At 42.7% G+C, this 144,179-nt stretch overlaps 1 protein-coding gene and 2 pseudogenes across 1 annotated transcript; 2 read left to right on the top strand and 1 right to left on the bottom strand.

The window, feature by feature from the left end:
* The first annotated feature begins 21,425 nt into the window (after window positions 1–21,425).
* Window positions 21,426–21,677, top strand: LOC136134179 (small ribosomal subunit protein eS21 pseudogene; annotated as a pseudogene).
* A 29,001-nt stretch (window positions 21,678–50,678) lies between these two features.
* On the bottom strand, window positions 50,679–117,081 carry EIF2AK3 (eukaryotic translation initiation factor 2 alpha kinase 3). Its single transcript, XM_065891220.1, has 17 exons — window positions 116,741–117,081; window positions 101,931–102,060; window positions 83,139–83,333; window positions 81,004–81,137; window positions 79,087–79,321; window positions 78,341–78,503; window positions 77,215–77,355; window positions 76,125–76,247; window positions 74,655–74,875; window positions 74,162–74,274; window positions 70,734–70,856; window positions 67,943–68,092; window positions 65,503–66,280; window positions 63,077–63,244; window positions 59,056–59,157; window positions 52,183–52,245; window positions 50,679–50,879 (listed from the first exon to the last, which is right to left on the bottom strand). Exons 1-17 carry the CDS (start codon window positions 117,079–117,081, stop codon window positions 50,679–50,681), a joined length of 3,381 nt encoding a protein of 1,126 aa, XP_065747292.1.
* Window positions 117,082–119,991: 2,910 nt separating this feature from the next.
* On the top strand, window positions 119,992–126,241 carry LOC136134177 (eukaryotic translation initiation factor 4B-like; annotated as a pseudogene).
* Window positions 126,242–144,179: the final 17,938 nt, after the last annotated feature.

The raw sequence follows: 144,179 nt of genomic DNA, 5'->3' as shown, positions 1-144,179 counted from the left end.
ATAAGAATCTCCCAAACCCAAGCTTGTCAGTCACGGATGCCTGTACCTACTCACCTGTCCTTCAAACGCCAGCTATGATAGTGGAAACAAGTCTTTCCAGGTGACCAAGGAAGGGGTCAAGACACACAAGGTAGGGAAGGCACACAACTCTCCCTGCAGTGGAGGTAACAAAGAGAACAATGTTTCTCTTGTTTATCTGTGCGTGCAAGGACATTTAAAATTTTATTTTGTTCATTTATCTACCCATCATTTTGCTTACCTGGATACAGGTATTCTGCCAGGTGCAGGAATACAGGGGTGAACAAGACACCACCCACCCCCACTCCCGCCCCATGAGCTCTCGGCCTCTTGAGAAAAGTAGGAGAATGCTTGAGACACAATGTCTCATATTTTTGCCAACCTTGATTTATTCCAGATCACCCTTCCGCCACTCTACCCCTTTAGTGCCATTAATTGAATATTAAGGCAAATTCTCTTTTCTTAGTAAAATATGTTGGATGGGAGGGTTACATGATCTGTGATGGGCGCCCCTTTGACTGTCTGGGATGATACAGCCCATGAGGCTGGCTAAGCCCGCATCATTCAGCAAATATTTTTTGAGCTGCTTCTATGGGCCAGGTTCATGGAACCATACAGAAGAGGTCTCTTCGCTTTGGCCGGGGGGTGGGTCAGGAGGGAGGTGAAGGGCAGACCTCTCTGAAGAATGAGAATGGAACAGCTAGGCAATGAATTGGGGAAAAGGTAGTTTTCAACCATACTGCCTTGGAGCCCAACATTATCAATCCCACTTCACAGAGGATGCATCCAGCTCCCAGAGCTTGAGGTCCTGCAGCCTTCAGTCAGCAAAGAAGACATTCAGCCCCACCCCGTCCCCCTCCACCCTGGCCATTCTCTGTCTGCCACTTCACTGTGTCAGCCGGACATGAAAGATTAGAGGACCAGGAAATCAGATGGGGGGAAGTGGGATCCAAGTTGAATGTTAAAGGATGAGATGGAGGTAGAGGGGGCCCAGAGGAACAGGTGAGAGGTCTCCTTCCTTCTCTGCTGCTCTCCGGCCATTTTCCCTAAACACTGCTCCTGGTTGGGGAAGATGAGCTCTTCAAAGAATGGAGGCTTATTATTGCACCAAGAGAAGGTGTGAATAAAACATCTGCACTGATTTTCAAGCATTTGAGAAGGGTGTGAGGCTCTCCCCTAGCCAAGCTTGCCAGCCAGGGATGCTCGTATCTTCTTATCTGGCCTTCAAAGACCAACCACAGGTGGTGGGAAGGAATCTTTTCAGCTGGCCGAGAAGGGAGGACAGAGGGAAAACACACAGCTCTCTCTGCACTGGAGGTAACAGAGAGGATGGGTCTCGTGTTGTGCCTGCAAACATTAATACGCATTCATAAGAAGCCGGCCTTTCACAAAGTGCGAGGCCCTCAGTCTGTCATCAGCCGGGCGGGGAAACGGGGATCCCACCTGAGCCATCCTTCTTCTTCAGGATGCTTCAGCAACTGGACCTCTGAGAACCATAAATAAAGACCACTGCGAATGGCTTTTCTGTCTGACCCTTTAACCTGAAATAAAAATAAAGCTTGGAGAATGTCATCCTGACTCGAGGTTCCTTTACGGGCTCCTCCTTCCCTTACCTGTTGACAGGTGCCTGCCAGACCTCACAGTTACCTTTGATTTAGCTGTAATGGCATCTCCACACTTAGCCAAGGTCTGCCCTGTAATCCTCTCCGGAGCTTAAGTCAATTTATATGGTAACCTGAGAGCCATTTCCTGACTCAAGATGATGTCACTGTCTGTTAACACATTACTGGAATGACCATGAAACTCACGCTTAGGGCAACAGAGAAGGAGATCACTCTCAAAGCCAGAGCTCGGTTCAAACAAATGTTAAATGAATTTTCAAAATAAAAAGCAAGATTAGTTCCATACACCCTTTTGTAAACTTCTAAGATAGTTCAATACTTGTTTTCAGAGAAGTGGTTTTTCTGAATCGATAATCCGTACCTGAGAAGTCTAAATGCATTATGGAGATAAGGGTGGCAAATTTGAAAATGGGAGCAGAAAATTATGGACAGAAATGATCAAAACCTCCAACTGAATTTTAAACCATGTATTTGTCTCCACTCGAGCCCTAAAGTGAGTTTGCATTAATAAAAGTTACCCCCAGCGTTTGTTTGAGCACAGTTCTGGCTAGAAAAGGATTCTAAGTTTATTTGTCCTTACTTTATTTGGGGTTCTGGAGGGAACAGTATAACAATTTCTTGTGTTAAACAGTATTTACTAAACATAGCAAAATTAGGATCATTTTGTTATAGGACAGATGGACTATATTAATTAAGCCATGGACAGAGATGTGTGTGTGTGTGTGTGTGTGTGTGTGTGTGTGTGTTCACATTTTGCTTCGTTTTAAATGTAGGGCAATGATTAAAATAAAGAATCTCTGGCTTTACATTTTATAAATACATCTAATTCCAAAATATCAATGTTCTCCTTCCCTACTGTATGTCTCCTATTAATGCTGTAATAAATTAACACAAATTTAGTGACTTAAAGCAGCACATTTTTTCTCTTACAACGCTGGAGGTCAGAAGTCTAAAACGAAGGTGTCACTAGACTTGCATTCCTCCTGGTGTTTTCAGGGGAGAATCCAGTTCTTTGCCTTTTCCAGCTTCTAGAGGTCGCTTGCATTCCTAGGCTTGTGGTCCCATCCCTCCATCTTCAAAGAACATCACTCCAATCTCCGCTTCCATCTTCATGGGTTTGTTTTTTTTTTTTTGACTCTGACCCTCCAGCATCCCTCTGACAAGGACCCTGGTCATTACGATGGGCCCACCTGGATAATCCAGGATAATCTCTCACCTTGAGATCCTTAATTTAATCACATTTGCAAAATCTCCTTATCATGTGAAGTAATATATTGCCATATTCTGGGAATTAGAGCCCTGGCATCTTTGCAGGGTCATTATTCATCTTATGCACCTACTATCACATGTATTTACAAACCTGTGAACTGGAAGTAGGGCTTCCAGAAGCAATAGCTAAGATGTAGACGAAGAGTTGTTTACGCACCTGGAGCGCTCTCCGTAGCTCACTGGAGGTACCGAGCTTTTCTGTCTGACCCTCAGCCCAAAGCCTTCTCCCCAGCCAGTCACCGCTGCTCTGCCCCTTGCTGTGGGATGGCCGAAAGAGATTGGACTTGGCGTGACGTTAAGTGAGACTGTTTAACAGTTTTCTGTGTAAAAGGCTAGTAACGACATACACTCCACAGGGCCTCCAGCGGGTGAATGAGGTTGGTGCTAACAGTGCTTCATAAACTGTGAAGACTTTGTAAATGTGTATTTCAGTAGGACTCAGGGTATAAATTACATAACCAGAAGACTGTTAGAGGAAGAGGCTTGAGAGCCATCATTCCAAACCCTCCTGACAGATGCGACGTCTGGCGTTCGTCTGGCTTCACTGGTCACACAGGTCATTCCTGGTTGGGCTGTGGCTGGAACCCAGATATCCCAACTCTTGGCTCCATATTCTTTCCATTGCATCCTGACATCATGGTGATGTGCTCAACTCAGTATATAGTGATCCATTCACTGGGCTGCTCTCTCCAGGTTTGTCCTGTGTCCTCCTCCATTGTTACCACCAACCAGACTTCAGCCATCGCCCTCCCGCTGTGTTGATCAAAGGGTAATTAAGGCGCCAGTGGGGCAGCCCCCGTGTTCTCATGTCCATGCCTTCCTCTTCTCTGTTTCTCACACCTGCTGTTTGCTTGATCATCTCTTCTCCAGCTCCCAGTTTGACTATTTCAAATCCTTTACGGACTTCTTTGTTTTTTACCATTTTCAGACTCTCCTTAGTTGTCTCTACCTCCAAACCCAGCCAATGCCACTGCATTTGTCACCTATAGGATGATTAGTTCCTAACAAACTTTGCATTTACAGAGTTCTAGTATTTACATGGCAGATTTTTTGTTTGCATTTGATTTTTTTATTAAGTGACAATTTACATACATTAAATTCACCATTTTTTTAGTGTACAGCTCCGTGAGTTTTGACAAACACAGATAGAGGTGTAACCACTACCACAGAAATAAAACCAATTCCTTCATGGACAGTACTTTTAGTGTCTTATCCAAAAAATCTTCGCCTATCCCAAAGTAACAAAGATTTTCTTCTATATTTTTTTCTGGAAATTTTATAGTGTAAGATTTTACATGTAGGTCCATGATTCATTCTGAGTTAATTTTTGCAAGGTATAGACTGAGATTCTATTGTTGACCTTATATACTGTAATCTTGCTAAAGTTATTAGTTTTGGAGCTCTTTTGTATATTCTTTTTTATTTTCTACATAGGTAATTATGTTCTTTGCAAAGAGTGACAGTTTAATTTCTTCTTTTCCAATATGTTGGGAAACATTTATTTTTCTTGACTTATTGCATTAGCTAGGACTCCAATATGACCTTGAATAGGAGTGGTGAGAGTAGACACCCTTGTCTTGTTTCCAATCTTAAGGCGAAGGCATGTAGTCCTGTACCACTGAGGACGGTATTAGCTATAGGTTTTCTGGTTGAGGAAGTTCCCTTATAATTCTAGTTTACTGAGAGTTTTTGTGAATACATGTTTAATTTTGTAAATGCTTTTTCTGCATCTATTGAAATGATGATATGTTTTTTCTTCTTTAGTCTGTTAATTTGATGAATTTATTAACTGATTTTCAAATGTTAAACTTTTCATTCCCAGAATAAACCCCATGTAGTCCTGAAGTATTATCATTTCTGAAGCATATTTTTGGATTTGATTTTCTAAAATTTTGGTGAGAATTTTTGTGTCTATGCTATGTTCATGAGGGATATTCGTATGTTTTCTTTCCTTGTAAGGTCTTTATCTGGTTTTGATATAAGGATTATGTCACCTCACAAAATAAATTGGGAGATGTTTCATCCTCTTCAATTTTCTGGAAGAGTTTGTACAGAATTGATATTTTCTTCTTAAATATTTGGTAGAATTCACCAGTGAAGCCATCTGAGCCTGGAGTTTTCTTTGTGGGAAGTTTTCAGTTACACATCCAATTTCTTTAATAAATATAAAGCTATTCAGATTATTATTTCTTCATAAGTGAGTTTTAGCAGTTTGTATCTTTCAAGGAATTTGTCTATCTCTCCTAAGTTGTTAAATTTTGTGACATAAAGTTGTTCATATTTTCTTATTATCCTTGTAATATTTCTAGGATCTGTAGTGATGGTCCCCTTCTCTCATTCCTGATATTTGTAATTTTTATCTTTCATGAATTAGGCTAGAGATTTATTAATTTTATTAATCTCCAAGAATGATTTTTGGTCTCATTGATTTTCTCTATTGTTTTTCTGTTTATTTTTGCTGTGAAATTTATTTTTTTCCCTTTTCTCTGGTTCCTTTGACTTTGATTTGATCTTCTTTTTCTACTTTCTTAAGGTGGAAGCTGAGTGCATTGATTTAGTTAGGTTGCTTGATGGAATACAGGATGCTCAGTTAAATTTTAATTTTAGATAAACAATAAATAACTTTTTAATTTATCTTAAATATTGCATGGGACATACTTATACTAAATTAAATTTTATTATTTATCTGAAATTCAAATTCAACTGGGTATCCTGTATTTTTATTTGCTAAGACTGGCAACCCTAACTTAAGACCTTTCTTCATTTCTATTATAGGTACTTAACGTTAAAAATCTCTCTCTAAGCTTTACCTGCATCATACAAGTTTTGATGTTACATTTTTATTTTCATTCAGTTTAAAAATGCTATCTCATTTCCCTTTTTGATGTCTTCTTGAGTTATTTAGAAGTGTGTTATTTAGTTTTTAAACAGTTGATTTGATTTCAGCTAATTTAATTCCACTGTAGTCTGAGAACATGTTTTGTATGATTTAAATCATTTAAAATTTCTTAAGACTTGTGTTGTGGCCCAGAACATTGTCAACCTTGGTAAATGTTCTCTGTGAATTTGAAAAGAGTGTATATTTTGCTGTTGTTGCATGGAATGTTCTATAAATGTCAAGTAGGTCAAGTTGGTAGATTGTATTGATCAAGTCTTCTATGTCCTTACTGATTTTCAGTCTCCTTGTTCTATCAGACATTGACAGAGTGTTGAAATCTCCAACTTTAACTGTAGGTTCATCTATTTCTCCTCGTATTTCTCTCAGTTTTTTTTTGTTGTTGTTGTTGTTTTTTGTTTTTTTGCGGTACGCAGGCCTCTCACTGCTGTGGCCTCTCCTGCCACGGAGCACAGGCTCTGGCCGCGCAGGCTCAGCGGCCATGGCTCACGGGCCCAGCCGCTCCGCGGCATGTGGGATCCTCCCAGACCAGGGCACAAACCCGTGTCCCCTGCATCAGCAGGCAGACCCCCCAACCACTGTACCACCAGGGAAGCCCTCTCAGTTTTTACTTTAGTTTTGAAGCGCTGATACTAGATGCACAAACATTTAGGATTGTTCTGTGTTCTTGGTGAACTGACCTTTTCATCATTATGAAGTGACTCTCTTTATCTCTGGAATCTGAAATCTTCTTTATCTGATATTAATATAACCATACCAAACTTTTCATTTCAGTGTTAGCATGGTATATATTTTTCCATATTTTTAATTGATTGTATCTTTATATTTAAAGTGGGTTTCTTGTAGGCAACATCTAACTGCTTTTTATTCAATCGGATAGTTTCTGACTTTTCATTGTGATGTTTAGATGTTTATCCTCTATTTACATGTCAGACATTTAAAGTAGCTCTTTTGCCTGAAAGAAGGAATACCAAGATACATATATTGAACAGAAGGGCTGGTCTTGAGTACCATAAAAAAATAAAATGTTTTCAAGATCCATATTTCATTCTTGGCATATTTATTTATTTGCATTTGTTCTCAAACTTGAATGAATAAAAAAGCACCAGGTTTTTAAATTCAATTTGGCTCCACTTCTGAAGGGTCTGATATGGGTCTGGGTCTGGTCCTGGAGCCTGTACTTTATGACACACACTAGCCCTCCCTCCGTCATCACCATGGTCATACCACCCATGCAGAATATTCTCGGGTCACAGCTGGAGGAAGAACACTGTGGAAAGCAGCCAGGTCCACTGAATGTACTATCACCTATTGTTCTTCTTTTGAGGTTACCAAAAATATTGAACAAATATACTAGGGTTTACCTTCCGAGACCCAGCTGTGTGACAGAATGAGCCAACTTCCATTTAACTCAAGCCAATTTCCATTGACATAAGTTGAATGTCTTAGGGAGGCAAACTTGTTCTTCCAGGCTAGATCACCATCCTTTAGCAGAACCTATGTCACCAAGAAATGGAAGAAAAGAAGGCAGCTACTAAACAAAATCTTAATCTAATGAAGACAAAAGGTTTTGACGATTTATTCAGTTGTAGCAATAAGAGCATATATAACCACCGGGAAGTATCCTGTATTCACCAACCATCTATTTTGAAACTATTCCCCCCCAACCCCCTGCTTTTTTTGTTAGAAATTTTTTTGCTCATATGCTGGTTCTTTCCTCTGGAATGTCCCTTTTCTCTTCTCCCTTATCATGGCTCATCTGAATTCTGCCCATTCTTTGAGATCCAGCCTAAAAAACTCCTTTTTCACAATTCTGCCTCCCAGACTTACTATAAAGATAGGGTTGATTCAGCTAATTGGTCATTTGGTCAATTGATATTCAGCTAGTTGGGCTGCTGGGCCCATGACATTATAACAAATCAACAGTCTTAGAAACCAGATGTCAAATGAGGAGGAGAAATTGTTTTAAGTTCTCCAGTATTGGTTCCTTGGATGCTGGGATGGGTAGGAAATCCCACCTGCCAGAGCAGGTACTGAGAAGGAACAACAGGTATAAGGAGAGAATACTGCCAAATGCAGAGCACTAAAGTTTTTTTTTTTTTTTAATTTCCTTGTGCTGGTAAATATATATGTAAATAAATTCAATAAGCTTTAACATTCCAGCAGCAAGGAATCATTCAGCATCTCCCACACCAGGAGTTCTCAAATATAGTCTCAGCCTATTTGGGACAGGAGTCAGGCACATAAACAGACGGTGCAGTGAAAATCCGGGGCAATTAGAGAAGGCTTCTGGGGAAGGTGGCATTTGAGCTGGGTAATCGCTAAAAAGGAAGGATGGGCATTTGGGACAAAATGAACAACACAGAGGTTTTTAAAAAAGGAAGAGACAGCTGGTGAGGAAAAGGAATTGTTTTGGGGAATGAATGGAAGAGCTAGATGAAGTTGGAGAGGTGAGAGGCTGATTGGGACCAGACCAAGGAGGGCCTTACCTGTCCCAAGTTTATAATTTGTAAGAAGCCAGGATGCTTCCGGTTGGCAGTGGGAACTCTTCAACTCACTCAGGGTCTAAAGGGAGCCATACAGAGATACAGAAACAATATCTTGCGTTTGTATAGCAATTAAGTGAGCATTTGATTTTTTTTTTTTTTTTTTTTAATGCCTGTTGAGGTTTCTAGGCCATTTCACCAAGGATAGGCAGTGATCCGTGCATAAACCAAGCAGGGCAAGAAGATAGATCACCCAGAGAAGGGGCTCTGTTTATCCACAAACACCCTGACAACTTGCAGTGATGGAAGAGGAGACATAGGCAAAATGTCAGGTAGAACAGGCAACAAACTGGCAATGCTTCTCATAACTCTCTCAACTTTGTTCTTTTCCTTGCCATCTCTCTGTCCCCTTGTGACTGCTCAGTTTTCTATGTGAATAACACTAATGCAGAGATCTTTTCAAAGTATTGCTTTGAGCAGATGTTTATGTGCTATCAAATATAACCCAGGGAGTTTCAAATCCAGGAACAAACACAGGAAGAGAAAATAGGGATATCAAACTTTCCAAATGGTCTCGCTAAAATACGTGCCACTATGTAGCATCTCCCCAGCTGTCATTCAAACTATGCCCAATTTTTTGGTCCTCATGTAGTTCAGTGTACCTCACAAATAGTAGAGACACTCAACATTCGATAAAAATGGACTTCTCTTGGTGGTTATTTGAATCTATACTTGATATTAGGATTCTCCTCGTGGAAATGAAAAATGAGATTACGAAAGGAGCGCTGGAGAGAATGGAGCTCGCGTATTTTAAACATTGATTCAGATCATCGGTGAATAGTTTCTTTTTAAAAAAAAAAAGGTTTATGAAGGCTGGTACCCAGACTGGAGGCTCTGCAGATCCCTATGCATTTATCCTCCTAGCCCCTGACCTTGTTCTCTGTTTTGTGTAGGCGCTGTTTGGGCCTGGATAAATCACAGCAGCATTAAAAGTTAGTTGGGGACATAAGTCAGTGTGACTATAAAACAACTTGTGGGAAACTTCTGTATCTTCACCTTATGGATGTCAGTATCCTGTTGCGATATTGTGCTACAGTTTTTTGGGTTTTAAAAAAATTTTTATTTATTAATTGAAGTAGAGTTGATTTACACTGCTGTGTTAATTTCTGGTGTACAGCAAAGTGATTCAGTTATATATATATATTTTTTTTGTTTATTTGTTTGTTTTCTTTTTCAGATTCTTTTCCCCTATAGGTTATTACAAAATATTGAGTATAGGGCTTTCCTGGTGGCGCAGTGGTTGAGAGTCTGCCTGCCGATGCAGGGGACACGGGTTCGTGCCCCGGTCCGGGAAGATCCCACGTGCCGCGGAGCGGCAGGGCCCGTGAACCATGGCCACTGAGCCTGCGCGTCCGGAGCCTGTGCTCCGCAACGGGAGAGGCCACGGCAGTAAGAGGCCCGCGTACCGCAAAAAAAAACAAAAACAAAACAAAAAAAATCTGTATGTGGTCAATGCTCAAACATATGACAGGGTGACCCGCTATAAGGGCACGACCAAGTTGCTTCCTTGGGTAAACTTCCTCCAACTTCTGGATAAAGTGAGTGGCAGAGGGAGACCTTAGGGAGAGCAAATTTCCTTCAGAGGAACCCTGCAGCTTCCCCAACAGGGACCGGTGTGGAGACAAGGCAGCCAGATCTGTCCTCCACTCCCTTACCTCTCACACAGCTCCCCTGGACACCACCCTCATTTATTGATGGCAGCTAAAGTCCAGAGAGGTCCAAGAACGTCAGCAAGCCCACACAGCCCAGGAGATGTTGAAGCTGGCATCCAAACGGTGCTTTCTACACTTGAAAAACGAAATGTCTCAACTCTTGGAGCAAAAACATTGCCCTGTTGGCGGTACGGGGGTAGGAGGTGGGAGCACGGGGGGACATAAGGATCACACTCTCAGGTCCCCAGAAAACCATATCTACACATCAGAAAGCAATAGCGCCACGTTTCAGTCTACAATGAGTAGCTAATCACTTGAATCAGTGTCACCTTCAAATTGTAACAGCAAATATATATATATATATATACACATATTCTAATGGTGCTGTAACAGCAAATATTTTATTTCACAGCTGTACAGGGTAAAAAATAGAAACCTTGAGTCCTAGAGAGCCCATGTTTTTGTCTACGGGCTATCACTTCCACAAAGCTACTAGTGACATCTCTGCTCTTTTCTAGGATTTCTGATTTCTAAAATTAGGAGGAAAGTACTTTTGACAACCAAATTAAGAAGGGTGGGGGCAGGATTCCTGAGATAGGGGGTGAGGATTCCTGGGATAGTGGCTCTGGTTCCCTAGTGCCTCATCTCTGCTCTGCCTAATCTCTTTGAAATTAATGGGCCTCAGGGCCTTGCAGTTGGGGGTGACACAAAGAGAGAATTTCAAATTTTACTGCGCTGTCAATGGTATGAAAACATAGGAGGCAGAAAAGATAAGAAGAAAGTTTTAAGGCTAGAAATAGTCAGTGGAAATCTCCTTTAACATTTCCCCTCAGCCTCCCAAGCCAGATAAAAGTCCTCTTTTTGCATAGGTGTATCTGTAGGACCCTCAATTTGTGGTAATCTTCATGGAGTAAGGGATAAAGAGGGGAGTTGTAATTGAGGGGTTAAATAAAATGCTGTGACTTTTACTTAAATTATAATGAAGACGATTTTCCATAGTACAGAGATGCTACATCTAGATTGATAACAAAAAACTTTCCACATACAAAAAAAAAAAAAAAAAATCAGAAAAGCCTCCAAAAAACTCCCAGCGTGTTTTAGAATACACAGATTTCATGGTATTTTAGAAAGAAATCACTTCATTTGGAGCTTCCTAAAGTTTTGGGAAAGGCAGCTGAAGAATGCCAGGGTGGGTTCATTAAGGAATATGGAGGGTAGATTTTCACTAGAGAGGAAGTGAGATGAGATGTCTGGTGAAAAGCAAACACTTCACACTTCAAGGTGGACTGAAATTTCTCTCTTGCCCTGCCCCTCTTCTCCCATGACCCCTAAGATCCGTGATGCACCTTAACTGAAGTACAGATCAAAGGAAGAGGGTGACTCTTGACACAAACTGAAACCATCCAGTTGCTTAATTATCTCCTGATGGGAAAGGCCAGGTCTTGCTTTGCTTGTCTATCAATGAAAGCAGGTGGCTGTCTGGTACTGGAGGCTTTAATTTCCAGGACAGGTTTATGTTACCTAACAGAGCAAAAGTGGGCCAATGGGAGAAAATCTTGGACTTAATTATCCATTTTGGAATGATTCTTATGGACAAAAAAATTTTTAGGCATATATGGAACGTAGGCTCTACACTTTCAATTTAGAATCTGATTCTAGCCATGCATGTGCTTAGGTTAAAAAAAAAATGCTCTAAATTAAATTGCCAAATTCCTTGCTTACTCTAAAAATAAACAGATTGTGTGGCAATGTTAAAGACATCAACCTAAAAAATTCTCTGCTAGTTCCCCTGGAGGAGTCCCTTTGTGTCAACTTCAAGTTTTAGGGACATAAGGAGTTTCAGTAAAGGCAGCCCTGTTTAAGGATAAAAAGAACATTTTTACTTGCAAGGAGAGATACCCCATAAACACGGGTCCAGGTCCAAATTTAAGCCAAAGTCAGAGAGGCAATGTGGTAGCTGAAAAAAAGTGGGCTTTTAAGCCAAGCAAATCATGGGTCACTTCCTAGCTGTGTGATCTAGGGCAAGGTCCTTAAATTCTCTGGTCCTCAGTTTCTTCATCCGTAAATTTGGCATTCTGATCCATTACAGGATTGTTGTGAGGATTAGTGATAATATACATGCAATAGGCAGTGCACGATCGCTTTTTAAGTGACCTTGGGTAAAGGTTATAACCACAGCATAATCTCAGAGTCACACCATATTATACCATATTATAGTTCATCAGTTAGCACCATAATTATAAATGCAAGTCTGGTAAATTTGGAGATCATAAGGGTTGAGCTCTCGCATCAAATTTTGACCCACCCATCAAGTATCATGCTGTAAGTGAAGTGTGTGAAGCACTTTTAAACCCAAAGTCCCCTGCAAGTAGTAACCGAAAGAGACGACTATATTGTCAACAGTTCGTATCTCTTAGGTGAACAAGTGGGCTACTTCTGTAGCAAGGGTGGAAACTATCCCCCAACTGCTCCCTCAAATCGATCTGGTTCTATAGTTCTGGGACTATAGCAATACTGAACATATTGACATTTTGCAAGAAACCTACAAACCAATTCAAAGACAAAATCAGGTTGAAAATGAAAGATCTGCACATTAGTTGCGGTGTCAGTTTAGCCAAACGATGTAGCTAAAATTTTGTTTAATTCGTGTTTTGGGAGATTCAAGGGCTTGTTATGGTAACATTTGTTTGCAACACAGAATATAAAAAAGGGAAAACTACTCTGATGATAAATAAACATGATGGTCGACAGTTCACGAGTGAATATACTGTGATGTGTGTGTGTATAGAGGGAGAGACAGAGAGAGCGAGAAAGAGAGAGAGAGTTATAAAATGCAAGTCAGAGGAACAACATTTGCTTCACAAAAGATTTCCCCATTTGTAAATCCGTAGAACAACTCTTATCATTGGAGTGAATGGATAAGCCTCAGGGGCTCTGAGAACTCCTTGATGGCACAGATACGATTTTTTTGGCACGTAAAATACATGTTTCTGGAGAAAGTGTCCATGGCTTTCATCATATTATCAAAAAAAAAGGTGTGGAGGCACTGACTGTTGCATTAAACATTGAACTTTTAAAGGGACTTCCCTGGTGGCGCAGGGGTTAAGAATCTGCCTGCCAATGCAGAGGACACAGGTTCGAGCCCTGGTCTGAGAAGATCCCACATGCCGCAGAACAACTAAACCCGTGCGCCACAGCTACTGAGCCTGAACTCTAGTGCCCGTGAGCCACAACTACTGAGCCCACGTGCCACAACTACTGAAGTCTGCACACCTACAGCCCATGCTCCACAACAAGAGAAACCACTGCAATGAGAAGCCCACGCACTGCAATGAAGAGTAGCCCCCCCTCACTGCAACTAGAGAAAGCCCACACACAGCAACAAAGACCCAACGCAGCCATAAATAAATTTTTAAAAAAAAATTTCACATAGGTTTTTGTGACCTATTCAGGGGAAATGTAGTTAAAATTGACTGTTAATCATCCTTGTATTAGAGTTCATCAGAGCACCCTAATTTTAAAATCAGTAAATTTTCAGATCATAAGAATTGTGTTTTCATATCACATTTTGACCCACCCATTGGATGTCATGTTGTAAGTGAAAAAAGAAAAAAAATAACATAAAAGTGCTTTGTGTTGTTGCTGACATGTAAGGTGATAAAAGGTGGAACAAACTCACTTTTCTCAGGCGATGCTACAGCACACTGATCAAAACCTAGAGAGTTGGGTTTAGATCCTGCCTCTGTTACTGTTGTGTGATTCTGGACCAGGGCTTGACCTTACTAGGATAATAATAGCTGGTTTTCATATGAGAACACTGGGAGGATTAAATGGACAGTGCATGTGGATTCTTGTTTTTTTTTTTAATTTATTTTATTGAAGTATAGTTGATTTACGCTGTGTTAATTTCTGCTGTACAGCAAAGTGATTCAGTTATACATACATGTATACGTATAATCTTTTCCATATTCTTTTCCATTATGGTTTATCACAGGATATGGAATATAGTTCCCTGTGTTATACAGGACTTTGATCCATTCTATAACTGCGAGTTTGCATCTGCTAATCCCAAACTCCCAATCTTTCTTTTTTTTTTATTTGGCCATGCTACGTGGCATGCAGGATCTTAGTTCCCCAACCAGGGATCGAACACAAGCCCCCTGCATTGGGATCATGGAATCTTAACCACTGCACCACCAGGGAAGTTCCCCAAATTCCCAATCCTTAACACGGTTTCTGGCTCAGAAAAAAACGCTCACAGATGTCTGCTGTGGTCTCTGTGCGGCAGGAGAGAGAAGAACCAGATGCAGAAGCAGCCGGGAATTTGCCCATTAATATTGCCCTTGAGCTCCAGGGTCTATTGAGCTGGTCATTACCAGTTGTTTTAGGTAAAACAGGTAAAATTCACTAACTGGTATGTAAAATATAAATGTCCCTGCTGGAATGGGCACTGCCATCGGCACTCTTGGAAATGTGCCTCACTGTTGGCTTTCTCAGCTGAGGGCTGAAGCAGTGCCCCGGGCCAGCACAGAGCTGGGACCGACAACAGCTGCCAGAAGCCAGTAACTGAACTGAATTCAGTAGTGGTGCTGGGGGCCACGAAGCAGAGTGGCAAAGTCAGCCTGGGTTTGATACTCAGTGCCTCAGTTCTCTAGCTGTGCAACTTACTTTTTTTTTTTTTTTTTTTTTTGGCCGAGCTGTGCGGCTTGCGGGATCTTAGTTCCCTGACCAGGGATTGAATCTGGGCCACCGCGATGAAAATGCAGAGTCCTAACCACTGGACAGCCAGAGAATTCCCAGGGCAAGTTAAGCCTTAATGTCCTCCTTTGTAGGATGGGCTTGATAATGGGAGCTCCCTCCCAAGGCTGTCGTGAGGACGAAAGGAAGTGAGCCTTGCAGGGTGTTTTCAAAGTGTCTGGCACCCCATAGTAAAGGATAGATATTACGTGGCATGAGTTAAGAAGTGCTTACTGCGTGTCTGGCCCTGTGCTGAATTTTTTATCTGAATTAGCTCTTATAAAGTACCTATAGGGAATTCCCTGGCCGTCCAGTCATTAGGACTTGGTGCTTTCACTGCCACGGCTCAGGTTCAATCCCTGGTTGGGGAAAGAAGATCCCACAAGCTGCGTGGCAAGGCCAAAAAATAGAAAAACAAAATACCTGTAAATTAGGTGCTAGTAACTATACAAAATGAGGAATCTGGGCACAGAAAGTTTGAGAAAGTTGTCCGAGTTTAGACAGCTAGAGAAGGAGAGAGGTAGATTCATCTCCGATCATCCCCAGTGTACCCACTCCACTCCCAGTCCGGGTCCCAGTTGGCTCAAAAGAGTCCTATGTGCCCTCCACTTGCCTTGGGGTCCCCAAGTCCCCCTGCTTTTAATGTGGCGGGAAGCAGAGAGAGAGCAAATCCCTTGACCCAGGAATCTGTCCCTAGATTCTCAGAGCTCACAAAATGTACAAAATGGACACAGAACAGGGATATCTTAGGTTTGTTTAGCATCTTCTATGCGTGGGCACATAAAAACATGTACACAAGACATTTGTGCTCAAAAAACATTTGCGCACATAGGTCATGATTCATTAGCACAGTAATAGATTATTCAATGTCTGCCTTCTAGTTATTGGGGGGCTCTGGTATTACTACGTGGGTTCAAGCCTGTGGATTGTGAGACATAAATACAAGGGACTCTGGATCCTGCAGAGTAACATTGATGAAGGATGATAAACACAGAAGGGCTTCCAAGAAGCAGCGTGCTTGGAGGAAACTAGAGAAGAACGATGCTTTAAGCAGCTGCGGTGAGAAAGTCTTTGAGGAAAAAGATAACCTGCAGCATTTAGGTAAGGGCCTCACTTCAAGGTATGGTTGGCCTAAGCCACTGTCTGAAGGAACTTTTGAAGGAGTTGCCTCAGAATTACAGGTCATGGGGTGGGGGAAGGGTAAGCTGGGACAAAGTGAGAGAGAGGCGTGGACATATATACACTACCAAACGTAAAATAGATAGCTAGTGGGAAGCAGCCGCATAGCACAGGGAGATCAGCTCGGTGCTTTGTGACCACCTAGAGGGGTGGGATAGGGAGGGTGGGTGGGAGGGAGACGCAAGAGGGAAGAGATATGGGGATATATGTATATGCATAGCTGATTCACTTTGCTATAAAGCAGAAACACACCATTGTAAAGCAATTATACTCCAATAAAGATGCTAAAAAAAAAAAAAGAATTACAGGTTAGATTCCCCACCCTCTTCTGCAGCCAGAGAGAACCTGCTTTGCCTCTCAGGCCCAACAGTGTCCTCTGAGTTAACACTAGGGGACCTGGGCTTTGTGACACCAGCAGCCCAACAACCCTATTTTATGGTTATTAGTGGCAATATCGGTTTAAATGCCTTACCTAGACAGAGCCCTTCGTTTGGCCACGTGGGTGGGCCTTGTCATTCCAATGAGATCAATGCTGTCAGAACTGGGGAGAAGGCTCCTGTCCCAGGGCAGTCAGGGGAGGAAGAGCATGTAATTTTAGCTGTTCACATCTCCTGGTCCTGAGAACTAAAAGAACTCACACTTCTGCAGAAACAGATCTTTTGCACACCCTCTGATCTATTGAGTCATGTTATTTTTCTGGAAACTAACTTGACATTTAAGACTTCACAAGTAGCAAAGGAGATAGCATTGCAGCAAGCCCTGAAACTCTCACCGTCTTTATTATTTTTATTTTTTTGGCCGCGCTGCGTGGCCTGCAGCATCTTACTTCCTTGACCAGGGATTGAACTCGGAGCCACGGCAGTGAAAGCACCATGTCCTAACCACTAGACCACCAGGGAGCTCCCATCTCACCATTTTCTTTAAGTATTTATAATTTTGAAGCATACGCGATGTTGTCATGGATGGCTCTCCTCCTTCCAGCCTCAAAAAGGAAATAGCTTTAAAGGATGTGAAGACTTGACCACATTCCAAGGCCCTCCGAAGGCGTTAGAAGTTTAGAGTTCTTTGTATTCAGACATTCACATGGCTGGCTGTCTCATGGCAGTTCAAACGGAACTTGGCTGATACATACTGCGGGGGATAAACTGGAAAGAAAATCAAGGGGGCAATACTCTAAAAATCAGGATATCAGTTACCTCTGTGGGGAGGGGTATCTGATCAGGAAGAACGTTGGTGGGGTGAGTCGTTTGCAGGTTCTATTTCTTGATCTGGGTAGAGATTACATACATATGTTAGAATAATTTGTTAAATTGTCTGTGTACATTTTAAGCATTTTTCTTTATGTGAACTTTTTCACAATGAACTAAAGAAAAAGTTGCGCTACACGCACAGCCGAGGCTTCCTCCCTTTTCCACCGTTTCAGTAATTGCTGGTACCACCATCCATCCAGTTACCGAGGTCCAAGACCTGAGGGTTATTCTTGACTCTCTTTTCCTCCCTTTCCTCCACCCCTAGACCCATTCCATCAGCAGCCTCAAAAGTTCTCTCCCTTCCCTCCAAGCCCCATACCTCCCCTGTCACTACTCTGTCCCACCTCTGTCAAGTCTTTAGGGATAGCTGGACCACTTACATCCACTCTTTCTTCCCACACAAAGACCATAAACTTTTTTAAAAAACTGTTTATCTGAAATGATTGCAGCTTCACAGGAAGTTGCAAAAATAGTACAGAGTTCTCTCGAGTACCCTTCATCCAGTTGCCTCAGTGTTAACATCTTGTGTAACCTATTGTGCGATCAATACCAGGAAATTGACATGCATGTCATCCATGGAGTTTATCAAGATTTCACTAGTTTGGCCTGCACTCATTCGTTTTTTTTTTTTTTTTTTATCATTATTTTTTAAATTTTTGGCCGCTCCGCACGGCATGTGGGATCTTAGTTCCCCAACAAGGCATCGAACCCGGGCCTCCTGAAGCGACTGCCAGGGAAGTCCCAGACCGGCACTTATTTGAGTGTGGGATGTGTGTGTGAGTGGGTGGGTGGGTGTAACTCTACCACGTGTAGATTCATGTAACCACCACCACAATTAAGATATAGAACAGGTCCGTCACCACAAGGTCTTCCTTGTGCTATCTTTATCGTCACACCCAGTCTTCTCCCCCTAACCCCTGGCAACCACTCTGTAATTGTCTATAACTCCATCTCTCTCACGTTGTCATTTTGTTAATGTTCTATGAATGGAATCATGCCGTATGTGACCCTTCGAGATCAGCTTTCCTCTTTCACTCAGCATAATACCCTTGGGATCCATCCAAGTCATTGCGTGTATGAATAGTTGTTCCTTTGTATTCTGAGTGGTATTCCATGGTATTGATGTAACCTTTTAGAAACAGAACCTGTCACTTCCAGGTACAAGCAGGGCTTTCCCATTGCACTGAGACCAACATCTGCGTTCCTGGCTGGCAAGGCCCTCCCCGCCTGGCCGGCCTGCTGCCTTTCCCCTGCCTTCCCTTGCTACTTTCCCCTCCCTCTCACACACCATCCTTCTGTCCCTCCCAAAACCCACACAGCTTGTTTCTCTGTGCTGCTCACCTGGGATGACCTCCCCGACATCGTCTTGTCCTCTGGATCCCTGCTTAAGCGTCACCTCCTCAGAGGCCTTGCCTGTACCTTCCTGTAAAAACACTGCCCTCCTTCCCAGTTTTCCTGCTTATATCCTCCCTCGCACTAATTCCACCTGGTAACAATTGTCTTTCTTTGCTTGTTTTGTGTCTGTCGCCCACCCCCTAGCAGGGTGAGCCGTATGTAACAGACACTAACAAAGGGATGACTTGAATAAAGGAGTTCATTGGTCTCTGAGAGAGAATTCTCATCGTTAATAATATACTTGTTTGTACCTGGCCTTATTCCAGAAGGATTCAGGGTGATTTGCAAAAACACAGGCAACACAACAAGATACAAAATAATAAGTAGGGAAAATAAGAATAGGAAATGATGAAGCCAGGGTAGAGATGGCCCCCAGCCTGTGGATGGGATGCAGAGCTGGCAGCCATGCAACATGTGAGAGAAGAAAAGAGGCACAGTCTCTCCTTATCTCTGAGCCGGGCACTGGGGCACCAAGCCCAGCAAATAAATAAATACTCCAGCAAAGGTAATTTCAGGTTGTGCTAAGGGGTAGGAAGAAAACGAGAGTTAAGCGTGGCCACAGGGTTTGCAGTGTCCGTGAAACTTAAAACAAGTCTGGTTTTGGATAAACAGTAAGGTCCTACTGTAGAGCACAGGGAGCTATATTCAATATCCTATGATAGACCATAATGGAAAAGAATACATATATATATATATATATATATACATACACATAACTGAGTCACTTTACTGTACAGTAGAAATTAACACAGCATTGGAAATCGACTATACTTCAATAACATAAATTAAAAAATAATAAGAATAAAACAAGTCTGGCTTGTTTTCCTGAAGAAAGTTATTCCTGATTCTGAGGATTGAGGGAGAAATTTACCACGGGTCCTAATATTGTTTTTATTTTATTTTATTATTATTATTTTTTTGCGGTACGCGGGCCTCTCACTGTTGTGGCCTCTCCCGTTGCGGAGCACAGGCTCCGGACGCGCAGGCTCAGCGGCCATGGCTCACGGGCCCAGCCGCTCCGCGGCACGTGGGACCTTCCCGGACCGGGGCACGAACCCGTGTCCCCTGCATCGGCAGGCGGACTCTCAACCACTGCGCCACCAGGGAAGCCCTAATATTATTATTTTGATGTTAGTTTTTTTGCTTTTTTTTGGGCGGGGGGAAACCTAGTATAGTCTGACCCTAGGGATATAATGGAAAATATAAGGATGAGGGCTTCTTGCCTTCTAGAAGTCTGTGTCATGGGGGAAACAGGTCCCAGGTACCAATGATGTCTCTCTCTCTCCCTCTCTCATCACTAGGTCCTGTTGCTTCTACCTCTCTCCTGCCCTCTGAAAGATTAAATGAGCTGCCCAGAGTGACACAGCTAGTCAGTGGCAACCGGGCCAAGAAAACAAGTGTGTGGATGGTTGGCCCACTTCCCTTCCACAGCATCCACCCCTGTCATCAAGTGTCAGAAGCTAAGCTATTCTAGGTTCAGCCTTGGCCAGCCATAGGCCCCACGTAGACCCCGCAACTTTTCCTTATCAGTTCAATTCGACTCAGATGAACACCAAAGACAGCCTCAAATAAGGGCGATGATTCAGCAAAGACTAGCTTACCTGCTGAGGTGTGTATGTGTGTGTGTGTGTGTGAAGGGGAGACCCTTTCTGCTCCCACACCCCACCCGCCATCCTAGGGCTCAGCTCCTCCAGGAAGACTTTGTCACCATCGCCATCCCCATCGCACACTTATTCTGAGTTTTCAGTCCCTCCTCTGGGTTCCCGAAGGGCCCTGTGCTGGCCTTATTTCCCCTCATTGTCATTGCCTCTGGAAGATGCCTCTTCAGTGTCACTGTTTCACTAAATGCAGTTCGGGAAGCCCCTGCAACAGAATAGTGTTCAAAGTGCAAGTCCCCTGGCCCCTCTCCAGTCTCCCTGAATCAAATTCTCTGGGGGTGAGTGATGCCCAGGCAGCAGAATTTCTGTGAAGTTCCCCAGGCAGTTCTTAAGGACTGTGTCTTCATCTCTGTTTTATTCTCAGGTTCTGCTGGACTCTTTATAGTCTCTTCATCTCTATTTGTCAAGTCATCGACTGATAATAAATAAGTAAATGTGTATGGGGGGTTATACGTGGACAATGTGTCTTGGAGTGTCATAGCTCTGAGCTGGCCCTGTCACGATTTCTCTTTGCCAAGAAGCCTGTTGGAAAGTGCACAGATTTAGGCTTCAGGAAATGTCCTGGGACAGCGGAGCGGAGGGTAGATTGAGAGATCGAAACTAGAGGTTTCTTCAGCAATCCAGACGTAAAGAGCTAATGATGAGGACCAAGAAGTATTATGAGGATGGAGAGAGACGGGCAGATGGAGGGGTGGGCAGGAAGGAATGAGGTAGAAACAGTAGGACCTAGTGATGCGGGAAGAGGCAGGAGGAGGCACTGAACCAACTCTCAGGTTTCTGGTTTAGGGGACCGGTGAAGACTTTGTAGAGATCAGATGAGTCTAGGTTTGAGTCACCCACTTAGGTCTGGATAAATTACACAAATTCTCTGAGAATCAGTCACTTCATCTATAAGAGAGGGCTTATTGCAAGGGTGAAAGTGCCATTAATAGGGATACAATGCCTGTTGTAGCATCCAAGATACGTTTAGCTATGAATTTCGTTGTCATCACTACCGCTGTTCATACCAGAGTGGCACTAGCTATGGTGGGGATCGCTGAGGGAGAAGTACTCTCGGTGTGGATACGCTGAGTTGGGGGCGTCTGCCGGACATCCTAACAGAGACGCCCGGAAATCTTGGATGGGGGTGTGAAGAAGGTCTAAAATTTGGATTTTGGTTTCTGCTCTCACGGTCCTCATGGTGCCACCAGACGCGCCGTCAGCATGCAGAATGACACCGGCGAGTTTGTGGATCTGTACGTGCAGCGAAAATGCTCTGCCAGCAACTGAATCATCGGCGCCAAGGACCAAGCGTCCATCCAGGTGAACGTGGCCGAGGTTGACAAGGTGACAAGCAGGTTCAACAGCCAGTTTAAAACCTACACTATCTGCGTGGGCGTTCACAGGGTGGGGGAAGTCAGATGACTCCATTCTTTACTGGCCAAGGCCAAAGGCATCCTCTCAAAGAACTTCTGACTGAAGAGGATCGCGGATGTGGAATGTTTGTCATAAATAAATAGTAATAAATAAATAAATATAATTGGATTTTGTTGAGCCATTGCAGTAGGTGACCGTGGTGAGGGAGCTTGAGCATAAGAGAGTGGCTGTAGTGATGGGCCATGGGGGTGAGGCCGGGAGGGGAGAGACAGAAACAGGAGGAGGCTGAAAATGACATGCGTGAGGACTGCCGTGGAATTGACGGAAAGTGCAATGGTTTTCAAAGGAGGAGAAAGCCTGAAGGCATTGAGTTCATGGTTGGGGTGCGGTACTGGTGTTTAAGGTTTCAAAGGGGTGAGAGAAGACAGATGGAACCTTGAAGCTGACGTGGAGGAGAGGAGGACGTCACTGTGGAAGGGCTGGTGCAACGCTAAGGCTGGGCTGTGGGGTGGACCTTGCAGGGACCTAGAATCATGCCTGACTTGGATGGAGAGGGACAGAGAGGAAAACCTGTGCTCAAGTCTGATGGAAGTCAGGAGCTGGGCAGGTGTCTCAGGCACATTGGGGCTTTGAGAGGTAGCGCCAGGTGCTACTGACCTCAATGAGCAGGGGCCGTCTACATGGGCAGTCGACGGATGCTTCAGACACGCTATCGTGGAGCTGGGAGAAGGCCTTCCCTGCCTGGGGCTTTCCGGTACGTGAAGCCTGGAAGAATGAAAAGTCATCACTGAGGGCTTGGAGCCTGTGTCTATGATATGTTACAAATAAATATAAATAGAGAGGAAATCTCGGAACTAAGGGTAATTTTTTTCAAGTTGTAAAATTTTTTTGGATAAATTCTTATATATATATATCTATATATCTGAGCTGTTTAATAAATGTTTGCCAACTATCAGTAAATGGCATGTATCTACACACCACGCCTTGAAATTTTCTTATTTCTCTTCCTAATGTTGTTTTTGGAGTTGTCTTCTGTCTGATGTCGCCAGAAGAAAGCTTCATTTATTTCCAATTATTCTCTACACCAGAGTCATGGAGACATAAGTTTACTTGACGTTGCAAAAATGCTCCATGCAAAGATATAATCAGTCATCATGGGACCCTGAAAGACTTGCCTGTGGGCAAAATATTACCAAGGTGTTCCTCAGTTGTCCCCAAGCTTCAGGGCACAAAGGAATCTTCTTGAGCGCTTGTTTAACATGCTGGCTCCCATGCCTGACTCCAGTTTCCCCCATCAAATTCTGATTTGGAGGTAGGGAATGGGGTCTTGAGACTGTATTCTCAGCAATTACTTGTGATGGTCCAAGGACCACACTTTAAGATGCACCAACTTATCTTGAAAGTGTCTGTGATCAAAAAAGTCAGTCTTTTCCCCAACCTCTCGCTGCCAGGTTTGCGTTATGAAGTATGAGGGGGCTGACCTCAAGGTGACTGACCGATCTGTCAACACAATTCCTCGGGAAGATGCTCCGCTCGGCACCTCATTCCAACGTGATGGCACAAAGGCAGATCCTCTCACAGATTACACCGCCAGTGCCAGGTCAGGCAGGGAGGAGATGGGAGTGTGACTTACTGATCACCTTGCCCTTTCAACATCTAATGGCCCGACCCACCACTGACCCCAGACCCGTGGCCCAAAAAGCATTGGAAGGAATTTAGGAAAGTTGACAGAGGTACAAGGAAGCAAAATAAGCACTGCTAATTTGTTGCCTAACAGAAGTAACTGTTAGGCAAAGTAAGATCTTTTAGGGATGATAGTCTTCTAATTCTTTGGAGGCATAGAATCGTCCCCATTTCTATCTTCACCATCATCATCAACCATCACAATAATCAATAGTTGCTGAGTCCTCGTAAGATACGTCTTAGATTACGTCTTAGATTTATCATGGGAAAGAGACCCTGAGAGGTATAATTTTCCATTGCATTTCCAGGCCTCTGGGCAAAAGGATTTTATCGAGCCATCTCTAAGGGTATCAAAATTATTCTTCAGCATCTGCACAGAAATGATATCTCCTTCTCATAGACATGAACGTCCTTCCATTTCAGTTCATCTGAAGGTCTGTCGTACTTCCTTTAAAGATGTACTAGTACTTCAATGTGGATTTATCCATATTTACTTAATCAGTCCCTGCCAATGTAGATTTCATTTGCTGCAGGTTTTTGCCATTTCAAGCAATTCCATAATGAACCAAGCCATGCCTATCTTGGCACATCTAGAAGTGTCATTGCTAGGTCAAAGGGTATGGCCATTTAAACCTTTGGTAGGTACCTCTAATAGTCTTCGAAAAAGTTATGGTAGTTTATACTCATGACGATAGTGTATGAAGAAGTGCCTGTTTCCTCATGCCACTGCTGGAGATTATACTTAAAACTTTTTCTGGCACTCTGATAGGTAGAAAACATCATGTTTATTTGCACTCCTTTGATTTGCAGTGATGTGTTTATTAGTCATTTGTGTATTTGTATTCTGAGAAATGCCTAATCCTGTGTTAGACATAAGAAAACATTTTAAAATATTACACAGGTTGATTTTCATAATATTTAATTCTGAGAATAGTAAGCTTCATTACTGGGGAAAATGTATGATATGAGGGCACTGAATACCTCATTTTTCACCTATATCCCATAATTTGAGTCTTATTTTAATAGAATAGAAGCCAATAATCTGGATGAATTTTTTTCAATGCTTTGAGCACTGCTGAGATAACAATCAATTAAACAAATTAAGAATTGCAGTCTGAGCTCTTTCTGCTAGTCACCATGCTAGACATTGCTGTATGTTCTAGAATTGATGCTTCCTGACAATTCATTGATGTTGATCTGAACATTTCACCCTCACTTTAATGGAGAATTCTTTCCCTTTTCTACCGAGATTAGGGAAACACAAAGACGATTATAGTGATTCTTTCTGAGAATCCCAACCATGGTACAGCCTGACCAAGATCCCGCTTCTGACTGGGAGAGGCAGTCTGGGAAACAGCTTGGATACTGAAACACTGGGATTTCCAATGACTTGTCAGTGACTTCCGTCCAAAGACCATCAGGAACCCTCTTGGGATTGGACAAATTGGGTTCGTGTCCAGTCGCAAAGAGGGAGAAGACACACAAGGGGGAGCTGTCAGAATGGGGTGTCGGGAAGTATTGATCATAGAATTTGGGCTTGTGTTAGGTGATTTGAGGGAGGGTCCAAGGAAGCGGAGCTTTGCTCCAGATTGGACACTGTCAGGAAGCAGGTGTAACTCTATGACTGGGTATCTTGATAATTCTTGTCTATCAGGCAGGAGGATTAAGTTGAGACTAAAAAACAGGAGTCACTCATTAGCCAGGAAGGAGGTGTTTGGTCAGTTTTGTGTCCTGGACAGTGTTCTTGCTTTGTCTGTGTTGAAACATAATGACAGAGTGGTCTTGTTTCTGTCTTGATCCATTGTGGTCACAGGAGTCTTGTCCGATGTGTGTGCTGTGTGAAACTATTCACGTCTAACAGGAGGACACAACAGCCCAGCCGTGGGTGCCAGCCTCCAGACCAGGGGCCGCTTTTCACTTTCTCAGGCAATTTCAGGACATTGAAAAGAATACCACCTCCTGAACCGCAGCATATAGGTTGCCCTCTTTAGAACCCCGTCTCTTTCTCTTCAGGTGTGGAGAGGCCATACGGCCCTGTAATGGAGAACGTGGACTCTGGCCCCAGGCAGCTGGGGCTGGAATCCTGCCTCTGCCACTTATTAGCCACGTGAGACCCTAAGCAAGTCACTTAACCCTTCTGTGCCTCATTTTCCTCATTTACAGAATGGGGACGGGGAATAAGAAGGATCTGTGTTGTAGGGTTATGGTGATGCTGTCAGGACAGTAACCAGCACAGAGGACGTGCTCTGTTGTTACCAGCATCCCTAACTGTCCAGCCAATTCTCTGTCCAGCCTGGCTGACTGTAGAGCCTCCAGCTGTTGTCATTTCTAGTGCTGTGTCCCATTCCCTGTCTGGTCTGCGCACACGTCCACGCTGGTCTCCTTAAAAAGTCCCTCTCATGGTGTTACTGTTGAGTGGCGTGTTCCACACTCACTCTCATTCATTGAGTACCTCCCTGTTTGTACTATGTGTCAGGCATCGCGTTGAACAGGACCAGCACAGCATTTTACTCCTTTCTCCTGCCAGCCAGGCATTTTCAACCCCTAGCTGACCACTTGAGAATATAAGGAACTTACCCAAGGACACAAGGTTGCTAAGTGGTAGAGCTGGGATCAAACGTGAAATCATCTGACCTTTAAACTCTTTGCACTTGGCCTCCCGTCTGAAAGTCCACACTCTTTAGCGTTGTAGGCCTTCAGTGTCCTGCCCCAGCCTGCTCTTCCAGCTTGACCTTGAAAAATCCCCCAAACAACCAAAGAGCGTTGTGGAGGATCCAGCATCCACAGGTCTAGTCTGGAAGGCTGAGAGAACGTCGAGAGGCAAAAGACAGTTCAAACCTTTTGAGGAAGTGAAAAATGCATAACTGGGCTTCCCTGGTGATGCAGTGGTTGAGAGTCTGCCTGCCGATGCAGGGGATGCGGGTTCGTGCCCCGGTCCGGGTAGATCCCACATGCCGCAGAGCGGCTGGGCCCGTGAGCCATGGCCGCTGAGCCTGCGCGTCCGGAGCCTGTGCTCCGCAACGGGAGAGGCCACAACAGTGAGAGGCCCGAGTACCGCAAAAAAAAAAAAAAAAAAAAAAAAAAGCATAACTAATGGAAAGGTATCAATTAAGTGACAGGTGTCTGCTGGAATGTCATAAACGTTCAGAGAAAAGGGATGTGGGCAAGCACGGGCAGACCGGAAGTGGTTCCCACCAGAGGTCAGAGAGTGGCTGAATCTTCAGAGAAGAGCCAGATTTGGGCAAAAGGAGGCTCTTCATTTAAGACTTGGTCCCATGGCCACATCTCTGCCATGTCTTCAGGCCCCGCTCTGTACCAGTTGGTCCTGCCTCTGAACCCCTACACGTGCTGGTTCATTCTTCCTCCTTCCTCCCCTGACCAGGTTATAAAGCGCTAGACGACAGGAGCCTTGCGTTTGTCATCTTTTATCATCACTCCAACAACACACCCTTCCTATTACTATACACACAACAGACACACACACACACAGCGTCTAACACCTGCCTCGCTCACCTAAGGCAGTCGTGTATGAAGCCAAAGGTCCTGCATTCTTATCCCAGGTTAACAATTTCCCTGGCTCTTTTGGTTTCTTTACTCAGGTACTGGGCACACCCACCACTGTGTACCAGTCCCAGGCCAGCCGATTGGTCGTCTGCCCTTGTACAAGCCCCTGGAAGCCTCTGGGCCTCAGCTCTCTCCTCTACGAAGAGCTGGGGGGCAGCCCAGCCAGGATTTCCTTCCAGAGGAGCAGGAGGCTCCTAAGAATTACCCATGAAGCTTTGCTAAAAGGTAGATTCCCAGGTTAGCTCCCTCTCCCAGAGATTCTGACACACAAGGTGGCAGCAGAAATCTGGGTTTTAATGCGCATCCCAGGGGACTCTGAAGCAGACAGTCACGGCACTGCCCTTGGAGACCCTGTTTTGAGGCCTGGTGAAGGCATCCATGTGGGGACAGGCCTCTCTGATGCACAAACACGACTTCATTTTCAGAGCCGTCCACTTGAAAGCTAATGACCCGGTTGTGAGCCCACAGGGAAAATCTAGAAGAGCCAGGCGGTGGGAGCCTCCAGCGTCCCCCCCAACCTCCCAAAGATGCTTCCGATTCCGATGGACTCCGCGGATCTGCTTTTGTTTGTTTGTTCTTTGCGCGAAGGGGTTTCTATTTCTGCTGAGGGCCTTCCCGGCTCAGATACCCGGTTTGGGAAAAGCAGCGTTTGCTAAGCCCTCCAAGGCTCCTGGCTCCCGGAGGGGGATCAATATCCCCACCGCTCTAGGAGGAGGCCTTTGTAGTGTTGACTTGCTGTTTGTGCTTCAGGCTCTCGGGGAAGGTTTGCTCCTAATTAAAGGCGTAAATGCTTTAATCCTCGGCCTGAGGGCTTCCCAGAGCGCATTAGCCGAATTAGGAAGGAAATGGATTGTAATCCCTTTAATATCAGCCTGGAGGAACTCGAGGGCTTCTGGTTTGGGAGAAGAATTTCCTCCTGTGATTTAACAATATTAACATGCAGAATTTGCATAGACAGAAACTTGGGGCCCAGCTTTCCCTTCAGGGAAAGCCAAGAGGAGTTTCTCTCAGATGAATGAAGGTTGCAATAATTAAGCTCCTACAACATACCAGAGCATTGGGGCGTCTTTCTCCTTTAGTTTCCCATCCAGTCTGTGAATATGTATTTTATCAGTAAGGAAATAAAGATGACTTGCAGCAACATGGATGGACCTAGAGATTGTCATACTAAGTGAAGTAAGTCGGAGAAAGACGAATATCATATGATATCACTTATACGTGGAATCGAAAAAAAGACAAGATACAAATGAACTTTACAGAACAGAAATAGACTCACAGACACAGAAAACAATTCGTGGTTACCCAAGGGAAAGGGGGGGGGGATGAATTGGGAATTTGGGATTAACAGATACACTCTACTAAATACATATATAATAAACAACAAGGACCTGCTGTAGAGCACAGGGAACTATATTCAATATCTTGTGATAACCTGAAATGGAAAAGAATCTGAAAAAGAATATGTGTGTGTGTGTATAACTGAATCACTTTGCTGTACACCTGAAATATTGTAAATCAACTATACTTCAGAAAAAAAAAAAGAAAGAAAGGGAAATAAAGATGTAGAGGTGAATATCCTCACAGAGGAAGGAGGCAAGGATTTTTTGAGAGCCTTCGGTGTGCCCTGTGCTTTGTATACACTATTTATTGAATCCTGTCCAGATAATCTATTTGTGTGTGCTTTTTTTTTTTTTGCGGTACGCGGGCCTCTCACTGTTGCGGCCTCTCCCGTTGCGGAGCACAGGCTCCGGACGTGCAGGCTCAGCGGCCATGGCTCACGGGCCCAGCCGCTCGGCGGCATGTGGGATCTTCCCGGACTGGGACACGAACCCGCGTCCCCTGCATCGGCAGGCAGACTCTCAACCACTGCGCCCCCAGGGAAACCCGATGATTACCATTTTTGCCACGACACATGAGAAGGCTTTCCCTTTATAGGATCACGCTAAACACCAGTGCTTCCATAGGGAGTCATGTTACAATGCAGACTCGGGTTGAGTCAAGGATGGGGAGGAGACCTGCGTTTCCAGCAAGCTCCCAGGTGAAGCCAGTGCTGCTAGGAGATAGTTCACGCTTGAGGAATGACGCCATACGCAATACTCTGCATCTTCCTTTCCACACATCATTACTTATAGATCTAATTATTTTTAATGACTGCCTGATATTCCATTGGATTGATGGATTATAGTTATTAAACTATTTTCTTATTGGTGGATAGTCATGCTTTTCCAATGTCCTCCCAACAAATAATGCTGCGGTAACTATTCATGAACATGTATCTTTACAAATGATGCTTTGATTTCTGTAAGGCAGAATCATACAAGTGGGATTTCTGGGTCAAACCATATGGTATGTAGTGTTAATAGATACCACCAGAACAGCTCCCTTCCTATCAGCAGTGAGTATGAGTGCCTCTTTTCCCATCTCCTCACCAGCATATGGATCTTTAAAATTTTTGCCAATTTGATAAGATGGAAAACGGTATCTCATCATGGTTTTAATTTGGCTACTAGTGAGGTGAAGGATCTTTTTTATCTCATTAGCTATCGGATCTTTCTCCCTTGAGTTATCTTTTTTCCCATCAATTTACAGGAGCTTTCTGCACATTGACCACAATAACCCTTTATCTAGCACATGCTTCAAATACGTCCTCTCTCGAGTTTTAAATAGAAACATTTAAATGTGTAACCTGAATGTATTTTTCTCTAATATAAAATTCATAATACTCGCATTAGAAAATGTCGTAACGTGAAGAAAGGTTTGAAGAAGAAAAAGAAACTGCGTGTAATCACACTGCTCAGTCAGTGACAACTTCTGTTGACATTTTGATGCCCAGGGTGGCAGGGTAACAGTTAAATCCTTGGGCTGTGGAGCCAGACAAAACTGGAGTTCCACCCACACCTACATTTACAACTTACCAGGTGAGGGGTATTCTAGAAAGTTATTTCATCTCTCTGAACAGCAATTTTCCTCATCTGTAAGAAGTATTAATAATGGTCATATCTTTGAGTGAACACAGCGCCTATGATATAGTTCGTGCTCTGTGAGATCTTTTATATGTATATTTTACTTATTTATATGCATATTTACAAATCACACACTGAATACGTAATTGTTGCATTAACTATAAACAGTGCTACTCAACTTTAAAACCTTGTAAGTGTTATTGAATGAAGAGTATGAACAACATACTGTTGTTCAACATCTGAGTTTCCAATGATGTATTTTCTCTTACAAATAAGACTGCAGAATAAACTTTTTTTCTCCAATTAGGTAAAAAAAGAGAGATAGATCTACTGGGTCAAAGTGTATGAATAGGTTCTTGATACATATTATCGAACCGCTTTCTAAACAGGTGTATTTTTGAAATTTTATTGAAGTACAGTTGATTACAATGTTGTGTTAATTTCCGCTGTACAGCAAAGTGATTCCATTATACATATATATACATCTTTTTTCATATTCTTTTCCATTATGGTTTATCACAGGATATTGAATATAGTTCCCTGTGCTCTACAGTAGGACCTTGTTGTTTATCCATCCTATATAGAATAGTTTGCACTGCTAATCCCAAACTCCCAATCCATCCCTCCCCACTCCCCCAACCTCTTGACAACCACAAGTTTGTTCCTTATGTCTAAAAAGGTGTATTTTTAATACTAAGGGATCATTACTAATTTTGTTAGGTGTGATCATGGCATTTTGATTATGTGAGAGATACTTCATTGTGAAATATTTACAGGAGAGATGATATCTAAAATTTACTTTAAAATGCTCTAGCAAAAGAAACAGCATTAGTAGGATGAAGGATAATCAGTGAGACAATTTTAGTGACAAAATAAAAGTTGACCTGGGTGATGGGTGTGTGGAAGTTCATTATCCTACTCTCTCTACTTTTGTGTATGTTTGAAATTTTCCATTTAGATCAGAAAGGAAGGGAGGGAAGGTGGAGGAAAAGGAAGAAAAGAAAGGAAAGAAGGAAAAAAGAGGGATGCACTCCTTTTGACTACCCCTAGCCATTTATAAGTGTGTCTAACTCATAATATTCTTGTCATCCTCGCTAACCTCATTAAGAAAGAAAAAGAAAGAATGAAAAAAAGAACGAAAGAAAGAATAAAAGAGAGAAAAAAGAAAGAGGAAGGAAGAAAGGGAAAGAAAAGAAGGAAGGGAGGAAGGAAAGAGAGAGGAAGACTGAAAGAAAGAATGAGAAAAAAGTCTGTTAGTTTGATAGTATAGCCTTTTTGACCTATGGTGAGGTTGAACAGTTTTGCAAATGATCTTTATCTCTTTATTGAAGTACAATTGATCTACAATATTATAGCTGATTTCAGGTGTACAGCATAGTGATTCAATATTTTTATAGATTAGGCTCCATTTAAAGTTATTATACAACGTTGGCTATACTCCTTGTGCTGTACATTACATCCTTGTAGCTCATTTATTTTATACATAACAGTTTGTACCTCTTAATCCCTTACTTCTGCCTCTTGCCACTCCCCCCTTCCTCTCCCCACGGGTAGCCACTAGTTTGTTCCCTATGTCTGTGTGGTGTGTGTGTGTATATGGATACAATGGAATATTACTCAGCCATAAAAAAGAATGAAATTTGCCACTTGCAACAATATGGATGGACCTGGAGGGTATTATGCTTAGTGAAATAAGTCAGACAGAGAAAAACAAATACCGTATGTTATCACTTATATGTGGAATCTAAAAAATATACAAATGCATGAATATAAGAAAACAAACAGACTCACAGATCTTTATCTATCTCTTCATCAGTTGTAAAATGCTTTCTTGCCTGTGTGTTCCCATCTCCTTTATCTGTTACAATCCTTAGTGGATCTCCTTTTTTTTTTAAACTATGCTATTTTTTTAAATAAATTTATTCATTTATATTTAAAATTTTTTTGGCTGTGATGTATCTTCATTGCTCTGCACGGGCTTTCTCTAGTTGTGGTGAGTGGGGATTACTCTTCGTTGCAGTGTGCGGACTTCTCATTCTGGTGGCTTCTCTTGTTGTGGAGCACAGGCTCTAGGTGCCTGGGCTTCAGTAGCTGTGGCATGCGGGCTCAGTAGTTGTGGCTTGCGGGCTCCAGAGCACAGGCTCAGTAGTTGTGACGCACGGGCTTCGTTGCTCCACAGCATGTGGGATCTTCCTGGACCAGAGCTCAAACCCCTGTCCCCTGCATTGGCAGGCGGATTCTTACCACTGTGTCACCAGAGAGGTCCCTTAGTGAATCTCTTTTATCCATGGTGCCTTCCAAGATGTCCAGAAAAAAAGTATCTGCGAATGAAATTTCACTACTTCTCAATACTTATTAATAAATAATATTTTATTTCCAGTGTTGAGTCAGGTAGATCAGCTGACCATTTTGAAACATAGTTACTTCCACAAAATGACTTAGTTGAGGTAAAAACATTAATAACAATAGCTACCCTTTATCAATCACTTATCATACGCCAGGCTCTGTGCTGTACACATCACGGGCATTATTTCATCCTCACACACAAATAAAGAAACAAAGGTTCAGGGAAGTAGGTTAAGTGCCCGGCCCAAGGCCACAATGGCAAAGCTAGAATGTGAATCCCAGATTTATCTGAGTCCAACCCCAAGGTTTCATTTTGGGAATGTCACGTGTCATTCTCTTTTTTCTGAATAAATGATGGAAAGCCCCTTAATACCATCGTTGTTTTGCTCCTTTATGTCCAAATTTCTTTGATAAAACACCCATTGGTATGAATAACTGCCTGGACCAATAAGATGGGCCAATGCGAGTGGTCTTTCAGGAGCTCTTAATCCGAGGTGTTCAGGAGGTCATAGCCTTTATCTCAGCCTTACAAGGGGTGTGAGTGGCCGTGCTTAAGATAGAAAATGGATCACCCAGACATGCCTGGACAGCACCATGGGAGTGGAGAGGGCAAGAAGGTTAGCTGGGCCCTGGGTCCCTTGGAGCAGGAGAGGACAGTGGAGGGGAGCCCAGGAGGGATCTGCTCAAGAGACGAGGATGAGACCCCAACAGGCTACATTTGAGGTGCTTGCCCCATCTTCCCACAGAGAGGCCCAAAGGCTGATAAACTGTTCTCTGTCTCGGCAACAGCCACTAGGGTCCCAAGATCCTGCCTCATAAATCTCTGAATTGGCCCTCTGTCCAGAGGCCACTGTAGAAGCATCCAGCTAGCACCCAGGAGCGCCCCCTGCAGGTCCTCCCCGTATTCCCCCCAGAGGAATCAAAACACACGACAGATTATTTCTCATCTCCCTGCATAACCGTCCCTACGGGGTTGCTACTGCAAAGGCCCTTTGTATGTGGCATCAACCTTTCCAACACACACACACACACACACACACACACACACACACACACACTTCCCACCTCTGTGCCTTTGCATTTGCTGTCTGTCTGCTAGAAAGCCCTTCTGTTTCCCCCAGCTGCATTTCTGTCTCTTCCAAAAAGCCTGTCTTGATAATCTGCTGTCCCCATCAGTTTGGGTTCCCAAGTCCCTTCATTCCTCCATCCCTTAGAGAAGTGCTGTGAGGATTACATGAGTGAACTCCTAGAGCCTGGCAAACAGCGAAGTCTCAGTAATTGTAAGATATTTTTCATTTTTATTCTCTTTAGAATTGTTACTGTCTTATTTATCCCCAAGAGTATTTTATTTATCTTGGTGGCTCCTGGCACCTGGCACATAGCAGGTGCTCGATAAACATTGAAGGGATGAATGGTGGAGATGGGGCTTTCCAAGGGGAGGCACAGGAGTGAGGTGGCCCCGGGCCTGACCTCCGGGCATTTCAGCAGTTGCTCACCAACCTCTGGCCTCCAGCAACATCAGGCTCCAGGCGAGCTTGTGCGTCCACCTTCAGCCAGGGAAGCTCTCTGCCCCTGGCCATGTCGGGTGAAGTTACCTGAGCAGACGTTCCCAAGGATGGCCCACAACTTTGCCCACTGAATTCTACTCTCTACCAATCAGAGTCATCTTTGGGAAGAGCAGATGGTGGGAACTCCAGACTGGGTTTGGTGCCCCCCTCCGCCCCCGCCCCGTGCCTTCCCAGTCCTGAAGCTAGCCTGGACTGTCTGACCAGCGGACCCAGGAGAAGCCTGCTACGGGGCAACAGATATTTCAATATTCTCAGCAGAAGACTCTTAGCTCCTTGCCAAGTTATTCCTGGGGCAGAACATGCCTGGATGCCAACAGCCACCCCATCTGTCTTCATCCATCTGTGTTTTTAGAGCTCCCTGAGGTCCCTGAGCATAAGGGTAGAGCACAGAACCTGGAGCAGGGGCTGTGGAGGTGCACCCAGTGTCAAGCCAGGCACATGCCCTATCTTACCAAATACCCATCATAACCATTGAGATAATCCAGCTGTGACCCCACTTTATAGACGAGGAAACTGAGGGATCAGGTGATTTTGCCAAATGTCACAGGACTTCAAGCTTGGCTTCTTTCTTCCGTGAACTCTCACTTCCATGAAAACCTTCAGTTTTCTCATCAGTAAAATGAGGATAATTACACCCATCTTACAAGATACAAATAAGAATGTACATGATAGCGCACGGAACTATACTCAATGTCTTGCTATAATTTATAAGGGAAAATAATCTGAAAAAGAATATATATATGTATGTATAACTGAATCACTTTTCTGTACACCTGAAACTAACACAACATTGTAAGTCAGCTATATCTCAATTTAAAAAAAAAAATAGGGCTTCCCTGGCGGCGCAGTGGTTGAGAGTCCGCCTGCCGATGCAGGGGACACGGGTTCGTGCCCCGGTCCGGGAGGATCCCACATGCCGCGGAGCGGCTGGGCCCGTGAGCCATGGCCGCTGAGCCTGCGCGTCCGGAGCCTGTGCTCCGCAACGGGAGAGGCCACAACAGTGAGAGGCCTGCCTACTGCAAAAAAATAAATAAATAAGCAGGTGTACTTAAGAGGAAAAAAAAAGAATGTACACGAATGGACTTTTAAAATTTTTTGGTAAAAGTTAATAAAGCGTTTTGCCGCACTTGCTTGAAGACTTGCCACTGCCCGGCACTGTGTCCCCCATCCCCACCATGATGTCAACCTGATGGGATGTTTTTGTCATTCCTTGGCCTGGGGAGGGGCCCTGATGATGAGGCTGCAGAAGCAGGACTGGGAGGCTCCGGAGATAATGCTAATAGCCCTTACATGTGTATATTCTTCAGAGTTTACAAAACACAGCCGCAGATGCTCTCTCCTGCGATGCTCATTTCATCTCCAGGAGTTCTTACCCCCATTTCACAGAAGGATAAGTAACTAAGGCCAGGTGGGGATGCAGAGCCCAGGCTTAGATTGCCGTGTGTGCCCTCTTCTGGATCAAGTGGCCACCCACCGCTGATCGTGACCTCTGAAGACGTGCCTAGCAGGCGATCACACCTGAGCACCTTGAAAAAATGCTGATTCCTCAGCCCCACCAGGTGTGGATGGAGAGTCACTAGGTCTGGAGCAAACTCCAAGCATCTGCTTTTTTATCCGGTTCACCTGGAGGTTGGGTCACTGGTGCTCTGAGAAGCAGCAGAAGAGGCTGCAGAGTTCCTGGAGGTCTCAGTGGCAGACAGTAGTAAATCTTTGCTGGAGATAAATTACGAAGTGGGTGTGCAGGGGTTGGCATGGAGGGGGTGGGGGTGGATCAGAGCAACACCTATGTTTTTTGGCTGCGCTGCCAGGCTTGTGGGATCTTTGTTCCGCCACCAGGGATTGAACCCAGGCCCTTGGCAGTGAAAACGCCAAGTCCTAACCACTGGACTGCCACGGAAGTCCAGCACCTATTTAAATATCTCAAGAGTGTCTTGGCCAAGTAACAAGCCAGAAACTGTGCATTAATTTCCAAACATCAAAAAATATGTATATTTCACTTATAAGAAGTACTTAGTGTAGTTAGACTCATAGAGACAGAAAGCAGTATGGTGGTTGCCCAGGGCTGGGAGAAGGGGGGAAGGTGATGATGAAAAAGTTCGAGAGATTGGGCCTTCCCTGGTAGCGCAGTGGTTGGGAGTCCGCCTGCCGATGCAGGGGACACGGGTTCGAGCCCCGGTCCGAGAAAATCCCACATGCCGCGGGGCGGCTGGGCCCGTGAGCCATGGCCGCTGAGCCTGTGCGTCCGGAGCCTGTGCTCCGCAATGGGAGAGGCCACAACAGTGAGAAGCCCGCGTACCACGAGAAAAAAAAAAAAAGTTCGAGAGATGGATGGAGGTGATGGTTGCACAAAATGTGAATATACTTAATGCTACTGAACTATACACTTAAAAGTGGGTGAAATGGTAAATGTTATGTTATGTGTATATTTCATCTCACACACACACACACTATATATATATATATATATATATATATCTCAATATATATGAAAGGGAAGCTGTGACATAAAACCTGGAAACTATAAATTTAAAAAATTAGCACATTGCCTACATAATAATTCAGATTTCTGCATGGGAAAAATACCATAAACAAAATCAAAAGGCAAAGAACAAACTGGGAAAATATTTGTAACACAAATGACAAAAGCATCCAAGTCCCTTACACACCAAGAAGAAAAAGGCCAACAATGCAGGAGCAAAATTATTATTATTATTATTAATTTATTTTTTATACAGCAGGTTCTTATGAGTTATCCATTTTATACATATTAGTGTCTACATGTCAATCCCAATCCCCCAATTCATCCCACCACCACTGCCTCCCTCCCCCCGCTGCTTTCCCCCCTTGGTGTCCATATGCATGTTCTCTACATCTGTGTCTCTATTTCTGCCCTGCAGACCAGTTCATCTGTACCATTTTTCTAGGTTCCACATGTATGCGTTAATATATGATATTTGGAGAAAAATTATTTTTGAAATCAAAGATTTACTCATTTAACAAATATTTTTTAACAGTATATGCTAGGCACACGTCTAAATGCTGGGAATACAGCAACAATAAAAATAATAATAAGACAAAGAGATTCCATACCAGATGGGAAAAATGACAAAAAACTAAATAAGGGAAGTATATAATATGTTGGAAAGTAACAAGTGACCTGGAGAAAAGTAAAGCAAGAACAGAGGGTAGGAGGGCTGCGACCTGGGCACAGCCTAAATAGGTTCGTCAGAGCAGAGCTCACTGAGAAGGCAACTTTTGAGCAAAGCAGGAAAGAGGACAGAGACCTTCTCACGGGATGAGTGGGACCTACTGACCAGGCCAAGGCCCTGAGGGGGACGGGCCTGGGAGGCCAGTCAGGGCAGCAGAATGAGGTCAGAGAAGACACGTAGGACTGTCCACAGACCACTGAGCCGTTGCAAAGGCTCTGAGCCTTATTCCAAATGAGCCGGGGGCCACAGGGAAGTAACGAGCAAAGGGATGACATAACCCGACTTCTGTTTTAAAAGGATGAGTTTAGGGCTTTCCCTGATGGTCCGGTGGTTAAGACTCCGCACTCCCGATGCAAGGGGCACGGTTCGATCCCCGGTCGGGGAACTAAGATCCCGCATCCCGCATGCCGGCACAGAGCGGCCAAAAAAATACCAATAATAATAAAAAATAAAAGGATGACTTCGGCCGCTGGGTTGGGAAAACCCTGGGTTGGGCAAAGGCAGAAGCCGAGAAGTCAATTAGGATAATCCAGACAAGAGTTGGTGGCGACTTGGACCAGAGTGGCAGTTGCGAGGTGGGGTTGGTGGGAAGAGGTGGGTCTTGGGGGCGTGTGAAGGTCCAGCCAATGGGATTTCCAACAGATCGGGGGTGCGGAGGGCGTGTGAGAGCAGGAGAGGCAGCAGTGGGGTCTCCGGTCTTGGGTTTGTGCAAACTGGAAAGTTGAATGGCTGCTCATTGAGTTGGAGAGGACAACAGTCAGAATGGGTTGGGAGGGAAGACCAGTTTGGCTTTGGAAATGTTAAGTTTGAAACTCCAGGAGGACATCCGATTGTGGATTTGAGGAGGTGGTTGGCTACGCTGGGGGAGAGGTCGGCACAGAGGTCAGGGGCGGCTGGAGACAGAAAGGTGGCAGTTAAGAGCCTATGGATGGTACTGCAAACCAGGGCACCTGACCCCATTGGCAAGGCATGGAAGTAGCCCAGAGACTGAGGTCTAGGTCCAGGCTGAGAAGTCACGGAGATGGGGAGGCATTGGGAGGTGGGAGGAAAACCAGGGGAGTGGGCGTTCTGGAAACCCCAAGAAGAGAGGTGTCAGGGAGGAGGGAGCTCTCAGTGGACCGGCTGGGCCCGATGCCGCCGCTGGGCCTGGAAGCATGAGGCCTGAGGACGAAACTCCGGGCGCAGTCACAAGGTTATGGTGACCTGGCAAGGAGCCTGGGCGTGAATGGGGGAGAAGAGAGGGTGGGCAAGAGGGAATGAGGCAGAAGAAATGGGGGTGGGGGGAGATGGGCAAAGACATGGAAAGTTCACAGAAAAAGAAATATGCATGGCTTTTAAACAATGGAAAGATACTGAACTTCATAATCAAACAACAGAGGGAATTCCCTGGTGGTCCAGTGGTAAGGACTCCGCACTTTCACTGCCGAGGGCCTGGGTTTGATTCCTGCTTGGGGAACTAAGATCCCGCAAGCCACATGGCAAAAAACAAAAAATAAACAACGGTGGCGGGGGGGAATTCTTTTTACATCTATCAGATCAGGAGAGATTAAAAATTGATACTATACTGTGGAAACCCAGAGAAGCCAACTGTCACCCATCGCTGTTAGGACCTGGTATTAGTACAGCCTTTCTGTTCAGTAAACTTAGACTTCAACCCAGTAATTCTGCTCCTAGGAATTTGTCCCAATGGACAGAGTCACGTGGATGCTCAGTGATTATGTACAGGTGTAATCACAGCATCATTATAATAGCAAAACCCTGGAAGAAATCCAAATGTCCACCAGCTGGTCATCCATGGGACACAAGCTGCGACGGACTAGGAAACAGGAAAGTGAGCGCGTATCATCTCCTCCCATCCATAAGGCCTTCTTATCCTTTTGCACTGCTGGAAATTTTAACCACCCACAGGTACTGCCTTAAGAATTAAATTTAAAATAAAAACGTACACAGTGGGGTCACATCAGGTAGATTTGGAAGGGGCTTTCAGGTCGTCTACCTCAGTGGGTCCCCCTCCCCCTGTTCCCCCACCCCCATCCATGGCTGGGCTGTATCCAGATCACCTAGGGGCTTGTTAAGATGCAGAACTGACGTGCAGAGTCAGTATCTGGGGATCTGGGTTACACTCCTCAGGCTGTTCTGAAACACAGGCAGGAGAATGCAGTGGGCAGTGGACCCACGACCGTGTACAATTCCCTGAAGAAACTGAGGGCCTTACAAGTGTCAAGCACTGTTCTGGGGGCTGTTTTCCCTACAGTGAACAGACAGGCAAGAAGGTAAAAGGATCTCAGGGGGCTTCCCTGCCCGTAAGAAGAGACACCTGATACAGTGATGCAATAGCTAATATTAACTATTTTATAGAAATAACTTATGCGCTTAACAACCTTATAATGATAGGCACTATTCTTTTTTTTTTTTTTAAGATATTCGCCATGTATTTCTTCTTTAGGTCCTTTTCTTTAAAAATTTATTTATATTTATTTTTGGCTGTGTTGGGTCTTCGCTTCTGTGCGAGGGCTTTCTCTAGTTGTGGCAAGCGGGGGCCACTCTCCATCGCGGTGCATGGGCCTCTCACTATCACAGCCTCTCTTTGTTGGAGCACAGGCTCCAGACGCGCAGGCTCAGTAGTTGTGGCTCACGGGCCTAGTTGCTCCAGGGCATGTGGGATCTTCCCGGACCAGGGCTCGAACCTGTGTCCCCTGCATTGGCAGGCAGATTCTCAACCACTGCGCCACCAGGGAGGCCCTAGGCACTATTCTTATCCCCATTTTATAGGTGAGAAAACAGAGACACAGAAAAGTCACACAGCCAGTGAGGGGCTGAGCTGGGACTAAACCCAGCAGTCTAACTCTTAAGGTTATAAACATGATGAAATAGAAAGTATGTGGACTGACAGGGGCGGGGGTAGTGGGAGCACACCTCTGGGTCTGGTGCTCAGAGTGGACCCCTCTGAGACTCAAAGGACAGGAAAGACGCATGGCAAACTCAAGGCCGTCTGATGGGGAAGACAGATGGGTGCACTCGTGGAACAGGAAGGCCAGTGTGACTGTGCTGGCTGAGAATGAATAATCAAAGGACAGATGGAGTATCTGGTCACTTTAGAGCAGCGCTTTTCCACTGGTGTGATTCCTTCTTCAGGTGGCAGGGAGCACACTGCCTCTTCCATTACACAACCGTTCTGTTCTTTAGGAAATCCTTCCCTGGGTTGATTTCCTCCAGTAGCCATTTTCTCCTCTGTATTAACAGAGCCCCCAAGTTTTCTAGCTGGGCCACAGCCACCTAGAATAAAGACTACATTTCCCAGCTTCCCTTGGATAAAACGTGGCCCTCTGACTACATCCAGCCAATGGGCCATACCCAGAAGTGATGTGTGCATCTTCCCCTCCTCCACCCTGTAGTTTGGACAAACTGTGAGCCAGTTGGACCACGTGGGTGGGATGAGAAGGAGGCTGGATTTCCTGAGTGGTACACAGCAGTCACACCAGCTCTGGAATGTCTCATGGGAGAGAAATAAATCACCAACGGTTCTCCACCTTGGTTGGGCTTTATAAAAATACTGATGACTGCCCCCTCTTCCTCAGTTTCTGATGTAATTGGTCTGGGATGTACCCTGAGCTTTCGATATTTCAAAAAGCTCCCCAGCCAAAGTTGAGAACCCTTGTTTTATGTTGATCTGGGCTTGTGTGACACACACCTGAACCTCTATGCTGATATGTCCAAGGAGGGTTGGCTCTTAAAAGCTGTGCCTGTAAGACGGTCCCACCGCTCTCACTGGACAGGCCTTCAAATCCGAAATCAGGTGGCATTCCTCCTAACGACGTCACGTTCAGCTCATCGCTGGGATGAGGACTGATTAGGAGAAGAGTCATAGACTGAAATCCTGAGACTTAATCTGGGAGGAAGACTTCCCAGGGGCTGAGGGCAGTGTGGGTGAAGGGAGTCGGGGGGCGTGACTGATACAGAAGCTGGGGACACAGCAGCCTGAGGGAAGCCCAGTGGTTCAGTCACTATTCCTGAACAGAGTTGGCACATGGCGGTTCTCCAGAGTTGAGGCTTAGCTGGGTCAGTGGGTGGAGGGCTTAGTATGCCAAGATCATGTGTTTGACTTTTAATGTGAGGATGCCCAAAACCTGTCAAGGATGGTAAGCAGGGAATAAATAGCACAGCCAGATTTGTGCTGTAAAACATTCTCTGTCGTGTCATCGTGAATTGGTTCAAGATTGGAGGTGGGGAGACCAATCTGGGGATCTGGTGAGAGGTGATGGAGACCAGTGAATGACGGAGACTTGAATCTGAAGTTTCGCTAGATGCCTCACACGGTTGATTTACTTTATGCTTTTAATCCACCTGGAGTTCGGATTGTCTGCACTTACACTGCTTCCAGGCCAGTCCTCCCTCAGCCTATGCTTGTCCAGATTTTAGGGATCTGGACAAAGAGGTATAGCTCCCTCCAGAACTGCCTTTCCCCTGAGGAGCTGATCAGGAGATGTTGGCAGAATTAACCATGGCCCGGCTGCTTTTGATCTCGTAGGTGACAGCCCAGAGTTCCAATCTGCTCTCCAAGCTATCAGAATGAGGTCAGGCTACAGGAGGAATGTTGAAATAAATCTAAAACCTCACCCTAAAGCAACCATACTCCAATAAAAATTAATTAAAAAGAAAAACACTCACCCACATCTACCTCAAACATTAATTTGCATATGAATCGCTGGGGGCTCCTGTTAAAATGTGGATTCTGATCCAGCTGGCCTGAGGTGTTGAATCTGAGATTCTGCAGTTCTGCCAATACTCCTGGGCCAGCAGCTATACTATGAGTGGCCAGGCCTGTTGTTCTCTGCCTTGGCTGCATCTGGGAATTACCTGGGAGCTTTAAAAAAAATCCTGATGCCTGGGCCTCACAGACAGAGGGTGTGGTTTTATAGGGCTAGAGTGTGGCCTGGATATTGGTATTTTTAAAGGTCCCAGTATTCTAACCCGCTGCAAAGACGGAGAAAGCAGAGCTTTCAAAATCACCCAGGGAGTTGGTTTTTTTTTAAATGTAGGTTCTAGGATAACCACTCCTAAAGCTTTTGTTTCTTTAAATCTGGGAAAAGGCCTCCAAAGAAATGTGCATTTCCCTAGAGATTCCGCTGCCGGTGAACAATGCTCAAACTGGAACCCTCCCCTCACCCCCCCTCCGATGTTGCCCAAAGGCAGAGATTATCAGAATCAGATAGCTGGGATTGGACCCCCAGGCTCAGTCAATAGCTGCATAATAGCAGGTAAATCACTTTAAAAAAACAAAACAAACAAAAAAGCTTTATTTGCCTTTCCCACTAAGATTAATGTACTTGTGTGGTTATTTCTGTAAAATAGATTCCACAAGGGGGATTTCTGTATCAGGAGGAATTTGCTTGCAAATTTTGACAGATACCAAACATTCACTGAAATGCATTCCTCTTTGCATTCCTAACTGTGTAGAGGAGAATTCTTTTTTATTACACTTGCACCCACACAGGTAAATCTTTCAAATTCTTGCCATCTAGTAGTGAAAAAATGGGATCCCCGTTGTTGCTCTCATTTGCATTTCCCTGATGAGCAGCGAGGTTGAGTTCTTTTCATTCATATATTTACTTTAAAATATTTACAGGGCTTCCCTGGTGGCGCAGTGGTTAAGAACCCGCCTGCCAATGCAGGGTTCACTGGTTCGAGCCCCGGTCCAGGAAGATCCCACATGCCGCGGAGCGACTAAGCCCTTGCGCCACAATTACTGACCCTGCGCTCTAGAGCCCGCGAGCCACAACTACTGAAGCCAATGTGACACAACTACTGAAGACTCCGCGTCTGGAGCCCGTGCTCCGAAACAAGTGAAGCCACTGCAATGGGAAGCCCACGCACCGCAACAAAGGGTAGCTCCTGCTCGCCACAGCTAGAGAAAGCCCACGTGCAGACAAAAATAAAATAAGTAAAATAAATGAAAAGATTTACAGTTCTCCTTGCTTGCCTGATTATACCTATTAGGGCTAAATCCTCCGACTTAGTAAGTTTCAGTTTCCTCCTCTATAAAATGGAGGCGATAATATCCCCCAAGGTGGTTGTGAAGATTAGATGAGATTTCACGAATATACAGTGCCTAGGAGAGGACTTGGTATACAGCAGGCGTTCCAGAAATGTTTGCCTTTGAAACTTGCCAAGGCGGGTCCATTTAACCCCAGGGAAGGTGGGCGGGCGGTGCCTGGTAATTCACAGCGGGTGGTGGCCCGGCTCTCCGCGCGCAGCATCCGGGCCGCATCACACCCGCGCAGCCGAGGTGCCCGCTGCCCAGTCCGTCCTCCTGCATCTGCCCCATTAAGGGACGGGCCACTGGACCCTCTCGACGACGCCCAGGCAAACCCCAAGGCCCTTGGAGCCCCCCGCCTTCCCTCGGTGTCTTGTCGCCCCCACGTGGCCAGTCGGAGCTCTTCTTTCTCCCAGACCGGTCTTTGCATCAATAATTCCTGGCGCCGCTCCCGGCTTCGCCCGAGCCAGACATCCGGCCCCGGGCCAGAGAATGATGTCTCATCCACATATCTTTGATCTCCAAACCCTCTGGCCACCCTGCGCCCCGGCTCCCCGCGGAGTCAAACGGGGAGGGGCGGGGGGGGAGACTCGCAGGCTACCCTGTTGACCCGCAGCTTAGCGTCAAAGTCCTGAAAGAAAGGGAATTCTCAGCATCACCCCCACCTGCCCGGCCCTACACTACACCCCTCAGCTAACAAAAGACGTCTCTTGATTGCTTTAATAATAATCATACTTTCATCTTAACCTAACACGTTACCCTCATATAATCAACTGTCAGCCTCTGGTCCTTGTCACGTGCATATTCAATGTATGTATTTTTGCCGAAACATTATAAAGTTTTATAAGCTACATATTTTGCTATGTGATCTTTCCTTCTTCCTTCACCTACTGTTTCCTTCCTTTCTACTCCCTGAGGACAGTAACAGCCAGGGGTTCTTTCTATACCTCCCCACCCCCCCATCGTGTAATCGTAGATTTGCATATATGCACATATTTGTATGACTCTTTAACCCAAATTATGTCCGCTAATCCTCACAAGGACTCTGCGACAAATTATGCCCATATTAGAGTTGAGGAAACTGAGGTTATGATTTCATTTTAAGCCTCTGTTTATTGAATGCTTACTACTTACGGGATTCTACGCTAAATGTTATTATCCCTTAATCTTCACAACGTGTTGCTTGCAGTTGAGGAAACAGATTAGAGGGCTCAAGGAAAATTATAAACAAGTAAATAGTAATACAGCTGACTGTGATTCCAAAGCGCAGTGTCTTGTCACACATCACTCCTCAAAATGCCCTCTGGATTGAAGGGAATTCAGAGAAGTGAAATTGTTATGTTAAAATGGTGGTGGGATGACAGGTGGATTATTACGAGCTTCCTGTTATGTTACTGTGTTATTTTAATAATTGTGTTGTTTGCTTACCGATAAAACAGCAGATATTACAGATATGAAAATATCCAAGTTGCAGACCACATTACAGCCTTCTGAACTATAGAGCAGGATACAAAGATGAGATCAATTAAAATGTTGTAAATATGGTTTATTGGTTTCCTTTTTCTTGTTTTATTAATTCAATATTATTAATCCTGAGAGTAGTGTATCAGTAGTTGGAAGAGGTCAAACCATAGTGAGATGCAGGTTGGAGTTAATAATCTCCCTTGGGCTTCCCTGGTGGCACAGTGATTAAGAATCTGCCTACCAACGCAGGGGACACGGGGTCGAGCTCTGGTCCGGGAAGATCCCACATGCTTCAGAGCAACTAAGCCCATGCGCCCCAACTACTGAGCCTGCGCTCTAGAGCCCGTGAGCCACAACTACTGAGCCTGCGAGCCACAACTACTGAAGCCCATGCGCCTAGAGCCCATGCTCCGCAACAAGAGAAGCCACTGCAATGAGAAGCCCGCGCACCGCAACAAAGAGTAGCCCCCGCTCGCCGCAACTAGAGAAAGCCCGCATGCAGCAATGGAGACCCAACGCAGCCAAAAATAAATAATTTATGGGAAAAAAAAAAAATCTCCCTCTGCCCTCCTCTCCCACTCCTCTCTCCTAAGGTAACCGGTGTGGATATTCCTAAACTGTATGCCCATGAAAATATTTAAACAGATACAGGGAATTCCCTGGCTGTCCTGTGGTTAGGACTTTGTGCTTTTACTGCCGAGGGTGTGGGTTCAATCCCTGATCGGGGAACTAAGATCCCTCAAGGTGTGGGGTACAGCAAAAGATAAAAATAAACAGATATAGAAGCCATTATATTTGTTTGCAATCATACTATCCCTACTCCTCTGCAACTTGCAAATTTGTCATTTATCTGCTGAACAGACATTTGAATCATTCCATGAGGCTGCGGACTCATTTGCATAATATCCAGCCATTTATCTATTCAGCCATTACTGTATTTCTTCAAAAGCTCCTTTTGGAGAGAGAACACCCTTTCCCCTTCATTACTTCTCAGTATCAAAGCCTTTCCCTGCCTCTGGACACATTTGTGACCTTTCTGGGAAGGGCAAATTCCCTCAGGCTCTTACTGGAGGCGTCTGAACTCTGGGCCAGCGAACTCTGCATTGTCTGGGTTCCTCTTCCTTGCCCACATTCTGGCTGCTAGCAAGCGATGGGCTGATCCCAACGTCACTGTCATCTTTCCTGACGTGCTCTCTAGGCGAGCTCTAAAAGCTCCCTCCCGTCTTTTCAGGAGGTAGGAGACGGGGAGGCTCGCACTGCAGCAGCCCCTGAAGAAATCCTTCCGAACTCAACACTGAAGAGTGGTGACAGAGGAGCCTCCCTTGGGCTCCTGGGGACCAGCACAGCTTTAGTCGCTGGACAGGGGATGTTTTCTGGCCCCCACTGACCAGGCTCAGGCCCTCTGCCCCTCTGCTGGGTGAAGGCCTCTCTATCTCCAGCCACCTCTGCCTTACTTGCTGCAGAGATCCTAAAATCTCATCACATCCTTCCTCGGCTCAGAAACTTTCAATGGCTTCCCATTTTCTCCCGACTAAAGCCCCAGTTTTTTAACCACAGAGACCTAGGAAATTCATCATTTTTGAAGGGTAACATCTGTCCCCAAACCACACCCTCCTTCTTCTAGATTCTATGGAAGTTTCCACACCAGAAATTCAAGAGCTATCTCCTTTACCTATTATTCACTTAATTCCAGTGTCCTGGCCTTCCTGCCTCAAAAATACTTCTCAGGTTGCTCTAATTCTCTCCCCTCCCACTACCGACAGCTCTCTTTCTCATTCCTACCCTTCCCCACCAAGCCTTCCCTAGGGCTGTTCCCACTGTCTTTCCCATCTTTGTCTTTTTTTGTCCGTCGAAGATAATTTTATTTTTTCACCAGATGAATGTTGAGCCATATTGTCTGACAGTAAATAGCAAGACATACATCTATAGAACTACTTTTGGTTCATGCTGTCAACGCCTTAATCTTTGTTATTACAGAAACACATGGATCCAATTAATTTAACTGCAGGAAATTGCAGAGAAGAACTAAAACAGTCTTATTTTATTCCACTAGAGATTACGATGTGGTTGATGAAAATATTCCTCATGACCTCCAAAGGGTTTACAAGTCCATCTTTTCTTAGCGAACCAGCCCGTGCAGGGGAATCAGAGAAGGAAGCTACTCTGCTGCTCTAAGAAGCGGCGCTGAGCCAGGGATGAGGGATGCTAAGGCTGTTGGAAGTAGCCAGGCGCATAATGCCCTAGGTTTATTGGGGTTTTTTGTTTTTTTTTTTTGTTTTGTTTTGTTTTTTGCAGTACGCGGGCCTCTCACTGTCGTGGCCTCTCCCGTTGCGGAGCACAGGCTCCGGACGCGCAGGCTCAGCGGCCATGGCTCACGGGCCCAGCCGCTCCGCGGTATGTGGGATCTTCCCGGACCGGGGCACGAACCCGTGTCCCCTGCATCGGCAGGCGGACTCTCAACCACTGCGCCACCAGGTAAGTCCCACATGTAATTTATTGAATACAGTCCTGAAGTGAAAAGCAGGATGGCTGTCTGGGTACAGCACTGTTGTAAGTGTATCATCGTTTCCCTTCCTGATTGGCTGGCTGACTTCAGCTGTCCAGCATCATGATAGTTTATCTACCACTCGCCCTGGAAAAGATCAAAATTTAAAATTCGACGTACAGTTTCTACCAAACGTGTATCACTTTTGCACCACTGTAAATTCGGAAAATCATAGGTGGGGAACTTCCGTATTTACTTCTAGGGGAAAAGGTGAAAATGAGCCCCCTGGTGGCAGCTGCAGTAGTTGCAGGGCTAGAACCTGAAGCGGGAAGTCTCCTTAAGCAGTCCCGTGCGAATCTAGTTCTAGAATGAGTAGACGTCACCAGACATAAGCCAGAAAACGTCCAGAGTTCCTGCTTCGCCCTTGACTTACTCCAGGAGTAAGACTGGGTCGCTCTATGGCCGGTGGTTGGATTGAAAGCTTGTTCTGTCCCCATTTACTCGGAGAAATAGAATCACTTTCGGTGTAAATGCATCCAAAGTATCACTGAGAAACAATCTGGAAAAAGAAAACTGTCCGAACATCCTAAATGTCTGCTGTTCTCCTAGGAGGCAAGGGGCAGGCTTGGTTCCTGACCTCCGGACCAGCACTCCCGTGCTGCTGCCTTCCTGAATGAGGGAACCTGGAAACTAGAAGCCCTGCGGGCTTGCGTGGCTCCCCCATCGGGATCTCTCCCCTGCAGGCCAGGCTGGCGGCCGGGGAAATAACGCACTCCAGTAAAAGATGGAGAGGGAGGTAGGCTAAAGCAGACAGCATCAGACAGAGCCACATGGATGCTGAGTGTCCCAGCCCACTTCTCCTCTCATTTAAATTAAACCCTAAGGTCCCGTTCCTTTAGAAAACTTCCAGGATTTGAGATTTTTATGTTTTTTTTTTTTTTTTTAAATTCAAAGTCACAAAAATTATAATCATCCTCATCTGTTCACTCAGTCCCATGTAATTAATTTTTTTTATCTCGATCTTTTGTTAGCACTTTTATGAGTTCATCAGTTTTCCATTAGAGTTCTGAAAATGCTTATTCATTCAGTTCAGCAGTACGGTCAGTTACCAGAAACCTGTGCTCGTCAGAGTCATTTCCATGAATTCCTTGAAGATGAAACCCTTTTACAGGAACGTTTTTGCAAAAGCATCAGAGTACACCCAGAACTGTCTGTAAATGACAAAAGACTTAAAAGCGGCCACGGTTAAAGATCTGATGAAAGTTCATAATAATTTATCTGTTCTTAACATCAGGATCGTTCAGCCATCTTTTCTCCTTCACTTTGCCAAATATTTATTGCAGCGACCGGCGCATTTCTTTTCCTCCTTATTTGGCTATTTCCTGAGGGCTGCAGCTACGTGAGTTACACGTTATGTTTTCCAAATTCAATTCGACAAATACGTAAGCAAGTACCAGACATTATGATAGATGTTACTGGGCTTACAAGAAGGTGTGTCCCTACCCTCTGGGACCTCAGCTATTTAGCAGATTGATTTGCACCAGTTACAGGCGCATCTGCGGACTGACAATGGTTAAGTGTTATTAAGTACAAAGTGTTAAAGGAAGAGGCAAGTGTGGAGGGAGGGGACTTGGAAAGATGCCAGAAAAGCAACAACTTGAAGGGAGGTAGGGTTTGGAGTCGGGAGAAAGGGTTCTGGGTGAGAACGCAGGAGACTCCATTCCGGCTACCACTGAGGAGTTCCTAGGTCCTGCTAGCCCAGCCCCTTAACTTCCCATGGCTGCTTTCATCCTAGTGGCCAGCAAAGGCACAGGCAGAATTAAAATGAAAGAAGGCCTGATTATATCATGTAAGATATTTGCAAACCTTTAGACAACTTGGTGCAAGGGAATAGACAAAACCCTGACTAGGAACTGGAATTCCTGGGATCTGATCCCAGTTCTGCTCTGATTGGCTTTGTGATCTTGGGCAAATTACACCTTTCTGGACCCGAGTTTCACCATAAGAAGAATGGCAATAATAACACCCATCACGGCGTTATTATAACATTTTCATAGCTAGCTCTCAGGGTGGTCGTGAGGGTCAAAGGGTCCACAGCTGGGACTGAGTGGGCAGACTGGGAAGAAATCAACAGGATCCCTCGCTGGGGTGAAGAGGAAAAAGGTAACGGAAGCAGGCCGACCAAGAGATGAAGAAGAGAGATGGGCTGGCCAGGAGCCAAGCAGGATGGGGAAGAAAGACAAAGTTAGAGACTCACTGCGAAGTGAGAGTGAGGACAGAGCACACAAAGATCTGCGACATGCGTGTCCAGCTTAAAAACTGCTCAAACTTTGTGGGTCAGACATCACGTATCTGTAAGATGGAAATAATCATGCATTTGACCCTTAAAAGTTGTGTCTAGCTGGTTTGTGCCCTCATGCCACACGCCTCCCCACGGTACACGTCAGACATACTGTGATCCCAACACAACTGGCATCGCCGGAGCCTTTGCTCTTCGAGGTCTCCCTTTAGGGCAGGGTGTTCTTTATGTCCCTGCCACCGAGTAGGAACTGAGCTAATGTCTCTGGATTATGAGTCCAGTGAACTGTGAAAAGGACTTGGTCCTGTCAAGTCCTTGGGAAATGACGAGAAGATGCCTGTTTAGAACAGGTTGGGAGTAAGCTTTCTTGAGAGTAGGGTTATGACTGTTCTTAGACCTATGATCCCATTTTATAAATTTGAAAAACTACCATTTCAGGGCTAGTTCCCCCCAAAATAACAATCAACCATAAATCATTTTTTAAAGTTTTATTAAATCATTTAGACTTGAAAGAAGTCACAATAGTTAACACACTTAAGTGCGTTCTATACACCACCAACCCAAATGGATTGAGTTCAGAATTTTTATAAATAAAAAATAAACATATTTACAGTGGAAAATAAAAACATGTTAGCAAGTTAGATGATTAAACTGTTATCTACAGTCAGTTTTGGGGAAAAAAACCAACCTACAGTATTATATTTAAGACACTTAAGATCTCGTTAGATTTTAAAAGTCCATAATTGAAGAAGTTAGTTGTAATATAGGATTCATTTCTTACTACGGCTTTTTTCCTCCCCAAACCAGAACTTTTGACCAATTTACACAAAAAGCTTCATTTTCCCTTTACCGGAGGTAAAAGTACAAAAAGCTCTTAAACGCTCCCTAGAACCATCTAAGGAATAAAGCTATTTAATGCTACAAACGTCACTAGAAAACTAGCTATGGAATAAACCACTATACAATTTGTGCCACTTGTCCTCCAAAATAATGCAGATTCCTTTTACCCACCAGGGACAAAAATGGAGTCAGCTTTTTTGGAAATCAGTTTCAAAATCACCACTGTTCTCTCTAGAAAGTGTATTTCTAGAACAGTATAGTTACTACATGTAGGGACTTTCATTTTTCTGTACTACAAAAATATTTCCATTTTATAATTCTCTCTATACATTTTAGGGGTTGCTTCCACCTCCTTAGACAAAACGTGAGGGCTACGATGCTTGGCCGGCCGATTTCAAGAGATCAACGAAGGAAAAGGACCACGTGTGATTCAGTGACAGCCCTCTCCTTGAGCAGAGCAAAAATCAAGAGTTGGCTCAAAGGTCTGAGCTCCAATATCCAGTTTAACTTTGATTTACGAAAAGTAGTCCAAAATGAAATCCAGCAAAGAACGAAATTTTCAAGGTCACGATTTTGGAAAAATCAACATTCCTTCGAAGTGGGCTATTCCGTGTCACCTGTTAGGGAGGCGAGCAGAGCTTAAGGCTAATTGCTTGGCAAAGGGCTGTGGGAGCTGCTGGAGTGTCTTGACTGTTTTGTTCCTGATGAGCTCATGGAGCGAGACCTCTGTCTGAGAACTGTTTTTCCTGGAAACTCCAAGTCCTCGAATATAGCATTTTCAATAATGTTTGCAGCTTCAGGCCGGTCCGTAGGGGATGGGGAGAGCATGTCTTGCACCATTACATACTGAAAGATAAAAACTGTTTTGTAATAAAAGGGCCACTAACCAGCTGCCTAATTGAGAAGTCAGCCAAATGTTTCTATAGCTATACTAAGTTTGCGAGCCAGTTTCTGACACAACTTCTCCACTCAGCTACTGAAATACAAAAGCAGCCACAGACCCTATATAAACAGGTGGGCCTGGCTGTGTTCCCATAAAACTTTATTACCAAAATAGGCAGCAGGCTGGATTTGGTCTGTGGGTCATAGTTTGCCCAACCCCTGCCCCAAATACACATGGACCATTTTGGGGTAATTGGTTGTTTTCTAACATATAATAAAAGGTCTTCAGTCACATCTTTGAAACGCAGGCATACTCTGACTTTTAAAATAAATGCATCTTACAATTGTATGTGAATGTACAATTATCTCAAAGATTTCAATTAAGAAATAACCATGCCAGTGATCAGTACCTAGCCCTTTTTACTGATTTTTTGAACCCCTTTAATGTAACACAGATTCTGATGAGCGCCCCCAGGGATTGAATCATCGACTTTGCAAAATACATAACAGAATAGTTTTTGTAAAATATATTTCACTTTAGGCCGGCATATCTCTATATTGTTATAAAGTTCATTTTTAACGCAACCCTTCGTTATAATACTGAAAGATCAATTAGACTTTTTCCAACTTGATGACTAGCCACACAGTCTAATTTACCTAAACGTAAGTTACTAAGAAAATTCAAGATTTATCAACACATAAATTTTAAAGTGATATGTCTGTGGACATATAATGAAATAAACAAAAGCTGCAAAAAGAAACTTCAAAAATTCATTACACACAGTTCTCACCATCAAGACCAGCTTAATTTTCCCTTCCCACTCTTCTGGACTATGTCACTCTGAGGGGCATAACTCCAACACACAGAAATCAGTGGAAATTAGTGACATTTTTTTAAAAAAGAAGCCAGTTTTTAAGATCTCTCCCAAATTCACTAAGATAAAGAAATTAATGGCATGATCATAATGGCAACTCTACGGCTGTGAGGGTGAGCTAGGAGTTCAGCCTTATCGAAACGCAAGGTTGCTACAGTTCCCAGATGGGGTGTCATGCAGCTTGGAGCACAGGGCACTGGGCCCAGGACCTGGGACCGAGTCACAGCCTTTGGTTTTAACAAGGTGTGTGTTCTTGGGATCAGGTCCCTTTCCTCTCTAGACCTTAGGCTTCCTCATCTGTAAAACGGGGAAACTGACGAGCTGACTGCTGAGGACGCTTCAGGTTCTAAGTAAGATTCTGAAGAAAATAAAAGATGAGAATTCATACCAACCTCACGATGATATTTCTGAGTAAACAGTGGTGGAAATTTGAGATCTCTTACATCAGTTAAGATCTGAAAAGAAAGAAAAGTGTCACTTATCTTTAAATCTATTTTGATATGTGGATCTATTTAAACATAGAGAGATTTTTTTTTAATTTATTTATTTTATTTATTTTTGGCTGCGTTGGGTCTTAGTTGCTGTGCACGGGCTTTCTCTAGTTGTGAGCGGGGGCTACTCTTCGTTGCGGTGTGCGGGCTTCTCACTGCAGTGGCTTCTCTTGTTGCGGAGCACGGGCTCTAGGCACGTGGGCTTCAGTAGTTGTGGCACGCGGGCTCAGTAGTTGTGGCTCACGGGCTCTAGAGTGCAGGCTCAGTAGTTGTGGTGCACGGGCTTAGTTGCTATGTGGCATGTGGGATCTTCCTGGACCAGGGCTCAAGCCCGGGTCCCCTGCACTGGCGGGTGGATTCTTAACCACTGTGCCACCAGGGAAGCCCACATTTGTGTTCTTAAGTGGGTAACTTTTTCTACTAGTCACTAACCTCTTGTATTTGATATAAAAAGACATAGATTTTTTTTTTTTTGTGGTATGCTGGCCTCTCACTGTTGTGGCCTCTCCCATTGCGGAGCACGGGCTCCGGACGCGCAGGCTCAGTGGCCATGGCTCACGGGCCCAGCCGCTCCACGGCATGTGGGATCTTCCCGGACCAGGGCATGAACCCGTGTCCCCTGCATCGGCAGGCGGACTCTCAACCACTGTGCCACCAGGGAAGCCCTCCTTTTGTTTTTTTTTGAGTGAAGAAAACCAAGTCAATTATGCTAAATTCTGAATATAAAATTAAACTAGTTATTTGGGAAATTTTCATACAAACAGGATAACAGGGCCGTGTGTGACTGCTCTGAGACTTAAATGAGGTAATTCAGGCAAACTACTTAGCACAGTGCCTGATGTTCGTTTTGTAATGATGATAAAAACCAGTTTTGAGAAATGAAATAAATTAAATATGTCTTCATATTTCTTGAGAAATAAGCTGGAGTGTACTTGAACAAAAATATGAACTGGGTTGGCATTTGTCACTTCCCACTAAAGGGAAACAGATACTTCACTAGAAGAATCTGTGCTGCAGGCCCTAGAACGGAGGGTTTCACCTGCTAATAGGTAGGTCGTACCAAACTAAGTGCAGATAAATGCTTGAGTCTGGACTCATGGAATTAATTTTTAATCCCATAACATTCTTAAAGTTTTTATTTTATAACTTAGAATTTAAAAGAGACCTTGGCCATAACTCAATGGGGAAACAGAGAGTCTTTTCAACAAAAAGCATAAGCATAAAAGAAAAGAATGGTAGGCTGAACTTTAAAATTAAAATCTGCTACCCTGTGAAAGACACCATTAAGAAAATGAAATGGCAAGCCACAGACTGGAATAAATTAGTCACAATACATATACTTGGCAAAGGACTTGAAAAGACTGTCAAGGTCATTAGTTATCAGAGAAATGCAAACTTAAACCACAGTATGACTCCATCATACCCCTATGAGAATGTCTAAAAATGTAAAGACTGAAACATAAGTGTTGAGTATGTGGAGGACCTAGGTCTCTCCTACGCTGCCGGTGAGGATATAAAATGACACTTTCTTATAAAGTTAAACCACTTACCACAGAGCTTATCAATCCTACCTCGTAATTACCCGAGACTAAGGATACATATGTATGTCTACAAAGAGACTTGTTCACAAATGTTCACAGCAACTTTAGTCGTAAATGTTTCTCAACAGGTAACTGGACACATGAACTGTGGTGTATATACCATGGAATATTAATAAAAAGGAAGGAACTACTGACTTTATAGTGAGTCAAAGAAGGCAGACACAAAAGAGAATAGACATGTATGATTCAATTTATACGAAACTTTAGAAAAGACAGAACACAGATCAGCAGTTGCCTGGGATCCAGGTGGAGCCTGGAAAGACAGGGGACTGACTGGGAAGGAGCAAAAGGCAACTTTCTGGGGTGCTACAAATGTTCTATATTTTGAATGTAGTGGTGATTATGTGGATGTATAAATGTGTCAAAACTCATAAAAACGTACAAAGTGGGTATGTTTTATGTATGTAAATTGTATCTCAATAAAATTAATTTTAAAAAAAGATCTTGGTCAAATCATTGAATAGTCTCTTTTACATTTACTAATGGAATTTCAGAGGGGTCCTGGCTACACATGGCAGATTTTCTACTATATTCCTAGTAAGCATTTTCACTAAAACAAGTGCCAAGGAAGGTAAGATGTACTGTAAGTCTATAAGGATGACTGCAATGGAAGAACAGATTACGTTTTTGAAAGAGAGAAAGCAGTGGAAGCATAGCAGCTTCTTTAGCAGAACAGAGGAAGGTAAACCAGGCTGCCTGTGAGGGATAAAGCCAACAAAGAGGGAACTGATTAGCTGAGCAGAACCTGCTGGGCATGGGGGTGAGGCTCAAGGATGGCAGCAGGAGAGCCGTCGAAAGGTCTGTATATGGACGGAGTGATATATCCCCAGATAACACATAAGGTTTGCTCTCTGGAGAAACGGAACCCAGGCATTCCAGACTTAGGGTTGACAGAACGAGGATGGGTCGGGGGTGGGCATGGAACACAGAAGGATGCAGTGAAGATCTGCATGTGGAACAGTAAGAACTCTCCACACCCCATCCCGACTCTTTCTCAGGCAGGAGAATGAGAGCTTCTTCTCTGGAGAAAATGAGGAAAGGCCTACAGATGCTGACATGTGGGAGCTCGGCGCCCCCCACCCCAAAGTAAGAACTGGATTGTAACCCCTACAGTGATGTCCACTTCTAGTCACCATTTTAGAGCCCTATTCTTCTTCCTTTTTTTTTTTTTTTCCTGTTCTTTTTGGCTGTGTTGCACGGCTTGCAGGAATCTTGGTTCCCCGACCAGGGATCGAACCCGGGACCCGGGAGGGAAAGCGCCGAGTCCTAACCACTGGACCACGAGGGAATTCTCCAAGAGCCCTATTCTTAAATATGAATGGACAGCTAAGGATTATAAGCATGAGAAACACACACACACGAATCATTAAAAGACTCAGAGAAGCTGGTAGGGAGGGAAGTAAGTGTGACTATGAGGGGGTAGCAAGACGGAGTTTTCTGTGTTGACGTGACAGTTCTGTACCTGGATTGCAGTGGTGGTTACACAAACCTGTACTGAAATAAAACAACACGCAACTACATACATACACGGTACCGATGTCAAGTTTTTGTTGTACCGTAATTATGTCAAATGTAACTGTCAGCAGAAAGTGGGTGGAGGGTACCTCTCTGTCTTTGCAACTTCCCGTGGATCTATAATAATTTCAAAACAGAAAGTTAAAAAAAAAAATACCCAGAGGAAAGAGACAATATAGGGGGAAGAAAACTTAAAATATATACACACATGTATTGGAGATTCTCAGCAATGTGAAGATACTGACTTCATGTAAACAGAGCGAAATACTATAAAAACGGTACAATCTCGGACACTAAAAATTGGACTGTCAAAATAAAGGGCTTAGGAAAGTCAGAATAACAAGTTAAGGAACTCCTGCAAAAAAATAGTACAGGGTTTCCTTGGGGGCGCAGTGATTAAGAATCCACCTGCCAATGCAGGGGACACGGGTTCAAGCCCTGGTCCGGGAAGATCCCACATGCCACGGAGCAACTAAGCCCGTGCGCCACAACTACTGAGCCTGCGCTCTAGAGCCCGTGAGCCACAACTACCGAGCGCTGATAAAACTAAAGCCCTAAAGATTCCAGAAACGAAAATGTAACAGGTCCAAGATACCCAATATTAAAAAATCAGGCATCAGAATGGTATCTGCTTTTCAACAGCAGCGCTGGAAGCTGTAAGGAAATGGGGCAATGCTCTCAAGGTTCTGAAGGAAAGTTATCTTCCATCTAGAGTCGGAACCTGGCCAATTTATCAGTTACGTATGAAAATGGAAAAAAAGGTACTTTTTCAGATACCTGAGGACTCTAAAAATTTCTTTCTCATACATTGTTTCTGAGGAATGTACTGCAGAATGTGCTCCAGCAAGATAAAAGAATAGTGCAAGAAAATAAAACAAAGCAAAACACGGAAGCTAGGAAACAAGGGATCCAAGCCAGGAGAGTAGGGAAGTGCATCCTTGGATGACAGCTTACAGAAGGTCTAGGGGGCAACTGGTCCAGACCGGAGAACAAAGCTTTGAGAAGAAAGACTCCAGGGGAAAACAAATTAAATCTATCTATCTATCTATCTATCTATCTATCTAGATAAGCTATACTGAAACACAGAGAAAATATTGTTTGATACGTGACAGACTTTTGCACATTTGTTAAAAATTACGGCAAAGGTTCATAGAAAACTAAGCAATTGGGAAAAGGCAATTCTGAAAAAAAGGATTGTATCAGAAAGAAAAGAAAGTCAGGGTACATTATTTGGTCTAGCATAGAACAATATGTGCATGGCTTAGTTTAACTAAAAAATTTTTACATAACTACATATTTTCGAAAATGTGTTTATTGAAATGAAATTCACATAAATAAAACTCACCATTTTAACCATTTTAAAGTGTATGAGTGATTTTTATTCTATTCAAAATGTTGTACAACCATCACCACTCTCTAATTCCGGAACATTTTCATCACCCAAAGAAAAACCTTGTACTTATTAAGCAATCACTCTCCATCCCCTTCTACCCCCAGCTCCTGGCAACTACTAATCTACCTTGTCTCTATGGATTTGCCTATTCCAGACATTTTGCATAAATGGAATCATACAGTATGTGGTCTTTTATGTCCGCTTCTTTCACTTAGTGTGATGTTTCCAAGGTTCACCTGTGCTGTAGTATGTATCAGTATTTCATTCCTTTTTCATGGCTGAATAATATTTCACTGTATGGGTCAACCACATTTGCTTTGCCATTCATCAGCTGATTGACATTTGGGTTGTTTCTACTTTCTGGCTATTATGAAAATGCTACTATGAACATTTGTGTACAAGTTTTTGTGTGGACCTATGTTTTCATTTCTCTTGGGTATATACCTAGGAGTAGAACTGCTGGGTCATATGGTAATTCCATGTTTAGCTTTTTGAGGAACTGTCAAACTGTTTTCCACAGTGGCTGCATCATTTTACATTCTTACCAGCAATGCATGAGGGTTCTAATTTCTCCATCTCCTCTCCAACACTTCTTTTCCGTTTTTGTTTTGTTTTGTTTTACTCTAGCCATCCTAGATGGTGTGAATGGTATCTCACTGTGATTTTGATTGGCATTTCCCTGACGAATAATGGTGTTGTGCTTATTGGTCATTTGTAATCTTCTGCAGAGAAATGTCTGTTCAAGTCCTTTGCCCATTTTTTAATGGGGTTGTCTTTTTGTTGTTGAACTGCAACAGTTCTGTATATACTCTGGATACTAGAACCTTATCAGATACATGATTCACAAATATTTTCTGTGGGTTGTATTTTCACTCTCTTTTTTAAAATAAATGTATTTATTTTAATTATTTATTTTTGGCTGCGTTGGGTCTTCGTTGCTGAGCGAGGTCTTTCTCTAGTTGTGGTGAGCGGGGGCTACTCTTTGTTCCGGTGTGCGGGCTTCTCATTGCAGTGGCTTCTCTTGTTGCGGAGCATGGGCTCTAGGCGCACAGGCTTCAGTAGTTGTGGCTCGCGGGCTCTAGAGTGCAGGCTCAGTAGTTGTGGTACATGGGCTTAGTTGCTCCGTGGCATGTGGGATCTTCCCAGAGCAGGGCTCGAACCCATGTCCCCTGCATTGGCAGGCGGATTCTTTTTTTTTTTTTTTTGGCAGGTGGATTCTTAACCACTGCACCACCAGGGCAGTCCTATTTTCACTTTCTTGATAGTGTCTTTTGATGTCCTTATAACTACACACATTTTTTAAAAAATACTTTGTTTTTTAAAATTTATTTTAATTAATTTATTTTGGGCCACACCGTGAGGCATGTGGGATCTCAGTTCCCTGACCAGGGATCGAAATCGAACCCGTGTCCCCTACAGTGGAAGCGCAGAGTCCTAACCGCTGGACCACCAGGGAATTCCCCATAACTACTTAAATTTTGATGCCATATGATTCCTGATCCTTTAACATACGTTGGGCCTGTTTTATTTTCCCTTCTGGAAGCTTTTAGTGCCTTTACCTCTGGTATTCTGAAATTTAGCCACTTTGATTTTTAAATTATTTTCTTTTTTTCCTATTTATTGTATAGAACACTTGGTAGGTCCTTTTGGTTCTATGTGAGAACTACATCCTATTCTACCGTGGCCAGGAGTCAACAGATAAGGTCTAACACTGATAAATTAAGAAATGGTGATAAGGACATAAACTTTGGAAATACGGAAGTAAGTACAGGGACAACAGCTGGAAAAGTGGAGGGTAACCACTTATGAATTTCGGGGAAGAATGCGACAGAGGTCTACTTTTAAAAGACTTTCAGTACTGTTTTCCTTAAAGGCCATCACCTTGGTTTATTTTGAGAGGGGAAAAAAAAAAACCTAATCATGCTTTAGTTTGCCACCTTTTAAGTATGTGAGTGTATGGCCACTTGTCCTCTGGAAAATTCTTCTCTGACCAACCAACACCGTCACCCTCACTCCCTTACCCTGTGCGTTGCACTTATTACACATTTAAGGAACAGACAACTCGACTCAACAATTTTTGAAGACTGAGCTTTCTGTGGATGCAAATAGTCTACAAATCCTTTCTGCGTCACTCACGTGACCTCTTCTACGTCAACCAGTCTGCTGGTATTAGGAGTAAGTTACTCTTCTTCTAAAACTCTTTCTTTTGTGAATTTAAGATTTAATATTTTCTTTTTCTACCTTTCTTGAGGGGGGAACACTTACCCTGACCCTCTCCATATGAGTGCCGAATGGGTACAGCAATTCAAATAGAATGAGGCCTAAAGAAAAGATGTCCACTTTATGAGAGTAGTTGTTGCCATGAATCTGAAATCCCAAATAAAGAAGAAATATTAGGAAAACATTCACGGAGATAGTACAACGGATCATACGGCATCAGTGCATCTAAGTGTACGTAGAAATGTTAGCAAAGAGTTAATCATCTCTCAAGCCTCTTTTCTTCAACTCACCACAGCAAGAGTAATTAAAGTACTCAGCATTACAGAAGGAAGCCCAGGTATAGCTCTGAGATATGCATCAGTAAAATAGGCCCAGCGGAAACCTGGAGCCAGGAGCCCGGAAAAGCTGCTCCCCCCACCCCTGGGGTGAAGTTTTTCAAAGCCAGCACTATCTAAAGCAAATCTCTCATTTCTAACCAACTTAGTCCTCACCTATTTTTATGAGAAAATCTTCATTACTCCAAACCACTAATCAACCGTGGTTAGCCCTCATTACGGCACTTAATTATGGACTTCACTGCATTCTTGGTTTTACTTTTCATGTGTGTTATTTCTTATTCTTCACAACTAGATTATAAAGTCCTGGAGGGAAGGGAACTGCTTCTTTTGAATTCTCACCATCCAGCACTGGGCTAAGTACAGAGAAGGCCCTCAATAAATACTTACTTGTTAAAATGAACAAATGAATTACAACCCAACTACTCTATTAAACAAAGCCTCATTCAAATTAAAAGTGACCTCCTGTGGACTCAGAAGAACACTTTTATTTGGGAAAATGACTCTAGGCACAGAACAACACTTGGCAAAGGCCAAGGAAGCCCTCCCTTTGGGGGATCACAAGGTATTTGTCAGGGATGAGGAACCCTTTACAACCTCCTCTCTAAACTACACTTGATACCTGTCTCCCTGGTTCCTTCTGAGACCCAGCCTGCCTTTCTGCTTATAGACTATCAGGTGGGAAGTTCCAGTGACTGCAACAGGCTACACCATCTTCCTCCCTTCCCTTAGCTGTTACTGGGGTCTGGGAAGTATTCAAAGAAAATATGTTCAAAACAGAGTTTACAGGGTTACAGTGAAAAGGACACCTCATACACTATCTGGAGAATATTAATTAACACACCTTCATGAAAGCAACCTGGCAATAAGTGGTTACTACCACTTAATGGTTCTATTTAAATTTCATCCACCCCAGGGTAGATGGAAATGCAGACAGAGATTTGTACACAGGGATGGTTATCACAGTGATATTCCTAACAGCAAAATGTCTAAGTCACTAAAACATCCAAAACAAACGTTTCCCTTCTTAAACTCACTTTTAATAGGTAACACATTCACATGATTCAAAAAGAAGTATACAGTCAAGCTTCCCTCCTGTCCATCCCTTATCTGCCCAGTTCCCACCAGTCACTTCCCCTCTACCTACCACCCCCAAAACTATTTGTTTCCTGTACATCCTTCCAGAGCTCTTTATATAAACATAAGCAAATCTATAGCTATCTTTCCCCCCTTTACACACTATACACACATTTCTGCCCCTGGCTTTTTTCACTTAGGAGATTCTTTTTTAACTCTTACCTATCTAAAAATGCCTAATTTCTTTTATATGAATAACTTTATGGCCAGAAACATGATTTGTGGGTCACAGCTATTTTTCATCCAAACTGTAAATGTTGACTTATTGTCCTCCAGGGTTGAGTGTTACAGAAAACAAGCTCTTTAAGCTGTAATGTGCTTCTTTATCGTACCTAAATACTTACACTATTTTTCCCTTATCTTGAAATTCAAGATGTCTAAGTACAGGGTTCTATTAAAACATTTCTTTAATTAAATAAAAAAATAAAATTTACGCATAAAAAAGAAAACACTTGAATGATGCAAACAACTCAAGAAGTCTAAAAGGATACTGTACAACAGTAAAATAAAGGCCAGTTCCTATGACTGGTCTCTGATATGACCTTCCAAAGATAAACTAATCCATCAGTTCTCAAAGTGTGGTCTATGGATCCCTGGGGACTCCAACACCATTTCAGGAGGTCTACAAAGTCAAGACTGTTTTCATAATAATTCTGAGACATGATTTGTCTTTTCACTGTGTTGACATTTGCACTGCTGAATCTTAGCATGAACCAAGGCAGCAGCACCAAACCGTACTAGTAGTAATTATGTTCTTCAATGAAAGGAAGGAAGAAAGGGAGGAAGGGAGGGAGGCAGGAAGGAAGGGAAAAGGGAAGGGAGGAAGGAAGACAGTTTCACTTAAAATGTCCTTGCTGAAGCAGTAAAAATTATTAATTTTATTATATCTTCCCCCTTAGGTATGCATTTTTTAAATATTCTGTGTGACAAAATGGGCAGTATTCATAAAGCATTTCTGCTCCACACCGAAGTACAATGGTTGTCTCAAGAGAAAGCATTTGTGCAATTGTTTGAGTTACTATATGAACCAGATGCTCTTTTCATAGAGCTCCATTTTGACTTGAAAGAACAACTGGTAGACAAACTGTGGTTATTCATACTTGGATACCTGACAGATATTTTCTTAAAGATGAACAAAGTGAGAATGGAACTTCAAGGAAGACTGACAGCATTTGTTGCCCAAAATAAAAGTTGAGCTTGGAAATGAATGTCAGAATTTTGGAAAATTTGTGTCCATCACTGGGAACCTGACAGCTTCCTAATACTTAAAGCCTTTTCTGGTGAGACTGGTGGTGATATTAACCAGAGTGATTTTTTTAATACTGTATAGTGAATTGTGACAACTTTTGGAAAAGATGCATAACTTAGGGAACCAATAGTTTCCAAATGACCAACGCACAATTTTATAAAATCATGCGTGGGTCAAAGGTCCATTCAATGTGCAAAGTGGACCAACGGATGTTAAAGTAACAGAATACAAAATGTTCACTGCTATGGTTTTAGATTCAGGGCAAATGACTCTTCAGAAACTTTTGCTTATTGTATTTTGATATGCTGTCAAAGAAGAATGCCCACAACTACCTGAAAATGGTATTAAAATATTCCTCCTTTTCCAACTGCCTATCTATGCGAAGTCAGATTTTCTTCATATACTTCAACCAAAATAACATAGTGCAAGGGATTAAATGGAAAAGCAGATATGAAATCTCTTTTAAGTCAGACAGTAAAGAGCTTTACAAAAATGTAAGTAAATGCCACTCTTCTCACTAGTTTTCTTTCGGAAAATATTTATTTTTCAGAAAATATCTTGAAGATGTGATTGATTTAATACTGTCATTTTTAACTGAATTAAAAAGTTTACAAATTTCTGTTTTAATCTCTAATATGGCAAATACTGATGGATAAAATTCCTTAAGAAAAATTCTTGAGCTCTCTATCACGTTTACAGGTATGAACAGGCATTGATCAGAAAGTCTGAGAACCGCCGATCTAAGCATATGTAAGCTTGTGAATACCATCAGTGTAGTGGTGGCCAGGGATGCTGTGCTGAAGCTCCCAGGATGCCTTGCTCCCACCACTCTTCCAGTCTCTGTTCAGTTTATGGAGCTTTTCCTTGGAAGACTAAGCATCCCACAAGGCAACATAGCTCAGCCTGTCCACCTTTATTTCCTGCCATGGTACGTTCTGGAAGCTGCCTGTGGATTATTGCAGAAAATAGCTTAGAACACTACCTCCAGCTGGCTCTGAAAACAGTTCCTGCATAGTTCACACAGGGTGAATGACAATTAAGTTTGGGAGGAGGACATTCAAAATCTCATTCTAAGTTTCTGGTTGCTGTCAGGTTCCGGTTCAGAGGGTGAGCACATTTCATGCATTTTTAGTATTTTTCTTCCTCCACACGCCAATTCACGTTGTGGAACTGTACCCTAGCTGTGTTGCCTGTGGAACACTTCTGCCAGTTTTCATCATTTTCAGCTTTTATTTTATTGGGTATTTTAAACACAGCACGGATGGAGATTCATGGCGCACATCTAGCTTGCTGCCACCCTAATTAAAAATCTCTTTATTCCTCAGAAAGAAATCGAAAGGCTCACCTGTTCTGGGCTCATATACAGCTTGGTCCCCACTTGTCCTGTGTGTCTGGCGTACCCTGGCATTGGGGTCAGAACCAGCTGGTCTTCTTCATCCTGGTCCATTGCAGTCACCAATCCAAAGTCTCCAACCTTGACCACATCATCCATTGTAAAGAATATGTTGGAAGGCTGGAAAAAAATGAAACAGACAAAAGCGTGGTGGGTGTGTATGGAGAAGGAAAGTGAAGAGAATTATTTAAATGACTACAGAAAATAAATACAAGACACTAGATATTCTCAAACATGTTTCTCTTTACAATGGGCTAATATGAAAATAAAAACAATCCTTCAATGCTAGACAAGTACTGTGAGTAAAGAAGACGCAAGGGTAGCAAAGGGAGTGAATATTTATTGAACATCTATTTATTTATTTAAATTTTATTTATTAATTTTTTGGCTGTGTTGGGTCTTTGTTGCTGTGCACGGGCATTCTCTAGCTGCGGTGAGCATGGGCTACTCTTTGTAGTGGTGCCGGGCTTCTCACTGCGGTGGCTTCTCTCATTGCGGCTCTAGGCTCTAGGCACAAGGACTTCAGTAGCTGTGGCTCGTGGGATCTAGAGCGCAGGCTCAGTAGTTGTGGCACATGGGCTTATCTGCTCCACGGCATGTGGGATCTTCCCGGACCAGGGCTCAAACCCGTGTCCCCTGCATTGGCAGGTGAATTCTTAACCACCGCGCCACCAGGGAAGTCCCTGAACATCTATTTCAATAAATCCTTAGAGATTCACATTCCCTAGGGTCTACGGTACTTAAACCTCAATCTCATTATTCTATATACTCTCCCTTGGCAAGCTCCTCTACATTTATGACCTAAGCCATGATAATAATAATAATAATAGCAAATGCATATATAGCACTTGCAATGAGCCAGAAGCTGATCTAAGTAGTTCATTACTATTAACTCATGTAATACAATGCTTTTAGTCCTATTGGTCCCTCATTTCACAGATGTGAAAACTGAGGCCCAGAGAAGTTAAGTAAGTTGCCCAAGGTTACCCAGCTAGTAAGGGGTGGAGCAGGGATTCAAACCCAGGCAGTCTGGCTCCGTGAGAAAAGGACTTCTGCTCCACTGCCATGGGTCCAATTCTTGCCCAACGGTAGCTAATCACTACTATTTGGTGAATGAACGAAACAGACTGATCTTCGGGCTTGTGTCTGAGAGGGGAATGTAGGCTGTCAAGGAGAATAAGAGCTCTTAACTACAACCTTGTGTTGCCTCTTCTAATACTCACAGGCTCCCATATACCCCACAACCCCCGTCCCGAGTTCTAAACTCTCATATGCAACTGTTCATAAGATACATCTAACCACGGGCTCCTCAAACCCAAAATCCCCTACATGAAATACATCGTCTTTCCCTAGAGCCTACTCTCAGCCCACATGACCACCATTCATAGCCCTTGAAATAAGGGAAAAGGAAGCCATTTAGCTCACAAAATTGACTTTCACTGGGCTTCAAATACTGCCAGATGAAAAACATTTTATTGCAAAACTCCAAAGTGCCATCATACAGTATGGACTTTGAAACAATGAAGTTATTGCATATAACCAACATCTACGGTGATACCCTCCTACTTTCCCTCAAATAACCTTGTAAGAGAGACAGGCCTTAAATTTCATCTTTCCTCCCCTCTCCGTGCTCTGCTGTCAGCTGTTATCTACCCAACACTAACAGACTTTTTTTTTTTTTTTTTTTTGGTTCTCCAGCATCTTTCCATTGCCCTACGCTTCCACCAAAAGTATCCTGATGTGACTTCGGGAACTCTCTTCTTCTGGGCAGCAAGTCCATGGCTCATACGGGATGTTATCTGGAGGTTGCATCCAGAACTTGCATCCACCAATCAGCATAATCCCAGCCTCTGGCCAGGCGACTGGTTTAGGGACGCATATGTGTTCCTGGCTTATCGATTAGAAGAAAACCAGGTAAATCAACTATACTCCAATAAAAATTAATTTTTAAAAAAAGCTCATTTAAATGAAAAAAAAAAAAAAGAAAACCCAGGACTTCTGATCAATAGCAGGGGAAAGTGATACTTTTCTCCCCAACACCTCCAAAAGACTTAAAACATGGAGCCCTGAGAACTTCTGGCAGCTGTGTTGAGACTGATACGTGACAAACACGTGACCAAAATACAAAAAGGTTAGAGGGCCTAGAAGGTTTAACATTAGGCTCAATGATAGGTCAGAATGAGCACAATACATAGCTTTTCAACTGGGAATATGTATGTATGTAAAGAACTCAGTCACTTCGTTGTTCACCTGAAACTAACACAACATTGTAAATCAACTGTACTTCAATAAAAAATAAGTAAATAAATAAAATAAATGACTTTAATAGAAAAAAAAACCACATTGAAACCCTTGGGTGATGTTCCACAAAAACAGACCTTGAGGTCCCTGTGCATGAGCCCTTTGCCGTGCAGAAACTCCACCGCCTCCGCGATCTGCAGGAAGATGTGCAGACATACGCTCCTCTCTCTTTCCTCAATGGTGCAGCGGCTGTTCAGCCAGTCTTTGAGGTTTTCCTTTCTGCACAGCTGCATCTGGATGTAAAGATACACCTTTGGTGAACTGGGTTGGAGTTTTTCCACAGAGTTTTTAGTGAGATCTAAACTTAAAGTGGTTGGTCTTGAAGGAGAAATAGACAAAGTAGGTTCCGAGGAAGACTTGCTACTGGAATGCTGGACTGCAGTTAGTTTATCAACACAATGGTTGCCCACAGGCGGTCGGTTCGTTTTGGGCTCTTTGCTGGATGCGTTATCACAGCCGGAATCTTCAAATACTATAGAAGAGGAGGTTCGCTCCCTTGACCTTACATAAGGGGAAGCTTCAGAAGGACAAAGTTCAAAAGAGTGTCCCTCATCACTGCCATCCCTAGTACCGTCTTCCCCCTCGCAGTCTGTAATGCAGCTGTCCTGGAGGTTGCACACTGCGTCCACCGACTCACTGGTGTCTCTGTGGTCCATTCCGGAAAATTCCAGTGGAGAGAACTGGCTCTTGGATGAACCTGTCTGGCCACAGGAAACCCCGACCGAATAAGACCTACTGCTTCTTGGAGAAGGGGCTATGATTTCAATGCGTTCCTTTGTAGAGAAAGGATCCATTCTGCATATTTTAACGGATGGCGCATCCGCGGGACTAGGAGAGGTGAGCGGCCAGTCTGTGCTAAGAGTGGGAGAAGTACAAAGGGATGAGAGTGAATACGTGTTGATTAAATTATGTGAACTACATCCTTTGTTTGCTTATTTATTGACTGATGTATTTTTAATGAAGTACAGTTGACTTACAGTGTTGTAACTACATGCTTTGTCTCCAAAGCTTCAACTATAATAAAGCCAGTTACCAAGTGACAACATGGAAATTCAATGGAAACATGCCACACGAGACAAAGAACATCACAGCCCATCCATTCTTGAATTGGAAATCTTGGTTTTAAACTGGAAACAGTTATCTGGGACTGTCATGCTCAGAACAGCCAAGGCCTATGTGCAAAACACAAAGCACAGAGGAAGACCAAGGCCAGAACCCCTTGGTGGCTGTGATTCGGAAGCCCCCATCCCAATTAGGGCTTGAGACGCAGGGTCGCTTCACCTGGTCCTTCTGTGGTTCGGCTACTGGCTGTGTATGTAAGTGTCACTGTAACTAGGTACCTCATGTGGATCTAGGGCTGTGTTTGGTACTTTTAGGCAGGAATTTTACTCCAGCTCTTTACTAAATAGTCTATTTGTAGCCTGCTCCCTTTTTGTTCTCATCGAGTAGTTTTTAAAAGCGCCTTCCTTCCTAGAGAACAGCATATTTAACGTGGGAATTATCATCAGGTTGCCCAAGTTCATGGTTTTGTTTGCTTTTTGGTTTTTGGCCTCACCGTGTGGCTTGCGAGATCTTAGTTTCCCGACCAGGGATCGAACCTGCGCCCTTGGCAGTGAAAGTGAGGAGTCCTAACCACTGGACCACCAGGGAATTCCCATAAGTTCATGTATTTCTTTTTTTTTTTTTTGATGTGGACCATTTTTTAAAGTCTTTATTGAATTTGTTACAATATTGCTGCTGTTTTATGTTTTTTTGGGTTTTTTTTTGACTGCGAGGCATGTGGAATCTTAGCTCCCGGACCAGGGATTGAACCCACACCTCCTGCATTGGAAGGCAAAGTCTTAACCACTGGACCACCAGGGAAGTCTAAGTTCTTGTAGTTTTAACTGCAAATAGTTTAAAACTGCTTTAGAAAGGAGTTGGAAATTGCTAACTACTAAGAAAGTAAATGAAAATTTAAAATAAAAAATGGAGGGCTTCCCTGGTGGCGCACTGGTTGAGAGTCCGCCTGCCGATGCAGGGGACACGGGTTCGTGCCCCAGTCCGGGAAGATCCCACATGCCGCAGAGCGGCTGGGACCGTGAGCCATGGCCGCTGAGCCTGCGCGTCCGGAGCCTGTGCTCCGCAACGGGAGAGGCCACAACAGCGAGAGGCCCGGGTACCGCAACAACAACAACAAAAATGGAGACAAAAGCAGACAATATCTCTTATTGAGAAAGACTGCTGTAAATCCTGCAGTGAATTATAAGTCATAGAGCTCTATCTACCAATGATTTTAGAAATTCATGTTCTGGACAGAAAAGAAAAAAAAGTTCATGTTCTAAAAACTAAATCAACCTTTCACTTAACAAGTGACTAGAGAATGTTCCAAAACATGATGACAGAAACAGTAATCTGCTGTTATTTTTCTTTAAAAAAAATCATCTCTAAAGTTATAGAAAGGATATTTTGTTCATGTAAGCCAAAAACTAGCCTGAAACAAATACTAGTTTTTAAGTCTATGTCTAACCAAGTTACCTTTCATCTTTCAGCCAAATTTCATCCATTTTCTCTTGCCACTTCTCTGGTGGTGCTTCCAACCAAGCATTGAAATATCTAACAATTCCTGGGTGTTCAAGCTTGGCTAAGGCTTTAACTTCTCGCATGACCTTTTCCCGAGCTAATTCCCTGAAACAGAGAAACAATGAAGACACTGAAGGTTGCTCTGATCTGAAGAAGCAATCATATCCAAAGACAGTACAAAACAATAAAATAAAATTCTCCCTTGTTCTAAAATGGGGAACAGACGAGTCAGCCTAGCGGCATAATTCTAAGAAGCCAAAGAGTAAATAAGTCTTTATTAGAAAAAGATATGTATTTCTAGTATTTCTTTTTTCTTCCAGAAATAAATGCTTACAAGTACATCTATCCATTCAAATAAAGAGTTCTTAGCTGACTAAAAATGAATGACTAAAGACCCTTGAAGATAATTGCTTAATGCTTGTTAATTAATAGGGGGATGAATAGGTGGAAGTGAAGTCTTCAGAAAAGAGAGCTCAGCCTGGCAGCTCCGGAGGATGGAGAAGGACCAGCCCGACAAGGTACATACAACAATCCAAAAGGCTTGTACGAGCACCTTTGTCTGTTTAAAGCCTCAACTACTGAATATCATAGGCAGTGATGTTTAACCAGAAAAGCATCTGGATTTGATCTTCTGCTTTGACAGCTTTTCTGATGGATCTAAGCTCACATTCTAGGGATCCCACCATCACCTGAAACAACATAATAAATATAAGTTATATCCTCTTCCGTCCCCAAGAGACAGTCAGCTACTCCCACTTTTCTCTCTGTGTTTCATTACTGTTAATGGTCCCACCCTGAGAATCCTGGTAGGTTTCTGGATTTTCCATATTCAGTGACCAAATCCTACCAGTTTCTCCTTTTTAATTCCTGATACTCATTCCTTCCTCATCCATCTCCACTTCTGCTGCACTAATGCTCTGTATCTTAGGACTGAACTTCTGCAAAAAAAAAAAAAAAAAAAAATCTCCTAATGAACACGCTTGTCTCTTACTACATACCACCTCCACTTTAATCACGTCATTCTTCTGCTCAAAGGCACAACTGTCTATGGAATAAAATCTAAACTCCTCTGCTTGGCATTTAAGGTGCTGGAACCCATCTTTGCCATCTTTCTTCCATACTCCCCTTCATTCTCTCTTTTTTTTTTTGGGGGGGGGGCTGCACAGTGTGGCTTGTAGGATCTTAGCTCCCCAACCAGGGACTGAACCCATGCCCGCTGTGTTGGAAGGGCAGTCTTAACCACTGGACCGCCAGGGAAGTCCCTCCCCTCCATTCTTACCCTTGCTCCACTTGTGCCAGAATCCTCAACTAACCTCTACATCCCCTGCAAATGTTTGCCTAGAGCCTATGCTCAGGCCATTTCATGTACTTGGCCATCCCTCCCCTACATGTGTGTCCGCCAAGGGACAGGTTACCCCTGAACACGGCGCAGACAACACTACCACCACGAGGCTTGCCTTCCTTGACTGCCTTTCGGCTACCTCTGCACTTTCTTCATGAGAAGCTGTTTACTAAATTAAATCACAAGTCACAATCTTCCTGGCTTTGCAGTTATTTGAGTATATATACAAAGGTCTCAAATAGTTATAGATTCTTGAGGGCAGAAGCCTTTCTTAATTTTATATCCTATGTGGTACTCTGTACATGTGAATATTTAAACTACTCAAAACTTATACACCAAAGAAAAGAATTAGTCCCATAGTACTCAGGTTGTCCCATTCCTATGTCCCTATCTGTTGGACAGCATGTTTAACTGCTAATTAGGAAGACAGCCCAGAAATTAGTGCACATTCAATCAAGAATCCAGAGGAGGCTTCCACGATAGATGAAAAGGACGGCGTAACTGAAAGCCCATCATCTTAAGCATCACACTGTTCTGAGCCCCAAATTCTACTTCTAGGAATCTATCCTAAGGAAACAGACGTGATCAAAATTTTATATAAAAGATGAACAATGCCAAGCTGTGTTTTTTTTTTTGGCCGTGCCGAGAGGCATGCGGGATCTTAGTTCCCTGACCAGGGATCAAACCCACGCCCCCTGCAGTGGAAGCACGGAGTCCTAACTAATGGACTGCCAGGGAAGTCCCCAAAGTTATTTTTAATTGCAACAAGTTGGAAACCTAAATATTTAAAAATAAGAAATGGTTAAATGAGACATGGCACAAGTATTAACTGGACTATTTTCCAGTCATAAAACACTTTCAGTATATTTTAGCATTTCAATGACATACTCTTAATAGCAAGGAAAACACTGAGAATACAATGAAGGAAGCAACAGATAAAACTGTATTGTATTGATATCTGTGCTACGAACTAGGTAAATTTATGACAGAAAAAAAAAAAATCAAAAGAAAATACCCTAAAATGTTAAAAGTGTTTATTACTAGGTAGAGTACACATGGATCGTTTTTTGTTTTAATACTATTCCTTATTTTCCACAATAAATATAGATTATTTTTAAATGGTGCTATGTATTAAAGTCTATAGTTATTAAAATTCACTATGGGAATGCCCTGAGTTGTTAAGAATCAAAAACAAGGGCATATTTTTTAAGTAGATACAAAGCGGTCAAAGTAGATGACACTTTTAAAAGATAGCTAGTTACCGGGTAGTACTGAGAACATAAGATTCAGAAGGTCAGAAACTCTGTTTTCTATAGTCTCTATGGAGTATAGTAAGGACATATTGCCTATGAGATTAGATAATACAGTCCTAACTCCAAGTTTACTAAAAGTACCATCCATTACCTGTTGGGGAGACGGATTCTCTTGATGGCATAATTGCAGTCATCAACTTTGTTTCTAGCTTCAAAGACAACTCCAAACCCTCCACGACCCATGCACTGAATCGGTTCAAAATCTGTTAGATAGCTTAAAAAAAAAAAAGTAAATTTTAAAAAGTTTGAAAAAAAAAAAAAAGTTTGTAATAGTTTTAAATTTTGTACTGATAGTTCAATCTTATTTTATGATATGTAAAAAGGTATAAACTAAGTTTCCTAGAACTTATTTTAATAGAGCGCAGTTTAAATTCTAATAGCATCCTTTGCTTTTCTGTCTGTATAAATGAAGCAAACACATTTTAATTTTGCCCCTGGGAATTTTATTAAAAATTTTAAAACTTCTGCTTAATGGGGAATCACTTGTTAATCACTTATTCTTACAGCAATTTTAGTACTGTTCTGTCCTATCCAATACTTTCCATCATCCATCAAAACAGTTTATCCTTAATTCTCTAACCTTTTACCTCTTGTGGCATTCTGTATTCAAGTAGAAAATGTATTTTAATCTTATGCCAGTGCCTGTGTATTTTATGGAAAAGATTTAATCAGTCCCATTACATTTATGTACGTTTTTAGCCAGAAACCTTCTCTAGGAACCAAAGCTAACTGAAATTCGCTGGGGTGCCTCAGGAGTCAGTGTGCTCATCACCAAAGGTATTTGGACAGAAGCGAACTCACCATCTGGCACTTACAGATGGACCTCCACTTTGTAGCCCATTTCCCCTGTTGACCTCTCTGATCTGCTCTGTATATTCCAGCCAACTTGCACCAGGCTCTCTCACAACTTCAGAGCTTTTGCTTCTGCTATTTGCTCCAGGGGGATGCCCTACTTCTTTGGACTTAATAAAAACCCTCTATTTTTCTTTCATTCTGCTCATCTCACCACCTCTGTAAGGCCTTCCTAGACCCCTGTCTTAATGTTCCTATAGCACTTTGCACTACTTGGAACTGTTTAAACTTAGTCTCAATATTTTGCAGTTATTTATAAGCAGCTTTCTCTCTCCACTACTACCGAATTGTAGGGACCTTGACTGCAGGAGAGAATTCTTTTTTCTCTTTGTATTTCCAAAGCCTGGGCTCACCTGGCAAATAGAAGGGCTAACAAATATCTATCGAATAATGCATGAATTAATAAATGAATGAATGCACGCATGCGTGCTGTGGAAGACATTCTTCCAGCCGTGTGAGGGGGAGTTGAATTAGATGGTCTTTGGTGTCCCTTATAAGGCTAACTTTATTACTTTATGACTTGCACACTCATATTATTTTGGCGGTTGGCTCAGCTTTAGAGCATGGTGTTAAGGAGGAGAGACAATAGATCCCAACCCTCCATGGGCCAATTACCTTCACAGAGAATGAAGAGTAATGATCTGTATCCCTAAGAATAGCTAGGCAAGGTACTTGAGTACAAATCCATCTCCCCAACTGCAAAAGCCCATGAAGTTCTTGTCCTACTCCTGGAGGGCCAACTGAATTATCTTCCTACATTAAAGAAAACACTCATATGAAAATGGATATATCTTTTGAAAGGAGAAACATCTTATATATGATTACAGCTTTTATAAATATAAGTATCATCTTGCCTCAGGTCCCAACTTAGGACTTAAATTCATGACTGAATCCACAGCTCATGTTCTTAATAATGCCTAGAACGTAGTAGGCACTCAATAGACATCAGGTATTACACAGAGATCCTGTATTTTTAAAAACAATCAGCTGTTCTCTTCATAGTGAATAAAATGGAAGGAAAATTGAGTCTAATTCAATTTTAGAGTACATTATTCCAATTCTCTTCACAACAGCCTTACAAATATATGCTTTATCACCATACCCCACTCACCCTCCCTTCTCCACCTGTCTCTTACTCGTGACTTATTATGACGCCCTCTTGAATCATCACAGCCAGAGTTAGTTGCTTATAGCTCATGGCTTTTTTCCTTATATGTTTATGTTTTCTCTAGTATCACCTTCCCCGGTAGACTTGAAGCTCCTCCAGGGGATAGGACCAGTCTTTTTATTTCTCCCAAAGCCTGAGGTACTGCACACAGTCGTTCAGAAAGATGCTGAATGAACAATGAATGGCTTGGGTACTGAACTGCCCATGGAGTTGACGGGCCCCTCTCCTCTCCCTCACTATAAGTCAGCATTTTTATTAGCAAGGGTATTAAAGCCCTTACCACTTGCTAGTCACCTAGTACGTTTTGCTAAACATACGGATTGCAGCTAATTCTTAACTTTTGAGAAGATGGTATGAATGCAGCTTAGATTAAGTCCATAGATAATCAAAATAACCCACATTTTAGCTGTAATTTTCCATCTTTTCTGTCATAAAGCCATTTCCCTAGATATTTATTAAGCAGTAAGTTTCATATAGAGCTTCTCCTTGTCCCTGTATCACGAAAGTGCTAAGTAGCAATAATCCATGTAAGAAAACTGAACTGCAGCACCACTTCTTGTCCCACAAAGCGTCAAAATCCGTACACCTGACAGATCTGCTTACAGATCTTCTACTTTTATTTTACTTTCAAATTATCTGAATTGGCCGCTTTTTAAGTAACCCAACTCCCTCTTCTGTTTTTAAAAATGGTCTATTCTATTGGTGTATTTCTCCCCAGTTTTCTGCTTCTTATTTTAGACAGAATAAGGATGAAATAAATAACTGAGGACTCAGTAACATAGGAGATTTATGCCATATTCCAATAACATAAAAATTACTGTTTGGTATTAATGCCAAGCCCAGTACCTGGTAGACCCTCAATAACTATGTCATCTGAATGACAACTCAATTCGGTGGCTGTAATTCTTTTTTTTCTTTTCCTTCCAGTTTTATTGAGAAGTAATTGACATACATGGTGGCTATAATTTTAAACTTTTATAACACTCTATTTCTATCCCTCTTCTATACCACCTTGAATCAGTTTAAGTAACTTGAGGGATATGTCTGTTTTATTTACCTAGTCATACATTTTTTTTAAAAAAAATTAAACAATATCTTAGTTTAGAGGTTGTTTCTTCTTTCTTAAGTGAAATACAGTCGGCATACAATATTATGTAAGTTTCAGGTGTACTACATAATGATTTGACATTTGTATACGTTACGAAATGATCACCACGACAAGTCTAGTAATCATCTGTCCCCACAAAAGTTACTGCAATATTATTAACCATATTCCTTATGTGGTATATTACAATCCCTGTGATTTATCATATAACTGGAGGTTTAGAAGCAGATGTTGAATGAACAACTATTCTATTCTTCATCTATTTCACCCACCACTCCCCCTCTCCCTTCTGAACCACCCATTCGTTCTCTGTATCTAAGGCCATTTCTTCCTGGATTTGAACAGTTAGCACCAGAAGCTACAGCACACATACATTTTATGAAAAGACTCATACCGTGATACATATCCAGAATGTTTTATGTCATTCCAGCTACTGTCATTAGCTTCTCCACTGACAGACTCATATTTATTTTCAGTTTGACACTGAGTTTCAGATTCTTTCCTTTGCTGATAAGGTGGGGGAGAAAAAAAATCCCTCTCAGTACAAAGCTGAATTGAGGTTAGCTAACAATATTAGGCTATAAAATAACACTGAAGAATAAATAATATTGAGAAAAATAAATGCATTATAAGAACATAAAACAACAGCATTTCCTTTGTCAAAGGGAAAGGGAATGATCAGGGTGGAGCCAGACTGCAATGGGTTGAGGAGCGAAGGGGACAAGGACGTGGAGGCAAGAGTATGGGCAACAATGATTTTAGGGTAAAACTTAAGGAAATGGACGCCTTGCTCCTCACATGCACACACGCACACGCGCACACACCCCCCCCAAGTTTTCTATAGTCCCAACACTTTGAAAAAGATGAGATTCTAAACAATGTCTTACTCTGTGAGGATGAGGATGGAAGAGTCTGCGCACAATGAAAGTTGTTGCTACGATACAAAACAGAATGGTTCCAGCTATTTCCTTCCACCAGTGTAAGAGGAGAACGGGATCCTTTCTGCGGATACTCCTGCTGTAATTCGGGTTGTCGAGAAATCGGACTGTGATCTGTGTGCTCCGTTTGTTCCTTTCCCTCTTGTAGTATGGCAGGTAATAACCATTATCTTCAACAACAAACATTAAAAGTGGTTTTTTTTTAAAAAGATAAACCAATATAGTTCCACCTTTAATTGCTAAAAATTATCTAATTTCCTACGACTTTTAACACTAATTCCTTTTTCTAAAGTTTCATCTCCTCTTTAGCACATCTTTCTATTGAATAATAAGACTAAAAACAACCCTTAAGGCCTACTCCATTCATTATCTCATTAATAATTCAATCCTTTAAATGCAAAAAAGAAAAAAAATTAGACAGTACTCAAACCTCCTTTGCGGATTTGAAACTTCACTTTCATTTAGCATCAATAAAATATCAAATTTTACCATGACGAGGAGAACATCTCCACATGCTCTCTGGTTCCTTTCAGGCTGTCAAAATGAATTTGTCCTAGAAAGCAGCCTGTCCTTTTTACCTTCTATTTTATACCACACGGGCAGATTACACAATTCTCTTTTACCTTGCATTTTGATCAATATCAGATAGACAGCTGTCTGTAGTTCAGAGCTCTCTGATTTTTGTTAAATCAATTTAAATTCTACAATAATTTCCCAGGTTTATCATCTAGGGTAAATGATGAGGAGTCTATGTTTTTGCCTAATGCAGATCTAAGCAATTTTCTTTTTTATATCCAACTGTTCAAAAAACTTTCATATCTGAATATATCCTAACTTTAAATACACAGGAATGTGTTTCACGTCAAATGTCACCTATTCTTGACTTTGTACTAATTTTCCTTGTCTGAAAACAAAATTAAAATAACCCCATTTTATAGCATTTTCACATAGCTCTATGGGAAACACCAATCTTCTTCATTATACAGACTGATATTATATAGACTATATTATATAAGCTCATAATTAAGTAAGAGCTAATAACAAGAACTAATGCTTATTGAACACAATTATTTGCCAGGCATGGTGCTAATTAAGACTGTGCATTATCTCATTTAGACCTTACCACAACCCAATAAATAGATATTAGGATTACTATACTTTTGTTTTACAGATGAAGAAACAGAGACACAGGTAAGTTAGGTGTGCCCAGCCTAGCATGTGGCAAAACCCTGGCAATCCGTCTTTTGAAGCCTTGTACCCTTGGCCACCATTCACAATATCTGCCCCCCAAGATATTTATTTTCTACCCTCCAACTGGCTACTTTGCATTTGAATTCTATTAACTAATTTCAAATTGATAAATTAAAATAAACAGAAAAATAAAAACAGCATTTTCAATCCAAGTGGAATCACACTCACCATATGGATACTGCAAGATTGAAAGCGCACCGTTACTATACTCTTCGTGAGAAAACTTATCGTTACTAAGACATTTGTCAAATTCATCAGACCCCACCAAGACAGGAGTTCTGGAAGGAGAATCTAAAAGAAAATGGTAAAATCTTAACTGTTAGGACTTTAATGAAAATGTGTGTGCCTCATTCATCCAAAAAACAGATATTCAAATAGCACAGCTCAGTTCAAATATGTAAGCCAAACAAATGGCCCAACGTTCTTTCTCTTGAAAAGCAGTCTTATAGAGAGATGAGTCATTTAAACGAGTAATTAAAATAGGATGTGAGATATGTGATAAAAAACATATACAAGGTACAGAAAGATAGCTGAAGGAAAGAGATGGTTTAGTATTTGAATTCAACTCAATTTGAGTGTCTCAAAGAACATGATGTGATAAACAGATGTTTCATAAATATTCTTTTTTTTTTTAAATAAATTTATTTATTTTAGGCTGCTTTTGGTCTCCATTGCCGCGCGCAGGCTTTCTCTAGTTGCAGTGAGCAGGGGGCTACTCTTCACTGCAGTGCACGAGCTTCTCATTGTGGTGGCTTCTCTTGTTACTGAGCATGGACTCGAGGCGCGCAGGCTTCAATAGTTGTGGCACGTGGGCTCAGTAGTTGTGGCTCATGGGCTTAGTTGCTCCGTGGCATGTGGGATCTTCCCGGACCAGGGCTCAAACCTGTGTCCCCTGAATTGGCAGGCAGATTCTTAACCACTGCGCCATCAGGGAAGTCCCATAAATATTCTTAATATAAATATGTTAAGAGCTGAATGATATCAAGGCGTGGTCAGAGAATGGTTAAAGAGTTTTTCTAAGCTGTCCAGAGAAATACTTTATTGACATTGATTTCTATAGAAGTAGCTGCTGTTTCAATGAAATCATGTTCTAAAGGATAATTAAAATTCATTAACGTCTGAAATACCTTCCCAGTTTATCAGAAAGTATAGAGTATATAATAGCTGTGATCTCTGTGATATTCAAAACTAGGGCAAAGCCCATGATTAGGCCTCTGAACATCTTAGTAACATTTATAAAAGTTCATAATTCACTTACGAATTAAGGGTTTCCATTTGATTGTTGGCAAAGGAATAATTGCATTTTCACTGTTGACAGATTCCAAGGCCTTGGGACTCGTAGGAAACTTTTCTGAAATTCTGACTGATGACTGCAGATACAGCTGGCCTCTGTACATTCCTGAATCAACCAGAACACTGTCAGTTAGGTTTAGAATCAAGCACTGATGATTTTTTTTTTTAAAAAAAGGTTCACTTTGATTTAATAAAATTAGATGAATTCCAGTTATTTATTCATGTGCTACATAGCTCTTTTCAAAGAATCACACCTGAAGCACTCAAATTTGACCCAAAGGTTATTCAACAACAACAGGGGAGGAAAGTTACACGCAAGTTACAATGTTTCTCACTATATAATTTTTGGTAATTACTGAAAAACTCTTCCAGTAGGAAAATTCAAACAAAAGAAATCGTTGTACTCTTACGAAAGTAACAGCTTAGATGAGGTAACCTTTTCCTTAAGAAAACCTAAACACCTATCATTCAAGAGATACTGCTAACAATTCAATTAAATACTATCATAACACGTGTGATATGTTATTTCAAATTCTTGCATTTCACTGAGATTGAGGGGCGGGTAGCACATTGACAGAGCTTAAAGAATTTTATGTGTATCTGACCACAAAACTAGTTCAAATAATTAGATTTGAGGGTTTTCAAAATGTAGAACATTGACGGCTTTCAACCACCAAGCAGCACACCAGAATTTTGTTTTAATTTTTCAGATAAGTTGTGTAGATGCATAGAAAAAAATAAACATACCTTTAAGGGGGAGCAAACTGATACAGATGCAAATACAAATGTAGAAAGTTTTAGACTCTGAAGATACATAAGTACTGTGAAATCATGCTATGTAATGGCAACATTTTTAAGCCTTTTAAATATAGGTCTCAGAGAAAAAGAACCCGCTAGAGTAATTAAAAGTTTCAGAATTGGATAAATGAAAGAAAATTGCAGGAACAGAAATCAAAGTACAAATCTTAAGGCCAGAGAGTGTACTTAGGAATTGAAACTACTACAGGCACACCTGAAGTAGGGAGAGACAATGTAGGAATAAAACCTAGATGTCAACATGTACTATTGCTAGATAAGAGATATCCACTCACCCAAGTAAACACTGTTTTCTGTGGCTCCTCGGGCGGCTTCTACGATGTCTTCTTCATCCTCTAAAACTCCGTCATTAGTGGTGTAACTTGTATCATCAAAAAGACTGATGGGAATGACTTTGCCGTCCTTAACCAACCAGGCAGATGCAATGGGAGTACAAAACTAAACAAAAATGGAAAGGAAATTTTAAACAATTTCAAGCAGTATTTCTATGTATCCCAACTCCTGAAATACCCTTTAAAACCACATATTTCTTTACAAATTTTCACTTTTCCAGCTTTACTGAGGTATAATTGACGAATAAAAAATGTGTTTATGGTGTACAGTGTGATATTTTGATATATGTATAATTGTGAAATAATTAGCACAATCAAGCGAATTCATATATCCACCATCTCACGGTTATTTTGTATGTATGTGTTTTAAGAACATTTAAGATCTATTCTCTTCATTTCTGTTTAATATTCTGAGGAAACTCCATGATGTTTTCCGTAACATCTATGCCAATTTACATTCTCGCCAACACTGCACGAAGATACACTGTTGTACACTGTTCACCAACATCTTCACCAACCTTTTGACTTTTTCTTAATAGTCATTCTAACAGATGTAAAATCACAAATTTCTTAGAGCACAGAGAACAAGCTGAAAATCCAAAATGGCAGTCACTTCCTTCTACCCAACATGTTTGGTCAAACTGAGAAGGAAAGGAACATATTTATAAATTCTCAGTGGTTCTAGGTACCTGGTATTCCCACTCCAGACGTCCTCCTTTCTTACTAAAGGCCATAACTTTCCAATCAGCAACGGAGACCTTTATCACTGTGTCCATCACGGCAGCTTCCTGTTCTTCCACGTCTGAAATAATTTTAGACTGTTCTTTGTTTCCACTGGGCTTTAAGGTGCTTTCAATAAATCCGGCTCTAGTTTCCATGTCTGGAATATACCGAAGTTCAAAGTGGCCAACACTGAAATTCCACCTTAAATTTACAAAGGTGTGTTTTAGAAATTTACACTTAAATAAAGGACCAAATAATTAAGAACTCTTCTAGAGTGAAGAAGCAAACACTAAAACTTTGTGACGAGAAAGGGAACAACTCAACACAATCTTCTGGAAGGGAGCATGCTTGCTGATTTATGCCACAAGAGGGCGTAACTTGGTCCTGACCCTTTAGAAACAGTGGTTCTGAGAGTTGTGACCTGACAACGGCTACAGGACAGATTTTTCTCTTGAAATTAACAAATGTTCACATTTCCAAATCAGGATGATTTTCTCAAAACACATCAGTCACCCTAAAATAAGGTAGCTTGCAGTCTGCCTTACTTCTTTTTTTTTTTTTTTTCTGCCTTACTTCTTAATTAAAGCCTGACACATTTTGTTCAAGTGCAGAGAAATTAACACATCCCAATAAACCAATGCAAAAGGCAAGACGAAAGCTACTGATTTTAGATTTTTATGAAAATACAGCCTCGAGAGGCAATGTGACCCAGTATACCAAGCCTGAAGGTCATACCACCTCAGCTTCAATCTCAAATCTCTACTGACTGAGATCTGGCCAGTCATTTAACCTTTTTTGAGTTTCAGTGTCCATATCCATAAAGTGGTATTAGCAATGTCTCCTCTATAACTAATACATAGGAAAATCACTTATCTGTTGACACTATAATGGTCTTGACACTAAGATATAAAATGGCCCTAGAATTCCGACATCTGTTGAAAAACAGATACTTAAGGAATATGGATCTTAGATGCCAGACTCTTCCCATTCTGATAACTCAAATTCCGTGAAGTTGAACATCTGCTCCTATGGTAGCTGAGCACCCAGCAAGCACTCAAACACTTAAGGAAACAAAATCCCATCAGGATAAAGAAGGTTGGGTTGCCAGCAGATGCAAAGTCCAGGGAATGTAGAAAGAATACATTCTTCACTGAATTTGAGAAAACAGTTTTCAGGAAAGGAAACTGAATGATACTGCATCAGATTAGACAACATCTGAAAGTCTGCTTCACTTTCAAAAGATAAAGATGGGATCTCAAATTCTTTTTACTGTACAGCGATTTAAAATTTAAATATTAGGTTTTGAAAAGTCGAGCATGTGATTTACCACCAGCACATCTAATTCAATCACATTACTTTAAATGTAAAAATTTACATTATTTGAAAAAGGAAACAAAACAGTATTTGACCAAATAAATTAGGCTTTAACACTTTAAGAAAATACACTAAAATATTATTTTAAAATTGAGGTGGTGGTCACACAAACCATGAAACTACCTACTAGAGAGAACTGCAGGGTCAAACAGACCCAAGTGAAACAAGGCACATCAGCTTTGTCTTAAGAGTTTTCTGCATTCTGCAAAGAACTTGGATCACTGAGATTGCTATGAAACATATCATTAACCTAAGACTAAGCTAATATATAGTCACTGTATGGGACTCCTCTTCGTTACCATATCCTGAAGCACATGGTGAGAAGTTCACTTCAGGATCTGTCAAAAATCATGAAGCTGTTTTAAATTTAGGGGCTTCATTTCTCTTAAAAGAGTAGTATGCTTTTGGGGAAACAAAATAGTTCAGAAAATCTCCACAAAGAAAAAGCTGATGAATTCTGGTCTTGTCGTACTTCTAAACCCCAACAGCAACATTATCTGAATACACACTTCTCACTGCCACTACGAGGGCCGACGGCTCTAACGGTTTTCTGGGTGCGCTGCAGAAGCAGGATATCTTCTTCTTGTTCCATTTCATCATTATCCCATTGGCGACAACCCAAAGCTGAACAGATGTACCTCACCTGAAAAGACAGATGTAAAATTAGTAAAGAGAACAAGTTACAGGAGATCAGAGACAGTAAAAGACTCTCAACAGTTTTATAGAAAGTAAAAGGAAATTGAGGAAATGTGTAAAAAGTAGCCAAGCATTAAGAAGCAACAGCTAGGGGGCTTCCCTGGTGGCTCAGTGGTTAAGAATCCACCTGCCAATGCAGGGGACACGGGTTGGAGCCCTGGTCCGGGAAGATCCCACTTGCCGCAGAGCAACTAAGCCCGTGAGCCACAACTACTGAGCCTGCGTGCTGCAACTACTGAAGCCCACGTGCCTAGAGCTCGTGCTCCACAACAAGAGAAGCCACCGCAATGAGAAGCCCGTGCACTGCAACAAAGAGCAGTCCCCGCTCGCTGCAACTAGAGAAAGCCCGCGTGCAGCAAGCAACAAAGACCCAATGCAGCCAAAAATAAATAAATAAAATTAAAAATACACAGTTTCTGTTAAAAAAACAAAAGGAAGCAACAGCTATACTATATAGCACAGGGAACGCCACTCAATACTCTGTAATGGCCTATGTGGGAAAAGAATCTAAAAAAGAGTGGATATATGTGTATGTATCACTGATTCACTTTGCTGTACACCAGAAACTAACAAAACATTGTAAATCAACTGTACTGCAATGAAATTTTTTAAAATAAATAACCTGAAAAAGAAAAAAAGCAACAGCTAGATTACTACCAACTCCTAAAATGAAACAGTTAGAACCATAAAAGTACCAATGAATATTTATCTCTGAGAATAAGTCTTACTTTGAGCATTTCCATGGAAGAAATGGATAACTAGTTGTGATCTCTTAGTAATAATATCATTAATAAAATTCTAGGTGAATTTAAAAAAAAAACACCTCAGAATTTCCATATGACGGAAATACTTAGTTTTTAAAAATCTGAACCTTTTCTAACAGCTGCCGTATTTTCAAGTACTTCTTTGAAAACTTCACTCAAAGGAAAAGGAAGATTCTTTGGAATGATGTGACCAAATCCTCACAGAAAGAAGCATACCTGCTAGAATACCAGAATTTTGGAGCAGCACATCAAATCAGAGACCCAGGTGATGGGGTTCAATCCCATTGTTTTACTGATGAGAATACTGAAGGAAACAAAGGATCACAAGGCCGCCTCAATACAATACACATGCAGGTGGCTGGAGAGGGCAGAGAAGCCTGCAAAGGGCCTATGGGCCTAACACTCAGACAAGGGATCCTTAAAGTTTGAAAAACTTGAGGGCCAAAGATCTTTTTCCTATTCTTCCTTATTTTCGTCTTAAGTCTATATACAAATATTCAAGTATCAACGTATTAAGGGGTTAAAAAGAGATTTTTTACCTTTCCAAAAAGCTAATTAGTTATTCCCCATAATGGAGTTTTAAGACCCAATCTTAGAAGCAGACCATCTCCTAAGAGCTAATAATGGAGAAAGTCTAGGTCATTAACAGTATGGCTTTTTCTTCACACAGACCTAAGTCAAATCTGACCTTGGCAGTTTCTGAACCTTTGAAAGTCTTGGTTTTCTCATCTGTAAAATGAGCACAAACTTGCCTCTTGCATCCTCTTACGATAGGCTCAAACTAGAGAAATAAGTAGTAGCAATTATTCTTATCATCAGGATTATTATTATTCTTTGGAGGGTTCCTCATCTATCCAAATGAAAACTGTAAAATGTAACCATCAGAAATATTGTGATGATTTCAAAATAAGGCGTGAAGAAGGCACCTGACGTAGAGTAGACCACCGTTATCCATTCTCTTCCCCCTGCTATTCCTGGCTCTGCTGTTCATTCTGTTATCTTGGATAAATTTAGTTTCTCTTAATAATATTCCCCCTTTCTACTCACAGTTCTTTTATCAAAAGAAATGATATCCTCAGGGGAAAATTATTACAAAGCTCAACCAGTAATAGTATAGTTTAAGAAATTATCTCTTCTATTCCTATTTATTTTGATTTCTCCCCAAACTGAACATTTTTACTCACCTTTCCGCTATATGCACTGAGTCCATATGTAGTGAGAGACTTTCCTCCAACCAAGACAACATCATCTCCAAATTTATAAGAAGATTCAAGAAGCGATTCAACTGTAAACGGAACTGTTTCCATGCTCTCACGGTCCCGGTCCCACTGGAAGAGGTCTCCATCCAGGGAAGGAATGATCATCTTATTCCCAAATACCTAAAATAAAAAGCTAACTTTTAAAAGGATTTTATGAATGGATAAAAAAGATGTGGGTCATGTAAACAACAGAATACTACTCAGCCATAAAAAGAATGAAATACTGCCATACTAGAGATTATCATACTAAGCAAAGTAAGACAGAAAGAGAAAGACAAATATCATATAATATCGCTTATATGTGGAATCGAAAACACAACACAAATGAACTTATCTACGAAACAGAAACAGACTCACAGACATAGAGAATAGACTTGTGGTTGCCAAGGGGGAGAGTGGGTGGGGAGGAATGTTTTTGGGAGCTTGGAATTAGCAAATGCAAACTAGTATATATAGGATGGATAAACAACAAGGTCCCACTGTATAACACAGGGAACTATATTCAATACCCTGTGATAAACCACAGTGGAAGAGAATATGAAAAAGAATATATATATGTATAACTGAATCACTTGGCTGTATAGTAGAAATTAACATAACATTGTAAATCAACTACACTTCAATAAAATAAATCTTAAAAAATAAATTAATAAAAGGATCTGAACTGTAAGAGTAGGAACTAAAAGCCGTAGTCTCTCACCGGAGGTACTCAGGCCTCCTGAGCAGCATACAAAACGGCACAGTTCATCCACCAAAAGCAACTTAAAAGAACCACCCATCTCTCCTGGGACCCACAGGTACACTCCAGTCTGGTTTTCCTCAAACTCTGTTTGCCACGAGCCAAGCGTGTTCCATAACAATAAGGGAATTACTGAGGAGAGTTCTGTGACCAAGTGAGTTCAAGAAGAGGTTACTGGGCTTCCCTGGTGGCGCAGTGGTTGAGAGTCCGCCTGCCGATGCAGGGGACACGGGTTCGTGCCCCGGTCCGGGAGGATCCCACATGCCGCGGAGCAGCTGGGCCCGTGAGCCATGGCCAATGAGCCTGCACGTCCGGAGCCTGTGCTCCGCAATGGGAGAGGCCACAATAGTGAGAGGCCCGTGTACCAAAAAAAAAAAAAAAGAAGAGGTTACTGTGGGAGTTCTTATAGTGATTACTATGTTAACGTATAATATGATTTTCTAGTAAAGGGATAGTTTATGCAGCACTTTCCAAGTCTATTTTGTCCAGGCCAATTACCATCATAGGTTCAGATCCAAGGAACACAGGTTGATTTACGCAGCATCCCATTCTTTCTTTTATTCACTTTCTCAGATCTGCTATGAGCTAGAAGCCTGGTAACCAAGCTTACTGATTTAATGCTCTTAGCTGTCCTTCCTTCGTCTATCAGTGTTAACTGAGGAACTACTACATGCTAGGGACTATTCCGTTGCTTAGGATACACCAGGGAGCAAAACAAATTAAAAAAAACAAAACATTGCCATTGTGGAGCTCAAACTCTGGTATCGGGAGATAAACAACGTAATAAATAATTACAGAGTATGTTAGGTGTTAAATGCCATAGTGAAAAAACTAGAACAAGGTAAAGGGGGAACGGATAAATGTGTGCATGGGAGGGGACAGGACTTGTCAGTAATGGTTAAGTTCAGGGTAGGTCCCATTGAGAAAGTAATATTTGAGCAAAATCTAAACATAAGCGTTAACCCTGCTGATACCTGCGGAACAGCCTTTGCAAAGGCCTTAAGGGGGAAGTGCACTGTGAGGAGGAAAGGGAACAGGTTGTAGAGGCAAGGATGGAGGTGGGGAGAGAAGCAGAAGGCCGGAGATGATAATGGTGGTGCTGGTGGTGGGCTACAGTGCAGCTGTTGCCTGCGGTTAGATTTGGGATATAACTGGAAGGTAAAGCCAACAGGATTTCATGGTGGATTCCCTGTACGGAATGAGCGGAAGAAAAGCGCTCAGGATGACTCTAAAGATTTTGGCCAAGAAAATCTTGTTTCTTGAGAAAGAGTTAAATTAGTACATGACTTTGTGACACTGGCCTTCTGGCATTTCAAAATAGACACAACTTGGGAATTCCCTAGTGATTCAGTGGTTAGGGCTCGGCACTGTCACTGCGGTGGCCCGGGTTCAATCCCTGGTCGAGGAACTAAGATCCCGCAAGCCGCACAGCGCACCAAAAACACACAAAAAAACAAAACAGACACAACTTGACTTATTTCAGCTAATGACACGATTATTTCCCTGATCGTCAAGGCTCAAAAATCTGGAAAAAGAGACTATGAAAGAAGCATGAGTTTAAAAACCAGAAAACCTCCAGACAAATGTCGATTTGCTTTTTTAAACAAAATTTCTCTATGGACTTCTTTGCTCCTTAAGCAGCAGAATTCCTTTCTTTAAAGGGATACTTACGGGGATATTTTAAAGAGATCCTTTTCAGTCACAAAGTGTTCTCCGTTGATGCTCAGCTAATATATCCCCCCCCACCCACCCCAGCTGTGCCCCACACCCCTGGGGTTCTAGAAGACAGGTTGAAAAACACGACTCTAATCCACTTCTTTCCTTCATTTTGTAGTTCAAATCCTCTATCTCCTGCCTGAACTATTATAACAGCCTCTTTACAGCTCTTAACTGGAAATTCCCTCAATCTAATCTCTGCATATCTTCTAGATTAATCCCTGAATCAAAGTTAAGCTTGTTATGACACTATTCAAAAATCCTCGACAGCTCTCCATTATCTTCTTACTAAAGACCCCAATTCCTAACTCTGACATACATTCAAAGTCCTCTAAATGTGACCTCAAACAACCTTTTCCTTGCTGTCTTTCACTTTTCCCCACGTGGGTGGAAATCAGGTGCCATTACTTAAGCAGGATGTTTAATGTTTTTACTGTTATTGTTCAGTTACGTCATTGTCAATGTCATTTCTTCTCCCTGGAACATCCTCCTGTACCAACCCTGCCCACTGAAACCCTATCTGGCCTTCAAGCTAGCATCACTTATGTTTTTGCTGTGAAATCCAAGAAAATTGTAGCAGCGTAAGTTCGCTGACAAAAGCCTTAATACTGCACTTTTTGCTGTAACTGTAAACTGAGACATCATTACAGTCTCAAAAATTGTTTATTGTACCTCTAACAAATATTTATCAGGTATACTAACATGTATACATTTATGCTTATTCAGTGGCTGTAAAAGTAATGCACTCAAACCTAGTGCCCAGATTTTGTTATCTAATTCCATTCCCCACCGAAAGAACAAAGGCTCCTGAGAGAAACGGCTGCCTCCAGGGCTGGGGCAGGGCAGGTACAAGATGAGCCTTTAACATCTTATTAGTCTAAAAAGTAAAGATATGCACAAAAAAAGACGGAAACATGTCACTGACCACATCTGGAATTTAAGCACCAGAATGATTAAGTACTGAATTATAAAACATTGGAAAAAAATAAGGAATTTATGCATCCGCACTGATAACAAATAGATAAAATAAACAACATATGGGGGAGAGGAGAGGGCTTTTACTGCAATGAAATGCCAAATGTCTACTGGTAAATATGAAGGGAGGATTGGAGTTGGAAAAATTAGCATCTTGCAGACATCATAGTAAAGACTGCAACAGGCAAAAATCAGCCATGGTGTTAAATCTAGGTGAAAATTTGGATGAGGAGCAGGATATTTGCACTGTCTTAAAGTATCTTCCCACAGGGCTTCCCTGGTGGCGCAGTGGTTGAGAGTCCGCCTGCCGATGCAGGGGACGCGGGTTCGTGCCCCGGTCCGGGAAGATCCCACATGCCGCGGAGCGGCTGGGCCCGTGAGCCATGGCCGCTGAGCCTGCGCATCCGGAGCCTGTGCTCCGCAACGGGAGAGGCCACAACACTGAGAGGCCCGCGTACAGCAAAAGAAAAACAAAACAGAAACAGTCATTATATAGTGGAGAATTCAGACAATACCTTGACTGGATGATCAAATGAGTGACAGACATGATACCCTGAGAAAGGATGCAACACCAGCCATGCAGCGTTCTGTGCCAAGCATACACAGCCTGGATCTAATCACCAGGAAACATCAGACAAGCACAAAATGAGGAAAGTTCTATTTTTTTTAAATATCAGTAAAAGATAAGAGAGATTATATTCTTCAAAAATGTCAATGTCCCTATATACACTACCAAATGTAAAATAGATAGCTAGTGGGAAGCAGCCACATAGCACAGGGATATCAGCTTGGTGCTTTGTGACGATCTAGAGGGGTGGGACAGGGAGGGTGGGAGGGAGGCTCAAGAGGGAGGGGATATGGGGATATATATATACACATATAGCTGATTCACTTTGTTATACAGCAGAAACTAACACAGCATTGTAAAGCAATTATACTCCAATAAAGATGTTAAAAAAAATGTCAACGTCATACAAGATAAAGTCTGTGGGGAAAAAAATCCAGATTAAAAGAGGTTAATGTAACAAGTAAATGTATTACCTGACCCTAGACTAGATGCTGTACTGGGAGTGGAGAACGCTATAAAAGACGTTATTCAGGTCAACTGATGAAACTGGAATATGGACGGTAAAGTGTCCATATAAATTTATGAAGTTGATAACTGTACTGTGATTATGTAAGAGAATAGAGAAATTTCCTATTTCTATTAGGAAATGCACACTGAAGCATTTAGGAGTAAAGGGCTACAATGGATATTTATCTTTAGATGTTTCAAGAAAAAAAGAGTATGTGTGGGGGATGTGGAGATAAGAGAGAGAGAGACACAACTCAAATGATAAAGCAAACACGTTCTTAGCAGATAAATCCGGGTATATAAGGGTTGGGTTTTTTTCATACCAAAAAGAGTGCAACTTTTTGTAGTGTGAAATTATTTCCAAATAAGAGGTTAAAAAGAAAAGAAAGACACTCAAGAGCCTTGAAGGGGCTCTGTAACTAAACTCGGAAGGCTAGACCATTAAACTGAAGGCTCATCATAATTCTGGATATTTAAAGATCTCCAACTACTACTCTTATTAAAAAAACATTTGATTTTTAGTAAGCTCTCAAATGACATCAGTATGTATGTATACCATACATACATATGTATACCACCTCATATTATCTTAGAATTTTAACATTACTATTTTATTCTTTGCTTTCTTATATTTCTTGATAACAACAAATAAAAGATTATATTTTCAAAAATTAAAACTTTTTATTTTTATCTTCTGTAGAATGTCCAACTTGAGGCTGTCAATAAGAACAGATTTAGGTCATAGTTTATATACCCGACAGTAACAGTATTGTAGTATTTAGCCAATGTGATCTCTCATTTTAAGTTACATATCAGTTAGAAAATCAAGTGTTTACTGTTCTCTACCTCCCATATTATGTTAGGTATTCTCTATTCCATTTACTAGAACAATAAATTCAAATTGTGATAAAATTAAAAAGTAGGTATTGTCTGGTAATGTCAACAGTACTACGGGTTGAGTACAAATAGGGAGAGCAGGTGTGCGTCACTACAAGAAAGAGGAAGAGGGGTTAGTGGGTCTCTAGTAAACAAATAACATTTATTTTTACTTGTTTCCTTTTCCATTAAACAACTTCTTTTCTCCTAAAGAAGTAGCAGGTCCTTAGGGAACACAATGGCTTCTAAGTGCAACCGCCCCCAATCCCCCCAACAAAAAAACAAACCAGAAAATCCATCAAACAAATAGGAGCTAAAATTCATCATTGCTTCCAAATGTAAAAGAAAGCAAACTTATTTGCAATTAAAAATATGGCTTAAACAACCTAGAAGATTTCACGTGATTGACCATGTTGAGAAAAACTGCCTTATTTTAAAAGAAGAGTGCAAAACCCAAAACAAAAAAGCATTATGATTCAATACTCAATCATGTCATATTCCTGGACTGTGATTTTAAAGTTCACTTTTAAATAGCTGCTCTTCACTAATTGGCTGCTCATGACTCATACCCACGGCTGCTAACCTCTGCACCAATCGCTGTGAAGTCTTTCAGGCTGCATCTGTGAAAGCAGATGGTGTGTTTTCCTTGAGAGCCACAAGAAGAGATATATGCCTGCAGTTCAGGTAGAGAGATGACATCACCCCTCAGAAGAGCATTACCTCACCCTCCCAGCATAGGAATGAGTCACCCGGAGAGTCAACTGCAAATCTCTTGGTATAAAAAAATGTAGGTTATGGTGATGCATTTTCCCATTCCACTGATTTGCCTCTGGAAGCTGCTATTTGTTCTGATTCGCTGCTCTGCATCTCAAACTAATTATGTGACTTGCTTCCCACTTCAGTCATTTTTAAAAATACAAATGCCTGTTATTTGGGGTTTTTCCCTCTATTTGTTTTTCCCTGTTAATAATTTCAAAATAAAAGGTTTGTCAAATCAGCTGGCAAACTCGGTACCTAAGATCCAATCAAGGTCTTTAACCACGCAATCACAAAGCAGTTTAGCAAAGTAATTCAATTACCGTTTCTGAACAATCTCTAACTGGCATAATGAATACCAGTGGCACATGTAATCAAGGACTCTATTTGAAATCAGAATGTGAGATAAGAACTCTATTTTCAAGTGGCAGAAGGAACTTCAACTGAGAAAATAAAGGAAGTACTACTACTAAAATGAATATAACCAGCAATAAAAACAAAAATTCTTCTAATATGCAAAAATATATTTTCATTCAGTTCTTCCTTCTTTTTCTATGCAACTACCTCCCCACCCACCCATCTGCAACCTCCCACCATCAACACATACACTTTTGGGGGTATATTCAACTTTATTGTAACTTAATATGAAAGTTTTGAAACATAAAATGTAAAGAGATGAATATAATAAACCCCCATGTATCTTGTCACCCAGTTTCAACAATCATCGACATTTTGCTACTCTCCACCCATCCACTACATATATTTGTTAATGAGAGTATTTTAAAGGCAATCACAGGCATCATGTCATTTCACCTATACATACTTCAGTATTCATTGCTGAGAAGCAACTACCATGCCAATGTTACATCTAACAGAAATAAGAGTAATTCCTTAAAATGATCTAATATTCAAATTTCCCTGATATTGCAAGACATACTATAGAATTGGTTTGCTTCAACAAGGAACTTCAACTCCACATATTATATTTGATTCTTTTTTTCCCCCTATAAGGGCCCCTTTCACTCCTTTTTCCGTGCATTGATTTACTTGAGAAACCAGATTATTCACCCTACAGAATGTCCCACAGTTTGGATTTTGCATGTCACTTAACTTGTTCCTTTATTCCCTGTATTTTCTAAAAAAGTGTAATTAGGACTGGAGCTCTGATCTGATGCAGGTTTGATTTTTTTGGACAAGACTACTTCACAGGTGGTGCTATATACTTCCTATTATAACAGAGGTCAGCAAACGACAGCTCTCGGGCCAAATCTGACCCAGTGCGTGTTTCTGTAAGCAAAGTTTTATTGGAACACAGGCACGCTCATTCATTTCTGTATCGTCTATGACTGCTTTCCCACTACAACTACAGAGACCATATGGCCCGCAAAGCCCAAGATATTTACTATCTAGCCCTTTACAGAAAAAGTTTGCCAACCCCTGAGTTGTCGTGTTTGTTACTATTAATCAGTGGATTTAAGGGAGTCAGCCTGACCCCTCCAAAGTGTCCCACCAACTTTTCACCATTTTAGTATCAATTGATGATCTACTACTTCAGTAAAATAATAAAATAATGACTTCTAATTCTATCATTCTTTCCACATTTATTAGCTAGAATTTTTCTAGGAAGAAGAACTTTCCTCATTCGGCTGTGGAAGCTGGATTTGTATACACTAGCATTTTCTCAAGTAGTGACTCAAATGAAACACTTTCAAATCCACAAAGTTGTATCCAGTGTGTACCCTAACCAAGAAAGAGGGAAAACGATCACACTGGCCCTGACGGTTACAAAAGCCAAGTCCCAAATACGAGCTCAGCAGCAGTAAGAGTTAAAAGGGAGGAAGGGGGAAGAAACAGTGAAAAAGCACGTGGAGAGATGCAGATTCATGAGACAGAGATAAGGAAAAATGGAGATAGACTATCTGGGAAAAGGATGGAAAAAACCCAACTACTCTAGGATATTCATGAAAGGGACACCCTTTCTCCCTCCTACCTCAGGAACTCCAAGCACCCCTGGTATAATACAACAAATGATGCTTCCAATGATGAGCTCAGGGCTTAGTTAAAAGATGAAAGTCACCAAGATTGGGAAGATGTAAAATACATGAAAAACATTTCATTGAAAGTGTTAAATTGTTGACTTTTTTTTGATACCCGGAAATCCCCTTTGCCCAGAACAATTATTTTCCTTGCCACGCTAGCTGTTTTGGAAACCGAGGTAGGGCGAGGCAACAGCAGGCACCCAACGTATGAAATGGAAACATGTCCACGGGGAGGTGGCTGCGGCTCATCCAGCCCCATCCTTGGGTCCCTGACTCCACCAGCCACTCACTAATGTGACCTTGGACAAAAACTAACACTCTACTCTTTTACAAAATGCCTCAAATTAACTTACTGCACTGGATCCTCAAAAGCACTCTCCACAGCTTTTTGAAAAGGTATGTCTTCTGATCCCTAAACTACCAATGACTGTTTCTACCACTCTGGGGATCCATAGGCCTCCTGCTTTTCTCACTCCTTCCCCTGTCCCCCTCAATTCTTCCAGAGTCAAAACAGAAAGGGTTTTTAACATTTTCTTTTGCTGTAAGACTTTCAATGAGACTTTGATGAATCACAGGGTTCTCTTAATGAGGCATCTGCATTGTTAATTATCTATATTTAGAAAATATTTATAAAGAATTCACACCAACTAACCATTGGGGAAATGTGGAAGAAAGCAGGAAAATCCCTAAAATCCTACTAAAGCCAATCTCTCCTGGAAACCCTTTCTTCTCTCTGACTCATCACTCTCTACCTGAATTTTAAAATGTTAGGGAGGGACGTCCCTGGTGGTGCAGTGGTCAAGAATCCGCCTGCCAATGCAGGAGACCTGGGTTCAAGCCCTGATCTGGGAAGATCCCACATGCTGCGGAGCAACTAAGCCCGTGCGCCACAACTACTGAAGCCCGCGCGCCTAGAGCCCGTGCTCTGCAACAAGAGAAGCCACCGCAATGAGAAGCCCGCGCACCACAACGAAGAGTAGCCCCGCTCGCCACAACTAGAGAAAGCCCGCGCGGCAACCAAGAACCAACGCAGCCATAAATAAATAAATAGACAGATAAATATCCTTTAAAAAAATTTTTTTAAATGTTAGGGATTCTGAAAATTTGGTTGGAGGTCATCTTCTCACCCTACTCTCCTTCCAGGTGATTGCTCCTCTCAGCTCCCAGGACACGAACACTTCTAAATTTTCTCTTCAGCCCAGACTTTTCCTCTGAGGGCACCAGACCCACGTATGCACAGGCTTTCTTAACATCTCTGTTAAGGTCACTCAAGGTCAAGGTCACTCGGCACTCACCACATCTAAACAAATTTATTTTCTCCCTCTCTACACCTGTTCCTTTTCTTTTTTCTTTTTTTTAAAGGGGCCGGGGAGCAGTCTCGGAGGACACTTTTATTTTTATTTACTTATATTTTTTTAGCCGCACCAGCGGCTTGTGGGATCTTAGTTGCCTGACCAGGGATTGAAGCCGGGGCCCTCGGCAGTGAAAGCATGGAGTCCTAACCACTGGACTGCCAGAGAATTCCCCCACCTGTTCTTAATTTACTACTAATTTCTCCTTTGGTCTTTTCATTTCATAAAGACGTCCCTCCTTAAACTTCTCTTCAATCCATCACTTCACTCCCCTCACTTCCCCGGTCACCTTATCATCCCCATCTGTACCAGACCTGGTCTCTTAACTAGTCTCCCCACTTCTGCTCTTCTTCCTCTTCCAGTCCATTCTCTACGGTCAGCAGAGACTGACTATATAAGTGGTCAGTAGTCAGCAGACTACAGGAGAGATTGATTCTAGAAGGATTTTAGGGGTTCACCTGCTTTCTCCCAGATTGATCATTCCTGCTGCAAGGCCTTGATGCCAGCTGTTTCCTCTCCCAGAGCAGTCCTTCCCAGCCTCTCTACCCATTTCTTGCAGCTCTTTCTCCTCAGAGGATCTCAGTCGTAAACATAATTTCTTCTGAGAAGCTTTCTCTGACTTCTCTGACTTCCCAGCTGGGAGGTCAGGTATCCTTGCTAAGTCTCTCTTAGTTCCACCTGTCCTTGTGACAGTTACCGCAACTCAATTATGATACTGACATTATAATCATTTCATATCCGGCTCCACAGAGTGTCATGTAAATTCCATGATGGCAAGGATCTCATCTGTCTTGGGCATTGCTGTACCCCAGCGCACAGCCCTGCAGGATTCCCTGTCCCCTTAAACACCAGTTCAGTTTTGGATGTGGTAAGTTCAAGTACCTTTGAGTCTCTCACGAGGGTTAAGAAGCAGTTAAGTGCTCGCAATGTGCTGAGCGCCATGCTAGAGTCTGCTCTCTGTATGAGGTCTTTGAGTGATTATTCCTGATAAAGCACATTAAGAATTATAATGATTAGAGCAGAAAATGCAAACACATTGGTAAGTATTGAGGCATTTCAAAAGGCATGAAATATCGGAAAGGGGGCAAGAAATAAGCACAAGGATCTAGGGTTGAGTCTCCGTTTTACTACATCTGACAAACCTCTGAACCATTTTGAGCCCCAATTTTCTCATCTGGAAGATGGGGGTTAATAAGAGTATTTTATAAGGCCATGTTAAGGAATAAATAAGAATGGATTTGATGTCACTTTGCAAACTATAAAGTGCTAGTCAAGCAATACTTGTCAAGTAGATGTAATGATCCAGGGCTGCTATTTTGAACCTCTAAGGTAATTCGTGTGTGAGTGCATATATACATATACTTGTTAAAGAAAAAAGTTAAAAACGAAAATACAAACTCTTAATCTGACTATCTATAGATTCATCATAAGCCTTCTTTTATTCTCAATAAGGAAACTTCAGAAATGACTGTGGTTCATTAACACTGAATTTCACACATTGCAAAAAAGCTTTTAGAATTCAAATAGTCACTCCAAGAGTAAATTCAAGAGAGAGCAGAAAGCTTCATTATGCCATGTCAGTAACAGTTGGCCCTTGAATGTGCGTTTGCACTGCATGAATCCACTTACAAGTGAATTTTTGTCACTAAGTACATACTCCAGTACTCCACGATCCACGGTTGAATTTGCGAACATGGAACCGTGGATACAGAGGCCCACGGAGAAGTTATGTAGGATCTTCCACTGCATGAAGGGTTGGCGCCCCATCCCCAAAGTTGTACAAGAGCCAACTGTATCTCTTTCCCAATCCTGAATTCACAACACCCATCTAAAAACAAAGTCTTAAAACTATATAAAGATGAGTTTGATATAAGAATTAAATACATCAAACTGTGACCAGTCTTTGACTCACCAGAAATCTCTATCAGCCCTAAAATTCTCCTTTGAATATAGAAGTTCTGAAGGTTCATAAAGTACTTTATTGGCCAAAAAGATAAACAATATTAAAGAGAAGTTAACAGGCATATTTTTATGTATTTTAGTTCTTCAAAAATGTTGCGCTATATATCGAACACAAAATAGTAACTCTTAAAGTAAAATGAGCAACTGACCAGACCACTAGTTGACAAAATTGACTATTTGTGACTTTATGAGAGAAAAAAAAAGATGTTCCAACATTGTTGTGTTGAGGAAACAATTTTTTAAACATTTCCCTAGATTTCAAGGAAAACATTGAAATTACCATGATGGGGAAAGTAAAGGAAGCTTATCTGCTGAAAGTAAAGTGTTCCCAGGAATCATACCTCAAAGACTAAGGAGGAGGCATCATGGTTTACAACTAGTTACGTGATCTAAACGTGAGGGATTATGAGATCTTTCAGTAGATCTGGATATTAGTCGAAGAAGGCATCCCATGTGACATGCTTAAAAGGAAATGTAGGTTAAAAAAAAAAAAAGAAAGAAAATGCAGAAGAAAAAAGAAATCCTGAAGTGAGCTGGTATTTATGATCATCAAAGATTGTGAATTATTGACCAAGAGCAGTGAGATACCAAGTAGATAGTTATTATTTCATTCTTTCTTTCCTTAACCTATAGTCAACCTACAAAACAAAATACCTCCGGGAAAACAACCAGGTTAATTTTTGAAGTATACTTTTTGCATTCACGGTGAAAAATACAGATTTAAGTACCTATCTTTGCCTTCACTTAGATTACTATTCATTCATAAAGGAGATAAATAATGTGCACAAGAAGTCAATTTCCTACAAAACAGAGTCAAATCAATGTCTCACCTGGCAACATGTGTGCTGGAATAAATCGATTTAGTTCACAGCACTGTTTTCAGCCATGCTAAGGGATTAATAAAACAAAATTAAATCAAAAAACTGTTTCATTTCTATAATTAAAAGAAAAGCAATTAACCTAAGCAATTATTTAAATATTGGCTTGCTCCGTGATTGACAGTGACTTTTCCAAATAAACCACCATCTTAGATGGTGCTCATCTAAGGCTCAAATTGTGCTAGTTTATGTACAGATGAAAGACTGCCAAATGACCAGACATCTTTCAGTATAGACTATCTTTAAAACAGATTACAGACCCTTTTTGAATAAAGCAATACTCAAAACGGTCTACTAATGGACCCTTGGTGAGCAAATCAAGTAGCCATTAAAAATGTACTCTTTTCAAAAGATCCCCCCCCAACCTATGAAGGCCCTTCTTCATGACTGCAGTCTGACTCTACAGTGCGCAGGCAGGAAAGCTTCAGCGTCATAGCTGTCTGTTTCTGCACCTGTCTGAAACAGAAAGGCGGTGTGTCCCTTGGGGAGAAACATGCCTAAAATAAAATAAAACAAAACCCCAAACTCTAACTATAGACTTATAAGAGAGTTGTTTGTTCTTTTTAAGAGGAAAAAAAAAAAAAAGGACATTTTAACAGAAAACTGAAGCAAAAAACAAATATGGTATCTCTAAATAAGGAAAAGGTAAAGGTATTCTCTAAGGACAGACTAGTTATACATACACAATTATAATATGCATTCTAAATACAGATAAGGAAGAAGGTCTTTGTATTTATAAATGTGTTCCAAAACACAGAGAAGCAGACAGTTCAAGGATATTATGTCTACTTAGATTTGGTGAACTGTGATCCAAATGCCACCCAGAGGGCTTCCCTGGTGGTGCAGTGGTTGAGAGTCCGCCTGCCGATGCAGGGGACGCGGGTTCGTGCCCCGGTCCGGGGAGATCCCACATGCCGCGGAGCGGCTGGGCCCGTGAGCCATGGCCGCTGGGCCTGCGCGTCCGGAGCCTGTGCTCCACAACGGGAGAGGCCACGACAGTGAGAGGCCCGCGTACCGCAAAAACAAAACAAACAAACAAACAAACAAATGCCACCCAGAGACCCCAAAGAAAAACTATGCTAATATGTCACAAAACAGAATTTTAAGACAATCAATGAGGAACCACTGCCAAATCTTCTTAGTGCTTTTTCAAGGCTGAATCTGCATATAAATTAACAGTGGAAAGCAAATCAGATTTTACCTCAGGTGGTCCTTCTGAAAATTAAAAACAAAATTCTTAGCTATGATCAAAAGTATTAGATGTAGAACCTAGGGGCACATGTTAAAGGTAACAGAGTAAACCTTAGGTTCATCATTTATTCTAACACACACACACACACACACACACACACACACACACACACACAGAGTTTTAGCTTGGTTTGTTCAGTATTCTTTTGAGGAAGCTTATAAATACCTAGTCAAGAGGAAAGAGCGGCAAGTCAGATCTGTGTCCCATGGCAACCTTCCTGCAGCATGCAATGCATAATGGAACTGTCAATCTCTCTTATCCTTTGGGAACTTATTTTTTCCTTAACATAATCAAAACATGACTAAAGCAAAATAATAAACTATTTTATATGCTTTTTGATCAGAAAAGGTTAAGGACATCATGAAAGCAGGCTGACAGGCAATGAGATATGTACCTAACGGTAATGGATTTGTGCCATTTTTAAAAGAATCCTTAAATGTAGTAAAAGGGGAAGTTAAAAAATTCCTCTAGATAATTTATATGGGTGTTTCATGTGTTTGATGGTACCTGAGTCCTGAAGTTAGGACAATCTTTAGAAATTTAGTCCCTGGTGGTCCAGTGATTAAAACTCTGCACTTCCGCTGTAGGGGGCGTGGGTTCGATCCCTGGTCAAGGAACTAAGATCCCACATGCTGCACAGCACAGCCAAAAAGTTTTAAAAAACAAGAAGAAGAAATTTAGCCCAATCCATAATTTTACAGAGAAGGAAATTAAAGCTCTACTGAAATAATTAGCCGGGTCACAGAGCCAGTTAACAGCAGCATCAATACTAGAACTGAAGCCTCTGAATCCCAGTGCCTCCTCCACACCACACGGCCTACAAAGTTCCTGTGATGCTTTTACTTTACTATTCTAGCAAAAGTACATGTGATCCATAACCAATTCCTCTATCATTAATAACTTAAAAATTATTATCCAGTCTATCAAATCCTTTAGCCTTCAGCTTCTCATTAGATAAGTCACTTGAAGGATCAACGCACAGAGAATACATCTTCCCTGGCCTTCTGAGTTTAATTGGTTTCATCTTTGTACCACTCTTGATGAAAGGGTGGAGAAACTGACATTCTAATAGAGGAGTCTCCAAACGGAGCCTCCAATTGTCACCTGGGTGGTTCCTGCTACATCTCCCCACCAGTTCCTGCCTGCTGTACCCAGCTCTCCTCTGCACACTACCTATCCTAGCAAACGCTGAGCTTCAGACAGAGAAAATTAACTATTTCTCCCAGAAAGTTAGGGACCATCATAAAATTGTCTATCAGATGCATTTAGAAGGGTACTGCATCCAATCTGGGGCATTTCAGATAGCAGTTTCTGTTCCTCTTTTGGTGGTGTTTTGTCCAGCTTCTGAACATAACTTCTAGATACTGAGCGATACACACCTTGCTGAATAACAGGTGACCCAAGCTCGAAACACAGTCCTCTCTCCTTGCTAATGTTTATAACCTTACGAATACTCTCATAATGGTGATATTTCTATTATATACTAGATCAGTCGTTCTCAAAATGTGGTCTGTGGATTCTGTTTGAGGTGCAGAGGGCTAAATGGTTTTCATAAGAAGGTGCTATTTGCCTTTCCCTGGGGTGCTATTTGCTTTGATGGTATAAAAGCGACGGTGACTAAAGCATGAATAAGGTACCAAACTCATAGTCCTGGCATCTTCACTGTCACACACTCGCAGCAAAAAAAAAAGAAAAAAGTTTCACTCGAGAATGTTCTGATGAAACAATAAAAGTTAATTTCATTAAACTGTGACCTGAGTACATATATTTTTACTATTCTGCCCGACTAACCAGGAGGTGTACATTAAGGACTTCTGCCACAAACTGAAGTATGTTTTGAGGAAAAGCACCTGTGTGACTGAGTTTTGAGCTGAAACTAGTGGCACTGCTCACAAAGCTCCATTGGCACTTGAAAAACTGAGAGAAAAGCAACAGTGATGAGCCTTGGGTATTTGGCAGACGTTTTCTCAAAAATAAAGTGAACCTCTCACTTCAAGGAAAACAACTGACTGTGTTAATGATAAAATCCAAGTTTTCAAGCGAAAATTAGAATTTTGGAATAGCTGTATCTACCCATATGAGCTTGACAGCTTCCCAGTTCTGGAAGACTTTTCTGATGAGATCAGTGGTGACAGTAAAAAATGTGAGTTTACAAAATATTCTATAAGGAAATATGTCAACATTTGGAAGATCTGTGTAACTCAGTGAATCAATATTTTCCAAATGATGTTAGAAAATCATGCAGGAGTAAAAGGCAAGACAGACCAATGGATGTTACTGGTACAGAGTACAACGGTTCAATGATATGGTTTCAGATTCCGCGGTGCAACTCACCTTTCAGAAACTTCCACTTGTTCTCGTGTAGAACCAAAAAAGAATGATCACAATCAACTGAAAAGGCTACTAAAATACTCCCTTTCTCCCCCTACATACGGATTTTATTCTTCATACAGTTCAACCGAAACAACAATGCAACATATCGAATGTGAACAGCCTGAGTTGTAAAGGGGAGGAACATACAAGATGTAGAAAGAGCTCCAGAGCAGGTGGAGTGGAGTACAGTCAGGCAAGCCTGGTTTAATCCCAGCTCTACCACGTAGTCGGTCTGTGACTTAAAGCAAATAACTTCTCTGAGCTTCATATTCCTCTTCTGTAAAATGACACCAGCATATCAACCTCAGGAGGATGGCTGTGAGGATTACACGGTGTGTAAAGTACATTGTGTGTATATTACAGCTCTGGGAACAATGCTGTCATTAGCATATCTACACAGTAAACACACAGTCTCAAGAAATGGTCCCAAGAACTTAGGGCAGTAGTGACCTAGTAAAATTTTTTGTGTGTAAAGTAGGAAATTAAAACCTAGATAATGCAAAGAGGTCTCAGAATTCTTTCCCTGAAATGGAAAGTGGGCAGTGAGCTTTGCATTTATTGTGTAAAGGTGACACAAACTTTTAAAATATGCTCGCAATTCAACATTTCAAAGCATTCTACCCAAAGGATCAAGGGTTGGGGGTGAGTGGGAAGAAGGATACTTAAAACAAGAGAGCCCTAACAAACCACAGAAAACGGTAAGGACTAGGGATGGTGAGAATATTCAACTGTAGTTTAAAAAGCAGCTAATATAACTGCTATTGTAAGAAAATCTTCAAGCTCGACTAGCTGCTTATAATTTAAACACGCTCAATGGCACTCAGGTTATTACGACTATTTGTCATATCATGCAGTTTATGTTTTTGTGAGTGTGCATACTTTAGTTTATAGAAACACACATGCTTTGCACCACTACAACACACGATAATGTTACCTCAGATGTAAACAGCTTACAATCTTCTGATTTTGCTCATCACCTTTCATGTCTAGTTTGAAAATAAAGCAAAATGTGCATACCCAAGCATAACCTCAGGAGGACACAAATAAATGAATATTCAGGTCTGAGTAGTAATTCATTTGACTAGGACATCCAATTCAAACTTTTTAAGGCAATTTACAATCAAAGTGTTATTTATATTAATAATTCACAAGTTCACAATTCTCAACAGATGTTTCCGGTATACTGTCCGGTAAGCAACAGGCACTCTGAAAGTCTAGTCAAAGCTTAGCACACAGCGAGTGTGGAGGCTAGGCAGTGCCACCGCCCTAAGTACCTGCCCGGGTGCCCTAGAAAGGAATCCAGGCTGGATTTTCCAGAGAGCAGCAGGGTCACTGGGAGCAGTTTTCCCATCAGAAAATTCCATCATCACTAATCAGGTCATTCTCAAGCCCCTCATGTTAGGTTTTGTCTTTTCCAAACTTGATACCAGCTAAGAAGCTTTTTGAAAGGGAAAGATTGATGATGAAAGGGGGAAAAAAAGAGTACCCTAGTGAGTAGCCCATAGGGACAAGGTAGAAGGCTGAGGGTATTCTGGAAAACAGGTGACTGCTTCCACGTCAGCAGTCGTAACTCTTAAGAGGGACTTATTTTAAATGATTTAAACAAGAGGGTAAAGCTCCAGAAAAGGAGAGAGATTTAATCTATTAGAGTCTAGACAAAAGGTCAGGTTGGGGGCTGTGTTTAAATGAGGGGAGTCTAGACTTCCCTCATTTAAACACAGCCCCGGGCTTCCCTGGTGGCGCAGTGGTTAAGAATCCGCCTGCCGATGCAGGGGACACGGGTTCGAGCCCTGGTCCGGGAAGATCCCACAGGCAGCAGAGCAGCTAAGCCCGTGCGCCACAACTACTGAGCCTGGGCTCTGGAGCCCGCGTGCCTAGAGCCCGTGCTCCACAACAAAGAGAGGCCACTGCAGTGAGAAGCCTGTGCACCGCAGCGAAGAGTGGTCCCCGCTCGCTGCAACTAGAGAAAGCCTGTGCGCAGCAACGGAGACCCAACGCAGCCAAAAATAAATAAATTAATTAATTAAAAATAAATAAATAAACACAGCCCCCCAACCTGCCCCTCATCAAGGTGGGCAGTGTCCTTACTTTGCTCATGGTGACACTAAAGCTCTGAGGGGCTGAGTCACCTGCCCAAGTTTTGGAGTCATACGTCACAGTAGTTTTGGAAGCAAGGTCTCTCTTTTTGCAAATAATCCATTTTGTCTCAAATTACACGCCAAGGAAACTTCAGATGAATTATGTCTACAATTAGGATGTACAACTGAGGGAAAATGTAGTGAATAATTTATGGGATTTTGCAGCATGCATTCCTAACTATTAAAACACAGTTATTTATATTTGTTTTATGATGTCTAGGGACCCTGTGACGATGATGATAATAGGAAGACGAAGAAATTATGATCATGTTAGAGCTCAGATAATGAGATTTACTGATAGAGCAGATAGTATCCTCAATTACTCATTTACATAATTAACTCATTCCATGCCCAAAACAATCCTAAGAAGTAGGTGACGTTACCCACCTCATTTTACAGGAGGGAAACTGAGGAATAGAAAAGCTAAGTAAATGCCCCAAGGGGACATAGCTTGTCAGAGACAGACATGCCCTACACTTAGGCAATCGGACCCTGAGCCACAGCTCTCTGAGCAAATACCTGTTATAAATAATAATTGATGATTTGAACTAAGTTTTCCGGTCAACATATAACAGAAAATTCTCACCTCCGGTTTGCTAAGGCTGGATGACACCAAGGAACCGGATCCCACGTCCAAATCCCACTGCTTTTGACCATGGTTCTCAGGATCCAAGGCAGCAATTCGGCCATCTAAAGTGCTGATAATCACTAAGGATCTGTAAATTAAAAAAATAATAGGACAGAGTTGAAAAGATATCGAAGACATACACTCAAAAGGAACCAGCCTCTCCCCAGGCCTCTATCTGTAAGGGGGAGGGAGCACCTCTTCACGACACTTGCAGCCTTTCCGCCATTCTCTGTCTTGAGCCCTCCAAGACAACTGCTGCACTATGCCCTTTATGGGTTTGTTCCACTTATGAAAAGCCCCAGCCTCCGAGGTCACCCCTCCTTCCCACACTCTAATCCCCCACATGGAATTCGACATGCCCTGCTCTGTCCTCTTCCATTTCCCCACCTCCTAAAGCCTTCGCCCTGAAACAGCGTCCCCTGAATGTTCACTTACCTCCTTGCTCTGACAGAAACCTGGCTCTCCCTGAGCACACTGCTTCAGAAGCTATGAGAATTTTCTTCTCCATAACCCTTACCAGGCCCAGTGATGGTGTAGGCACACTCCTTGCGCCTCGCTACCATTTCTGAACTATTTACTTTCTCTTCTCTCTAAAAATCCTCAGGTTCAGGTCATTCCATCCATTACTCCTCCTAATAATTGTCTACTGACCCTTGGGTCACTAGCCCCATCCCTTGAGGATTCTGGCTCCTGGTTCACTGTCACTATTAACATGTTCTGTGGGTTTTCATTATCTGTCTACCTCGCCTCAGTCGCTAAGCCCTCGTCATTACCAATCACAACTTCCCTGTCCCACTGAAATTTCAAGCATTCCAACCCCAGTCACCAACCCCTCTTTTCCAGCTCACCTCCTCTACTTCCTTGACTCCATAAAACCTCTGACCCCACCAGAACCCTATCAGCCATTGATCCTACCACTGTTCCCCTGAACTTGACTACCATTATGCCTTCACTTCTTTCTTATCCAGTTTAAATTCCATAGTCCTTCTTTTTTTTTTTTTTACTTTTTGGCTACACCGTGCAGCATGTGGGATCTTAGTTCCCCGACCAGGGATCGAACTCGTGCCCCCTGCAGGGGAAACCCGGAGTGTTAACCACTGGACCACCAGGGAAGTTCCCATAGTCCTTCATTTTAAGCACTTCCTTGCTCACGCCCTCGACTCCCTAACCGCTCTCTTACATCTCACACTGAACTAGCAGAACTCCAACCCTGGTTCAATGAAACTTTCTGCCTTCGCTCAATCTTGCATATGTGCGGTTGAAGAAAAATATAACCATGCTGACTGGTGTCACTCTACTCATGACCATCAACATCTAAAGGGCTCGAATGATGCTCCACAATCAACACGTTTCCCTAGTCTATCCACTCTCCCACTGTCCCAGGTTAACTATTTCATTTTGCCTTTGCCCTCAAACTTCCTACCCTAGCTCTTCCAAGCTCGTGCATCTCAGGGACTATGCTTCCTAGATAGGTGTTTACTAAGGAAAACAGAAATAATCAAAAGAGATCCCACCATCCCATCTCTCCATGTAACAGCACCTGGACCCATGAAATCTACCTCCCCTCCTCTCACTGCAGGTGAATTGTCCAGGACTCCATCCACTACCAACACTCCCCTTAGGCAATAGGTATCTCCCTGTGCATACCTAAGGACTCACTCCTCAAAAACCTCTCCTCTTGCTCTCCCATCAATTATTCCCCCTCCACCACAGCATTCCTCTCAGCCTTCAAACCTGCCATTATATCCTCCAACTTAAAAACCAAACCAGATTAAATACAATGATCCATTCTCCCCGCTCCAGCTTCCAATCCATTTCTCGGTCCCCTTTGGAACAAAACTCCTTGAAAGAGTTGTTATGTAGTCTGGGTCTCCAAATCCTCTCCCACTTTCTGTGCTGAACTATTTCTAGTCAAGTTCTTCCCTCCACCCCTTCACCGACAGGCTCCTGTGATACTCACCACTGACCTTCACACTGACAAATCCCATTCACTTGACCATCCAGTGACATGTGATCAGCTACTTCTCCTGCTCTCCATCAACTACTCTTTTTTTTCTATTTTATTGATGTTTTTTCACTTAAGTTTTTTTTTTTTTTTTTTTTTTTGCGGTACGCGGGCCTCTCACTGTTGTGGCCTCTCCCGTTGCGGAGCACAGGCTCTGGACGCACAGGCTCAGCGGCCATGGCCCACGGGCCCAGCCGCTCCGCGGCATGTGGGATCTTCCCGGACTGGGGCACTAACCCGCGTCCCCTGCATCGGCAGGCGGACTCTCAACCACTGCGCCACCAGGGAAGCCCCTAAGTTTTTTTTTTTTTTTAATTTAAGTACAGTTGATTTACAGTGTTGTGTTAGTCTCTGGCGTACACCAAAGTGATTCAGTTATACATACGTGTGTGTCTGTGTATGTTCTTTTTCATATTCTTTTCCAATATGGTTTATTACAGGATACTGAATATAGTTCCCTGTGCTCTACAGTAGGACCTTGTTGTTTATCCTCTATCAACCACTCTTCACGCGGCTTCCAGGGCACCATCTTCTCCTGATTATTTGTTCTTAGTTCTATGCTTCCTTGTCTCAGTTTCATTTCCTGGTCCCTCCTCACCTCTCCTATCTCTGAAAATATTCTCTACCTACACGTACTTTTCTTTGGTGGTCTCATAGATGAAAATATCATCTATATACTGGCAACTTCCAAATTTGTATCTCTGGTTCCAGGCCCCTTCCCCGAACTCTGGGCATACATATGTAACTGCCTGCCAGATTTCTTTTTCTAATAAATTTATTTATTTTATTTATTTATTTTTGGCTGTGTTGGGTCTTTGTTGCTGCACTCGGGCTTTCTCTATTGGTGGCGAGCGGGGGCTACTCTTCGTTGCAGTGCGCAGGCTTCTGCGGTGCATTGCGGTGGCTTCTCTTGTTGTGGAGCACAGGCTCTAGGCACACGGGCTTCAGTAGTTGTGGCACGTGGGCTCAGTAGTTGTGGCGCATGGGCTTAGCTGCTCCACGGCATGTGGGATCTTCACGGACCAGGGCTCGAACCCAAGTCCCCTGCATTGACAGGCAGATTCTTAACCACTGCGCCACCAGGGAAGTCCCACTGCCTGCCAGATTCAGATTGTCCTACAGGCTCCTCAAAGTGCATGTATCCAAAATCAATATCCCCAGACTGATACCCCCAATTCCTCAAACACATCATGCATGATTTTTCCTCAGGGACTTTGCAGCTACTGTTCCTTTGCATCCTGGAACATATACCCCAGATATACGACAAGCTCTCAATAAATATTTGTGGAATGAAAGGGTTTGTTGACTAATTGTCCTAGGAATTTGTTAGGTATACCGGTCTGCTTCTGAAAGACCATGCAAATTCTAAGCACATACAGTTATGTTCCTGGTTCAGCGTATAAAATGTAACTTTTATCTATCCTACTTCATATACAATACATACAAATTCAAAGTAAAGCTACAAGTCGATTAAGACAAACCAGTTCAAGTACACTCATGTGAAATGTGGAACCTTTCAAAGAACTTAATTGTTTAGCAAATGAATACACTTATCAAGTGAATAGAAGTGTCAATTTAGTTCCCCAACTATACACTAATTCTCGCTTTGAATTTTTCAAATGGTAACTCAGTCTCAACCGTGAAAATAAAGATCTTTTGCCACACTACAAACTAGTAATTTTCAATAACACAACAAAAGAAAAGTAGCAACTCAACTCCTTTCCCCATGCATTACCCTGCATTCTCAAGAGATCTACTGGGAGTTGGATGAGGAGAATATGAGCCAAAAAATTATGTTATGATGAAGGTATAAAAAAATTCATACCTGACAAGCCAGAATGGAAAAGAATATGAAAAGAAGATATACGTGTGTGTGTGTACATATACATATATATATGTACACACACACATCTGAGTCATTTTGGTATACAGAAGAAATTAACATAGCATTGTATATCAACTATACTTCAATAAAATTTCCAAAGAAAAACCTCATACCTTAGATGTGTCAATTTACAAATAAAAGCAATAGACTCTAATTCAGTTAGAGATCAAGGGTTCGGAGCCAAGTCAACTCTTTCCTAGTCCTACTGCAGAAAGATCCAACTTTTCTGTTCAATAATCATTAACCATAAATAAATGGTAGAATGAAAAACCCTCTAATTGAGACAAAACTTAGTATACACAAAGTGTAACCCATGAAGAATTAAGGAGACCATTGGAACACTTCAGATGCTATTTTTTTTAAATTCAGAACCAATGTTGTTCATTTAATCATGCTAGGCATTCCACTGTTAACAACAACGAAAAAGCTACACTTTTTCTGAATGTGTAGTTATTTGTGCTAGAGGTTTATACAGAGAAAAATGGTAAAATTTTAACTTTCATTTTCAAAACAAAGAAATACCCAACAATAAAGTATGCATATGTCTTACGTATATATAAAACACATTTTAATAAGTAATTTGGAGTTTAATATCTAACTATCACTGAAAACCTATAATGTGAGGTACGTTGAACTGAGTCAAAGATTCTGCTTTTTAAAATAAACAAGAAAATTTCAGATAATGAGCTACTATATTTAGAGAATATGTGTGAATTCTAGGAATAACTGAAAGAAAGACAAACACGTGGGCAGGAACAATTAAGTACATCACCCTCTTAACTGCTATTGATATTTAGTATAATCTGGCTCTTGATTTGAATGGCGCATCCTTAATTCTTTTCACCTCTCTTAATGGGAATAACAGAAACTCCCGTAACAAACCCTGTCAGGTATCAAAAAAAAAATTCTTCATTCTCCTCTGCTACAAGTTATGGGTTCTGTCCCAAGCACGTCTCTGGAAGGGAGTTTCCCCCTCTGCCGTGGCTGGAACTGGGCAGCACCACTCGGCCAAGGAGATATGTAACGATTTAGACTGTCAGACCGTATCACATTCTTGGAGAGAGAAGCATCAAGGAGACAGGCTCTGCTGAAAAACAAAGTCCTTGGGGTGTATGCAGGACAGTCAGAGGTGGCAATAAGATATGGCATTTAGAACAAACATCAGTGAGAGCTGAATAATGAGCCTGCCACCGCCCCCCACCAAAAATCAGGGAGAATCTAAGGCCCTTTATCTCCCCACGATCCACTCACCCTATTTGGAGGTTTCTATGAGCAAGATGAAAAACTCTTAACTTATTTAAAGATCAAAGGAACTGCAGAAGCAGCATTTCCTGTGGAAAGAATCAGAGCTTTGAAGTCAGCCCTGTGTGCCCAGCCCCATGGCTCTGCTCTTGTTCTGCTCACGGCTCCATTCGAATTGCTTTTTCATGGGTAAAACAGGACTATTTCACTCAGCTCAGCGTAACTCAAATTTGCCTGATTATCAAAATAATCTGGAGTGCTTGTTAAAAACCAGTAAAGGTAGGGCTTCCCTGGTGGCGCAGTGGTTGAGAGTCCGCCTGCCGATGCAGGGGACACGGGTTCGTGCCCCGGTCCGGGAAGATCCCACATGCCGCGGAGCTGGGCCCATGAGCCATGGCCACTGAGCCTGCGCGTCCGGAGCCTGTGCTCCGCAACGGCAGAGGCCACAACAGTGAGAGGCCCGCGTACCGCAAAAAAAAAAAAAAAAAAAACAACCAGTAAAGGTTCACAGGTCCCCTCCCCAGAACAGGGTTGGGAGACGACAGCTTAACAAGTACCTGAGGTGAGTCTCAGGATAAGGTCAGTCTGGCAAAGAGCGATTTATCTCAAAGGGCTATTGCCTAGGAGTAAAAAAAAATCATCCATTACCTGGATGAAGACGGCCTGTTGATCAACTCTGTCAGCAAACCCTTTTGAAACTTCTCTCACTTAACACACTGCTTCGGTTTACAAAGGCATTTGTTTCGATGATTCAACAGCAAGTACCATTCTCTCACCCATAACCCCGTTCTTCAAAGATCCTCTCAAGAAAGGTTTGCAATGACCTCATCCGATGGCCAGGTTCATCCCCTCGTCAGGCATCCCTGCAGTGGCAGCTGGGACACTGGCTGCCTCCCATTCTGGCCCAGTCCTCGCCCCTCCTCACCTGCCATCCCGACAGCTCTCAATCTCTAACAAGCGGGCCGAGGAGTTCCAGCTTTATCCAAAGCCCGCTGTTTACTCTATGTGTAATCTGACAGCTACTTATAACCAAACACAAAAGCTGTATTTTTTCTGAATATGTCGTAACTTGTGCTAGAGGTATATACAGAGAAGAACAGTAAACTTCTAACTTTCATTTTCAAAACAAAGAAAAAATCCAACAGTAAAATATGTGTATGTCTTATGTACATATAAGAACACTAGCTCTGCATTTTCAGCAGGGCATCACCACAAAGCCTTCAGAAAACTTCCCTTCCCTCTCCCAGCTTTCTGCATGCATCCCATCACTGAACATCTAAATCAGAAATCAGATCCTCCCTTGCTCTACATTTAGACAACAGTCATGTACTCTGGGTTCTACTTCTATAGCTTCCTTTAAATCTTTTCATTCTTCTTCAGTCTCACTGCCCTTGTCCTACAACAAATTCACATGTCTCATTAGAACATCTTCAGAAAGACTTTCTGCCGGGCTTCCCTGGTGTCTCAGTGGTTGGGAATCCGCCTGCCAATGCAGGGGACACGGTTTCGATCCCTGGTCCTGGAAGATCCCACGTGCCGCAGAGCAACTAAGCCCGTGCGCCACAACTACTGAGCCTGCGCTCTAGAGCCTGTGAGCCACAGCTACTGAGCCCGTGTGCACAACTACTGAAGCCTGTGCACCAAGAGCCCATGCTCCACAACAAAGAGAAGCCACCACAATGAGAAGCCTGCACGACGTAACAAAGAGTAGCCCCCGCTCGCCGCAACTAGAGAAAGCCCGCATGCAGCAATGAAGACCCAGTGCAGCCAAAAATAATAAATTAATTAACTAATTATTTTAAAAAAAGACTTTCTGCCCCTGGTCTCGTACCCCTTGCTCTTCCGACCGTTTGTTTGTTTTTTTCCCAACAGTTTTGTTTCTATAATAGAGATCTGATAAACGTCCGAAGTTCCCTGCGCCCAGTGAATAAAGGCCACACTGCTCGGTTCAGCACATAATCTGGCGTAACCTAGGTTTCTAACCTTCTGGACAAAGTTCCCTTGTTAATTTGGTTTTTGTCGCATGTCTTCAACGATTTCATGTGCCCCTAAAACATCACTTCTAATGAATTCCCCCCATCTTTAGAGGAACTATTTAAGTACCAATCAAAATATTCAAGGCTTCTGGAAAGAAGTCGCTAAAATTACTAATTAAGTTTGGTATAATTCCAGTTCAAAACTGAGAAACTTGACTTTTTAATTAGCCTTCTCCTCAGTGAATGTCCAATTTCCATTAGGTTATTTGGAAAATAAGGATGATCTCATGGATCCCGCACAGGCCGGTGCATAGGGGTCTAGGAGCCCTGGCTCAGAAACCACTGCTCTGAGCCCTTGCTCACGTCATCCCTGCAGCCGAGACTGTCCTTGACACTTAACTTTCAAGGACTCACTCACTTGACATCTCCATTCTCTTCACTCTCAAACTCTTCTTATGTCACCTTTCATCCATTCTAGTACAGCTAAGTCTTTAACACATGTACCTCCCTCTCAGACCTGGGACTCAAGGACAGCCCAGGGGCCCATTTATCTACCCTCAGCACCTAACAGTGCAGAGCCCCTAATAAAATGCAATAAATGTTGGTTGAATGAATAACTCTTGCTAGGGCAGATACCACTATTCACATAAAACAAGAACAAAAAAGAAGCTAAGAAAGATGTGAAAAGATGTACTTGCCTAAAGGCACCAAAAGAAGAGGTTTTGGACAGAATTCTGAAGCATAAACTTCAGGGTTTTTAACTCTATCGTTCTGTTAGTTATATGTCTGCATAAGTGGCAACTCCTATATTACTATAATGTACAGCTTTAATTCTTCCGGAAGTCTCATCAAGATGCCACATATCCTGTTATTGCTTTGATTTTGCCCTTAACCGAGCAGAAATGACCTTAGGCCACAATGAATACCCAATTTCTAAAAAAATTTTGTTTGCTCTGACTTCTGTCATCCAGAATACCTGGCTATTTACAATTAAGTTTATCTGAGTCTGATAAGTAAATGCTGAATTCCTTCATACAGTAACTTTGAAGGGGTCTTAATGCCTGTATAAATTTCCCAGGTGAAACAGACGCAGGTGACAGTAGAAGACTGTATCAATTAAATGGTTTCTACAGTAACAACTGCTTATTTTAAAATTGTACATCTCCTGTTGTGGGGAAGAAGAAGTCACAAAGTTAAAAATGTGATTGGGTTAAATCTGCTCTTTTGATTAACCAAGAATCCTCTTCCTAAAATGCGTGCTGTCACTCAAGGAAGCATATATTCTTGTTGAAAAACAAACATACTAATTGGACTTTACTTCTTAGTCCTCACCTACTAAGTAAATCTTCGAATCAAACTTCCTTTATTTAAACCTGTCACAAGACTAGCCATGCCCCAAATCCAAACATAGTGCCGAAACTTACTAACTATATAACTTTGACATATCACCTAAACCTTAAAGAAATACAATCTAAGTTTTCAATGTTATAAACCACATGAGAGCGGCAGATATCCTTTTCCAGTTAGATTAAAACATTTTTCGAAGCACTTTTTCTACTTTATCCTAGAAAACCTTTTACATAAAATGATTAGTGACAGAGCAGGGTGAAAAAAATTAATCTCCCCTCTCACATTTAGTTCTGAAACCTACCAGCTCTCCTTTCTGTATTTTAAAACGTTTTGTAATAAAAATGTACAGGCAGCTCCTCTCTTACAAAAAAAGGAAAAAAAGCAGATGGAGTTTCCAGGCAGTATTTAGGAAATGAAGGAACATGTGGAAGTCACAGCTCACAGCAGCTGATAAAGACAGGTCGCCTTCTGCGCCCAGGAGTGTGAATACAGAACCGTTTCCTCAATCCTGTCACATATCATATCCAGAGTCCAGGTGTCAATTAAGCTAAAAAGACAATTATAGGGGCTTCCCTGGTGGCGCAGTGGTTAAGAATCTGCCTACCAATGCAGGGGACATGGGTTCGATCCCTGGTCCGGGAAAAGCCCACATGCCGCGGAGCAGCTAAGCTCATGTGCCACAACTACTGAACCTGCGCTCTAGAGCCCGTGAGCCACAACTACTGAGCCTGCATTCTAGAGCCCGCAAGCCACAACTACTGAAGCCCGTGCACCTAGAGCCCGTGCTCCGCCACAAGAGAAGCCACGGCACCGCAACAAAGAGTAGACCCCACTCGCGGCAACTAGAGAAGAGCCCATGCACAGCAATGGAGACCCAACGCAGCCAAAAACTTTAAAAAAATTAAAAAAAAAGACAATTATAGACAGGAAGGCTAATCCATTACTCACCTAAAGCATGTTTATTTTGGCTTACAGCCTGCCTTGATACTTATGCACAAATTCTTTTTTCAGTGTGATTTGTAGTCAACTTTAAAAGTCTGGGGTCAGAAAAGTGAGCAGATAACTGAGTTCCCTTTCAACAGTGTATCCTAAGACTCTATTATTCAATAGTCATTTTAGTTTTTAAAAAAAAAGACTTGATTATGAATCTGAAGATCTGAGGAAGACCACAGATTTCTGTACCGCTGATTCAGATCAGATCAATTTGTAAAAGGACAGAGAGGAGAAAGAAATAAAAGGGAATTCTATGGAGAACAGTATGGAGGTTCCTTAAAAAACTAAAAATAGAATTACCATATGACCCAGCAATCTCACTACTGGGCATATACCCTGAGAAAATCATAGTTCAAAAAGACACATGCAGGGCTTCACTGGTGGCGCAGTGGTTGAGAGTCCGCCTGCCGATGCAGGGGACACGGGTTTGTGCCCCGGTCCGGGAAGATCCCACATGCTGCGGAGCGGCTGGGCCCGTGAGCCGTGGCCGCTGGGCCTGCGCGTCCGGAGCCTGTGCTCCGCAACGGGAGAGACCACAGCAGTGAGAGGCCCGCGTACCGCCAAAAAAAAAAAAAAAAAAAAGACACACGCACCCCAATGTTCGCTGCAGCACTATTTACAATAGCCAGGTCATGGAAGCAAGCTCTATGCCCATCAACACACAAATGGATAAAGAAGATGTGTTACATATATACAATAGAATATTACTCAGCCATAAAAAGGAACAAAACTGGGTCATTTGTAGAGACGTGGATAGACCTAGAGACTGTCATACAGAGTGAAGTAAGTCAGAAAGAGAAAAACAAATATCATATATTAACGCATACATGTGGAATCTAGAAATATGGTACAGATGAACCGGTTTGCAAGGCAGAAATAGAGACACAGATGTAGAGAACAAACGTATGGACACCAAGGGGGGAAAAGTGGTGGGGGCAGGGGCGGGTGGTGGGATGAACTGACATACATACACTAATATGTATAAAATAGATAACTAATAAGAACCTGCTGTATAAAAAATAAATAAAGCGGCTTCCCTGGTGGGGCAGTGGTTGAGAGTCCGCCTGCTGATGCGGGGGACGCGGGTTTGTGCCCCGGTCCGGGAGGATCCCACATGCCATGGAGCGGCTGGGCCCATGAGCCATGGCCGCTGAGCCTGTGCGTCCGGAGCCTGTGCTCCGCAACGGGAGAGGCCGCAGCAGTGAGAGACCTGCGTACCCCCTCCAAAATATATAAATAAATAAATAAATAAATAAAATTAAGTCATCTTACATTTGCAAAGTATTTTCAGGTTACAACTCATTAAATCCAAAAATTTCAGTTTACAGATGCACAAATTAAAGAAGCACCATTAGATGAATGTCAAACTTAGTAATACTTTTGTTAGAGGGAACTCAGAGGCAAAAGGAACACATATTTTACAAATTAGTGTCATAGTTAAAACTAGTGCTTTACAACTTCCGGGGCTGTCAGATGTCAATATGAAGATGCTCATCCCATCACAAGAACCCCAAGTGACACTTTGCAGCTTGTTATTTGTGCTGAAGTCGGAAAACTGGTAATTCACAACTTATGCCAATGTGCGTGCATAAAACCAAACAGTGAGGTGAGATTTTGACTTTCTTCCCCATTTTCTGCACTGACCGTCTCATTTAAATTTCAACTAAATGTAATATTTAACATAACAAGCACTGACAAGACTGCTACCAGAAAAACAAGTTTACTTTAGCTACTTTTTAAAGGGGAAAAAAGTAGTTTACTCACTCATTCACATGTTTGAGATGCAGAGTAAGCATTTAGACTGAAACCAATGAAAATTTCATCAAGATAAAAAAAAATAAACTAGCGAGACACATTCTGCTTCTTGGCATCAAAAGACAACATGCAAAAACAAAGATCTTCATTCCCCATCTCCCTCTTTTAAAAAGTTTTGCAAGGACCATGGTTTTTCAGAGCTGTTTGCAATAAAGGCTTGGTTAATCCAAATTTGTTCCCCTAATCTTCCTTCTTTAAATAAACAGGATATTATTATAGAACTGATATTCTCTTTTTTTCACTTTTTTCTGAAGAGCACTTAAAAACAAAAGTTTTACAAACATTGCATACTTATCTCTTGTTGATTCTGCCAATCTACTTACTCAAGATTTCTCGGGCTTCCCTGGTGGTGCAGGGAAAGAGTCTGCCTGCCGATGCAGGGGACACGGGTTCGTGCCCCGGTCCGGGAAGATCCCACATGCCGCGGAGCGGCTGGGCCCGTGAGCCATGGCCGCTGAGCCTGCGCGTCCGGAGCTTGTGCTCCGCAACGGGAGAGGCCACAGCAGTGAGAGGCCCGTGTACCACAAAAAAAAAAAAAAAAGATTTCTCAAACTTTCCACACTATCTTAAGTTACCCGGAAGACCCTTAAACCCTGGCCTATCTCTTCCCAGCCAATTCTGTTTGCCAAAGATCACTTACTCTCTGGCAGGCAAAATTCCTCTATTTTCACTCTTCTTTCTGAGAAAGAAGTGGTCCTCTTGCTTGCCAACTACCTTTGCCTCCTCTTCTATTCCTTTCTTTTTCAACATGTCTGTATAGGCTCCCACCCTCTGAATGTATAAAGATCAGAGGCAGAGGTCCCATCAGGTTTAACAGTGAGGGACTAAGGAAGTGGAGCCAAAAAGGATGAATCTTTTTTTTTTTTTTTTTTCTGCTGCAGAGCGTGGCTTGGAGGATCTTAGTTCCCTGGGCAGTGGAAGCGCAGAGTCCTAACCACTGGACCACCAGGGAATTCCCCAAAAGGATGACTCTTTAACTCCTATAATTGTGCTCATCCCAAATCTCTCATCTTCTCAGTCCTCACCCTACGCCTCCAGCCTAGCCAGCTGTATCTTTGTCTCCTTTGCTGGCTCATCTTCTCTAAAACATAAGGCATTTCCTGAGATTTTTATCATGAGTCTCCTCTTCACACAGTTTCAACCATTTACCCTGACATCTCTCCAACTGCAGTCGCTTGTTTCCTACCTAATCTCTCCCTCTGGATGTCCTGCCAGCACCTCCAAGTCACCACGTCCAACACCAAACCCCTTACCTTTTCCTCCCTGCTCCCCTAAATCTTTCCACTTTCCCACCTGTGCTCTCACCTTTTAGCCACCCTGTTCTCCATCTTCAGACGGCGGTACCCAGGGAGGAGGAATCAATTCATTTGCCAGGAACCAAGGTTCTGCTTCCGATCTCTCAAATCTACCCCTTCTGTTCTATATCCACTGGACAGTACATCTCTCATCGGCACCGCTATAACACGCTCCTTTTGGTATCCTTTCCTCAAGTTTTCAGTACACAGCATTGCTGGAGAAATATTCCTTAAGCACAAACTTCAATCAGGTCTGGCATTCGAGATACTCTACACCAAGACTTCTCAAACTGTAGTGTGTATGTGAATTGACGCTGATCTTGTTAAAACGCAGGTACTCTTTCAGTGGATCTGGGCGGTGCCTGACTCTGGATCTCTAACATGTTCCCAAGTGATGACAATGTTACTAGCATATGGCTGTATACATACAATGTGCCCCAACCTATTTTTCTAGCCTTATCTTCTATCCCTCGCTGCCCAGCACACATATGTCTGTATCTCTCTCGTACGCACAGGTCTCTCTCTCTCTCACACACACACACACACACAGATGCATACAAACAAAATAATGTTCCCTAAACATACTTCCCAGCTTTTGCACCTCTTGCTGTCTCCTCAAGTCCAGCCTCTGCCCATCACAGTTCTACCCACTTTTCAGGAAACAACTCATTCTGCCACAACATTTTCTCATCTTCTCTTCTACCTCACCTGGGTACCCCACCCACTGAACACTACAAAAACCCTGGGACACTGATGGCACGTAATTTGCATGGCTTCTGCCCTGTACAGTCATTACGGGTCCCCTTATTTAATCCTCACTGCTCAACTGCACTTCCTCTTGGAGGACAGGGGCTATCTGCCTAACCTCTGTAACCCCAGGGCATCCTGGGGGCCTCTTAAGTGCCAATAAACACCTGCTGCAGTGGATGTGTATTTTAAGAAAAATGAAACATGTTTCTCTACTTCATGTAACTTACTTTGAGCAAGTGCTTCAGAAGTTCCTTTAAGAGAAACAAAAACACTCTTTCTGGATAGCTAACTCATTAGCAAAACCTATGAAAATTTTGCCAGACGTTTGCCACTTTAAAAACATCCACATATAAACATTCAAGGGGTGCTTCTAGAATTTTAGTACGTATCCTAGTTATGGTAGTCTCCAGGCAAAATATCAAGGTTCTGATATTTAACTGAAAAATTAAACCTAATTTGCCATAATCTAGTAATTACCACATTGTAAATTTACAATACATTCTAATCCAGATTCGGGATTAATTTATCTAACGCTCCTGTTATCATTCCATTTATTAAATCACTTTCCCCCTGGGTGTGCTAAGATTAGCCATCTGCAAAATATTTTACCATTAAAATGCCTTACATTTGTGTCCAGACTTTGAAAAGTGCTTTAAAACATGTATCTTGAAATAACGTTTTCAAGGAGATGAAGCAACTCAACCAAGACAGCCCTATATTAAATGTTTATACAGTAAACCCTATAAATATCAAAGAACTACCAAAATTCAAGAACACACCCATAGCTCCTAAACTTTAGTGTGTTCAAGAATTGTCTGGAGTGCATGTTAAATTTGCAGATTCCAGGTTCTTACCCTGAGAAAGTCTAATTCAGTAAATCTGGAGTCGGACTTAGAAAACTGTACAGTTAACCAGCATCCCCAGGTGCTTCTGATGCAGGTGTTCCGCAGAACTCAATTACAGAAATACTGACCTCAACCCTGGTCCGTGGGCACTACAGGGATATGTTTAAAGGGAAACGTTGAAATCTCTTTGTGAAGTCCTTTCCCCAAACAGCTGTCACACCAGCACAGACATAAGGTAATTCACGAAAGAAAAAAAATGGGGTCTGTAAGTCCCTTGGGGTACTAGTAAAGCTCGAAAGCAATGCAAGATCCGGAAAGTGACGTTTCTCTCCCACCTCGACCTCCATTCTCCGAGCATCCTCCAGGTACCTTGGAGGATGCTGCTTGCGCCCGGGAGCTAGAATCGGGCGCCGGGGAGCGGAGCGAGGCCAGTCTCCGGTCCAGGGGCTGGCAAGGCGGCCCCGCGCTCTCCCCCAGGTCAGCAGCAGTCCTCCGCCCGCGAGAGGCCGTGGCCGAGGGGGGACCGCGGCCACCAGATCCTCCGCGGCGCACGCGCACAAACAAGTAGACTCCCGGGGTCAGCGGTCCGGGTGCTCTGCCCGCGCCCCTCACCTGCGGCACGGCCGAAGATCGGCCTCGTCGTCCGGTTCCGGCTCCCGCGGCTCCTGCTCCCCCGCGGCCGCCGGCAGCGCCTCGGCGTCCTCCACAGTCACCTCCGCCGCAGTCACGGCGCCCGCCGCCTGCACCCGCACGGCCGACGTTGGAGCGGCCGCGGCCCCCAGGCCGAACGCCGCCTCCACTTTCGACGCGGGGAAGTCGGAAGCGCGCCGCGCGGCCACCGTCCCCGTCACGAGCCCCAGCTGCAGCGGTGGCAGCAGCGGCAGCAGCGGCAGCAGCAGCAGCAGCAGCAGCAGCGCCCGTGCCACCGACCCCGGGCGGGCGGCGCGCTCCATCAGCGGCCCGCCCCGCGCGCGGGCATGGAGGTGCAGCCGCCGGCGCCCGCCTCTCCCGCCGCTCGGAGCCCCGGACCAGGGCGAGGACGTGCTAGGGACCCCAGCCGCCGCCCCGACGGTCAGAACGTCCAGCCGCGTTTCTCAGGCCACGTCTTAACCCGGCCTCAGCCACTGCCACCTGAGTGACAGCCTCCCACGGACATCGCCCATTGAGCAAACGTTCCGCGCGTCTGCTCTTTGATTGGCTGCGGCCTCTGCCACTCTGGGCTCCCAGGCTAGTCCTGTTGGAGAAGGTGGGCTTTCTCTGGTTGTCAACAGCACGCCTGCCAATCAAATTGTATTTCCTTAGCCCGAGGCCCGGCCCTCTTCCGGACGCGGTTACCAATGAGAAACGCTCCTCCCGGCAACCTTCTTACCTGATTGATGAGCTCCGCAGTTCCCAGAATACCTTTCCCCAGAGCAGATTGGCCATTGTGCTGGTTGGCCTCGCCCCTCAAAGCGAGGCACTAGAGAACACTTGAAGATCACTGGTGGAAGCGGATGCCCCTCAAAAGTCTGAGATAACTTCTTCTTGATTGGTTGGAAGCGGCACTTAATACGTGGCGGATTCTGAATGTGGAGAGGAAAGTCCCAAGTGAAAGGAAGAGTGGGAGGCTATCCCTAGTGGCAGGGAGGCGGCTGACCTTCAAGGGGTTACCGCTGTAAAACCTGGTTCTTTTGGATAGGCAAAAGAAGAGCAGGAAAAATGAGTGACCGCACAAAACATGTAGTTCCTGAAAGTGGAAGGGGTAACGTGAGTTGGGGAGACGATCCTGCGTGTGTCCGCGACGGTGTTGAGAATTACGGCTGGTTAGAGATGCGGGTGACCTACGTGATCCAGTCTACCCGACACGCCCCTTCGTCCTTATAAAGGACAAGGAGCCCTGGCCCGGGGCACTTACGTCATTTTTCTAAAGTCACATAGCTAGTTATTTACAGAACCGTGACTTTCATCCAAGCCTTCTGATCCTGGTCTGCCATGCTTTGTACCTCACTATAGAGCAAAGAAAGAGTTAAAACCGCAAAAGGCCAAACTGGAGAAGATTTGAATGTTCGGCTAAGGCTTTAGAACTTTTCATGCAGTTAAGGACACCGTGAAGATTTTTGAGTGAAGTGATAAGAGTTGTGGTTTACGAACAACCAACTGCTGTGGATTCTTCAGCAGTGTTTTCAAAAGAAGAGCATCAAAGATTAGAAGACTTGTTGGGCAGCTATAGCTGGGAGGCTATGACCCCATCAGAATTCTGAAGATTTTTTTTTTTTTAAGATACTGGCATACAGACATGCTCTTAATTTCTTGTGTCCAAAAGCAAAAGAAGCAAAACCCCCCACTTCGCCTAACACCTCCCACATTTCATTGTTGCTCAGTACAGCGAAACTCTGAACTCTTTGTCTTTAATTCCTCTTCTCTCCTTGTCAAACACACTACAATCGGGCTTTGGGGCACACAACTCCACCAAACTGCTCTAGCTGTGGCCACCGTTGCTAAATTCAAAAGACAATTCTCCATCTTCATTTTATCAGCTATAGTTAACCCAGCACATCAGTCTTTGCTGTATAAAAACACTTTTCACTGGTTTTCCTGCTTCCACGTGGGCCAAATCATAACCCTCATTACCACCCCCATTTTAACTTAATCTCCTCTTTGAAAGGCTTCTCTCCAAATAAGGTTACATTCGGAGGTACTGGGGGTAAGGACTTGAACATATGAATTTGAGGGGGGACACAATTCAGCCCGTAACACCCAGATACTCGTGAGACTTGTTCCCTCACTTCCTTCAAGGCTCTGTTACCTTCCGAGTGAAGACTCTCAGGACCACCCTTCCTAAACTCCTCCCCTGCTTTATTTCTCTCCTTAAATCTTAAAAACTCTACATACTTGTTTACTGTCTGTCTCTCTCCACTCCTATATAAATTCCATGAACATTTACTCATTGATGTATTCAAAGAGCCTAAAAACAATACAAAGTGTTTAGTAAGTGTTTAATAAATATTTGTTGAATGGATGAATATCTGAGGACAGAAGGGAAAGGGATAAATGGAAGAGATTGTAGTTGCTGTAGATAGAAGGGGGCAATTAAGGAAGCAAGATCCCAGAGTATCTGGAGAAAACAGAGACTGCTATGCCTTCCATGTTGAAAGTGGAGATTAGAGAATACCCCTAGAGAATAAATTACTTTGCAATGAAGAGAAAATAGATGAGAGAGCTCAAACTAGTTGATCACTATCTACTCAACAAAACAGGAGATAAGATCTCCTAAGTAAGAGGTTATAAGAGGGATGTGTCAGAAAATTAACCTGAGGTGAAAAATGATTGTTGACTACTTGTAATGGCTCATTTGAAATTAGCTAGTATTGATATATATTTTTTAGTGGACCTAGTCCTCACGGTTTTGTAACTTTTTCAAAAAATGATCATGTCATGAGCAATAATCTGAGCTAATGAATTAGGGATCTGCTTGCCACCTGTAAATGATGTGGAAGTTTTGTTCATTCATGTATTCACTTACCATTCAGGGAGTACCATGTAGCCACCTGCATGTAATGGGAATAAAGATGTGAACAAAACAGGCATGGTCCTTGTCCTTCTGAAGCTTAATACCTATCTAGTTAGGGAGACAGACACTAATAATATATTATTAAAACCAAGACAAGTGCTATGATGAAAAGGGCACAGGCAGAAGAGCAGTGGTGGAAAATGTCAGGAGAGTCAAGCTTCATACTCAGAAAAAAAAAAAAAACATGCAAATATTTCCATTTTGGAAAAAGAAGAAAGTCCTGAGTCATGGTCATCTGAGTGGGAAAATAATAACTGGGAGGGGAAAGAGAATCTGCGAGTTTTAGAACAGCGTGCAGAGCCACAGTGACTGCATGGGAGCTCTGGAAAGTGAGTCTGAGCACCTCAGGGAAGTGTATGAAAAGTTGGGACCAGGCGTGATGCTGATCAATGAGTCTGAGCCAGGAAAAGAAGCTGGTGTTTCCGTCCCTGAGCTAGGGCTGCCCAGAACAATTAAGATTCTAAAACAGCTTGGTCAAGAAGGTCAGGAAAACAGGTTAGAGCTTTAGTATCATAAGCTCAGTCCATGAACAGAGAATGTCTGTATCTGTTGAGATTGTATCTGGTTGTAATTAAAAAAAAGAATGGCCACATAATGGCTGAAACAAGGAAGGGATTTATTTTTCTTAGTGACACGGCCGTTCCACAATTGGTTTATTTAGTCTTACGCTTCTTCTGTTTTTCCACTCTTCGTGTATGACTTTTGTTCCTCGTGCTTGTCATCTCATGATTTCAGGATGGCATGCCCAGCATCATTTCTTTACTATGGGTAGGAAAAGAGGAACAACAGAAGACATTTACCACCTGAATTTGCCCTCTTTTAAAGAACTTACCTGGAAGCCCCAAGTAGAGGACTTCCACTTACAATTCAAAGGTCAAGACTATGTCCCATAGTCTGCTAGGATAGCATACTGCCACTCTGAACGAAACTGGGGTTCTGCTAGTGACAATGAGGAGGGAATTTGTAATCTGCTTTATCGAAGTATAGTACGTGTACGATAAAGTCTTCCTATTGAAAGCGCATGCTTGGAAAAGTTTCGACAAATGCATACACCACAGTCAAGATAACAGAATATTTCATCACCCCCAAGGGCATCCTCACATCCCTCTGCAGTTAGTCCCTCCTTTCACTCCCCAGCCCCCAGGTAATCACTGATCTGTTTTCAGTCACAATGGATTTTCTACACACAATGGATTTTCTAGAATTTTTAATAAATGTCATCATACAGTTTAGACTCTTTTGTGTCTGGCTTCTCTCACTCCTTCTACTTTTAAATTTTTTTTTTTTTTTTTGCGGTACGCGGGCCTCTCACTGCTGTGGCCTCTCCCGTTGCGGAGCACAGGCTCCGGATGCGCAGGCTCAACAGCCATGGCTCACGGGCCCAGCCGCTCAGCGGCATGTGGGATCTTCCCGGACCGGGGCACGAACCCACGTCCCCTGCATCGGCAGGTGGACTCAACCACTGCGCCACTAGGGGAGCCCTCCTTCTACTTTTAAATTCATGCATGTTGTTGCATGTAGCCATACTTTGTTCATTTTTACTGCCAAGGAGTGTTCTATTGTATCTAGGCCACGTTTGTTTATCCATTCACCTAGTGGTGTACATTGGGATATTTCCAATTGTTGGCTATTACAAATAAAGCTACTGGGACTTCCCTGGTGGTCCAGTGGTTAAGGCTCTGCGCTCCCAACGCAGGGGGCCCGTGTTCAATCCCTGGTCAGGGAACTAGATCCCACATGGTGCAACTAAGAACCTGCATGCTGCCACTAGAAGATCCCGTGTGCCGCAACTAAGACCCGGCACAGCCAGATAAATAAATATTATTAAAAATAAATAAATAAAGCTGCTATGAACTTTCATGTACAACTCTTTTGTGGAAACATAGGTTTTTATAACCCTTGAGTAAATACCTAGAAGTAAACTTACTGGTTCATGTGATTGATGTATTTTTAACTATATGACAATTTGCCAAATAGTTTTCCAAAGTGGTCGTACCATTTTACACTCCACTAGCCATGTGTGAGAGTTCAAGTTGTTCCAAATCCTCACCAACACTTGATATTGTCGGTCTTTTGATATCTGCTACTCTAGTGGATATGCAATGGCATCTCATTGTGGTTTTGGTTTGCATTTCCCTGATAACTAATGATTTTGAACATCTTTTAATGTACTTATTGGACATTTATATATCTTCTTTTGTGAAATATCTGTTCAAAGCATTTATAAACGAAAGAATTTATATAGGTAGGCACCCAGCAGAGTTTGCCATACAGTGAAATATGCTGTGTCCGTGGGCTATTGCCATAATAATAATAAAAGGAGCCATCCCAAAAATGAAGTGGCTTTAAAAAAAATTATGCTTTCACACCCTGTGCCTGAGGATTGAATCATGTAGCCAAAACACTTTATTCTTATGGCAATGGCAGAAACACAAAAAAAGATGAGTGGAAACTTACAGGCTAGAGTCAGAACCAGAGTACTGAAAAAGAAATAAAAGGAATCCAAATTGGAAAAGAAGAAGTTAAACTGTCACTGTTTGCAGATGACATGATACTATACATAGAAGATGCTACCAGAAAACTACTAGAGCTCATCAGTGAATCTGGTAAAGTTGCAGTTTACAAAATTAATACACAGAAATCTGTCACAATTCTATACACTAACAATGAAAGATCAGAAGGAGAAATTCAAGAAACAATCCCATTTACCACCGCATCAAAAAGAATAAAAAACCCAGGAATAAACCTACCTAAGGAGACAAAAGACATATACTCCAAAAACTATAAGATGCTGATGAAAAAAATTGAAGAAGATACAAACATATGGAAAGATATACCATGTTTGTGGATTGGGAGAATCAATATCGTCAAAATGACTATAGTACCCAAGGCAATCTACAGGTTGAATGCAACCCCTATCAAATTACCAATGTCATTTTTCACAGAACTAGAACAAAAATATCTTAAAATTTGTATAGAGACACAAAAGACCCTGAATAGCCAAAACAATCTTGAGAAAGAAAAAACAGAGCTGGAGGAAGCAGGATCCCTGACTTCAGACTATACTACAAAGCTATAGTCATCAAAACAGTATGGTACTGGCACAAAAATAGAAATATAGATCAATGGAACAGGATAGAAAGCCAAGAGATAAACCCACACACTTGTGGTCAATTAATCTATGACAAAGGAGGCAAGACTACACAATGGTGGAAAGACAGTCTCTTCAACAAATGGTGTTGGGCAAACTGGACCAATAAAAAAAAAGAAAAACAGTGAAATTAGATAATTCTTTAACACCATACACAAAGATAAGCTCAAAATGGATTAAAGACCTAAATGTGAGACCAGACACTAAAAAACTCCTAGAGGAAAACATAGGCAGAACACTCTCTGACATAAATCTCAGCAATATCTTCTTCAATCTGTCTCCCAGAATAATGGAAATAAAAACAAAAATAAACAAATGGGGGGCTTCCCTGGTGGTGCAGTGTTTGAGAGTCTGCCTGCCGACACAGGGGACACGGATTCGTGCCCCGGTCCGGGAAGATCCCACATGCCGCGGAGCAGCTGGGCCCGTGAGCCATGGCTGCTGAGCCCGCGCATCCGGAGCCTGTGCTCCGCAACAGGAGAGGCCACAACAGTGAGAGGCCCGTGTACAGCAAAAAAAAAAAAAAAAAAAGAACCATAGGAAAAAATACACATTGCCTTCAAAGGAACAATAGTAAGATTGACAGATTACTTAGACGAAGACATGACAATGTTAAAGTGGTGTAAGAAATGAACTGACAACTTATAATACTGTACTCAGTGAAAACGTCTTTTTAAAAATGAAAGCAATACAAAAACTTTAAAAACAATAAAAGAACCTGGCTGTCAGCAAACTTAGAGTAAAATAAATACTGAAGGGAGTTTTTCAGATAGAGAGAAAATGATCCAAGATGGAAATCTGAAAATGAAGGGCACAAGAACTAATGATTATTGAAAAGGGTAAATTTGGGGATAAATATAAATGAAAATTATTGTTTTGTAGAATAATGCTAATGCCTTTTGGAGCTTTAAGTATTACATAGAATTTAAATGTACATAATATTAAAATACATGGGCTTCCCTGGTGGCACAGTGGTTAAGAATGTGCCTGCCAATGCAGGGGACATGGGTTTGAGCTCTGGTTCCGGAGGATCCCACATGCCACAGAGCAACCAAGCCCGTGTGCCACAACTACTGAGCCTGTGCCCTAGAGCCCGTGAGCCACAGCTACTGAGCCTTCGTGCCACAACTACCGAAGCCTGTGCACCTAGAGCCCGTGCTCTGCAACAAGAGAAGCCACCGCAATGAGAGTCCCACGCACCACAACAAAGAGTAGCCCCCGCTTGCTGCTACTAGAGAAAGCCCCGTGCACAGCAACGAAGACACAACACAGCCAAAAATAAAAATAAGTAAAATAAATAAATTTTAAAAAAAAATAAAATAAAATACTTAACAATAGCACAAAATGTGGGAGTAGGCAAATGCAGTTGATGTAGTCAAAGACCTTTGCATTGTCTGGGAAAGTAAAGTACTAATTTATGTTATACTGTATTAGGTCAAGGATGCATGTTACAATCTTAGGGTTATCACTCAAAGAATAATAAAGGTTGTATAACTAACAGAGAGAGGAAATGGAATAATAAAAATATGTGATTTATCCAAAGTGGGAAGGAAAATAGGAAAAAGAGGACAAGAAACAGGTGGGACAGGTAGAGAAAAAAAAACTGTAAGTGGTAATTATAAATGCTAGTGTATCAGTATCCACATTAAACATGTATGGAATAAGTCCTCCTGCTATAGCACAAAGCTTATCAGACTAGATAAACGGTAAGAGACACACCTTACCTGTAAGGTGTACACGCAAAACTTGTACATGCAAACAGTAGCAAAAAGAAAGCTGATGTAATCATAATTATATCTGGAAAAGCTCATTTTTAAAATGACTTAAAATTTTTAAAAAGTAGACTTTAGTACTTTTTAAGAGCAGTTCTAGGTTTACAGCAAAAGTGAGCAGAAAGTACAGAGTTCCCAAATACCTCCTCTCCCCACATACCCACAGCCACCCCCTCTATCAAAATCCGCACCCTCCCAGAGTGGTACATTTGCTACAATCAACGAACCTGCATTGATTCATCATTATCGCCCCAAGGCCAATGCATTTACCCCGCGAACCCAGCAAGGAGGTTGAAAGGTTCTGGTTATACTGAGTTTGAGGACCTGAGCTTGGATGCCTTGCTCAGTATGCTGAGCATCAGTGACGTGTTTCTAGGGAACAGGGGGTTTCGAATGGACTTTGCTGATCAAGTACAGGATGAATACAGGAAGGATGGTTCTTTTGGCCAAGATAGAAATCGGTATTCTGACAAAACATGTATACACCGTAGGGCCCATTCTGCTGCAGAGAGCTTTGATGACTACCTGCCCAGAAGAAGTGATGATAGCTTTGGACGCAAATGTTGAGATCATTGTGATTCCCACTGATACCATGATGGGTGTCAGGATGAGTAGTAGGATGGTTCACACTGGGATATGGATTGATATGGGGGCTGAGATTGCTATGATGACTGAGGCAGTAGAGACTATGACAGAGGCCATGATTACAGGACAGGCAGTGGCAGGAAGACCATTTGGTCATGCACTATAGGGATGATAACTACAGAGAAAGAGGGGACCACCATGAAGACAGATATGACAGACGAGACGACCGGTCCTGGAGCTCCTGAGATGAAAACAGGCATGATGATAGAGGTCCTCCCACCCACAGACCCAACGTGAATGTAAAGCCTCAGGGTACTCCCAAGGAAGATGATTCCTCTGCTAGCACCTTGCAGTCCAGAAGGGCAGCCTCTGTCTGTAGAGGGGCAAAGCCTAACTGACACAGTCGCTAGACGCCTTCCCCCAAACTAGAACTTCAACCTCGGGAGAGACACAAAAGCTGCCCAAGTAAAGAAACTCAGGAAAGGGAAGGGTTGAGGAGAGGAAGTAAGTCATCACAGACGGACCTCAGCCGCATCTGGCAGAAACGCACGAAGAAAAGAGAAAGAAGTCTTTAGAAAAGGAAACATTCAATAAGGAGGAAGATTGTCGCTCTCCAACTTCCAAGCCTCCCATACCTGAGCAGCCTCCAAAGGAAATGCCAGCCCCTCCACCAAAGAAGAATGCTTGGGGGAGGCTGATCTCAGAGCTCAGACATAGAGCAACAACAGTAGTTCCGGCTCAGCCATCTGAGGAAGGACCCGCAGGAAAGGTGAAAAGAAAATAGATGGGTGAACGTCCCAAGAGGTCAGCGTGGCAACTCCAGCCCTAATTCAGTACAGGGAGGGAACAAAGACGACCAGAGGAGTAAGGTGGGAAGGATGGTAAAAAAGGATCAGGACTCCTGATCTGCACCTGAGCCAAAGAAACCTGAAGAAAATCCAGGCTTCAGGTTCAGTTCTGCAAGCAGTCATGCTACTCTCTCCTTTGATAGCGAACATGAAAATGAGGGCGATGATTACAACGAATGGACCTCTATATCCTCTGCATTCTCCTAGTCTCCCTCTGCCCTGGAACATTCGAGAGCAAATCAAACCTCTATTCTGGCAAGATAAAATAAAACTCACCATCTCCTGGTGGGGAGCGGGGGAGGATCAACCCACTAGGATGATTGAACAGTTCTGTGATTGAGGGATTTTCCGGGACTTGGGATCTTCTGTTTTAAAACAGGTAAAGGTCTGGGCAAACTAGGGTATATTGGTCCCCTTTTATGGCAGCAAGAGACCAGGGATCCTGTGTGTCACAGATAAGCCCTAGGCTTCCTTGTAGTCTCCGTTTTGCTGTATTTCCCACCTTTCAACACGGCCCCAACTCCACTCACTGTCTGATAACCCAATTTACAGCTCTGCTGCCTGCCTGCGCCTCCTTTCTGTGACCACAGCGGCTGTTACTCTCTGTCCCGGTAGTCGGACCCAATCTCTCTCCTAGGCTATGGCCCCTAATTCTTTTAGGACTCTGCCCTAGGATTTTGTATTAAAAAGATATCTATCTATCTATCTATCTATCTATCTATCTATCTATCTAGATATCTTCATTCTATATGTATAAATGTATTTCTATATAAATAAATATATATTTCTATACCTATCTATATCTGTATCTCTCTGGAAGAAGAAAACAGGTCCCAAGGTTGCTTCTGGAAGAACAGACAGGTTGGCCAAGGCACCAGGGTGGGAGGATAGGAGGAAGACTGTTTGCTTCTTTTAGCAGCTTTATTGAGATGTAATTCACATAACATACAATTCACCTATTTAAAGTGTAGCATTCAATGGTTGAATATATTGACAGAGTTGTGCAACCAGGAAGGAGAATTTAAAATGTGTATCCTTTTGTATCTTTTGAAGTAGGTGCCCAGGAACAGTCCTCGGAGCTTTCTGAAAGACTTGTCTCCCAGATTATAATCCTCAGGTTGGCTTGAGTAAAATTTTCCATTTCTTGGTTAAAAAATAAAAATAAAATAAATTAAGGCCTAAGGCACACTTCAGGCCAAAGGACTCCTCAGGTTGGAGGAGTCAACCTCCAAAAGTTACTTCACTGGTTGGTAACTTTTGTTGTCAGAGGATGGAGGGGGACTCCTCAAAAGACCACAGCCTGGGATCCAGATCTCTCCCCTCTCGTCTCCCCAGGGAACTTGCCTCTTTGCAGAGCACTGATTTCAGCACAGCATTCTATCAGCATTTTCAGGCACCTGTCACCAAGCATGGCATTCCAGGACAGGATGTGTGATCACAAGTTTAGTCTCATAACTCCCTTCAACTTTGCCCAAGTTAGAACATTTTTAAAAAGATGCTTATGTTTATCTTCAGTGTCCTTTCTTAATTCACTCTAATTTTCTACAGTGAACCTATGTTACTTCTATATTTTTTAAGTTAAAAATAAAACACCATCCTCATGGTGCCTCCTACAGGAAGCCTTCCTTGACTACTCCCTCATTTCCCCATGGTAGGTTTGGTACCCTTAAAACCCTATTAGTTTCCATAATACCCATGCTCACTTCAGGCACAGCACTTACCATAAGGTATTTTAATCACCTAATTACCTGCCTGCCCCTTAGAATGTGATTTCCTTAGAGCAGGTACTGTGCCTTTCAAAACTGGATCCCTAGGGCCTCTAATGGGTCCTGGTGCATAGAAGGAGCTTTCTCATTTCTACCTCCCTTAATAGTCCTGCCTTTAACACCCACCCAACACAGGCAACAACTAACCCCACACACATTTACAGAGAGCCCAAAGAAGACTTCTTCCCTGCTGTCAACTGGTTGAGTAAACTCTGTTGCCAACAATGAGAGGATGGAGGGGAACTCCTCAAAAGATCAAGGCCCTGGTGTAGAGGTCTTCCCCCTCATATCCCCAGGGAACTTGCCTCCTACATATGGATGTGTTTTACTAAGCCCTGAGTACCCGACGCTATGCCATAAATATGAGAAAATGAGGATTCCAGAAGGACTTGGTGGGCACGGCCATCTCAGGAATACTGGAAATAAAGGGAGGTCCTCAGGCATATTATTTGGACGAGAGCTATATTCCTCCGGAATGAAAGGTAAAGGAGAGGGGGGCAGGAAGTTAGGAACTAGACCTAGAACTTGAGACAAGATACAGACTGGAGGTGGAAAGGCAGTGAAAGCGTGAATCTCTGTTTTGGAAGACAAATTGATAGAGGAGGAACAGAACATCATATAAACACTGAATTTACTGAATTTACACAATTTATACTTGGCAGAAAGGAAGAGAAGGTGAGGGAAAGAAGCAAGAGTGGGGGGGGTGGAGAAAGATGATACAAGAGAAATAACCCTGTAAATAATATAGGTTTTTATATTTTATTAATGTACAGGTGGTCCTAATGAATATTTCACTCAGTGTTGTTCCAGAAAAGTTTGAGAAGGGAGAAGTGACATATACTTTACCTTTAGTGTACTAGGATACTGCTTTAACCGCTTTGGGGTTACCAAGGGAGCTTTATAAATATATATATAGCTGCCTGGATCCCACCCTCAGAGAATCTAATGTAATTAATGAGTCAGAGATGCAGCCTGGGCATCAGACTGGTTGAAAGCTCCCAAGAGATTTTTTTTCCAATTTTTTTTTATTATGGTAAAATACACATAACATAAAATTTACTGTTCTAACCATTTTTAAGGATGAAGTTCAATGTTATTAAACACATTCATAATGTTGTGTGGCCATCACCACCATTCATGTCCAGACTTCTTTTCATTTTGTAAAACTGAAACCCTATACTCATTAAACAATAACCTTGGCAACCGCCATTCTACTTTCTGTCTCCAAGATTTTGACTATTCTAAGTAAGTCATATAAGTGGACTCATACAATATTGTCTTTTTGGGTCTGGTTTATTTCACCTAGCATAGTATCCTCAAGGTTCAACCATGTTGTAGCATATGTCACAATTTCCTTCCTTTTTAAGCCAAGTAATATTCCATTGTATGTATATAACATATTTTGCTTATCCATTCATCCATTTATGGGCACCTGGGTTGCCTCCACATTTTAACAATTGTAAATAATGCTGCTATGAAGATGGGTGCTTTCAGTGCTTTTGTGTATGGACCCAGAAGTGGGATTGCTAGATCATATGGTAATTTGGGGAAGGGAATGATCCTACAGGAAATCAGTGTTCCTCTATCAGCCAAGGAGGCGATGGAGGCTGGGCAGACAAAAACAACAAATGTCTAGTACTGAGGAAAGGAGGAACTCTAGGGTGGGGCCTTAGCATTGCCAACTGTGGAGCTAGAGTTCCAGGAAGACTTAGTGGGCCTTAGAGGATCAGTCTCTGGGGCTATGACTTGGGCCCTGGATTTTCTCTTCATTGGTGAAGTCTGAGAAACAAGAGCTGCACTAGAGAAATAGAGGCCTCATGACTGTCCTGCCTCTTCCTGTTCAATGGAGGTTTTAAAACTACCTGGACATTCCATGTACAGATGAATGGATTAAAAAAGATGCAGTATAGGGACTTCCCTGGTGGTGTAGTGGTTAAGAAGCCGCCTGCCAACGCAGGGGACATGGATTCGAGCCCTAGTCTGGGAAGATCCCACATGCCTTGGAGCAACTAAGCCCGTGCACCACAACTACTGAGCCTGTGCTCTAGAGCCCGTAAGCCACAGCTACTCAGCCTGCGCGCCTAGAGCCCGTGCTCTGCAGCAAAGAGAAGCCACTGCAGCGAGAAGCCCGCGCACCGCAACGAAGAGTAGCCCCTGCTTGCTGCAACTAGAGAAAGCCTGTGCACGGCAACGAAGACCGAATGCTGCCAAAAATTAAATAAATTTATATAAAAAAAAGATGTGGTGTACACACACACACACACACAAAACGGAATACTACTCAGTCATAAAAAAGAATTAAATACTGCCATTTGCAGCAACATGGACGGACCTAAAAGTTACCACACTAAGTTAAGTAAATCAGAAAGAGAAAGACAAATCGCATATGATACCTCTTATATGTAGAATCTAAAATATGATACAAATGAGCTTACTTACAAAGCAGAAACAGACTCACAGACATGAAAAACAAACTTACGGTTACCAAAGAGGAAGGGGGGAGATAATTAGGAGCTTGGGATTAGCAGATACAAACTACTGCTATATATAAAATAAACAACAGATTACTACTGTATAACAAAGGGAACTATGTTCAGTATCCTATAATACACCACAATGGAAAAGAATCTGAAAAAGAATATGTATATGTGTGTGTGTGTGTGTGTGTGTGTGTGTGTGTGTGTGTAACTGAATTACTTTGCTGTACAGCAGAAACTGTAACCAAAATTTTGGTCTGGCTGCTCACTGCTCAAAAGCCAATAGAGAGGCAAGGTTGGTGGAAAGGAAGGTTTGCTTTATTTTAGACGCTGGCAACATGGGAAGCGGGTGGGGAGGGCGGACTCCTGTCCAAAGGCCAACTCCTCCCCCCACCCAACAATCAGGGGGCAAGAGCTTTTATAGATGGAGGGAGGGGGCTACAGGCAGAAACAGCACAGTCGGCTCTGACAGTCATCTTGAAATTGGCCATGCGGTGGTCTGATCAGCATCCTCTTGATGGTTTTTTTGGGTTTTTTTGTTATTTTTTTTTTGCGGTACGCGGGCCTCTCACTGCTGTGGCCTCTCCCGTTGCGGAGCACAGGCTCCAGATGCGCAGGCTCAGCGTCCATGGCTCACGGGCCCAGCCACTCTGCAGCATGTGGGATCTTCCCGGACCGGGGCACGAACCCGTGTCCCCTGCATCGGCAGGCAGACTCTCAACCACTGCGCCACCAGGGAAGCCCTCTCTTGATTGTTTTAAGTACGGTTATTCTTCAGTTCCAGGGCCGGTTTATCCCCATTTCCTTGAGGCCAGTTCTCAGAATTGCGGCAGCTTGTGTCATGGCTACAGTCTGGTCATCATGTAGTTAACTTCTTCCACCTGATGGGGGTTTTAGTATCTGTAAGACAGCTCAGAGCATATGGCTCAGAATATTATCTATAGCCCTTAAGAAGGAACTAAAGGGCCTTGACTTTGCTTACTGACTAACCTAGTATTATTTTGTCCTGTTCGACTGCTTTTCTTTGCTTCTGCATTTTCTCACTTCTCTGACTAAACTTATTCTTTGGCTAAAGTTTTTCCATAGACAAAAGGCAGACTGAGGACATGGGGGGCAAAGACCACAGGGTCCTGCTCCATTTCAAAACTAACACAACATTGTAAATCAATTGTACTTCAATTAAAATAAATAAATAAATAACTACCTGGACATTAAAAAACAGATTTCAAAGCAAAAACAGAGAAGAAACAACACGAAAGATTCCTGTGCAGGAAGACATGCAGTGACTCATGGTAGCTCAAGGCGAGAGCTCTGCTACCTGCTCACGACAAAGAAGGTTCCATCCATTGGCCCAGTGGACGAGGGTTGTGTTTTCAGTCCCCCCAGTTCACCTGAGCCCACAGACTCACATAAATCCCCCTGTTTGAGAGGCTTATACGGCTTGTTGAGGGTTGTTGCACGGTGATGTTGAATTGTGAAAATGTAGAATAATAACACTTCTGATCACCAAACCAGAGCGTCTTAGATAAACTCAAGAGACAACGCCAGAGTGATTCATCCAGGAAGCAATGAAATTTTCTTCCTTAGATATCGGTAAATATACAATAAATTTGCAGCTAAAGATCAACTTCAAGATGTCTTTTCTGGGTGCCTCCAGTCCTAAGGCTTTTTATTCTCTCAAGAGCCAAAAAGTAAAAATAGAAACTAGAATGTGTCTTTCAATTATAATTTTGATGCCTCTTTAACATGTTGTGTAATTCTTGGCTTTCACATTCTAAAGCTTGGATGCTGAGATTTGAAGGATGGGTGGCTGTTATCTTTATTCATCAGGTTTTTTTTAATTTTTAAAAATTTATTTGGCTGGGCTTCCCTGGTGGTGCAGTGGTTAAGAATCCGCCTGCCTATGCGGGGGACATGGGTTCGAGCCCCGGTCAGGGAAGATCTCACATGCCGCGGAGCAACGAACCCACGCGCCACAACTACTCAGCCTGTGTGACACAACTACTGAGCCCACGTGCCTAGAGCCCGTGCTCCACAAGAGAAGCTGCTGCGATGAGAAGCCCGCACACCACAACAAAGAGTAGCCCCTGCTCGCCGCAACCAGAGAAAGCCTGTGCGCAGCAACGAAGACCCAACGCGGCCAAAAATAATAAATAATAAATAAATTTATAATAAATAAATAAATGATAAATATTTGTGAAATGACCAATGATTAAATGAATGACTAGAAAGAGTGGTGTTTTCCTGAACTTGTTCTGGAATTGAGACCGTGGGGGCCTCCACCCTTCCCTTAGTGCTGGGTTCAGAGACCCCCTCCAGGAACAGGAGTCATAGCCAATACTACCCTGCACCTTACAGCCTTCCTCTCACTACCACATTCTGAGAGAAATGATCAAGCACGGCTGAGCGAAGTGGATGGTTGTCAGCCCGCTACGTTTGCTCTTCTGGTAAGCCTGTAGAAACTCAGGCTTCCTCTCTCGCAGCTGTGCTTTGAGGTAAGGAGATGTTCCCATATTCTTCCTTTCCCAGCAGCCTGCAGCATCCTGGAATCCTCCTTTCAATTTGAAAGCAGCTTCCTTGCAGCTCTTGAATTCCAGAAGCAGGGAATGTGTGCTTATAATAAACTCCTCCTATTGGCTTGGTGATTACGTTTTCAGTAGTGTGACAATCACCTGACCCTGGAGGCCAGCCCCTGTTTCACTCAGAGAGGCCAACAGTGACTCAGATATGGATCTGTTTTTCTGAAACCCCAAGGCAGATGGGGCTGTGGCCAGGCTGCCAGTGGGTGGGGCGCGGAAGATCTGTGCTTCCTTTACCAGTTTATTTTGGTAGAATTGGCAGAAGCTAAAAAGTGGAGATCAGAGAGAGGCTGTAAGGTGGAAGGCTGTCCTCCACCTTATCCCTTTGACCACCTCTCCGTTGACCATCTCCCTCTTTGCTAAATTGGGGGAAAACTGCCTTTTCATAAAAAAACCTTTTTTTTTTTTTTTTTTTTTTGGCTGAGAGGCATGTGGGATCTCAGTTCCCCGAAACCTTCACCCATGCCCCCTGCAGTGGAAGCATGGAGTCTTAACCACTGGGAAGGTTAAGGGAAGTCCCCCTTTCATAAGAAAGGGGGGGACTAAGTTCTTGATCTTAGTTCTGAAAAGAAGGCAGGAAGGGTGGTTTCCACACAGAGCTCAGGCCTCCCACATTTCCTCAGAATTGTTTTCCTAAGTCAAAAGGCCAAGCACGTCATGAACTTGAATGTGTACCAGGTAGCCAGCCATGAGCAGTTCAGCGGGGAGCAGAGATAACCCCCAACTAAAGGTTCTTTCAGGGTGAGAGAGCGAATCTTCTCTCCGAAGGGAAACTTTTCAAGCACAGCAAACTTTTGCCATGGAAGGGCGTCTACAGGTGCCCGCTCAACTCGGGTCCAGCCTTGACTATGGTATGGTATCACTCTGCAGGCATTTGGGTGCATTTCTTAGCTTGTGGTAACACCAGAGACTTTGTTTTTTTCCTTCTGCTTGTCTGTGATGGTTAAAGGAGGAAACTCTAATTGGTCCTCTGCAAAACCAAAGCATATAAATAACCAAAACCACGAAGACAGAAGTTTTCAGAAAAGCCCTTTGAATGTAAACCCCAGCTCTTATGACTGGTTCTTAGTTCATATTATGTTTCCCAGAGCTGTAAGGGCCTCACAGAACTGGTAGCCTTACTTATTTCTTTTTTAAATGCAAAAGGCCCTTTGTGCACACATACGAGGATAGGACTTTGTACATACGCCTTTCTTGTCATACAAACCAAATAAATCCTTCTTCCGTGAACAAAAGATGGACATGGACTTGATGGGTTCCAGGAGTGGTGAATTTGGCTGCATCACTGAACAGAAATTGTGGGAGATGCAGCTATAGAGCAGGGGACAGAGTGTGAAGGGCCTCTCATGTCAGACTGAGAGCTTTGTTCTGCAAGCAAAAAGAACAGAAAACTGGGGATTAATAGGAAAAGCGTCTTTTATAGAAGATTACTTTACAGTTATTTCATGTGTCCCATGAAACACTAATCTCAAGAAATGCTTCTTGAAAAAAAGGGTCACAAAGATAAATAAGTTTCCAAAAGCCAGTCCACTCTAGCCGTGGAATCTCCTGGAGGTTCATTAAGCACATTTGTTTTAAAGTCTCTGAGATGTCACAAGAAACTGATCGTATTCTGCTTAATCCAGGGGGAGAGAAAAAAAAGGGGGAGTATATTGATGAGAAACTGATTCAATTTTTCGAGTCCATCTCACAGCAATGAATCTATAGGTGGCTTTTATATCTGTACCAGAATATTGTCCAATCAATTTGGTATCAGGCAAATATAACTCACATGTTCAAACTCTACAGCAAGTGACCTCAAAATAAAGTTCCATGATGGTAATATTTTAAAAATTCAATGCTCAGCACCTCTTAAGAGAAATCTTGGGTTTCTGGAGATTCTCCCATGCAAATATTCCTGGGATGCTTACAGGTATAGTCCCAGAGCTCTCTAGGCTTGGCCAGTTTGTGATTCTAGTTAAGCTCCTTTTCCTCTCTTTTAGGAGAACAAAAGGGCTAGACGGACCATGCTCAGACCCACGCCCAACTCACATGGTCCCGCTCTGCAGGCTGCCTGACCTCATTCACGAGACCTTATAGATGACTCTTGGTCATATTTGTCTCCTTTCTGGCCAGCAGGGAATCTCATTTCAGAGGGATTGCTCCTAAGAGAACTGCAGGGTGCCCAGGTCATAGCTCCCACCCCCCCCCCCCGCTTTTTTTTTTTGCGATACGCGGGCCTCTCACTGTTGTGGCCTCTCCCATTGCGGAGCACAGGCCCAGCGGCCATGGCTCACGGGCCCAGCCGCTCCACCGCATGTGGAATCTTCCCAGACCGGGGCACGAACCCGTGTCCCCTGCATTGGAAGGCGGACTCTCAACCACTGCGCCACCAGGGAAGCCCCGTTCAAACTATTTTTGGGGGTGAGATTTTATGATTTCATCTACTAAATATTCTCTAAATTTCACTTCTCGCTTCCCATTCTAAAATCTTCCCCTTTTCTTTCTTTTTTTTTCTTGCATTTTTTTTTTCTTTCAGTCTTTCCTCTTTAGAGATGCCAATGTTAGAACTTTTTTGGAAGCCAGGCCTCTGTCACTAAATAGTGCCTGGTGACTAGTCACACAAACTGATTTTGATAATTGCTTGTTTATTTTACACATCAGGCATCTCAGGCATCATAGATCCATTGTGAAATGTTAACTTTTCTAATTCTGGTTACTAACAGTGTAGATACAGGGGATTAAGGAGGGTGGGACCACTTAAATCTGATCTAACCTAAAATGGTCTCACTACAGACTAAAGAAGGTCACGGTGAGGTTAATGCCAGAGAGGTGGGGGAGGGGCGGTGTAGATACACTTTGGGAAATGAACATTGTTCACTTATGTGGCTCATCTTCAAGTCTTTTCAGGTGGGATCTGTCCAGCTCTGAATGAAATACCAGTTGTACAAATATTTCTGGAGAAGACACTGTATTGATGTATGTACCCTGTAACCCGGAACACCACTTTTTTTCTTCTAGCTTTATTAAGAGAATTCACAGATAGCACTGTGAAAGTTTAGGCATATAGCATCATGATCTGACTTACATACATTTTGAAATGATGATCGCAGTAAGTTTAGTGAACATCCATCATCTCATACAGAGACAAAATTAAAGAAGTAGAAAACACGTCCTTTTCCTTGTGATGAGAATTTAGGGTTTACTCTCTTAGCAACATTCATATGTAACGTACAGCAGTTATATATGTATATATTTACACATTCTATACATATACACATTCTATACACATATATACACACATTTTATATATATATATATATACACACACATTCTTTTTTGTACTCTTCCATTATGATTTATCACAGGATATTGAATATGGTTCCCTGTGCTAGACAGTAGGACCTGTTGTTTATCCATTCTGTATATAATAGTTTGCAACTGCTAATCCCAAATTCCCAATGAATCCCTCCCCCACCCCAGGTACTGGTAGTTTTTAAATCTCCCTCCGTAATTCCAACATGAAGTCAAATTTGAGAACCGGTGTCTGACCAGTCCTTCTCAAGCTCTAATATTCATACAAACCACCTAGGGACCTTGTTAAAATGTAGATTCTAATTAAGTAGGGGTGAGACCTGAGAGTCTGCATTTCTAAAAGCTCACAGGTGGTGCTGATTATGTTGGTCCATAGTTCACATTAGATTAACAAGGTCCCAGGGACTTCCCTGCTGGCTCAGTGGATAAGACTCTGTGCTCCCAGTGCAGGGGGCCTGGGTTCGATCCGTGGTCAGGGAACTAGATCCCACCTGCATGCTGCAACCAAGAGTTCACATGCCACAACTAAGGAGCCTGCATGCCGCAACTAAGGAGCCAGCGAATAGCAAGTAAGAAGCCCACCTGCTGCAACTAAGACCCGGCACAACCAAATAAATAAACAAATAAAACAAGGTCCCAGAGAATCTGGGTGGGATATCAGATTTCCAATGGGGGTAAAAGCCAAGATGAAGTGTGGCCAGGTGCAGGGGGTACTGTGAATTGTGTCCCTCCCCAACAGTTCCAGCCTCTTCTAGGGTGCCTTCCTGTATGGTAGAGACAAGAAACCTAAAAACCACATTTCCCATTGCATCTATGGCTCTGAATCTGATTCCCATTCCTCTGATCCTAAGTACTCAGGTGACATTTGAACTCAGGACTGAGTTAAGTGGGAGAGGTGACAAGATAAGAGGCACCCATCTTGCTCTGTGGTTGGTAGCAAGTGTTCTAGAGCCGGGGGGTGAGGAAGGCTACCAAAGCGGCAGAGTCTCTGGTGGTCCATTTCCTCAGCATGGATTTGGGAGCTGTTCCTGAAAGTCCAACCTTCTAGACCCTGTGCCTTCAAGACTTGTAACAATGCTGTAGGCTTTAAAATATTCCAAATTAAATCCTTTTTGCATAAGCCAGTTCTGTTCTCTGAGTGTACACCTTGACCCAAACACCAGGTATCAAAATTATAATAAGAGATAGCAAACCAGTAACACTGGATGAGCCAAGGGTAACATCTGGAACACAGGCAAAGTGGGGTCAAAACAGATGTAGCTCACAAGGAGACGAGTGGTGGAGCCATAGGACGTCCATGGACAGGCCTGATGGTTTCCAGGATCCTTGTAAGGACATGGACTTCCCCTATATGTGAAAGTCCCCCACCTTTTGTTGCTTGTTTTTCAAAGTCAAAGACCTTTGAACTGGCATCTAGCCCTTAAGAACTCCTGGATGTATCAAATGTTTCTTTGGGGGATCCTGAAGGAACATCTTTCTAGAAGGGCGGGGAGACTCATAACTGGTATCAACGAAGGAAGCATTAAGAGATTAAGAAGGGGAAACTCCCTTATTTTCCCAGGATCCTATGTGAATGGGGGAGTCTCTTGAGTTTGGGGTCAAGCTGTAACTTGGATCCAAGCTACCTCCTCTTTCTTCATGTTGATCCCAACCTTAGGAACCAAGGAATTACTGCAGACTTCTGAAAACCCATGCAATCACCAAGCCTTCGGCTGTAGGTAGAATAAACAATGTATCACACACATATATGACAATCCAATAAATGTAGAAATGGCATCTTTAATAAAATTCAAAGATATTTAAAATCACTGAAAAATTTATAGCAGATATTTCATTGTGAGTTTCATTTGGTTCACAAATACTGGAAAAAACAACTGCTAACTAGTAGAGATCTACAAGCTTTTTTTTTTTTACATAAGTTAAAAAAAAGAGCCCTCATACTTAAGTATTAATATCATTGCCCACTCCTTCTTGAAGTAGGGATTGTTTGCTCACAGCTGTTTCAGAAGGTCTAATAGGAAGAGATTGTTCACAGCTGGGCAAGCGAGGAAAAAGACCAAGGAGTCTGAACAAGGGTGCAACCTCAGGGCCCAGCTGCCTGCACTTCACATGGAGATTCTTGGTCTATATCCAGTTTGGAACCTGGGTTTTGGTTTTATTAAGAAGGCTCCAGGGCTTCCCTGGTGGTGCAGTGGTTAGGAATCCTCCTGCCAATGCAGGGGACATGGGTTCGATCCCTGGTCCAGGAAGATCCCACATGCCACAGAGCAACTAAGCCCGTGTACCACAACTACTGAGCCTGTGCTCTAGAGCCCGCGAGCCGACTACTGAAGCTTGCAGGCCTAGAGCCTGTGCTCTGCAACAAGAGAAGCCACCGCAATGAGAAGCCCGCGCACCACAATGAAGAGTAGCCCCCACTTGCCACAACTAGAGAAAGCCTGCGTGCAGCAACGTAGCCAAAAATAAATAAATTTTTAAAAAATGCTTAAAAAAACGGATCTTTAAAAAAAAAAAAGAAGGCAGCTCCATCCTGTCTCTAATTCAAGGTCAGAGAAGTACGAGAGAAGTCCCGCTTGGAAGGTATCTGAGGTAGCAGCATAAAGGTAAAAACACAGACAAAATCCTGGGCTAGAATACAGTCATTCACTCATTCAACAAACAGTCTTGGCTATCAATTATATGGCAGGTAGAGAACTAGAATCTCTGGGGATGATTGATACCGCTCTTACCCCCAGGAAGCTTGCAGTTGAGTGAGGGAGAAATGCAAATATATTGGTGACCAAATACAAGGGTAAAAGTATCAGGATGGGGCATTGTCAATTAGGACCATGTTGAAAGTGACAGTGACCTATAAAAAAAGAGAAAGATTCAGTCATTTATCTTTCATTTCATATACAAACGTTACTTCAGGCTAACCAAAGAGTAGACAAAGGAAGACTTATCTTTATAAACATCTGTATTTGTTCTATCAGAGCCTAAGTATGACACAGGAAATGACTGCATCCCACTGAGGTTGGAGGAGGGGATGACACAGGAAATGACTGCATCCCACTGAGGTTGGAGGAGGGGATGACGCTGGTGACAGTGCCTCACGATTCACCCAGACTAGACTTAGGTTCTCCTGAGGGTGGCTGGATGGTTGCTGCCCGCCCTCCCCAGGTGCTGCCGTTCTCAGGTGCTATGAGTCATTATCATGGGATGCCCGTCTGCTCCGGCTCTGGTTCCCTGCGAGATCAAACACACTAGCCACAGAGGCAATTGTCCACAGAGCCCTGAGCCTTGTTTCCCTTGAAAACCCGTCACAGTCACTGCAGCGTATCCATTACTGAGGTACAGGCTGCGCGCACTTGTCTACCCCATTCCATTTTGCCTGGAACTGAGGGCTTTCACGGGATGTGGGATTTTCAGATCTAAAGCTGGGAAAGTCCTGGGAAAACTGGGACAGATTGTTTACCCTACGACCCCAGATATTTTGAGAAGGTACAGTAGTTGGTTTGAAATCCAACTGAATCACTTTTGCCCACTTGGTCTTATTCTTTCTAGCTTGGCCCAGGCCATAGCAGTTTGGGTGCAAAGTAGAATAAATGCTTTTTGCAATACCTTGTGTGATTTATATAGGAGGATTTGATGGAAAACCACCCTGCAATACACACACACACACACACACACACACACACACACACACAATCTAAAAGCAACAGTGCCATACAGCCTACGGCTCTGGTCCCCTCAGCCCTTCGCACAGTTATCTGTCATATGAGCTTGATAAATATTCGATATACTGTTGAACCAAGTTTAACTGAGTACAGGGTTGGATCATATTCAAAATCTCAGGGCCAGAAAATCTGGAGAAACTGGGCTGTTCCAGAAATTCTTCACAGCAGTAAATACAACAAGACTTCATAGTGGAAATATAGTGAGTTACCATCACCTCTGGTGACCAAATTGATCTTTCAGTAGAGAGGATGGTCTGCCACCTGGTGGTAACTCTCAGCATTGTTCCCTGGTAAACCACAATTCCTGTGTTGGGTGAATTTATTGGGCATAGAATTCCTGAAGGAAAGGTAAGGGCTGGGCGAGTCCCAATGCTATGACTATATTTCTAACCGCTAAAATAGAGAAAGCTGGCAGATGTTTTAATGATTTTTGAATTCTTTTACGTAATAAATCTCATAATGGGATAAAGGAAAAGATAAAGAAAACTAAAATCTGTGGAATACTGAGCGTGAACTGAACGTTCTGTATAAATTTCTTCACCTCACAGCCTTGTAATATGGATAGTATTATATGTATTTTACACGTGATGGAATGGATCCTCAGAGAGGTTAAGACATTACTCCGAGATTAAACAAGAAAATAATGGGTACAGCACAATTCTTCCTGGCTCCAAAGCATGAATTCAGGCTGTTACGCTGCATTTTGCCAAACAATTAAAAGATCGCTTAAAAACTACCTTTATTGTGGTGTAGTTTACATACAGCGTAATTATAGCTGTTTAACATTTTATGTTGTGATACTTATAGACTCACGGAAGTCGCGAACATTTTATACCGTACCTAACTACAGTAACAGTAGCAAAGCCAGGAAATTGATATTGCTACAGGACATGTGTGTGCACTTTTTATTTTCTCACGTAAAAATTCACGTAAGCACTACTGCAATCAAGAGACAGAACTGTTCCGTCACCACAAATACCCCTGAAAATCATGCCGTTTTGTGTACCTCTCAGCCTACAGGTAGTGATGCTGTGGGCTAGAAATGCCAAGGCTATAATGTTCTTGACAAGCCCCCTCAGACGCTTCCCCTTTTGGAACCAGTGTTGTGGCTGGACCGGCCCTTGTGGTTCTTATTACGATTACAAGACACACCTTGTCAACAACCATCAGGGAACTTTGTAAAAACAAGGTTTATTACCCACAAGTCCTGGAAGGTACACAGCATGTCTGGGGCCACACAGCAAGGTCACAGGGAGAGAGAGAGAGAGAAAGAAAGTACGGACCTGGGGTTCTGCCTTTACTGGGCTCGAGGATGGGTTGCCTAGGGTTTCTCAGGTTTACTCTTTTCGGAATTAAAAGTGTGGGAAGGGAAAACGGGGTCGCTCACTCAAATGGTCAGTTGTTGAGGTCAGCCAGGGCTTTCCAAAAGGGGAACTTCATGGTTGGGGCAGCCTGGCTCCTTAACTGCTTGTGTAATAAGCAGTGTGTTTGCTCAAGATGAATGACTTTGAAGTAGATGCCGCAGCAATCGGAAGCTTAATGTCAGACACGTACATTTTACAATCAAAAAAGCTGTATAATTGTCAGTTACTTACACTACACGCACCCACAACTCTCCCTCCCACCACTCCTACACCTTGGCAACCGTTAATCTGCTCTCCATCTCTATGATGTCATTTGACAATGTTATTTAATCGGAATCATACAGTATGTGACCTTTTGAGATTGGCTTTTTTTCACTCAGTGTAATGCTCTGAGGTCCATCCATGTTGTCGTATGCATCAATAGTTCATTCTTTTTTATTGACGAGTGAAGTTCCATGGAAACGATGTGCCACATTTGTTTAACCAGTCACCCACTGAAGGACGTTTTAGTTGTTTCCAGTTTTTAGTATTTTAGTTTAGTTTCCGGTTTTTAGTATTACAAATAAAGCTTTGATGCACAGTCATACATAGGTTTTTGTGTGATCGTGGGTTTCCATTTTTCTGAACTAAATGTCCAGGAGTGCAATTGCTGGGTCATATTTTAGTTGCATGTTCAGTTTTTTTAACTAAAGTAAGTTTGCCAAGCTGCTTTCCAGAGGGTATACCATTTTACATTCCCACCAGCAATGTAAGAGAGATTCACTTTCTCCACATCCTTGCCATCATTTGGTATTGTCACCCATTTTTATTTTAGCTGTTTTAATAAGTGTGAAGTGATATCTCAATATGGTCGTTACCTGTGTCAAGCCAAAAGACACAATCAAGATAAAAAGCGAGAGAAGGTGGGCTTCCCTGGTGGCACAGTGGTTGAGAGTCCGCCTGCCGATGCAGGGTTTGTGTCCCGGTCCGGGAAGATCCCACATGCTGCGGAGCGGCTGGGCCTGTGAGCCACGGCCGCTGAGCCTGTGCGTCCGGAGCCTGTGCTCCACAACGGGAGAGGCCACAACAGTGAGAGGCCTATGTACCGCAAAAAACAAACAAAAAAAAGCGAGAGTGTCCCAACCCAGGGGAGTTTGGTGAGGAGTTTGATAGCAATGGTTCAAGGATGGTGCTGCTGATATGGATCAGGGTGTGTGCAGGGCCTCAGGTGGTCTCCTGATCTTCTCTGAAGAATGCTTCATCCAGCGGTTCCATCTTCCATTTGTTGGGGGTTTTCGTTCTGTAAAGAGCTCAAAGATATTGCTATGTGTATCCCTTGAGGTGGAACCAGGACCCTCCTCCAAGGCTGCACTATTGTTTCTTAGCTGATCCTCCCCTTGTCTCTGCATCCCCTCCCTTCCCTAATTAGCAACTGTTTGAACCTGCCCTTTGGGACTCAGGGAAGGTCAAGGAAGCTGAACAGAAAGACTCCTGGGCACAGGAGCCCCACAGGGTCCTGCTCAGTTTCACTGTCTCCTCAAACAGCAAAATCGGGGAAGTTTTAAGCTTCATGAAGGGGCTTGAGCAGGAGAGAATTCAGCACAGAACTGGGGCAAAGGATGACAGTGTCCAAACTTTAGTTGATTGAAGTCATGAGGGTCAGAAAAGGTCAATATCATCATTCCATCCTCCACCTAGGTGGGGGCCGAGTTCCTGTAGAACTCAAATAGAAGTATCAGATTGTGATGTATATCCCTTACGGAGGGTGAGAAAGGTCTGTCGAATGGCGGAAGGAGAGGTGAGGGGTCCTTGAGGGGTTTCTTTAGAGGCTAGATATAAGGGTTTAGTGAGGAGAGCAAAGTTAGGGATCCAGTGTTGGAAAAATCCTATAAGGCCCAAAAAGGAGAGAATTTATTCCGCTGTTTCCGGAGGCTGGAGTTCACAGATAATCCGGGTGCGATCGGCTGTTAGACCTTTTGTGGTAGGGGTAAGGTGGAGCCCCAGGTAGGTTACAGAAGATACAGATAACTGAGCCTTGGCTGGGGAGACCTGATAACCGCGAGAGCCAAGGTAATTGAGGAGATCTGCAGTATGTTGTCTTGAGAGGCTGAGAGATGGGCTACAGTGGAGGAGGTCATCTACCTATTGAAGGAGTGTGCTGGGGGTAAGGGAGCAGGAAGTGAGGTCCCGTGCCAGCGCCTGACTGAAGAGGTGAGGACTGTCGCGGAAGCCCTGGGGAAGAACTGTCCAGGTGAGCTGACTGGAAGTATGAGTATCCGGATCCGTCCAGGTAAAGGCGAAGAGGAAATAGGAGTCGGGATGTAGGGAGATAGTGAAAAAGGCATCTTTGAGATCCAGAACCATAAAGTGGGTTGTGGATGGGGGGATATGGGAGAGCAAGGTGTATGGGTTTGGTATGACTGGGTGGAGAGGAATTATGGCCTCATTGATTAGTCGCAGGTCCTGGACCAGGCGATAATCCCCAGAGGCCTTGCGGACAGGTAGGATGGGGGTGTTGCAGGGAGAGTCAGTGGGGATAAGGAGTCCCTGGTCTAGGAGTCTGGTGATAATAGGTTGTAGGCCCCTAAGGTGAGTCTCAGAGATGGGAAATTGGGGCCTTGATGGAAACTTGGAGGGGTCCTTTAGGCGGATGAGGACGGGGGAATGGTGTGTTGCTATTATGGGCTTTGATGTATCCCAGGCCTGGGGGTCTATCAGGTTGGGGGAGATGGGAGGAGGGAGAGGGTTCCGCTACCAGACCAAGGAGGGGGAGCAGGTGTTGAGAGGAGGGGGCCTTAGGATCAAGCCTGGCCAGTTGGAGAGAGGCCCCTAATTGGAAGAGAACATCACGACCTAGCAGAGGAACCCGGCAGGACGGTATGACTAAGAAAGAATGAGTGAAAGGGAGCCTCTCGATGTAACATGAGAGGGGGCCGGTCTGGAGTCGGAAGGACGGTTTGCCATCAATAC

Source organism: Phocoena phocoena, chromosome 14 (assembly GCF_963924675.1).
Source record: "Phocoena phocoena chromosome 14, mPhoPho1.1, whole genome shotgun sequence".
Lineage (NCBI taxonomy): Eukaryota > Metazoa > Chordata > Mammalia > Artiodactyla > Phocoenidae > Phocoena > Phocoena phocoena.
This window is presented reverse-complemented; position numbering and strand designations above follow the sequence as displayed.

Excerpts from the sequence above, each read along its gene's own strand:
- EIF2AK3 (XM_065891220.1), bottom strand. The coding sequence starts at position 117,081 with ATGGAGCGCGCCGCCCGCCCGGGGTCGGTGGCACGGGCGCTGCTGCTG. Across the intron at positions 78,504-79,086 it reads GTCTGGAGTGGGAATACCAG|TTTTGTACTCCCATTGCATC; the intron begins GTACCTAGAACC and ends ATTTTTGTTTAG. Across the intron at positions 59,158-63,076 it reads TGTATATGAGCCCAGAACAG|ATTCATGGCAACAACTACTC; the intron begins GTGAGCCTTTCG and ends TTGGGATTTCAG.